The 144,179-nt window shown below is 44.7% G+C and overlaps 1 protein-coding gene across 1 annotated transcript; it reads right to left on the bottom strand.

Moving 5' to 3' along the window:
• Positions 1-36,114: 36,114 nt before the first annotated feature.
• Positions 36,115-127,170, bottom strand: LOC121281423 (solute carrier family 22 member 5-like). Its single transcript, XM_041194368.1, has 10 exons — positions 126,772-127,170; positions 106,002-106,105; positions 85,962-86,116; positions 70,795-70,966; positions 61,481-61,607; positions 56,231-56,331; positions 43,884-44,098; positions 40,413-40,595; positions 36,538-36,673; positions 36,115-36,298 (listed from the first exon to the last, which is right to left on the bottom strand). The coding sequence occupies exons 1-10, from the start codon at positions 127,159-127,161 to the stop codon at positions 36,115-36,117; spliced, it is 1,767 nt and encodes a 588-aa protein (XP_041050302.1). The 5' UTR covers positions 127,162-127,170.
• Positions 127,171-144,179: the final 17,009 nt, after the last annotated feature.

Raw genomic sequence — 144,179 nt, 5'->3', positions numbered from 1 at the left:
ATGGAGAGGTCGGCTGGCAGCCTCCATCCAGTAAGGATCTGTGCACAATGTAATCACATTGAAACCTAAAGGTCACGCATTCCCTCATGTTGAAGGCAGCTCAGATAGTCACTTGCACTCTCCTCTCCAACTTTCAGGTGCCAGCAGGAAGAGGGCAAGACCCACAGCAGATGAAACCCTGTCCAGCACACAGACAAACCCAGAGAGGATCGAGGACATTGTGGAGGAAGAAATTGCAGCTGTAGAGACATCACCGCAGTCACTAGCACCCTCCACCAGTCCAGAGATGCACACCTTGATGGGTGTTAGGCCTAGTTTAAGAAGGGCCTCACATTTTGGTGGTCACTGCATGAAGGACTGCTGGAGAAGAGGCATCCGTGATGCCCAGGTTAGATGAGGCATCTCCAGAATCAGTCATCCACTAGATGCTGGTGAGGCCACAAGAGGTGAGGAAACATCAGGTAGAGGTGGCAGAGGCCCTCAACAGAGTGGACACATGAGGCAGAGCAGACCATCCACCTGCTCTCTGATGAACTGGTGCTGACCTGTGCATGCACAGTGCTCTCCAAGGGGAGGGTGGCAGACTCCACAGAGACCATGGTCTAACATTCTGTCGGAGGTGCACACAGACCTGCACTCCATCACTGTAGCCATAGGTGATCTTTTGCAGTGGCTATGCGAGATGGGGACAAGGCAACTTGACCTCCCTCCAGGTGCCCCTTGACCTCAAGGAGTCAGCAGTGGCCCTTGGGCACCCAAAAGAAGGAGGAGTGGCAGTTGGACACCCCTAGGATCTCCACTCAGGACTCTCGGAGGATGTCCAGCCCTTCCAAATCCCCCTTGCCTGTGACCTCCTTCACTCTCATCCTCTCTGACTGCAGAGGGAACAGCTGTCCCACAGTAGGACAGCCAAACTAAGCTACGGCCCTCCAGGCCTCGGGTCTCCAGAGGATGGTCACCAAGGTCATCCAAGGCACCAGGGCAAACAGGTCAGCAGCTGGCTCCACCCCTGCTGTGGATGTCGGGAAGCACTTAGAAGAAGTAGTAGGGAAAGAAAAATTAAGAAGTTTTGTTTTCACAAGTGGCTGCACGGGTACACCATTATTGTTAAACTTATCAGACTTTTGTAAATATTGTTCACTTGCACTTTAATCATGTCTGAAGTGGTTTATTTGCGATAGTCCTTAAGACTGTGTGAAAACCCCCCCAACCCCTATCATCTTCTCAGGGACACTACATATACCCTGGAATCAGGCATATGCAGGGAGGCAAAGGTCTTGCAAGGGCCCTTGCGAGCCATGTGCAAGAAGTCTCCTGCGCACACTGAGCCTTTGCCTTCCACACTCTCATCTGTCCCAAGGCCCTAGCATTGTAAGTACTACATAGTGGGGTTACTCTTCAGCGGTCCAGTTGATCTGACCTGCATCTCTGCCCGCTCCAATGACCCATCTCCCATGCAGTATCTCGAGATCTCCACCATGAGGCCTTGTGTAGTTGCGAGCATCCATGGCGCAAGTAACATTTCAAGTTGAGCTCAACAGCTTTTTCCCTCCCCCCTGTCACCCATACGCCGCCCCCCATAAGCATTGATCCCACACCCCCCGACTCTGGGAATCATTTTTGACCTCCCCACATCTATCCTTCCAGCCTCCCCCATCACTCTCCATTCCATGGCGGCCAAAGTTGAAGTCCCCTACCTTCCCAAAAGCTCACCCCCGTAATAGTAGATTTGCCTCCCCATTCTCCCAACCCTCAAGAATCCATTTTTCATTCCATCTACTGCGGCATAGGAGTTGACTGCAGGTGTCACTTTCACAGCCATGGGAAGAGGTATACAACTAGATAACCTTGACTGCAGGTCTTCATGTAGAAGATGTCTCAGCTCTTCTGTTGGTGAAGTGTATTCTTGTAGCTTAGAACTCCTTTCTAAGGCCTTCATGTTATCTGTATGGCCTATCAATTCCTTTTGGGAATAATATTTTGTATGACATTTCCTTTTCAAATGTTATCCACTCTCTTCCAATCTGTACTGACTTCTTCTCCATTTAAAATGGCAAAGAATGGAAAATTCAATGGAATTAGCAAATCTGGACTGTAGGATAATGTGTAGTGTACAGTAATAGGTAAGAGACCATCATGGACTAAGTAGTATGGGGAGCTTTAGTGCAGTGCTTGCAGATGTGCAAACCATTACTACTTAACTTACAATCTGGTAGAAGGTCACGTAAACCACCAAAACTTATTTGAAACTCCACATTTCAACAGAAATGCTCTAACCATGGTTAAGGCAGAAGATTTAATGGCAGCCTGAGACATCTCCAGAGTATCTGAGGTAAGCTTCAGGACAGGGATAAATGAATAAACCGGTGAATTGTTTAATTATTCATTCCAATATGTATTGATACCAGTTCAATATGGTAACTTATTTAGACTGTGATAAATAAGTATGCATACCAGGAACGCAGGGAGATCTATCCTTTTTAGCTAACTAATTTGGAAATGCTGAGATAGAAATTCCTCCTCTGCATTCCCGGCTAACAATTATCCACCCCTTTTATCTTAATGGAAACGCAACCAGCCAGTGAACAGAGAAGCAAAGTTGTTATCCTGTTGTTTTAATAAATGGCATTCCATGTTATAAAAATTACTTATGGATTAAAAAAGGGGTTCAATCTAGTATTAAGTGATTTTATAACAGTTACATTTAAGCGTTGTTTAGAATATTGCACATTTTCTCAGCAGGGCAAACTTGTAATAAATAATTAAATAATTCAATCGTATGTTTAATATTAACATATTAAATGTTATGTTCTGGTTCTAATTAACTCTTGTGATTTCATTTCAACATATATGTTAGTTCAAAGTCCATACAAGATAAATTATACACCATATTAACAGAGCGCTAATGAGTGCCTAACAGACCCATTTTAATATAAGTACAATTAAGCAGTTAAATACGTATTAACGCTTGAGATATTTGGCTGAGTTCGGACATTGTCTCTTTTTCTTCTGCATGCCAAATAGCACGAACCTTTCCTCTCTTTACTGTAATTTCATTTCCATAGATTGATACAGCTGGAACCATTACAGTTCACTGTAGCCATCAAGTTTCACATTGTGAAGCTCAGGACATTGAGTTTAACTTCATTGGGAATTGTATAATCTTTGGATCATCATACTGATTGCTGAACATGCAAAACCATAGAGGCCTCATTCTGATCAAATCCTGTTTCGCTTTAAGTCATCGCTCTTTTAAACAGTGGTCAGCTTTCCACCATTCTCCATGGGCAGAATTTTCCTGTTGGTGTGCAGGGTCAGGCCCTGTATGCATGCACGTAAAATGACGCGCGGTGAAATTGTGCGAGCGTCCTGACATCACCACGCGCCATCGCAATATTTCATTGGGCGGGCGCACGATGCTCTCTGATGCACACCCACCATTAATTAACAGGCCATTTAAGGCCCTTGTGGTGCCAATCAACTGCAATTTTTCGGCGCCCATGCAAACTTCAGGTCAACGCAAAGGTGCAATGGGCAGGTGGGCAGGACACATTTGTATAATCCTCATCCATGGGCAGGATAAGAGGGCTTGGTGGGGCCGCGAATGTGCTCTGTCAAGTATTGATGTTTCAAAATTACTGACACTTGCTTGTGTGATCTGCAATACTTCAAAACACATACCAGCTGTTTGGTCTGGACTCACAACCTTCAGGTCAGCACTCTTCAGTGAGGAATCTTTTTTGCGCCTGCAGGTTTCAGGAAGCCTTCCCTTAGCCTGGGAATCGTAGCTGAACTCTCCATTGGAGACACCTCCTCTGAGGAGGAAGGGGTGCCAGAAGGGGGAGGAGGCCAGGAGTACACATTCAGCCTCCAGGGGAGCCACCTTTGGGAGGTCAGGCGCAGGCACAAGGGGTGCAGGGCCAAGAGGCGTCCAAGGTGGAAGGGGCAGCAGAAGATGCCACTATCCTGCTGCCAGGGTAAACAGGTGCTGAAGCAGCTACCTCAATATGCCTGAGGTGCAGAAAGAGGCTCAGTCTCTCAAGGGAGACAGTCAACTATATCTGTCAGATGATTGGGCCTGAGATCTACACGAACTGTCTGGGTGGACACCCCATGCCAGTGGCTCTAAAGGTCACAGCTGCCCTCAACTTTTATGTCTTTGGCTCCTTCCAGGGCTCAGTGGGTGCTCTTTGCAGTGTCTTCCAATCAGCTGTCCACACTTGTGTCAAACAGGTTACAGACACTCTGTTCAGATGGGTATTGACCTTCATCCACTTCAGTTGGGACCAGGCAAGTCAGGCACAGCGAGCCAGAGGCTTTGCAGCGATTGCTGGCCTCCCCCACATCCAGGATGCAATAGGCTGCACACATGTGGCCATCAAGGCGCCAGCAGGTGAGCCCGGTGCCTTCGTCAACAGGAAGGGCTTCCACTCCATGAACGTGCAGATAGTGTGTGATCACAGGATGCAGATTCTATGAGTCTGCAAGGCACCCATGCAGCTCCCACGATGCCTACATCCTCAGACACTCTGAGGTGCCGGGTCTCGTCAGTGCTCCAGTCTGGCTGAATGGATGGCTGCTGGGTGATGAGGGCTATTCCCTCAGAAGGGGGCTCATGACGCCTCTTCACCACCCAAGAACAAAAGCTGAGCTGTGGTACAATAAGAAACACACTTCCACAAGGGCTGTGGTGGATAGAGCAATTGGTCTTCTCAAGATGCACTTCCGAAGCCTGGATTACTCAGGGGGCGCACTCCGGTACCCCACAGATCGTGTGTTGCTGACAGTAGTTGCATGTTGCACACTGCACAATCTTGCGCTGGAAAGGGGCGACTCTGTGGATGATGAAGACATAGACGCATTGGCACACGATGACTGCAGCAGTGAGTACGAGGATGAGCATGCACAGGGAAATGCTGAGAGGCTAGATGCTGACCCAGGCGTACTCCAGGGTGACAAGGACACCCGGGAGGCTTTAATCCAACAAACCTTCAGCTAGCACACCATATATGGACCTCCAGGACAAGCCTGGGCTAATGCTCCATATTCGAGACCTAAGTGCAAAATCTTCCTGGTTAGGAACATTAACTAAGGTCCTTGTTAATAAAGCTGAATGTCCCACAAAACACTCATAATATTATTAGTAATCATCCAGCTGCAGAAGAGGCATGGTGACATGTCTGAATTTAATATTGCAACCAAAGAAACTTAATAAAACAAAATGAAAAAGGTGTTAAAAATCACACCAACTCATAAAGACCTCATTGCGGGCCAACACAAAAGCACCAGTGATAAACCCGTGGCGTGCTTAAGGTGCCTTATGTTTACGCTTTTGGGTGCTGTGTCTTGGTGCTGACCCCTCGCTGGGAATGGCATCCAAGACAGCCTGCTGACTCTGCTGTCCTGTTAGCCTCAATGACCTTGGCGGCCGTCCTCTGGCCCGTGGAGCCTGTGCTGGCCCCACCTGGGAGGGAGCTGCCAGTTCCACAGCTGGCATCTCCCCAGTCGTCACAGCCTCACCAGATGCAATGGTCACTGGCAGAGGGGCGAAGGAGCTGCTGCCCTCATCTGGAGTTCCCTGAGAGGGGCTTGCAGAGACAATAGGCTTCAGACATCCCTGCTCACTGTGGATGGATGGGCACCGAGCTGGGAAACTTGGTGCCCAGACCATCTCCCACACTGGCACTGACCAGCTGAGGCCAATGCCGATGTGAGGGCTTGCTGGTCCGAGTGCATCCTCAGGAAGCCCTGATGTGTCTCCTGGAGGAGACCCTCCAAGAGAGTCTCCACTCTCTCCAAGGAGGACGCATGGCGCTCGGACATGAGGCTCATTGCTTCAGCGATAGACTCATCCACGTAGACTCCTCCACCACGGACACCAAACCAAGCATAGCTTCATGTATCTCTCCCAGATGCTCCCGCACACCCGGATGCATTTCCTTTGCTTGCTGTGTCGTGAACGATTCCAGAGGCACATCAGCAGGCACTGACCGAGCATGTGCCTGGTCCCCTGCAGTCCTCCGACTGTTGGCACTATTGGCACTATTGGCACTTTCTGTCTCTGCCAGCTCCTTCAGCGACTATGAAGTTCCCTCACTGTTGTGCCCTGGGACACTAGCCAATGTTCTAATTCCCACCGAGATGCTAGTGCCTGGCAGAGATGGTGTGATGATGGTGAGACTTCAGGGCTCTCATCTGTGAGGGGGCCTCTGCTGCTCCTCCTCCCAGCCCTTCTCCGCTGATGCTGAAAGGAAGAACAAGGACATTGGATCAGTTAACGTGGAGACAATGTCAATGTGTATCCCTGTCCCCCGGATCATTATGCGCTCATCCTTCCATAAGCAATGGTCAAGCCATGTTGCAAATTTCAATCACAGAACATTTAGCACTGCCATGGCTGTTGGGAGAACAATGGTGACCTTACTGTTGGGCAAACATACCTGCCTGTGGCACCCCAGCCTCATTGACACCGGTGGACCTGGTGCATGGCGCCTCTCCAAATCTAGGGCTTCCTGCTCGAAGCAGCTGAGAAACGCTAACTGTGCCAGGCCTCGGCCAGTCCTCACTCGCTCGGTGGCATCATGGGCATTCCTCTCCTGAAAAGGAGAGAAGAGCATTGATTAGTGCTACTTGCACCTGGATTCTCTGCATGACCAGAGTGGAACATTGCAGGGCTCCAGTGCCTCCTCACCCCACTGCTACCGAACACTCTCACAAAGATACTAGGCCTGTCCCCCCTCCCCCACCCCCTTGGCCAAATGCTGCCTACATCATATTAGGCACCACACGGTCTAACCTTCCATAGCAAGGGGGAGCACAGAGGGCAGCAGATCAATCGGTGCCACGCCACCTTGAATCTCCCCTCCCAGCATGTCACCAACCTGACTGTGAGATGTCCTGGAGTTCCAGCACTGCGCCGAGGTGCAGCTCCTCCAGGTTGCCCCCAAAACAATAATGTGAGTCTCAGTGTACCACATACTGTGGGGGCAGAAACCATCTCTTCACCACCCTGTCAGGGTGACCTCAGCATGGGCAATATCTGCAGGCCCACCCAGCGAAGGACACATGCCCTCAATGATTCACTGCAGTCACTACACTCAGACTTGGGGAGTGGGGTGGGGGGGCACCAGGGGGGGAAAGCCTACCTGCTGGGTTAAGTGACCAATGCCAACATGGTGCTCACCCTTCCTGAGCGCAACAGGTTGTTGAAGTGCTGGCGACACTGGACCCAGGTGCGCCGCACCATGTCACGGGAGCTCACCACCTCCGCCACCTCCTCCCAGGCACATCTCCTCATGTGTGGGGGGGGGGCCTCCTTCTCCCGTCCTCGGGTACCAGGACCTCTTGCCATGCTGCCACCTCCTTGAGGAGGGCAGCAAGGCAATCATTGGAAAAACAAGGGACACAGTGCCCCCCCCCCCGGCCGCCCCACCTTCCTGCTTGGCCTGCTCACCAGCAGCGCTCTGGGAAGCTCATCCACTGGCCATGATTTTCAGCCTTGGAAACGCTGCAGCAACTTTTTAAAACAGGCAGCCGGGTCGCCATTGGACCTGGCAGTCATTGCAGACCCACTGTGGCCCACCCACTCCCACTGTCCTCGGGAGCTGTGATTCAATCTGGGCCGGCATTAATTGGCCCACCCGCATAAAATGGTGGCGCAGACCCAATTGCGGGCGGCAATCGGATCTGCGCCCACCCTCACTGACTCCTACTCCACCCCCCTCCCCAGCCAGCCAGAAAATTCAGCCCCATGTCTCTGCTGGAATGTCTTCCTGAAAGCTGGTAAAGTAAGCTAAGATGTTAAACTTCTGCTTTCTGTATACTTTGCTCAAGATTTTTTATCCTAAGTTAATGGCTTATTGTACTGTTAGGAACAATTACCAGAAACTACTAACCCTCTTAAATCTATGTAATTAAAATATGATTCAATAACAGTATATTCCTCTGTGAAGTGCAGCAAGTTTGGAAGTGGGCATTTAATTGAACGGGTAGGTACAGGTGGGGACCCCACCAACTTCTTGCCTCTGAACAATTAATTCCTGGGCAGGAAGGCTTATGGATGGCCTACCCATCTGAACACTAATTGAGGCCTTGAAATGGGCAATTAATGCCCACTTAAGGACCTCATCCTACTGCCGCTGATATTCCCAACCAATGGCAAGTAGGAGAGTTGCAACATGACCATCCAGAGCACTGACCATAAGTCTTCAAGAAATTTAATACAATGGTCAGAATTTTTGGGTTGGGGTGAGGTTTAAGTCTGGTTAGGGGATTAATCCTCCAAAATTCTGGCTTGTCAAAAATCCAACATGACCTCATGTACTTTTTATCAGGGCGTGTTCTGGTGCCTTTAACCCAGGTTGCCTCAGCTGAGTGTAAATAGCCAGTCCAACATGTGAAAGCATGGCGGGGAACCACTGATCAATGAAACTGGCAGGCTGGAAAGCCTTTAAATACTAAAACTGTGTGGCTGTTGCCCTGCCTATGTGAAAGCTCTTTGCACACAGGGCTTGTTCTGACAGCGCCTTTCACTGCTTTACAGGTAATTTCAAAAATTTTGGAAGTCATTTCACTTATCAGAGGCTTTGCCCAATTTGATCAGTGCTTCCCTACTGTCAGCCTTCACTGCTTCATGGGAGCAGCTTATGCAGCTATACAATGGCCCTCTGATGAAGGACAAGAGGAGCAGCCAGGCTCACACTAATTGCAACAGCAGAAGCAAGAGAAACAGCAATGCCAGCAGCACTAGTAGAATCAGGAGAAGTACCAATAGAAGTTGCTTTCTTTGCAGCCATTTGCTAGTCCACAGGAAAGAGGGGATAGATACAAAAAGCTCCAGCTCAAAGGAGATGACACACCCAGCTCAGGGTATACAGGTAGAGGATTATTTTCATGGACCTGCTGATGTGCCTCAGGAGGCTCAACGTACGTGATAGGCTATTCTTGACATCTGCAGCCTCTGAGAACAAGGCAGCCTTTCAAGGGATCCATGAGGATACATGTTGCCAGTGGCCTTCACCAGCATCCCTGAATTTCTCTGCCCCCCCGCCTGTACCCATTACCCCCAACCCACCTTGTACCCACTGCTTCTGGGCATCTGCTGGTAACATGTGCGGAATTTTCCAATCAGCTGAGCACAAGTGAATTTCCCAGATGATTGATGCCATGTTTGTCAGCACTGCCACTTATCTGCACTTTAACTCTGCTAAGGGCATGTAGACATAGAGGGTTTTCACATTTTCTGCAGTGGCTATGATCCCACCTCTATTCGTGCAGTCACAGTAACAGTATTCAATAAAGAGGGCAGCAAAGATACTTTTGCACTTATGGGTTCAACATAAATAATCTGGGCGATTGCCCAGGGTATGAGCAGCTAGGGGCTAAATTAAAAAGCAGAACAACAATGTTAATAATCTATGGGCTACTACCTGAGCCATGAGCAATTTGACATAGGGTAAATAAAATCAGAGACTTGACTGTGTGGCTCAAAGATTTCTGTGGGAGAAATGGGCTTCAATTCACAGGACATGGACCACTAGTACTGGGGAAAGAGAGAGCTATACATAAGAACATACAAACACACAAATTAGGAGCAGGAATAGGCCACTCTGCTCTGCCATTCAATAAGATCATGGCTGATATGATTGTGACCTCAACCCTACATTCTTGCCTACCCTCGATAACCTTTCATACCCTTGTTAATCAAAAATCTATCTAGAAATGATTACCTTTGAGGTTCTGCTTCTTAATCTGGTGCCTAGCTCCTCATATTGACTATATAGAGCCTCCTTCCTCATCCTGCCTATGTCATTGTTACTGACATGGACCATGACCACTGGATCCTTTCCCTCTCACAGCAAGTTCCTCTCCAGCCCTGGGCAGATGTCCCAATACCTGGCACCAGGCAGGTAACACAGCTGTCCGGACCCTCACTCTTTAATGCAGAGAACAGTGTCAATCCCCCTCACTATATTGCCGCCTACTAACACTACATTCCTTTTTGCTCCTCCCACCTTAATATCTTCCTGTACCATAGCACCATGGTCAGTTTGGTCATCCACCCTCCTACATATCCTAACAAACTGAGAGAACCTCAAACCTAGGATGTCTTCACCTGAACTGCAGTGGGACCAGTGTTCTGGTGAATCTTATAACTAGGGCAATAGAGAATGCTTTAAAATAAACCGCGAAGGGAGATTTAGAAAGTAAACCAAGAAAGGAGAAGGCAGTAGTGCAGAGTCGTGATATGGGGAATGATAACCAAACTGTGACAGGACCGAACAGAGTGTACAAACAGGAATGCACCAGCAAACAGGATCAGAGGCAGGAAAAATGGTTAAACAAAAGGTAATTAATTTATCTGAAAGCGCCAATATTTGTAACAAAATAGATAAATTTATATTACAAATAGAAATACATGGGTACAATATGATAACAATTACAGAAACAAGATTGTAAGGTGATCAAGGCTGGGAAGAAATATTCAAGATGATTTGACATTTAGGAAAGATAGGAAGGAAGGAAGAGGAAATGGGGTAACTCTGTTAATAATGGATGAGGTTAGTACAGTCTTGAAAAATGATTTTTCTTCCAGAAGGTAAAGACGTAGAATCAGTTTGGGTGAAAGTAAGAAATAGCAAGGAAAAGAAGTCAGAGGTGAAAATAGTTTATAGGCCCCCTGACAGTCACTACTTTGTATAACAGAGTGTAAATCAAGAAATAATGGGGACTTGTAAGAAAGAAACTGCTATAGATGTGGGAAATTTTAATCTTCATTTTGATTGGATGAGTCACATTTGCAAGGGTATTCTTGAGGATAAGTTCATACAGTGTATTCATGACAGCTTCCTCGAACATTACATCCTGGAACCAATCAAGAAACACTATATTTTAGACCTGGTAATGTCTAATGAGGCAGAAATAATTAATGATCTCATAGTACTCTCACCCACCTGCCACTGCCCACTGTATTATGGCAGTGGAGGCAGATTGAGGACCTTAAGTGAGCAATAATTGGCCACTTAAGGCTCTGATTAATCCCAAGTGTGATTAGGCTAGTGGGTATTTTAGCCATCCTCCTTATTATGGGGATCAGGTCAGGGGTAGGTAGTGGGCTAGCCAACCAACATATTTTCCTTCCTCCCTGCCTTGTCGCTGTAATGGCTATCACCTCACAATTATTTATTTCTATTTGCGCTACTAGTTCACCTGTATTGTTTCCAATGCCATGTGAATTTAGATACAGAGCCTTTAGTTTTGTCCTTTTATTATTTTTGTGGCATCTAGCCTTGTCTACTGATTTACTCTTAAATTTGTACTTTTTGTGCCTTCCTGTCCTGACCTGCTTATCATTTCCTATATTAGTACCTTTCTCTCTTGCCTTGTCTCCATTCTTTGGCTTGCCACATTTTCCCAAATTTGATCGCTTGCCTGCACTATTCAGTTTAAAACCCTCTCTACTTTAGTTATGTGGCTTGCAAGGGCACAAGCTCCAGCATGGTTCAGGTGTCGACCGTCCCAATGGTACTGATCCCGGTAGAAGACTGTAAATGCCAGTCAATAGATTCATGAAAAGTCTCATTAGATTGGAAACTGTGAATGCAACATATCTATTCAGAGCAAAAACAAAAATACCCGGAAAAACTCAGCAGATCTGACAGCATCCGCGGAGAGGAACACAATTCATATTTCGAGTCCGAATGACTCTTCATCAGAACTAACGAAAAATAGAAAAGAGGTGAAATATAAGCTGGTTTAAGGTGGGGGAGGAGGGTGGGGATGGAACAGGCAGAGCTGGATAGAGGGCCAGTGATAGGTGGAGATAGTCAAAAGATGTCATAGATAAAAGGACAAAGAGGTGTTGAAGGTGGTGATATTAGCTAAGAAATGTGCTAATGGTGACATTAAGGGTAGAAAGCAGGACGAACAAGGTACAGATAGCCCTAGTGGGGGTGGGGTGGGGGAAGGATCGAAATAGGCTAAAAGGTAGAGATAAAACAATGGATGGAAATACATTTAAAAATAATGGAAATAGGTGGGAAAAGAAAAATATATATAAATTATTGGAAAAAGGGGGATTGGAAATGGGTTGGGGATGGAGGAGAGAGTTCATGATCTAAAATTGTTGAACTCAATATTCAGTCCGGAAGGCTGTAATGTGCCTAATCGGAAGATGAGGTGCTGTTCCTCCAGTTTGCGTTGAGCTTCACTGGAATATTACAGCAGGCCAAGGACAGACATGTGGGCATGAGAGCAGGGTGGACTGTTAAAATGACCAGCGACAGGGAGGTCTGGGTAATGCTTGCGGACAGACCGAAGGTGTTCCGGAAAGCGGTCACCCAGTCTGCGTTTGGTCTCTCCAATGTAGAGGAGGCTGCAAAGGAGGAGAGGAGCAGCGAATGCAAAGGAGGACCGTAGAGGAGCAGCGAATGCAGTAGACTAAATTGAGGGAAGTGCAACTGAAATGCTGCTTCACTTGAAAGGAATGTTTGGGCCCTTGGACGGTGAGGAGAGAGGAAGTAAAGAGGCAGGTGTTGCACCTTCTGCTGTTGCATGGGAAGGTGCCGTGGGAGGGGATTGAGGTGTAGGGGGTGATTGCTTAATGGTAGCTGTTATGTACAGTCTGTTTTGATCAGCTTTGTGGCTGCCTCAGCCTTTGATCTAGTGCACTGCTGCTGCCAATGGCCTTTTCTGCCACATGCCTTGCAGATTTGATGAAAAGCTGAGCATTTCTGTGGTGTATGCAAAAGCCCATACTTTCCACATGTCTTGCTACACTTGGATATTCTAGTGAGTCCTTCACAATTGGGGTTGTTACTTGAGACCTGCAGGGTGGCATTTTCTGTTCCTGCTTGCATCGGACATGTTCGGTGGCATGAGCAGACAATATGGCGAGAAGGTCAAAAGTCGGTTTTATGGAGTTGTGAAGGGGGTGGGAAAGGAAGGCCTAGGATCAACTGGGAAAGGAAAAGGTGTCGGGGGGGTACGATTGGGAGGGGAAGGTGAAGGTGTTGGGGGGGAAGCTGGCAGTGGGGGGAGGGTGTATGGGGGAGGAGGGGGTAATGGGGGAGAAGACGGCAATCGGGGAGGTTGGTGTAAGAGGTGGGTGGAAGGTGTAAGGGGAAGGAGTGTGGAGAGGGGAGAGTGTCCAGCGGGAGGAAGGACTGCAGAGAGGGGAGGGATTCCAGGGGGATGAAGGAGCACTGAGAGGGGAGAGAGCCCAGGGGAGGAAGGAGTGCAGAGGGTGGGGGGAGTAAGGGTAGAGGAAGAAGTAAGGGTGGTGGAAGGAGTGGGGAAGAGGGAAGGTGTAACGCTGGAGGAAGACGTAAGGGTGTCTGAGGGAATCAGGAAGGGGGAAGGAGTAAGCCTGGAGGAAGGAGTCGGCAGGGGAAGGACTAAGGGTAGTCGTAGAAGTAAGAGCGGAGGAAGAGGTCAGGAATGGGGAGGGACTAAGTAGGGATGGAGTCCAGGGGGTGGGAGGACTAAGGTATTGGAAGGGATTCCAGAGGAAGAAGGGGTTCCGGAGGGAAACATGTCCGGAGTCGGGAAAGGGACCAGAAGGTGGAAGGGGCTTCAGGGGTTGGGGAAAGGGGGTCTGGAGGAGAGGGATGTCCAGGTGAACGTGCAAGGGAGGGGTCTGATGAGTCCATGGTTGCCTCCTGGGGAGCAAACTGAGGGTGGGCGTGGTATGACAGAATGGTGAGAATGACTGAAGGCAGAGTGAGGGTAGGGTGGGAGGGTAACTGCTCAACGTTAGCGGGAGAAGGGGCGGCAAGGGTAGTTGGTGGAGACTCAGAGGCAGACATGGATGCTGGGGGTGTAGAGGAGGAGGTCAGCGAGGCCAATATGGATGGGTAGGATTTCCGGGAAGGAAGGGAATGTTCCTGAAGGAAAAGGGTTGTGGCTGGGTATGTCACGGAGAGGAGGTGAAAGGTGGTGCTGGGGGGGGTTAACTGTCATGGGGGAAAGGAAATGGGTGACTGGAGGAAAGGAAATGGGTGATTAGGGGAGGGGAAAGGATGGGGGAGTGCACAAAAAGCTGAATCAAGATCATGTTGCCTAAATCGAAAATGAAATGAGAGTTGTGGTGTGCAAGATCAGGTGCTGCATGAAGTGTGATCATTGGGTGGGTGGAGATGCAGCTCAGCTCAGATGGACAACTGAAAGTAAGCCCCAGCAGGCAGCTTTGAAAATGCTCAGGACATTGAGATGAGTGTGATATGGGAAGGATCCACATGTGTGTGAGAATGCTTGCATGAAACTCCGAAAGGCCCTGCCTCACACACATTTCTCCCTCCAGAATCACTTGTGGGCCGGCGGTGACTGAGGATAAGGTTGAGGGGCTCACAGGCAAAGGCAACTCAAAGGGAAAGGACAACCTCTGAGATTCCCGAGTGGTTGACTCAGGGCTGTCCAACTGCTGCTCCTCCTCCCTTCAGGTACCTGAGGGCCCCGGCCTGACTCGTTGAGAAGAAGGAGCACCTGGAGGGTGTCGAGGGCCCCCATTTCCCTCTCATGTTGGCAATGCAGAAACTCACCCATGGGTCCCGTGATGGAGTTCAGGTCTGCACACATCTCCATGTTCTGCTGGACTAGGGTCTCCATGGCATCCGCTATCCTCCCCATGGAGCTGTCCACGTACACGTGGGCTCATCAGAAAGCAGGCGGATGCACTAATCCGACTCTCAATTCGCTCTGTTGAGGGCTCTGCAACAGATCTGCCTGATGTTCCCCTGCCTTCTGCTGTCTCTCCAGGATGAGCTGGAAAGCCAAATCCAGAGGCTCGTCATTTGACTCGGACCTCCCAGATGCCTCCTCCTTATCAGTCCTCTGAGTGCCGGGAAGCTTGGCTGAATCAGCCTCCTCCTGCTGCAGACATGTGTCCATTTGGTGACCACCAGATTGTGAACCTGAGCCTGCTCTAGATCTGGGTCCCACCGAGGTGTGTGTCTCTGCCCTGGTGGAAGGTGTGGGTAAGCGCTGTGACGGGTCTTCCAGGCTGCTTATTTCCAGCTCTTCAATGGAGGAGGTGTCTTCTTGGTTGGAGTGAGGACCTGGATGGAGTTGAGGGACTGGCTGGCTGAGGGTATTGATCCCTAGGCAGAGCTCCCTGTGAACCAAAGTAGAGATAACTAGTGCCTGGCAGCAGAGTCAAAAGAGGAGAGAGAGCATTCACAGTTACATTGAGAGAGGGATGATTGGTGCAGGATCCTCAGGCGGGCATTTGCTGCCGACCTTACTGTCACTGTAGGCAGGGTCCACCTCCTCACCAGTCAGCACGATGGCACACTCCTCAAAGTGAGTGAGGAGCCTAATGTTGGCCACTCCACCCCCAGTCTAGGACCTCTCCCTGCTGATGTGAGCCAGCTTCTCCTACATGAAAACAGATGGAGAGAGTGTTAGCAGGGCACATGGCACTACGTGGAAAGTTTGTGTGATGAGCGACACCATGGAGAGGAATGAGGGTGTGAACTTGAGAGGATATGAGCCTGTTGGAAATGTGAGGGTGTGTGTGAGAGTTAGTGGTGTTGTCCCTTGAGGTGTGAGATCCCTGTGGATGCGTGATGGGTTTGTGAGTGTGTGAGTTGAGAGTGATGAGAAGAGTGGTTACCCTGGCGGAATATATGAGACCATTTATCCTGTTGTGGCATTGGGCAGTTGTCCTCTTTTGCAGGGCATTGGCGCTGGCCACCACTGCCACCGCCTGCCATGCTGATGCCACTGCCCATCCTGCAGCCAGATCAGGGATAGAAAACATCATGGTGGGCCTCCACAGCATCCAAAAGACTCTTGAGTGACACATCATTGAACCTGGGGGCTGCAGTCTTTTTGCCTTTCAGGGCCATGTCTTCTTTGCAGTAGTCATGGGCTGGAAGCACTGAGGTGTGCATGTGGCTGGACTTTAAATATGGCGCCAGGTGAGATGATGCTGTGGCGGGCAAATGAGAAACCACCTGCCATGCAAATGGCATGTTTCCCAGGAATGCATAATTAATGTGGCGGGTTTGAGACGATATGACGTGAGAAGCTGCCATTGCGGCTGGTGAGTACTACTGCATTTAGTGCAAACCTGGGGTGATTCCGCCCATAATGTTTGCTGATCCGTGAGGATCACTTTGTATTTAGGTCCATCCTTGAATATCTGTTTGATGCTATATGTTTTGGGCTTGTCTGGCAGATATTTCTAGAATGCTTCCATGGGAGTGTGATCACCAACACAACAATTCTGTCTGTTAGCTCTGCGTTTGAAAAATCATAGTACCGTGCCCTTTTCTCTGCATCTCCTGATGAAGTGGTCTATAGATTCTGTTGGCTACTGTCAAAATGATATTAACTCCAGTCGATAAATTACCTGATTTTGAACCGGTCTTCCAATGTAGTCCATATCTTTTGGGGATGCTTTAACTTTTCTTCTGTTAATCTTAACATGTTCAGCCTGTGTAGGCTTTCATTCCCAATTGCTAGGTGAATTTTTATGCCTTGCTTGTCTGGTTCAGTCACACATGAATGAGGAAACCATTGCTCTGTGCATTGTTTGAACATTCTGGGTTGGGATAGTAGCTCAGCTGCATCCCAATTCAAATCGAGGAATTTTGTGAACATTCTGACAATATCCATTTGACTTTCCTTTTTCTGGAGTACCTGGGATCAGTGTCACTGTAGCCACTCTTGCATCTTTTTCCAAAGCTCCACCATTGAAGATGAGTGGTGGTGGGAATGCACTTCAGAGTAATGACATTTTTGGTTTTTATTAAATTTATTGTTCAGCAACTCCTGAAGCCACCAGTTATAATCACAATCTTCACTGGCCTGATTTGTATGAAAGTTTTTTTTGTTTGACTCCCCCTAACTCGCTTTTGATCTGGCCTATGCCTTGATCACCTGCCTTTCCTGATTGGACTTACCCAGTGTTGGTCCTCTTGACCCGCTGTCCCACTCACTGAACTGACAGGCTGTAATCTCACTAGGAGGGATCCGTCTGCTTAATAAGTCTTTTTTTGGGCACTGGCTGGGAGCTGTGCCTCCCAAGCATTTTTTTCACGGTCACCTCAGTTGCAGTCTGACCAAAATGTCAAGGGTCTTCTCATGCCATGTAGCACGATCTAAGCTGCTCACCAAGTCATACCTGTACTTAATCTTGCTGCCAAGATAGTCTGATCACCACTGATCACAATGTCATGTTTTTATAATGATATAATATCTTGGGTGTATTTACTGTACAAGACACAGGGGTCAATTGCACGAGAAATTGGGTAAACTCACTGTGGGTTCATTTGTTAAGACTAAGAACATGGATCACATAACTTCCCTTCTAGTGGTGTCATGCTTATGTTCCTTAAAGGCATATTACAACAGCGAGGTAGATGGATGCAGTCATATCCATGTGAAAACTAATACCCTGCTTTTGTTGAAGGTGCAGAGTGGCAGCAGGTAAATGAGAAATAGGAGAGGCCAAGAATCGATACTTGGGAACGTAGAGTTAATTGTGCAGGAACAGGAAGAGAAGAAATTGCAATTGCATACCGTGAATTGCTTTATTGATTAAATTTAGTTAGCAATAACTATAGATAGTATCAAGAATTAAAGCCATTGTATACTCACCATGGGAATGATTAGTGTTTATACTTTTTCCCATTCCTGGTGTCATTCAGAAATATATTTTGTTCCCCAAGCACTCAGGTTAAATGCTTTTACATTTGTCTGAGAAATTGATGTAAATCTAGAGCTCTGCTTTTAGCCTGTTCACTGTTCCTCTCACTTCTCCAAATGTTGGTCTTCATTGAGAAAGCCTGTTCTCATAGAGTCATAGAGTCATAGAGGTCTACAGCACAGAAAAAGGCCCTTCAGCTCACTGAGTCTGCGCCGGTCAAACAAGTACCGAACTATTCTAATCCCATTTTCCAGCGCTAGGCCCATAGCCTTGTATGCCATGGCATCACTAGTACACATCCAAATACTTTTTAATGGTATGAGGGCTTCTGCCTCTACCATCCTTTCAGGCAGTGAGTTCCAGATTCCCACCACCCTCTGGGTGAAAAAAATCTTTCCTCACATCCCCTCTAATTCTCCTGCTCCTTACCTTAAATCTATGCCCCCTGGTTATTGATCCCTCCACCAAGGGGGAAAGTTCCTTCCTGTCTACCCTGTCTATGACCCTCATAATTTTATACACCTCAGTTGTGTCCCCCCTAAATCTCCACTGCTCCAGGGAAAATAACCCCAGTCTATCCAATCTCTCCTCTTAACTAAAACTTTCCAGCCCACGCAACATCCTGGTAAATCTCCTCTGCACTCTCTCTAGTGCAATTACATCCTTCCTATAATGCGGATCCCAGAACTGCATGCAATATTCTAGCTCTGGCCTAACCAGCATATCATATTGTTCCAGCATAACCTCCCTGCTCTTATATTCTATGCCTCGGCTAATGAAAGCAAGTATCCCATATACCTTTTTAACCACCTTATCTGTCTGTCCTGCTACCTTAAGGGACCGGTGGACATGTACACCAAGGTTCTCTGATCCTTGGTACTTCCCAGGGTCCTACCATTCATCGTGTATTCCTGTACCTTGTTTGGCCTACCCAAGTGCATTACCTCATTAAATTCCAGATTAAATTCCATTTGCCACTGATCAGCCCATCTGACCAGTCCATCTACATCCTCCTGTAATCTAAGGCTATCCTCCTCACCCACCAATTTGCGTGTCAATCGCAGACTTATTGATCAACCCTCCTACATTCAAGTCTAAGTCATTTTTATATACCACAAGCAACAAGGGACCTGACACCGATCCCTGTGGAACCCCACTGGGCACAGGCATCCAGTCACAAGAACACCCCTTGGCCATCACCCTCTGCTTCCTGCCACTCAGCCAATTCTGGATGCAATTTTCCAAATTGCCTTGGATCCCATGGGCACTTACCTTGGATATCAGTCTCCCACGTGGGACCTTATCAAAAGCCTTGCTGAAGTCCAAGTAAACTACGTCAAATGCATTGCCCTCATCTACACACCTGCTTACCTCTTCAAAAAAATCAAATTGGTCAGATATGACTTCTCCTTAACAAAACCATGATGACTGTCCTTGATTCATCCCTGCCTCTCCATGTGTAATTATTTCTGTCCCTCACAACTACTTCTAATAGTTTCCCCACCACTGAGGTTAGACTGACTGGCCTGTAGTTCCCTGGTTTATCCCTTCCTCCCTTCTTGAATAATGGTGCCACATTGGCTGTCCTCCAGTCCTCTGGCACCACTCCTGTGGCCAGAGAGGTATTGAAAATTATTGCCAGCGCCCTTGCTATCCCCTCCCTTGCCTCACTCAACAGCCCGGGATACATTTCATCCAGGCCTGAAGATTTATCTACTTTTAAGTCTGCCAGGCCACTTAGAACATCTTCCCTTTCTATGCTAATTTCTTTAATTATATCACAGTCCTTCTACCTGATTTCCTTACCAACATCGTCCCTCTCACATGTGATCACTGACACAAAGTAATCATTTAGAACCTTACCTACGTATTCCGGCTCCACACACAAATTACTACAATAGTCCTTAATGGACCTTACTCTTTCCCTAGTTACCCTCTTACTCTTAATGTACTTGTGAAATATCTTTGGATTTTCCTTTATTTTACCTGCCAATGTTTTATCATGCTCCCTTTTTGCTCTCCAAATTTCCTTTTTAAGTTTCCCCCTATACATTCTACGCTCCTCTGGGGCTTCCGCTGTTTTGAGCCCTCGATATCTGCCATAAGTCTCCCTTTTTCTCTTTACCCAATCCTGTATACCCCTCGAAATCCACGGTTCCCTGGATTTGTTGGTCCTACCCTTTAGCTTTACTGGAATATGTTGGCCCTGTACTCTTCCTATTTCCTTCTTGAATGAGTCCCACTGCTCTGACGCAGACTTATCTAAAAATAGCTGCTCCCAGTCCACTCTGGCCAAATCATATCTGATCTTATTAAAATCGGCCTTCCCCCAATTTATAACTGTGATTTCTGACTCATCCTTGTCCTTTACCGTAACAACCTTGAATCTAACGGAATTACGATCACTATCTGCAAAATGCTCCCCCACTGATACCTCCACCACTTGCCCAGCTTCATTCCCTGAAATTAAGTTTAGGACCGCCCCTTCTTTTGTAGGACCTTCTACGTGCTGGCTTAAAAAGCTCTCCTGGATGCAGTTTAAGAATTCCGCTCCCTCTAAACCTATCACACTATGACTAACCCAGTTAATGTTGGGGAAGTTGAAATCTCCCACTATTACTACCCTATTATTTTTACACTTCCCTGAAATTTGCCTACATACCTAGTCTTCTATTTCTGTCTGACTATTTGGGGGCCTATGGTACCCTCCCAGCAATGTGACTGCTCGTTTTTGTTTTTCAGTTCTACCCATATGACTTCATTTGAGGAGCCATCTAAGATGTCATTCCTCCTTACTGCTGTAATTGATTCCTTGATCAATATTGTGATACCCCTTCCTCTTTTACCTTCTTCCCTGTCTCACCTGAAGACCCTGTATCCTGGAATATTGAACTGCCAATCCTGCCCCTCTCTCAACCACGTCTCTGTGACAGCAATGACATCATATCTCCATGTGCTAATTTGTGCCCTCAACTCATCTGCCTTATTTATCAGAGTCTTTGCATTAAAATAAATACCATCCAACCTTGCCAAACTCCCTTGTGCCTTAACTGGCCTATAATTCCTATGCCTTCCAGACTCACTTGCTCTCTCTTCTAATTTTGGCTGTGCATCTCCCCCTGCTGAACCTCGTCTCAGGATCCCATCCCCCTGCCAAGTTAGTTTAAACCCTCCCCAACAGCACCAGCAAACCTCCCCGCAAGGATGTTAGTCCCATTTCGGTTCAGGTGCAACCCATCTTGTACAGGTCTCACTGCCCCCAGAAACGGTCCCAATGTCCCTGAAATCTAAAGTCCTCCCTCCTGTACCATCGCTCCAGCCACACATTCCTCCAGGCTAACTTCCTATTTCTATATTCACTAGCGCGTGGCAACAGAAGTAATCCAGAGATTACTACCTTTTGAGGTCCTGTTTTTTAATCTGCTTCTTAGCTCCCTAAATTCTGCTTGCAGGACCTCATCCCTCTTTCCACCTATGTCGTTGGTGCCGAAATGTACCACAATCTCTGCCTGTTTGCCCTCCTCCTTCAGAATGCCCTGTGGCCATTCAGTGACATCCTTGACCCTGGCACCAGGGAGGCAACGTACCATTCTGGACTCACATCTACGGCCGCAGAAATGCCTGTCTGTTCCACTTACTATAAAGTCTCCTTTCACTATTGCTCTTCTCCTCTTTTTCATCTCCCGCTGCGCAGCTGAGCCACTCACTGTGCTATGAGCGTGACTGCACTCCCCAGAGGAACTGTCATTCTCATCATTTTCCAACACAGAGAAATGTTTCTCGAGCAAGATGCACCCTGGGGATTTCCTGACTACCTGCCTGACACCTTTCTTCTGACTGATGGTCACCCATTCCATCTCCGCCTGCACTTTCCTAAGTTGTGGGGTGACCATGTGTAAAAACGTACTATCCACGAAACTCTCAGCCACGCGGATGCAGCTCGGTGCCTCTAACTGCTGCTCAAGCTCTGATACTCGCAGCTCAGGTAACTGCAGCTGGTGGCACTTTCTGCACACGTGGTCGGTCAGAGCGCAAGGAGTGTCTAGGACTTCCCACATGTTGTGGGCAGTATATAACAGGGGACTGAGCTGCCCTGCCATATCTCTAGTTGAAAAATAAAACCCTTACTTTAGTTATATACAGTAAAAAAAAAGTTAAATTATTTATGCACTTTAAATAAAATCTAGAGCTCTTACCTTTCCTTAGCTTAATCTATTTTAAACTGGAGAAAAACTGGTGAAAAAACTTGAGAAAAACACTTACCCACTACTCACCAGTCGGCTCTCACCTTTGTGCTGACGTCACTTTTTGAAGCTGCCCCGCACTTGTGCTGGTTCTGAACTCTCTACCGCTCTCTCGCACTGTCTATTGATGCCACTCTTGTTAGTTTCAACAAGAACTAACTGCAGGAGACCCTTCGCAACATTGCAGCATTGTGTGAAGTGCAAACAACAGTTGAGAGAGTAAGGACCCACACATGACCTGGCCAACGTGATTGTGATTTTAAATGATATTGATATTAACCTATGAAGATTAGAGGTTGCGTACTTACAAATTGAAAAGGGCATCTGGTACTGGAAAGGGAGCAGAGCCAGACTACCCAATATAAAACCTAGTGTGAGCTAGAAGAACAGTGAATAACACATGACAGAGAGTGGACTTCAAAATTGTATGACGTTGTTCTGGGAAGTTCAGAAGAGGAGAGATACCATCTATCCACAGAGGGCCAGGAGACCCTCAATAAAAACTCTCAGTAGGCAGTGGGAGCAGATGGTTGTGGTGGGTAATGTCAGCAATGTATTACCAAGAATATTGATGTGGTGTTGTTAGATATTCAATGACATGACTGCATGTTCAGGGACTGTAACCACATCTTCAAATGCTATTTCCATCATCAGTCCCACTAGAATCATAAAAAATATAGCATAATAACTCTAGACTCACAGCAATGTGCTTGTATTTTAACTGCCCCATAAAATGGCTCAGCAAGCCACTTAAGTGTATTCAAGGCAGCAGCTCACCACCACCTTCTCAAGGGCAATTCAGGATGGTCAGTCAATGCTGGCCTTTTCACAAATGCCCACATCCCATGAAGGCATAACAAATAGCTCATCTTCCACGTGCTGCAAGCCTCACACTCACAGCACTGACAGCTAATCAACCATGGCTGCCACATCACAAAACACACTATGCCGTACCCACTAGCACTTTTCCCTCTCTCTAAGGTGGTGCACTGAAAAGCTTGGTGAATTGGTAGGCCTATTAGAAAGTTTATGATCCCTATTAAACAGAATGGAGGAGTCAAGCAGCAACAATGCACAGGGATTTGTGCAGTTTGGAGCCAATCCTTTTTGATGAGAAGGCGGTGGTCTCTCCATTAGCAAACCTGTGGATCCAACCATGAAGCTGCATTTGATGGCTGAAATTTCAGCTTCCATCGCTGGACAAGCAGAAGACATCTAACGTCTGACTGCTGCAGTGGAAGTTCAGGCTTCTGTCAAGTGAGCTCAGCTTGTTAGCATGAAAGCTCAGACAGCTGCCATCATAGCTGCTGATACTAATGTGCAAAGGGGTGTAGGGTAGGACGGCAGCAGTCCAGCAATCTGTCTTCACATGTTTCAATTTTGTTCTTCTTTTATGGGACATGATGTTGTTGGCAAGGCCAGCTGATCCCTAATTGCCCTTGAGAAGCTAGTGGTGAGTCACCTTCTTGAATCACTGCAGCCTATCTGATATAGAGTAGAGTACAATAGTGCTGTTAGGAAGGGAGTTCCAGGATTTTCACCCAACAGCAATGAAGGCATTGCAATATAGTTTTAAGTCAGGTTGGTGTGTGGCTTTGGAGGCAAATTTGCAGTGGTGGTGGTCTCACGTTTCTGCTACCATTGTCCATCTAGGTGGTAAAGCTCATGGATTTGGAAGATACTGTTGAGGGACCCATGGCAAGTTGCTGCAGTACATCTTGCATATGGTATTTTGCCTTGGTGGTTGAGGGCGTGAATGCTTAAGGTAGTGATGGTGTGCTGATCAAACAGGTTGCTTTGACCCAGATGGTGTCGAGCTTCTTGCGTGCTTTTAGAGCCACATTCACCCAGGAAATGAGTATTCCACCACACTACTGACTTGTGCCTTGTATATGGTGGACAGGCTCTTTGGAATTAGGAGGTGAGTTACTCACTACAGAATTCCCAGTCTCTGACTTGCATTTGTAGCAATAGTATTTATATGGCTGGCTCAGTTAAATTTCTGGTCAAAGGTAGCCACCAGGAAGATGATGCTGGGGGATTCAGTGATGATGATACCATTAAATATCAAGGGGAGGTGGTTATATTTTCTCTTGCTAAAGGTGGTTGTTGCCTGGCACTTGTGTGGCATGAATGTTACTTGCCACTTGTTACCCCAAGCCTGAATGTTGTCCAGATCTTGCTGCAGATGGACATGGGCTTCTTCTGAGAGTTTGTGAGTGGTACTAAACACTGCAATTATCAACAACATCATCACTTCTGGCCTTATGATGGGAGAAAGGTCATTGATGAAACATCTGAAGAGTTTGGGTCTAGGGCACTACCCTGAGCACCTGCAGCAATGTTCTGGGACTGATTATTTGACTTTTGCATGAAATTGAGATAGCTTGATTTATAAGGTTGGTTTGGAATGTTTGTTTTGTGGTGCTTTTTATTTTATTTCAACATTGTGGCCAAGAGGGCTCTGTGATGGTCAGTAACATGGGAAGGTAAGATGTGTGACTGTTGATAAATGGGATTGCGTTCAATTAACTATATTATCTCAAATAACATTTGCAGGTTAGTGAGAACAGTTTAATAAAGGAAGTTAGATATCTCATAAAATAAAGGGGTTCCAATTAATTCCAGAAAACACTCATATCTAAATCCAGCAAAGTATAATCCTCCATTACAGCCTTTTGCTCAATAATAATTATCAATCCAATTGTAGATTTAATAATCATTCTTCCTCACAGAAGAGTATGAGAGGAGGACCCTGGGACAGGCAGTAAGCAGCACATAAAGCAGAGTATGATAGAAGGACCCTGGGACAGTCAGCAGCACCTAGAGGATCTAGTCTATCTAGAGGATTTCGCATCTAGTTTATACTCAAGTAGGAGTAAGGGTAAAATAAAAGCAAGTGTCCATATTTTATTTAGTTAAGATATCTCTGAGGAGCTCCGTCCCATGATTTGCACATGCTGCGTTATGAGGGAAATCTTAGGTGCTCCTAGTGGTGTGGATGACCATGTGAGCAAGAGGTGCCTCCGACTGCAGCAACATGAGCTCCAGGTTTTGGAGCTTGAGTGGCACCTGCGGGCACCACGGTGCATTCACGAGGCTGAAAGGGTCATGGATAGCACGTTTAAGGACATGGTCATCCTGCAGCATAAGAAAGTGCAAGCAGCGAGGGAATCGGTGACCACCAGACAGAAGAAGGGAACCTGACAGATAGTGAGGAAATCCCCCGAGTGCATCTCGCTCACAAACTGTTTTTCAGCCTTGGAAAATGGTGAGAGTGACGGTTCCTCTGTGGAGGCCAACCAGAGCCAAGGCCATGGCACTGTGGGTGGTCCAGCTGCTCAGGGGAGGAGAAAGCAGTGTGGAAGGGCAATAGTGGTAGGGGATTTGGTAGTGAGGTAGGTAGACAGGCACTTTTGTGGCCAGAGACGTTACTCCAGGATGGTATGTTGCCTCCTGGGTTCCAGGGTCAAGGATGTCATGGAATGGCTGCCGGACATTCTGAAGGGGGAGAGTGAACAGCCAAAGATCATGGTCCATGCTGGGAGCAATGACATTGGAAGAAAGAGAATTGAGGTCCTGCAAGCAGGCTTTAGGGAGTTAGGTAGGAAATTGAAAAGCAGGACTTCAAAGGTAGTAATCTCCAGATTACTCCCGGTGCCATGCAGTAGTGAGTATTGAAACAGAAGGATAGAGCAGATGAATGCATGGCTGGAGAGCTGGTGCAGGAGGGAGGGCTTTAGATTCCTGTGGCATTGGGACCATTTCTGGGGGAGGTGGGACCTGTACAAATTGCATAGGTTACATCTGAACAGGAATAGGACCAACATCCTTGCAGGGAGGTTTGCTAATGCTGTTGGGGTGCATTTAATCTAAATTTGCAGGGGGGTGGGATCCTGAAAAGTAGTTCAGAGGGGGAGAATCTGGGGTGGAATTAGAAGTTAAAATCCTAGTAAGTGAATCTGGAAGGCAGAGGAAACATAGGTTAGATAAGAAAGAAGTGAGTTTAGGAAGGCTAAATGGAATATTTTTTAATACAAGGAGATTAAGGAATAAGATAGATGAGGTGAGGGCACAGATAGGCATGTGGGAGCATGATATCATATGGCAGGATCTTCCCCCAGTCCGGGGCAAAGTTGAATGGCGGGCGAGCACAGGCGTGCCTCCGTTCAGCACCACACCCCCAATTGGGGCTGCAGCGCCATTTTATGTGGGCGGGCCAATTTAGGCCCACCCAGCGCGACGTCCGCATGGAAGCACTATGCGCTCCCTGTGTGGGTGGGGGGGTGGAATCCCAAAATCGAGGGTGCGCTCTTTCGCGCATGTGCATGAAAGAGTGCGCTCATCTCTCTGAGGCTAAGTGCTGCCTCAGGGAGATCGGCTGTTCTGTGACAGAAATTAATAATAGAGAAAAAAATTCCTGACATGCCCCCTCATGTGACACTGTCACATGAATTGGTATATGTTCATAATTTTAACAAAAACTTTATTAAAATTTTTTAAAAGCGACATGAAATCTCATCCTGCCCGTCGATGAGGTTTCATGCTTTTCTAATTCCCGCCGGGGTTCCTTGTCTGACCACCAACCATAAGGTTGGATGGGCAGGTCCATTAATGAGCTAAATGACTCTGGCAATGGCCTCAGTTGGCCATTGACAGGTTGGCGGGTGCACAGCTGATTTTGCTGCACTCCTGCCTACCTGAAAATTTAAATGGGAGTTCTGCCCGACGTCACCCTGCGTCATTTTCCGTGTCGGTGAGTGGGCCCCGCCCCCCACTCGCTGATGGGAAAATCCTGCCCATAGTTATGACAGAGGCTTGGCTAAAAGGGCAGGATTGGCAGCTCAACATTCCTGATTATAGGGTATTCAGGTGAGATAGAGAGGGGGATAGAAGAGGACAGGGGTCACAATATTGATCAAGGAATCAATTATAGCAGTGAGGAAGGATGATATTCTGGAAGGATCATCAATTGAAGCCACATGGGTAGAAGTAAGAAACACAAAAGGAGCAAACTTGCTATTGGATGTGTATTATAGGCCCCCAAACAGTCAGAGAGAGAGATAGAGGATCAAATGTGTAATCAAATTTCAGAGAAGTATAAGAATAATAAGGCAGTAATAGTAGGGGGGATTTTAACTACCCAAATATTAACTGGGATAGTTTTAGTGTGTAAGGTACAGAGGGAAGAAAATACTTAAGTTACATCCAAGATAACCTTTTTAGCCAGTGTGTAGAAAGCCCAACAAGGGAGGGGATAGTTCTGGACCTAATATTCAGAAATAAACACAGGCAGGTGGAAGGCGTATCAGTAGGGGAGCATTTTGGAGATAGTGACCAAAACTCAGTTAGATTTATGACAGTTATGGAAAAGGATAAGGTTGGGTGGGGAATATAAGTTCTAAACTGGGGGAAAGCTAATTTTAATAAAATGAAATATGATTTGGCCCAAGTGGACTGGAAGCAACTACTTGCAGATAAAACTGTTTCAGGGCAGTGAGAGGCATTCAAGGAAGAAATAGCAAGAGTACAGGGCAAATATGTTCCCGTAAATACAAAGAAGGGGACCAAGTCCAGAGAATCCTGGATGCCAAGGTTCACAAAGGTTAGGATTAAGAAAAAAGAGAAAGTTATGGTAGACAAGCTCAATGCGGCAGAGTCCCTAGAGGAGTATAAAAAACGCAGGGGGCATCTTAAAAAGGAAATTAGGAAAACTAAGAAAGTGCATGAGAAAGCATTGGTGGGTAGAATAAAGGAAAACCCAAAAGGTTTTTTAAAAATATATAAAGAGGAAGAGAATAACTAGGGAAAGAGTAGGGGCAATTAGGGGCCATAGAGGTAATCTATGTGTGGGCACGGAAGATGTGGGTGTGGTCCTCAATGAATACCTTGCGTCGGTCTTCACAATGGAAAAGGGTGACGTAGGTATAAACATCACTGTGTAAGACTGAAATATTAGAGGAAATTAACAGAGAGAGAGAGGAGCTACTGGTGGGTTTGGCAGCCTTAAAAGTGGATAAATCCGCAGGTCTGGATGAGATATATCCCAGGCTGTTGAGGGAGGCAAGGGAAGAGATATCAGGGGTCCTGGTAGTAATTATTAAATCCTCTCTGGCCACGGGTGAGGTGCCAGACGACTGGAGAACTGCTAACGTTGTCCCATTATTAAAAAATGAAGGGATAGGCCAGGAAATTCCAGGCCAGTCAGTCTACATTGGTGGCGGGGAAGTTACTAGAAAGAATTTTGAGGGATAGAATATATCTGCACTTGGAGAGGCACAGATGAATCAGGGATAGTCAGCATGGATTTGTAAAGGGAATCTTAACAAATGACAAAATTTGATCAAACCTTTTGCGGAAGTAACCAGGAGTGTTGATGAGCATAATGCATTTGATGTGTTCTACATGGACTTTAGCAAGGCTTTTGATAAGGTCCCTCATGGCAGACTGGTCAAAAAAGTAAGAGCCCATGGGATCCAAAGCAAAGTGGCACATTGGATCCAAATTGGCTGAGAGGTAGGAAGCAGAGGGCAATGGTAGAGGGATGTTTCTGTGCCTGGGAGTCTGTTTCCAGTGGGGTTCCGCTGGGATTGATGCTGGGGCCCTTGTTGTTTGTGGTGTATGTAAATGATTTGAACTTAAATGTAGGGGATATGATCAAGAAGTTCGCGGTTGACATGAAAATTGGTAGGGTGGCAAAGAGTGAGGAGGATAGCCGTAAACTGCAGGAGGATATCAATGGACTGGGTGGTGGGCAAAGCAGTGGCAAATAGGAATTCAACCCAGAAATGTGTGAGGTTATGCTCTCCGGGAGGGTTAACAAGGCAAAGGATTACACTATGAATGGTAGGACCCTGGAAAGTACTGAAAATCAGAGGGACCTTGGTGTGCATATCCACACATCCCTGAAGGTAGCAAGGCTGATAGATAAGGTGGTTAAGAATGCATATGGGATACTTGCCTTTATTAGCTGAGGCATAGAATACAAGAGCAGGGAGGTTATGCTGGAACTGTATAAAATGCTGGTTAGCTCACAACTGGAGTACTGTGCGCAGTTCTGGTCACCACATTATAGGAAGGATGTGATTGCACTGGAGGTGGTGCAGAGGAGATTTACCAGGGTGCTGCCTGAGCTATGAGGAAAGATTGGATAGGCTGGGGTTGTTTTCCTTGGAGCAACGAAAGTTGAGATGGGGCCTAATAGAGGTGATTAAGATTATGAGGGGCATAGATAGAATGGATAGGAAGGCACTTTTTCCTTTAGTAGAGAGGTCAATAATCAGGGGGTAAAGATTTAAAGTAAGAGGTAGAAGGCAAAGAGGGGAGTTGAGGAGAAATTCTTTTCACCCTGAGGGTAGTGGGAGTTTGGAACTCACTGCCTGAAAGGGTGGTTGAGTCAGAAACTCTCATTACATTTAAGATGTATTTAGATATTCGCTTGTGTTGCCATAGCCTCCAGGGCTATGGGCCAAGCGCTGTAAAATGGATTTAGTGTAGTCAGATTTTTGTTGACTAGCGTGGACACGATGGGCCGAATGGCCTCCTTCTGTGCTGTAAATGCTATGAGTCTATGAGAATAATTGTAATCCTGTGATCAACCAGCAAAAGAATCATTTCAGCAAAACAATTAAATAAATATCATAACTGATCTGAACATCATTGACTGCTATCACAATTCACAATCAAACTATAAGGACAGCCTAAATCTTGCTCTAGAGTATGATTTATGTTCAAAGAATATATCATTAGTACTAATTTATAATTGCACCATTTGTAAAATAACCCCTAAGCTTTCACCCAAAATAATAGACAGAATTACAATATTTCTTCCAAACCCCAAATTGTCACCTATATGTCATTAGCCACAAATACAATGGCCCAAATCTTCCATTCAAGATTGGAACCCCTATTTCCAATCCTGATAAGACAAAAAAATACATACTTACCTTCCTGGGTTACAGTGGGTGAGGGGGTAGGGTGGTTAAGGTAAGTGGTTAAGGAGGTAGGGTGTGTAAAGGGTTAGGATAAGTAAGATAAGCGGTTAAGGGGTAGGTTGGGTAAGGGGTAGGATGAGTAAGGTAAGTGAGTAAGGGATAGGGTGGGTAAGGGGCAAGGTGGGTAAGGGGGTAGGGTGGGTAAGGTAAATGGGTAGGGTGCTAGGTGGGTAGAGTATTGAGGCCGGGTCAGGTCGGGTTAGGTTCGGGGCTTGAGGTGGAGTAGGTGAGGTCAGGTCAGGTTGGGGTGGGGGAATCTAGGAACGGGGTTGTCAGATGATCGGGTTGCAGGGGAGGGGGTAGGGGGGTTAGGGGGTGGGAGACCAAAAGATCTGGCCACTATTTCCTGTTATTTATCATTTCAGTCAGACTATTTTTTCATCAGTTCTTACTTCACTTCTCTGGTTTTGTTCTATTTAAAAGTTAACTATCTCTCCCAATTTCAGTCCTGATCCCTGTTTAAATCTCTTCTCCCTGTATCTATTTCCCATTTAGTTCCAGCAGTGGGAGTTTGGATTCAAGTCAGTGAATGGGACAGGAGTAAGAATAGCTGACAGTATCAGCTGAAAGGAAGGCACTGGTTTGTTGCTGCTGTTTGGTTCATGGTCAGGGGCAGAATTGTTCCTCCTGGGAGAGAAACCAGAGGGAGATTATGATTCACATGGGGTTAATTTTCCCTTCTGTTGCAGGCACTGAAAACAATGGCAAACAACTGCAGTACTTTGCCAAGCATAATCATGGACCAATCCAATGGAAGTTCATGGTTGCCAATGCCCTCTTAAAGCATAGCACCGGAAGAAGGAGGAGGATTGCAGGCACTAAAAGGGTAGATATGGGCTCACAATGGGGTTGGTAGCCTACTGCTACATTAAGAAGAGCGAATAGCCCTGTGATATTTTGAATGGAACTAGGTATTGAAAGCCCAAATCCTCCACCAGTTTTCAGTGGCAGGCTCCTTTTAACATGTAAATTGAGACTCCAAGGATTGCAATTTTGGATTAGAACTGGTCAGTGCAGGTGTTGTGCACAGATCCAGCATTTCCATTGGAAATGGGGGCCAATAAGTCCAGCCAAGGTAAGTCTGCTAATATTTTTGTTGGTTGCAGAGAAGCAGATATACCTCTTTCAGGTTCCTCAAAAGTAATCTCAGCTGGTGACATCTTATGACCTTGCTGGCAGCCAGGGCAGCTGGATATTGGGAGGCCTTAATCCTGGGAATTACATTTGGATGGCCCTTGGTGCCCCCGCATTTCAGTGGCTGGATTTTAATGAGGCTAGCACCTCAGAATTGAAACATTTTTTCACTGCAGTTATGGGTGACTGACCGGGTGGCCAGGGTGCCCCATTGGTCTGTTGTACAAATATCAAAATTGACTTCATAACACACTTTTAGCCCATCTGTGACATAAAGTTTTGTGTTACACAAGAATACACTATTGGTTCCAAATGAACGTGAGAAAATGTAAGAAGCATAAAATGGTGCAGCATCCTGGTGATTTGAATATTTGACAGTGGTCCCTGAGTACCTTGATTGCACTGCTAGGTATAGCTCAACTTCGTAATAATGTTAGTCCATGACATAAACTGGAAATAAACAATTGCTTGTCCATTTCTCCATTGTTGCTGATCTGTGGCCAGGGCTGGGCTAAATTTCTTCCTTTCTACTGACCACCATATTGGTTTCTCCAGTTGTTCCATTTTTATTAAAACAGTAATGATTTCTGTGAGTGCTCCTGGATTTGAACCTGCAATCAGATTTTAAAAATTATAAATAATGCACATTAGCTGAATTTTTCCTGTCACATTCTGCTCATTTCATCCCAGATTGATTTTATTTGGGTAACCCAAAAAGGTAAAGGGTCAGGTAATATGATAATGGAGTTTGCTAATGTACCAAGGCACTACTGTGCCACAGATTGCTAAGAATAAATCATGCTGGGATGTCAGGTAAGAAGATAATGTGAACTTTAAAACTGAGATTGGCACCTTTCAATCAAACTCAGATTGATCCGAAAAATCAATGTCAACTCAGTGGACAGGGTGCACAAGCAAAAACAGTCCACGTTCAACAATAAATGTGCTGTTGGAAATTGTATTAGAATTAAGAGAATAAGAGACATCAAGCTGATATATGAAATCTTCCTTCTTCCTTAACCGAGGTTTTCCACCCACGGTGGTTGACAGGGCCCTCAACCGTGTCCAGCCCATCTCCCGCACATCCACCCTCACACCTTCCTCTCCCTCCCAGAACCATGATAGGGTCCCCATTGTCCTCATTTATCACCCCACCAGCCTCCGCGTTCAAAGGATCATCCTCCGCCATTTCGTCCAACTCCAGCATGATGCCACTACCAAACACATCTTCCCTTCACCTCGCCGGCAGCTTTCCGCAGGGATCATTCCTTCCGGGACACCCTGGTCCACTCCTCCATCACCACCTACACCTCAACCCCCTCCCTCGGCACCTTCCCATGCAACCGCAGAAGGTGCAACACCTGCTCCTTTACTTGCCCCCTCCTCACCGTCCAAGGGTCCAACCACTCTTTTCAAGTGAAGCAGCACTTCACTTGCACTTCCTTCAATTTAGCCTACTGCATTCGCTGCTCCCAATGCGGTCTCCTTTACATTGGAGAGACCAAACGCAGACTGGGTGACCGCTTTGCGAAACATCTTCAGTCTGTCCACAAGCATGACCCAGACCTCCCCGTCGCTTGCCATTTCAACATACCACCCTGTTCTCATGCCCATATGTCCGTCCTTGGCCTGCTGCAATGTTTCAGTGAAGCTAAACGCAAACTGGAGGAACAGCACCTCATCTTCCGATTAGGCACTTTACAGTCTTCCGGACTTAATATTGAGTTCAACCATTTCAGATTATGAACTCTCTCCTCCATCCCCACTCCCTTTCCAATCCCCTTTTTCCAATAATTTAGAATTTTTTTACAACTATATTTTTTTTCTTTTCCCTCGATCTATTGTTTCATCTCCACCTTTTAGCCCATTTCGATCCCTTCTCTGCACTCCATCTGCACTAGGGCCATCTGCCACTAGCTTGCTTCCCTTAATGTCCCCATTAGCACATCCTTTAGATAATATCACCACCGTCAACACCCCTTTGTCCTTTTGTCTATGACATCTTTGGCAGTCTCTACTTGGCCTCCACCTATCCCTGGCCCCCTATCGAGCTCTCCTGTCCCACCCTCCTCTACCAGCTTATATTTCATCTCATTTCTATATGTCTTAGTTCTGATGAAGGGTCATTTGGACTCGAAATGTCAACCGTATCCCTCTCCACAGACGCTGTCAGACCTGCTGAGTTTTTCCAGGTATTTTTGTTTTTGTTATACATTAGGCTTACTTTCTTTGTTAGGAATATTAACAAGTTTTGAAAGAAATGTTGCAGGAAATCCAGACAGCACCTCATTCCTGCTATAATGTACAATGTCCATTGTTTTCAACTAAATCTGCTACAACTTGTGATATTAAAACCTACAAATCAGGAGATCATAAGTTTACTGCCAAATCTGTGTGGTGTTAATTAATCTGAAACACTGGTGGGAATGCTGCCATTAACCTCAGTGGCCCTTATGGGGTTGCCAACCCTCCAAGAATGTTCTGCAGTCTTCAAGAAATAAATATTAAACTCCTAGTCACTGCTGCAAGCAACATGGAATAAAAAGTAATTGGGACATTACTTTTTCATATTCTTTGAACAGTTTCCTCTATTAATTATAAAACAAAAATTAAATCTGTACAGTGCCTTTCAAGACCTCAAGAGATTTAAAACTGTTCTACAGTCAATGAAGTAGAGTCACTGTTTTTTAAATTGATGTAGGAATGCAGCAGCCAGTTTTCATGCAGCATGGTGACAATCACCAGATAATCACTCAAGTCTCCAGGATGTGATTTGAACTCACACCCTCCTGACGATCAGAGATGAGAGCACTAGAACCTGAACCATAGCTGATACAATAGGCCTGAATTTCCACGGAGTGGCAATCAGACTTGGATTGCCACTCTGCTCCTACTTCCTTTATCATGGAATCTTGTCAATCCCGTATCGTCCAACCTTTTGAATTAGGCCGAGCAAGAACTGTGCAGTCCAAAGCACTCCTGAAGCCTTCAGGCAACACCGGCTGCTGTAAGTCAGATCGGTTTAAAGGTCATGCCACTTTTAAGCTAGGGAGAAGGTATGTTTGTCAGGTAAGTGGTTAGAATTTGGGGTGGGGGTGGGGGCGGTGGTCAGCCAGTTGGGGGTGGGGTGTTTGGCCAGTCGGCGGGTTTGGGGGTTCAGCCAGTTTTGGGGGGGAGCGGTTGTGGGTGTGTGGGTGGGTATTTTGTCCAATTAGGCAGAGAGGGTGGGTGTCAACGGGGTCGGCCATTCAGCAGTGGTGGGACGGTCAGGCACTCTGGTGGGGCGGGGGGTGTAGGCCAGTTGAGGGGTGGGTGGGTGGTTGATCAGTCGGGAGATGGGGGAGCATCAGCCACTCGGGAGGGGAAGGGCTGATTGGAGGGGTGGCTGGAGATCTGCTAGTCTCCAGGGGGTGGGGGTGGTGTTGGGCACTGGACACTCGGTGGGGGCGTGGGGGGGGGGGTGCCAGTGGGTGGGCAGGTGTTGGGCACTCCGAGGGCAGTGGGGGGGTGGGGGGGGGGGGGCGGGGGGGTTTGCACAATTGGTCAGTCAAGGGTCGGGGGAGTATCAGCATGTCGGGGGTGGGAGATTATGCAGTCGATAAGGGATCGGGTAGTTTGGGGTTTGGTCAGATTGGACCGGGCCCTCGGGTGGCTGGGAGGGGGCGGCATGTAGCCGGGAGTTGGGGGAAGTCCTGTTGTGGGGGAGTGTCCCATGATAGGGGAGTACTCGGGGGTAAGGGGAGTACACTGAAGATTTAGAGGTGTGGAAGGAATCCCTTAGGGGGGTTGGTGTGCATCTATACAATAGTTACCCAGAAGCTAGAAGTGGTTTTAATTCTTCTAACTTTTTCTGGATAACCATAGATGTAACACAGTTGGAGCCATCCGCAATTTTCAGATGGTTCCCAGTGCGAGGAAGTTTGCACCTCCCAGGCAATTGCTGTGCAACCCTTACCTGGGAATGACTGCGTGGTGGGCAGGGTAGGGGTGGGGGTGGGGGTACTGCTCCCCAGCGTATCTTTTGAAGTATTCCCCAGATGCAGTTCGCTGGAGCTTGGAAGTTACGGTCCAATGATAAAAACATTGGAGGTGGGGATAACAGGATGCAGTGATTGGAAGCAGAAGGAGTCATGATGAAACTTCCGGGAATACGTCCAACCACAATTGGCACCCCGGTGATCCCTGGAAGGTTGGGGTCCGGGGGTAGTGTGCATGAAAAGCCAAGGTTCTCCAGAGATCTCTGCTGAAAAGTGCAGGTGTGGAATTCAAATGAGACTCAATAGCCAAATATTCCATTACCACTCACTGTCTTGGCCAATTAGCTCTAAAACTAGGGATGGCATGAAATACAATAGTACTCTAACAGGAGTTACATTGAAATGGTTCTCATACAGGCTGATCTCTTATATAAGATCCAACTTCTTAGTTTTAGATCTTCTTTCACCCTGCTCCGGACCACCACCATTCCTGGTGCCACTGCTCCTGAACATTGTAATAGCTAGCACAGTAGAGCTCTGTGAAATTCTCTCTCCAAATGCCTCCAGCTTTCTGTCTATCTCCCTCTATTTAAAATGGACATCTTCAACCAGGCTTTTGGTCAGCTCTTCCAACTCTCTCACAAAGGATATATATTTGCTTCTTTTCTCCCCTATGAAGCACCTTGGGACATTAAAAGCATTCTACAATTGTAAGTTGTTGTTCGCAGCAAAAAATGTGAAAAAAGACTGAATCAAGGGGTTGGGTTTTCTCAGGATTGTCAGGACCCCGACAACTTGTTCAATTCTGGATCAGGAAACTGGAAGTGGCCGTGGAGGGTTGTCACTCCCAATCTCCCCAGAGGAATCCAATTAACAAGCTACCTCCAGAGGTCCCGTCCAATTAAGGATGGTGGGCTGTCCAGCGAGGTGGGAGGCCCAATCAAAGGGCTGCTGCAATGATTGGCCAGCACCCCCACCGGAAGTGGTGGGCGCTGCTAAGACAGGTTGGGGACTGTGAGGGCAGCTCAAAATTAAGGTGTCCTCGCTGGGCAACAGAGAAGGGCTGCACTGAAGATCCCCGAAACTGATAGGTACATGACATAGTGGAAAGACGTTCACTTGATCGGACGCATCCTCAATTGTAACTTTTCACCTATGCGGCCCTGCCATTGGGGCACTGAGCCTCTGGAGAAATCATCACAGATTTCCAGCCTGTCACCAGAGGCTGCCTCTAATGAACTGGTGGCCTTGCGTGCGGAGGGGGGAGCGTGCTTTACCAGTGTGACTGTCTTGGCAATTCTGCAAAATCATCCCAAATTGGGGCCTAAACCACTTCTATTGGCTATCAATCTTTATGGAGTGGGCAGCAGATCCTTTTACCAGCCTGAAACTGGAAAAGCTTACTGGTGGCAGAAATGTATTAGGTGCTGTCCTGACATTGAACCCTCCCAATTTTCCCAGCACCCCTTCCCCCTCTGCCTCCATTCCCATTTTCACGGGCAAGAAAAATCCAGCCAATAAAGACTGTACAGACGCACCTCTTCATTTTCTGCATCTGGCCAATGGTTTCAGGGAGGGGAATATTGATTGTTTCAGGTAGAAACAAGACCAGAAATGCTGAAAATATCGTCAAGCTCCCCATCAGAATGTAAGGCAGAAACTCATGATAAAAGCCTGTGAAAATATAGAGCATAAGTTATCTGTTAGGAGAAGACCAGCACATCAACATAGAGTCATATTCAATATATATAACACAGGTCTTGTGTTCAACAGCTGCCCTTAATGGGTTATATACATTTATATATACATATTTTAGGTTATTAAATATTAATGCATACTTAGTATTTGAGTTCAGTTTACTGCATACAGGAAGAACCAGGAATATCCTACTGGTTAAATTTAGAAGATACCCCTCTGTACTGCATCACCATGATATTTCTATGGAAGGAGTCAGTACAGGCAGTCAATGCTACATAACCACAGGAGATACAAACATACGAACATATGAATTAGGAGCAGGAGTAGGCAACTCGGCCCCTTCAGCCTTCTCTGCTATTCAGAAGATCATGGCTGACCTGACTGTAACCTCAACCCCACATTCTTGCCTACCTCTGATAACCTTACACACCCTTGTTAATCAAGATTCTATCTAGATCATCTTAAAAATATTTAAAGACTCTGCTTCCACCTCTTTTTGAGAAAGAGAGTTACAAAGACTTATTATCCTCTGAGAGAAAATAATTCTCTTCATCCCTGTCTCAAATGAGAAGCCCCTTATTTTTAAACAGTGACCCCTAGTTCTAGATTCTCCCACAAGAGGAAACATCTCTCCACATCCCTCAGGGTCTTAAAGGTTTCAATCAGGTTATCTTGTAGTCTTCTAAATTCCAGGGTAACTTGCCCAACCTTTCCTCATAAGACAAACTGCCTATTCCTGGTATTAGTCTAGTAAACATTCTCTGAACTGCTTCTAACACATTTACATTTTTCCTTAGATAAGATGACCTACACTGTACACCATACTCCAGGTGTGATCTCACCAGTGCCCTGTACAACTGAAGCATAACCCCCCCGTACTTTCGTATTCAATTCCCTTCACAATAAATGATAACATTCTCTTAGCTTTCCTAATTACCTGCCGAACCTGCATACTAGCCTTTTGCGATTCATGCACTAGGACATTCAGATACCTCTGATTCTCAGAGGTCTGCAATCTCTCACCATTTAGATAATAAGCTTCCTTTTTATTCTTCCTGCCAAAATGAATGATTTCACATTTGCCCATATTATACTCCATTTGCCAGATCATTGCCCATTTACTTAACCTGTCTGTCACTTTGCAGCCTCCTTATGTCCTCTTCACTATTTACCTTTCTACCTATCTTTGTTTAGCAACCACACCTTTGGTCCCTTCATCCAAGTCATTTATATAAATTGTAAAAAGTTGAGGCCCCAGCACTGATCCCTGTGGCACATCACTCATTACATCCTGCCAACCAGAAAAAGACCCATTTATACCTTATCACATCACCCCACAGAGCCACACATCCATTTCGCACCATTCTACTGTTCCTAACCCAGCTTCTGAGATCAAAGGTTATGACTTTTGAATGAAAAGTGAAGGAATTGCTGCTGTATTTCTGGTATCTGATGCAATTTGCACAATGGAATTCTTTCAGATACCAGGGTGAAGCTAAATTTTGAATTAATAACTAACCTTTTTATATTTTTGCAAAATAAAAGGGGTGGTTGAACGGAAATGAACAAACCCCTCAGTAGACCTGAGGAGGAAGATCTACAATTGCTGGGTGGACACACCAGGGAGGAGGTGGGAGATGGAAAAGCTGAAAGAGAGCCATCAGGTTTAGGTGGGTAATGAGATGGCTGACCTCCAGCGCAGATATTCTCCACTTAAAGTTCTAATAGCAGGTTTTCATTTTAGCACAATTTGTAAATAACACAACTTACCTGAATAGTGCTGCCTCCATTTTTGTTTTAGTGCAGTTATTTCACATTTGCCAAGAAGTGTGCTGTAATTGCACATGCTCTATTTCTTAAACCTGCTGCTACTTCGTTCGCCATCTCTCTCAACCCTCCCCACTCTGTTCCGCTAGCTGCTTCCCTCTCCTGGCCTTCTCGCTTATTGCTTTCCTCTCCTTCCAATTCACCGTTCCTCTCTTTTGACCCTCCCACTCACTATTTCTCTCTCTCAACCATCCCACTTGCTGCTTGCCTCTCTCAACCCTCATCTCACTGCTTCCCTTTCCCAATTCTCCTGCTTACCACTTCCCTCTCCCAACACTGCTGGTTGCTGCCTTGCTTGCTGTCCCTCGCTTGAACCCTCACTATGAAAGAGTGCTCAGGAGAGGGGTGGCAAGAGTGAAGGAGCAAGAGCGTGAGAGAGAGAAGTGGCAAGCAGGCAGGAGAGGGAATTGCTGATAGGGAGGGAGTGAGCAAGTCGGGAGGGGACTTCAGGAAAGTGGTGAGTGGGAGGGTCAGGAGAAGGAAGAGTTGGAGGCAGGGAGAGGGAAGCGGTGAATGTCAAGGAGAGAAAAGTGGGAGTGGAGGGAAAGGGGAGTGCGAGTGAGAAGGTTATGAAAGAGAAGTGGAGAGCAGAAGGGTAGGGAGAGGGAAGCGGTGAGCAGGAGAGAGTGAACAGGTTGAGAAACGGGTCAAAAGAGGGAAATGGAGAGCAGGGGGCCAGGAGAGGGAAGCAGCGAGTGGGAGGGAGAGGGAAGCAGCAAGTGGAAGGCAGGAAATGGTGAGTGGGAGGTAGGTTACTAAGAGTAAATTGACAATTTTTAAACCTGTTAGGTTCAAGGTAACCTATAGGTTTTTAATGTGAAAATTACAGGTGAGGGACATAACTCACCTTTATTGCATGGTTTCTTACAGGAAAGTGGTTTTCATTTAGCACGTTTTCATTTAACAAACCATTTTTTGGAACACATTAGGAGCGCTAAATGAGGGATAACTGTATTGTGAATGGCTCCAGTCTTCAAATATTCTGAGTAATTAAAATGACTCTGTTTATTGCTTAGTCACTTCTTCAAAATCAAGAGGTGGAATGTTCCAGCCCCCCCGCCTGCAGCGGGTTTAATGGCAGAGCTGGTCATAATGCGGTAGGAGTCAAAAAGTCAGTTTCTTGCCAGCATAAAATGGTGGGAACGTGTGCTCCTGCCCATCATGGTGGGTCCTCATTCGCACCAGAGGCCGGTGTGAAACTGTTTTGCATCTGTTAATAGGATGCAGGTGAAGGCCCGACCGGAATCGTACTCCCCTCCTCAATCATTTGCGCCATCCGTGGGCTTTGACACTGGCCCAGAACATGTCTACCAACGTGGTGTGCAAATGTCTGTAAGAAGGCATATGGTAACTTGTGGAGATCGGAAGGGAAGATGGAGTCCTCCAGGATCCGGACCCCAGAATATCATGTTCAGTAATGGGTAGGTGGAGCATCTATGACATGGGTCTTCTAACTTCAGGTCCTTCCAGGAGATGGATCTTCTCCTTCAACAGTGGGTTAGTTGATATCTGGGCACCTTCTAAATATGGCACCTGGATATGATGGTGGGGCACAAGCTATCCAGCCCACACCGCCGCGCAAAACACCGAAAAACCCCTGACTGCGTTATGAATTAGGCCAGTGTCGCACAATACAGCGCAAATTCCCACTGGCATCCTTAGACTCAGACAGCTGGATAAAGAACAATGGATGGTGAGTGAGAGATTTGTGGCTCTGAGGAAGGGTGGGCTGGTCAGGTTTTGTGTACATATTTATTGCTTCATTCTCTCTTTATTTAAACCATGTGCACATGAATAGTTTGGATTTGGGAATAGTCTATTAGCATCAGGGTAATGCAAGAAACTTCATTTCTATTATACCTTCATACAGAAGTTAAACTCATCTTACCAAGATGAAAAATGTAAGGTGAGATGATGCTGCCCAGCCTGGAGGCCATCGAGCTCACTCCAACACCCATGTTTCTTACCACAGTTGGGTACAGCTCAGCTGTGTAGACATAAACTATGGAGAAGGCAGTTGTGGCCCCAAATTTTCCAATCATCACCAGCACAGTGGAAAGTGCTAAAAGATCTAGAAAATATATAGGTAGCAGTAAATTTAGTGGAAGATGCACCTGTTTACAAGAGCATGTCTGTATAATCCTGTCACACATTCAACACATGGGCTGACTTTCCAAATACATGCTTTGGGCACAAATCCATGACAGCTAGGAGTATATATTGGGAATTTATGATGCTGCTTCCCATCCACAAAAATGAACGGATGAAAATGTATGAATCCACAATACCCCAATAAATGTTCCTAATGTATGAGATTCTACACTGATGTGCAAAGATATAATAACATAAATTAAAGTTTTAATTTGAGGCATTAGGGACTGGCAACAAATACAGGTCATTGGAGACAGGAGTGATGGGCAAGAGAGCATTGTTGTGGGTTAGTATATGAGCAACAATTTTTTGAATTACTTAAATTTACTGAGCGTAGAGGACGAGAGGCTGGTTAGGATAACAGTGGAGTAATCATGCCTGGATGAGGGCTTCAATGACAACAAATTGGTTACCCCTTTTCCTATATTAAGAGTGACTGCATTTCAAAAGTATTTCATTGGCTGTCCAGCCCTTTGAAATTCCTGGTGGTCATGAAAAGAGTTATATAAATGCAAGGCTTCCTTTTTTATTATGTATTTTTCAAATCTGGATGGTGTGACTTGGAGCGTAACTTGCAGGCGATGATGTTCCCATGCTTTTTCTAGGAATTCACGGGTTTGTAAGATGCTGTTGAGGGAGCCTCGGCAAGTTGCTGCAGTGTAACTTGTAGATGGCACACAATTCTGCCACTGTGTGCTGGTGGTGGAGGAAGTACATGTTTAAGGTGGTGAGTGGGTGCTAATCAAATGTGTTGCTTTGTCAGGATGGTGTGGAGCTTTATGAGTTGGAACTACACTTATCCAGGCAACTGGGGAGTATTCCATCATCCTCCTGACATGTGTCTTGCAGATGGTGGAAAGACTAATGGGAGTCAGAGTTGAGATACTCACCACAGAATTCCTAGTCTTTGATCTGTTCTAGCAGCCTCAGTATTTATGTATCTTTTCTAGTTAATTTTCTGCTCTGTGGAAATCTCCTTGCAAATGTTAAGGTGTGCAAATGGGATTTCTCCTAGAGTACTTTAGCTTCAGAAAGGGAAAGGATATGCTGTGTCAAAAGTATCTATGGTTGCCAATGCTGATTGAAAGGAGATCAAAGCTAACTGTTCAGAAAAATGTACAGGAAAGCTAGAAAATGAAAGGAAGTTACAGGAGAACTTTGCTGACACTTGAAGGCGGTTATAAACAAAGGTGATTTTTTTCCAAAAAAAACATATACATGTTTAGTTGTGCCTTAATGTGACAATACAAATCATTTTGGCCAACATACCTCTGATTGAGCAAGGAAAGGTGTTGGAGGACGATAGCATCGTCAAAAGCTACATAGAGATTGACAAGGATGAGGAAGGATCACATACAATAGTCATTCACAGTGAATGTTGGTCATAACTTTAGTGAGGATAGTTTTAGCACCATGCCAAGTTGAAAATCTGATTGGCAGAATTTAAACATAGAATTGCAGGAGAGATCTGCATTGAATGGGGAGGCCATAACAAATTGAAGGATTTGGGGAGGATAAGTTGAGAACTGAATTGAAGTTTGATTGTGGGTAATTTGAGGAAGGGGCTAATGATGGTGGTTTTGAAGGGATGAGAAACAGTACTTAGTAAGCAGGACCCACTTACAGTGCAGCTATCATGGGGGCCTGGAAACAAAGTTGCATTGTCAAGATTTTAGTGGCTGTGTGTGAATTCATGACAGGTCAGAGTTCACATCAGCGGAATTTCACCTGTTGCATTGTACATTTTATGGCAGTGCCTGTACTTAAGCATTGACACTCTGAAACTCAATGGAAACCACAGCACATTGTATATGGGGTTTAATTCTCTCAAGGTAACCGATGTTGCATCTATTTTCTTGTGTGAGTGAGCAGTAAGGGTGGGCGATGGCAAGATGGGGGTTACAGATGCACCTGTAAATATAGACTGGACAGGTTTAATGCACACCTTAATGTATGTCATATGCTAAGATTGTGTTGGCTTCAGTTGTGGTATTTAATCTAAAATTAGAGTAAATTTCAGCTGTACCACATTATGGTTCTTGAGCAAAATATAACGTTTTGGGCCAAACCTTCCAAGAAGTGGCAATTACCATTGGATTGCCATTCCATTCCTATTTACTTACCTTGCACCAGAGTTCCACATCTTTTACCCAGGCTTCTAACCCGGGCTTCCTCAGAAATGTGGAGCATAGAATCCTCCTTCGTAGTGCAGGATCATCGGGAGATTCCAAGCTACACCCCCATTTTCCAGCATTGGCTCCCATATTCCAGTAAATTTAAATGTCCCAAAAACACTTTAGAAACTATAGAGAGGAGGTATGTGTTTAAGGAAGTGGATGAGAGGGTAAGGTGGATTGAGTGGGGATAGTCAGGGGTGTGGGGTTGGTGGTGGGTAATCAGGGAGGTTGTGGGGGTAGTCAGGTGATCGGAGGGATGGTTGGGTCAGGGCGGGTGGTGGGGGCTAGTTAAGGAGATATGGTAGTAGGGGTGCCAGGGGATAGTCATGTCCAGAGTTGGGGGTGGGGTGGGGGAGGTGGGGGGAGACATAGTTGGGGGACTGGGGGAAGGTCAGGGAGTCCAGTGGGAAGTTGGGGGCTCAGTAGTAGAGTTAAACTTATAACTTTCTCTGGATAACTATTCTGGTAAGTAAGTTAGAACTATCCAAAGTCTCCAACTTTAACACAGAGATTCAGAGGGTTCCAGATGCAGGGGAATTGCCCTTCAGAAGTCCAAACTTCTAAGGCAATTCTGAGTAGCCAGTGCATGGGGACTTCTGAGGGGTTCCTCCTGGTGCATCTGGTTGTGGGGGGCTGGGGTTACCTCTGGCATACAACCACCCAGACATTGGAAGTTCTGGGCCTATGTGTAATTTTGTATAACAAGGGGCAAAAAGCTGTTTTGACAATTCAGGCTCTTCTGCCAATGCTGATGTTAAACAAAATATGAGATATACAAGACTGGCTTTGGCTCAGTGAACCACCAATTTTCCCTCCCTCACTGTTCTCCTCACAGCACCTCATCTTTACAACACAACTAATATCAGTGAAGTTGTGATGGATTTTCATAGTTTGAGGAATAGTGTGCCAAAATGCTAAAATTTCTTAAGGGCTACAATACATGTACATTTCAATTGATCATGAAATGCTGCTTAAAAATGTTTAACAATAGATAGGTTATGATAATGTTTAGCTGCATCGTAAAAGATTACTTGAAGGTATGGGCTGAATGAAGAAAAGGACAATGCCACCGAGAAACAGTGAGCCTGAAAGGCTGAACTTTCGGGAAAACCTCTGGAGAAAAAGCCAAGCTGCTATGTAGGCCGGAACTTCGATGGCACCAGCGAAGAAACAGTTCAAATAGTCATCACCGTGGAGATTAGGAGTGTTCAGAGACAGGCCAAAGTATTGAGCTGTTAGAATCATCCTGTAACAGAAAGGGAAAAATCGTCTTGTAAATCAATTTTTAAAATATTTCTCCACAACCCTGCCTTTTATATTTTGGCTTTTGTTATGATTTTCTTTCTCACTGATTTGTGCTCCCTGTTCTACCTATCATTTCCCACTGGGCAGGCATCTCATCTGCTAGCCATACTCAGTCAATGTCAAACACTAGAAAGTGAACAGGGACATTCACTGCAGGTAACCAATATTCTAAATTTGTAGCCCCTTCTAACAGCAGCAACTTCATTGGAAAATGTTTGGAAAATCAAATGCTGTACACCCTACCATTCCAAATTTTATCCTTCCATTGGCCCAAGGAGTACCACAGCATATCAGCTCCCAATTATCCATCAGTGAGTTCCCTTCTTTCCTATCCTTAGTTGATAGAGCTTTTATTTTTATTTTTAATTAAGTTTATTGAAGTATATCCATTGGTTCACACTCCTATACAATTGGATTTCAGCCTAATCCTTTTATTTGGATGCCCAAGCCTGGATGTTGTCCAGGTCGTGTTGCGTATGGACAATGGCTGCTTCGGTGGTGATTTTTTTAACCACATTCCATTTGGTACAGGGACACCATTCCTGATACTAGCTTTTGATTCCAGATTTTTAAACAATTGCTTGCAAATCCCCAGCTAAAATAGTGGGTTCTGAATTCATATCTCTGGATCAAAATTCCAGGTCTCTGGATCAGTAAGTAATAAAGCAATGATGCAACCAGACCCTACATATCTATGATATAACGTCGCTGTTGTTGGAAGTTCAGAAAGGAAGACTGTCTAAAGGTGGTTTAAATAGCTAGCACAGGTTAACTTCCTGTAAAGGAGAGATATTCAGATCTGCAGAGAAAGACCATACCAGTTATTCAGTAAAACCTCTAATGCAGTGCTTCAATTATTTTTCCCACTCTGACCCCATTTTAATGCTTCACACTTGTTGCAACTGCAGAGTGAAAATTAAGAGGGAAGGAAAGAGTTGCTGGGGTGGGTGTGAGGGTGATGGGGACGGTAAGAGTTGAAACGACAGGGTTACAGGCAAAAAAAATCTCCGAAACCTATCATTTTGCAGGCTCTGTTGCTGGCAGCAATCAGGTCTCAACACTCCTTTCATTCGGACACACCCACTAACAAAAAAATTGCACGCGTGTAAAAGCACGCATCAATACCAGGGTGTCAAATCTGTGTCTCTGCTCCACGGCTGCCATTGCTGTCTCAGAGTTCACCACCCGAATTGCTTATTCTGTGACTCCACTGAGGGTCATGACCCATAGTTTGGACTCTTTAGAATTCCAAGAAACTCAAACATATTTGATAAGCAAGTCTGAGGATGTTTTTTTCGCTCAGATGAAATTCAACACAGTAAGGCGTGAGGTAATATATTATGGTAGGAAGAGTTAGTGCTGTAATTTGTCTTTAGGAGTTAGCAGCAAGTCATCAATAGAAGGCAAGTGTGTCATGTGAACCAGACTCAGCTTCACTTTGGTCTGTGAGCAGAACACAGCAGACACAGCCCTGCTGCTAATGTCTTCAAGCTTTCTATCCATGTATGTATGTTCTCATGTGTCTAGTTTAAATAAATGAACCCACAACATGTAAACCTGATCCCTTATGAGTGATTGGTGCCATAATATCAATAAAAAAACACAGCATGGCATTCAGCAGTAGTCAAATAGTGTAGCAGCAAGATTGAGTAGAGGTACAACATGCTGAACAGCCTTAGATCGTGTTATATGGCATGAAATGAACCTCGATGTTTTGGTCAGACTACAATGAAGCTGAAATGTCAGAGTGTTGAAATCCCAGCGTGGTGACTGCACAGAAAAGCTTTGAAGACGCAGGCCAAGAGGATGGTTGAATAAAGAGCTGGTTAGCATATGTATCCCCATAGTGAGACTGCTGCACATAGCTCGTCAGTTCCATGAGTGGGACAGTGCATCAAGAGGATCAGCACCGGGTTAGCTCAATCGGGAAAGGCGAGTGACAAGGGTGTGAGCCAGATAAGCAGTGAGCGAGGGAGAGTCATACAAAAACAAGAAAACTAGCATAAAATCGGGTCAGAGAAGGTTGCAATTATAATGGGGGGGCTTCGGGAATTGCTGAACAATAAACTGAAAATAACAAGGATGAACATCAAAGGATATTGTCAGAATGTCCACAACATTCCCCAGTTTGAATTGGGATGCGGCTGACCTACTGTCCCAATTCAAAATGTTTAAACAGCGTACAGAGCTATGGTTTCTTGATTCAGTTGTGTCTGAACCAGACAAGCAAGCCAGAAAAATGGCACACACTTTTTCAAAACAGGCAATTTGTAGGTATTTAACACGGTTAAAGAATCTAATAGACTGTGATTTTGTGGGCCTCTATGAATTTTGTGAGGAGCACAGGGCATCAGCGACTCGGCAGGCTTTAAACGGTGGGAACAGGGTGGCAGCTGAGGTCACAGCTACAATCAACAGCCATGGAGTCAAGTATTTTGCCTTCATAGGAAGTTTGGTGCAGCACAGTCACAGTATTTAGCGCAGAGCAGAGATTGTTGGAAAGCCATTGACCTGGATTAAGTCCCCATCATGCCGTTGAATCCCTAAAAGATGGATCACTTGAAAGTGGTTGACAGTGGGGTCAGGTGGGGAGGGCCATGTTGCAGCAGCAACTTGCAGGGTGGCCTATTCAGACTGTCAGTGCCCAGTGCCATGAGCATCATTCTTTCTGGAGGAGAACCTGAGAGGGATGAAGGTGTGGGCACACAGATCTAGACAACTGCAACCTCATGGCCACCTGCAGAAGTAGCTTCAGGGTGGGAAAGTGGCAGAAGGCTGCAGAGGGGGCTGCGAGTAGATGCCGGCACAGAGAAGGAGGTCTCCTGTAGCATAGGTATACAGGCAAAAGATGAGCCACCTGCAAGTGTTGGAGAGGCAGTGTCACCATACTGCACCTCTCCCTGAAGCCATGAACACCTTTCTCCCATGCTGGCTGCATTGGTGGCCACCCGAGGCCAGTGGCCACTAATTTCACCTTAGCCCCATGTTTCTATACATCCAGCTCATTTTGGGATCCACCATATGTGTGGCATCTTCTGATCCATTATACATCACTGCACCAAAATGGTGACTGATGGCCTCTTCAGGAGAGTCTGCCAAAACATACATTACCAAATTGATGCAAACAGGCAAGCTGAAAGCTAGAAGATTGGGGGCCGCTGGATTTTCCCCAGTTGCAAAGTCTCACAGACTGCAAACATGTCATCATCAAGGCTCCCTCGAACCTGCAAGGGGCCTTCATTAATAGGAAGGGGTTTCATTGCACCAGTGGATCTTGTAGGTGTGTGAACGGTGGGCAGCTACAATGCATGATACTTTTGTATTCTCAGGTGCCTGAGCTTTTCACAGTCCCCACTTCTGCAAGCTTTCAAGAGTGGGTTCTTGTTGACAAGGGATTAAACAAATAGCTGTTGATGCCAATGAGAAACCCTAGGGCATAGGCAGAGGAGTGAAACAATGTGAGCCATGTGGTGACACGAGCCACTATTGAGCAGACCATAGGTCTCCTAAAGATGAGGCTTCAGGTACCTGAATCATTATGGTATGGTAATGCGATATGGCCCAGTGAGGGTCTTCCAGATAATGTTGTTCTATTGTACTTTACATAACCAGGCTCTGCAAAGGGGGGAGGCCCTGCTAATGAGAAATTAATGTATCATGAGGCGTCTTCAAATGAGGATGATGACAAGGAAGCTGATAACCAGTCACATTATCCTGATATATTTGAGGGACTGAATGGAGGACACCAAGATATATGCACAAGGGGGGCATGTAATGCTCTTACACACATTCAATCAGGTGACGCTTTCCACTGCAGCCACCCAACCAAATAAAGGTCCACATTCCACCTACACTGTTTCCATTTACGCCTGCTCTAAACCCACATCCTCTTGCCCACTGCCACCTGGTGCATCTGCAATGTACAAAAGATGATCACATCTGCCAGGGTCATCATGACAACCCCACCTCCACGACCAGTCCTTGAGAGCCCCATGCCAATCCTGCAGTGCCAAAGGACCAGCGCCAATGAAAGGGCTCTTGCAGAAACCAAATAAGATCACCATTATAAACATAAGCAACTACAAACAGAGAAGCTTAACTATCAAATCAATTGTGATGCCCAAGTACATCCAGTGTGTTTTTTTAATTCTTTCACAAGAGCTCCTTTGTGGTGCTCCCCCTTCACTGCCAGCTTTAGTGGAGGCAGACTTTTAACTTTGCTACCACATGGTCTGGGGTCACAGTGGCAGCCATCCTCCAGCTTTCTGAGGCCCAGAGGGCCCTGACATTCTGAGGGGCACCGCAGATACAAAGGCCCCATCTGTCATCGTTTCAGCTTTGGGTACTGGTGTCATAGGGGCTGAGGAGCCACTGCCTAAAGCAGGGTGCCCTGAGAGCAGTGTGCAGATGTGGAAAGCAGCTCCTTCTCATTGTTGCTGACCCAAGAAGGATGAGGAACTGGGGAGACTCCAGATGCCTCATCCCTCTCGCCTTGTCACTGCTCACCTGAGTTCAGCAACAAGGCAATGGAATGCACATGGCACTCATCTCTAGCATCCACTGATGCTTTCATTGAAATCCATCTGCAACAACTTTGTCCATTTACTTAATCTATCGATATCCCTTTGCAATATTATATTGCTAAGAACACCATCTATCCTTATGTCATTAGCAAATTTGTATGTTCAACTTTCTAACTCATCATCTAAGTCATTAAAAGACATGGTAAGTAGGTCAGACGCCAACACAGATCTTTGCTGGGTGCCATTAGTCACATCCTACTGATTAAAGTGCCTACCCACTTTCCCTATTCTCGGTCTGCTGCCTCTTAGTCAATTTCCTAACCAGATCTTACCTGGTCATGTGACAAAGGAGTTATGAGCCGTGTCTACAGGGTGTCTCTGAGCAGCAAGACTCTGATTCTCCATGGTGACTTGAAGATGTGGTAACTGCTGACTTTTACAGTTGAAGGCATTGTGGCTGCTGCCAGGGAAGCAGTCAATAATTTGCCTTCAAATCCATGAGTTTTAACTTTAGCTAAGTATCACTTTCGATGGACTTTATCAAATGCTTTCTGGAAGTCCATGTAAATAACATCCATTGCTGTTACCTTGCTCACTACTTCAGTCACCTCTTTAAAAAATTCAATCTGGTTCATCGGATATGACCACTCTTTGCAAATCTATTCTAGCTGTTCCTAACCAGCTGAAAATTTTCAAGGTAAAAATGCCAGGAGAAGGAACTTCACTGTTTTCTCTCTAACAAGAGAGAAGGAGGATGAGAGAGCACATGTCTTTGCCAGGGTAGCAGGATTTCTAATGGTACAGGGAACCATCAACTGCATGTACATGGCTCTGCACATCCCTTATGTAAACAAGGAGAGGAACTATAAAGGATTCCTTTCCATTAATGTGCAGTCGGTGTGCAACCACACCCACATTATCACGGTAGTGAGTGACCACTCCTCTGGCAGCAGTCACAATGCCTTCAACTGTAAAAGTCAGCTGTGGCCAACATGTTGAAGCCACCATGAAGAATTAGAGACTTGCTGCTCGGAGATAAGGGATGCCCCTGTGGACATGGTGCATGACAATCCTCCGTCACCTGACCATCCAAGGACAATGGGCCTACAATGAGAGCCATGCTGTAATCAGCAACATCGTGGAGTAAACGATCAGCATTTTCAAACAACAGCCCTGCTGCCTGGACGACTCACAGGATGTCCTATAATACTTGTGCGTCCAAATTTGTCATGGCCTTCTGAATCTTCCACAACTTTGGGATTTAGCCTGTCCTTGCAACCAGGCATCTGGAGGCCATCTCCAGAGGTGGATAAGGAGGAAATGGAGAAGGCGCAGAAAGGGGAGGTGGATGAAGAAGAGAATGAGAGGCAAGAAGGAGGGATATGGAGCCTCTTCACCCCAGAAAGGCTGTCTGTAAGCTCTTGCTGAGACTCTGGTTCCCTTAGAATCACCATTGCTCCACTATTCCCCATCTTCCCATCCATGTGCAATGTTCAATCACACCTTTGTACATCACCCTAGTGTCTTCTTGTAGATGCCTTGCCTAGTGCTCCTAAGCAGTGCTACCCCAGTGGCTGCTGAGTTTCACTGGGGGAGAGTGCAGGTGCCTTGCAGAGCTCCCTTGAGCAGCTCTGGGCTCTGGCATTTTCTGAAGCAGAGTCATACAGAAACAAAACGTTAACTCTGTTTCTCTCTCCACAAATGCTGCCAGATCTGCTGGGTTTTTCCAGCATTTTCTGTTTTAATTTCAGACTTCCAGCATCTGCAGTATTTTGCTTTTATCTGGGCTTTGAGGGCCTGGCTCTGACTGCACCACCTCAGCATGGGTGGCAGAAGTCTGGCCTGGCTGGCTGACAGGCAATAGCAAGGGCATTGGCAGAGAGGCAGTGGTGCGAACACAAATTCTGTCATCAGATACTCCCTGAAGCGACACCTAAGCAATCTTTATAATCTGTTCAAAGACTGATTCATCGACTCATACGTCTACAGCACAGTAGGAGGCCATTTGGCCCATCATGTCCACATCAGTCAGCAATCATCTGACTACACTAATCTCATCATCTCATCTTCCAGCACTTGGCCCATAGCCCTGGAGGCTGTGGCAATGAAAGTGAATATCTAAATACATCTTAAATGTTACGAGAGTTTCTGACTCAACCACCCTTTCAGGCAGTAAGTTCCTGACTCCCACCACCCTCTGGGGAAAAAATTTCTCCTCAACTCCCCTCTTAGCCTTCTACCTCTTACCTTAAATCTATGCCCCCTGGTTATTGTCCTCTCTACTAATGGAAAAAGTGCCTTCCTATCCACCCTATCTAAGCCTTTCATAATAATATTCGCCTCTATTAGGTCCCCTCTCAAACTTCATTGCTCCAAGGAAGACGACCTCAGCTTATCCAATCTTTCCTCAAAGCTCAGAACCTCCAGCCCAGGCAGCATCCTGGTAAATCTCCTCTGCACCCTCTCCAGTGCAATTACATCCTTCCTATAATGTGGTGACCAGAACTGCACACAGTACTCCAGTTGTGGCCTAACCAGCGTTTTATGCAGTTCCAGCAAAATCTTCCTGCTCACGTATTCTATGCCTCGGTGCATAAAGACAAGTATCCCATATGCCTTCTCAACCACCTTATCTACCTGCCCTGCTGCCTTCAGGGATTTATGGATAAGCACACCAAGGTCCCTCTGATCTTCAGTACTTTCCAGGGTCCTACCATTCATAGTGTAATCCCTTGCTTTGTTAGCCCTCCCCAAGTGCATTACCTCATGCTTTTTCATTTGAATTCCATTTGAAACTGCTCTGCCCACCTGACCAGTCCATTGATATCCTCCTGCAGTTTACGGCTATCCTCCTCACTATTTGCCACCCTACCAATTTTTGTGTCATCTGCGAAGTTCTTGATCATACCCCCTACATTTAAATCCAGATTATTTATGTACACCACAAAGGGCCCCAGCACCAAATCCTGCAGAACCCCACTGCTAACAGACTTCCAGTCACAGAAACATTCCTCCACCATCACCCTCTGCTTCCTGCCTCTCAGCCAATTTTGGATCCAACATGCCACTTTGCCTTGGATCTCATGTGATTGCTGGACTATTGTGAGAGCTGAAATGCCTGGTTGAGCACTGAGATCCATAATCATTATGGCAGAAATTTGAGATTGTATGGTAGAAAACATGGATCTCATGATCTCAATCTGAGCTTCCACTGCAACAATAAGACATTGGGCTGGATATACTGCAGCCCATCATGGTGGGAAACATGGTGGCTGGGCTCAGTTAATCATCGAAGAGGCCTTCACCAGATTCTTGGCAGAAGCTAAATCTACACTGATTAAGCTGGAGGTTGGAAGGGGCTGAGGAGGAATTCTCAGACAGCAGCAGCAGTATGTCAATTAGGCTCATTAATGAGCCAACTGACACCCATTATCCCTCAGCCCACTGCAATTTAATGGTGACTCAGGGATTTAATGGGGGCCACATGACTCAGAAGGCTGCCCAGCACACCCTATATTGTGGCCTCATAGGAAGGGCCCCCTCACTCACAACCACTCTGTGCCTAATCGAGGGACCAAGCATCAGGAAAGGATGAAAGCTACCCCCTGCCCTTGCCCTAGACTCCTTGCCCGTTCTCTCCCATGACCTCTGCCCTGTGACCTCTATACTACCATCACTTTTCTGTGGTCTGGGGTCCCACCATGATCCTGAGCCTCTGGTTGATGCATTGCTACCGGCAGCCACCACTCCCACTAGCACTGGTGGCATGAGGAGCTGCTGGCCTCAGATTGGCCAATAGCTCTCAGCAGGCGGGACTTCTGCCAACAGGAACCTTAATCTAGGGGAAGGCCTGACAATTGCCACTTAAGTGCCAGAATGACACTTGTTTCCATCAGGCCTCCCCCACGGAACTGATGAGGGCTCCCTGATGGGTGAGACCCTCGTAGGCCTGACAGAATCCTGGCTAGTGAGTTCTGCCTGTATTGCAGGGGAAGGTGAGACATCAGCCACATCACTGCACCAGCAATGGGTCCACAAATGCTGTTATGGAGCTGGTCACTAGTTTCATGCTGCAACAAATGAACTCCATGCTCTGTATAATGCTCCTTGATCTTTCAATAAGATCAGCTCTCACTCTTCTAAACTCCAATGATAGGCTCAACCTTTTCATCCTTCCTCATAAGACAACCCCTCCATCCCCAGAATCAACCTTTTCTGAACTGCCTCCAGTGCAACTACATTCCTCCTTAAGTAAGAAGATCAAAACTGTACACAGTGCTCAAAGTGTGGTTTCACTAATGCCCTGTACAGTTGTAGCACGACTTCCCTACTTTTATACTCCAACTCCTTTGAGTAAAGACCAACATTCCATTTGCCTTGCTAATTATTTGCTGTACCTGCATGCTAACTTTTAGTGATTAATGTATAAGGATACCCAAGATCCCTCTGCACTGCAGCACTCTGCTGTCTCTCTCCATTTAAATAATATTCTGCTTTTCTGTTCTTCCTGCCAAGATGGACAATCTCACATTTGCCAAAGTATACTCCATCTGCTCAGTCATTTAACATATCTATATCCCTTTGAGACTCTTGTGTATGCCTCACTTTCCTATCTATCTTGGTATTGCCAGTAAATGTGGCTACAGTACACTTGGTCCCTTCATCCAATTTATTCATATAGATTATAAATAATTGAGGCCCCAGCACTGATCCCTGGGGTACACCACTCCAGTTTGCACCCTGAAAATGACCCATTTATCCCGACTCTCTGTTTCCAAACTCTCTATCCATGTTGATATATTGTCCATAGACCATGAGTTCTTGTGCAGTAACCTTTTTATGGCCTTTTGGAACTTCAAATGCAATACATCAACTGGTTCCCTGTTATCCACCTTGCTTATTGAATCCAAAAGAACTCAAATGAATTTATCAAACTGAATTTCCCTTTCATAAATCCATGTTGACTCTGCTTGATTGTACTATGATTTTCTAAATATCCTGCTACTCATTCTTCAGTAATGGATTCCAGCATTTTCCCAATGACAGAGGTGGCGTAACTGTATCTAACTATAGTTTCCTGCTTTCCATCTCCCTTCTTTTTTGAATAGCAAATCCTGACTGTTCACTACCCTCTAAACTACATGTTGTGCCAGTATCAGAGCTACTGGTTGTAAATGTCAGACCAAGTGACATTGCTTCTTTCTCAAATGTCAATAGCAACTCTTGCCTTTCCTCATAATGCTGCATTGGTTGTTCAGGGAGTAATTCAAAAACAGAAACTCAGAAAGAAAGGGTCAGGTTGAGTGAAGGCAGGTGGAGTGGAAAGCAAAAGGTCCATGGTCACATGGTCTGAGGCTTGCAATTCATGCCAGCTAGCTGGATGAAGGTGAGATGGGATTTGAGAAGGGACATAAGGCAGAAACATATCTTTTTGCTGAATTCTCTCAGTAGCATCAGATGAAAGGACCTCTGTAACATCCAGCCCCATGATGTCAAACACAGACTTCTCCAGTGAGTTTTGGTATTGAAGGCATGCCTATCCCGCTTCGGTTCTTCTGCCACCTAATGGGAAACCTTGACTGGCAAGAGAGAGCAAAGAGTGTCAGTGAGTGTCTTGCAATGTGTCTGAATGGCTCCAGGTAATTGGAAGCAGCAAGAAACAGGTGTGAGACTGGTGCTAATGGGAGGTGTACAAGGGTGAGGAAGAGCATTTGAATGTTTGGCTTGAGTCCTGAGTTCTGGCAATTGCTGTTGGTTGAGTGATGGGGTGTGGTGCATTGATTAGCTTTAGAGGTTAGTGGAGTGATGGATCGATTATGTCCTTTGAGACCTCACCACCTGAGGTCAATGAACTTTGTGTAGCACTGCTGCCAGGCCCTTGGTGTGAGACACTAGTAGTTGACTTCCCTGGTCATCTACTCCCATTCCCTTCTGAGGGTGAACCTTGGGGGTCTCAAACATGGACTCTCTACTCCTGTCAACCTCCTGAAGAAAGGCCTCCAAAGCTACATCTGCAAAGCTGGGCACCCTCTCTCTTGGATGCCTCTCCATCTGATGTCCTTCTTCTTATAGCTACTCACATTATAGGCAGTTAGCAGCAGCTTCATTACATTGAGAGCAGCTCCCTTTTATAGAAGACAGGTTGATTTTAAGAGGTGCAGGCTAGCTGGAACATATGCTTGCATGCTGTTAGGTCCTCTGTTGAGCGTACAGTCACACAGCCAGGCAGCTCTGATGCGCAAAGTGCACCCCCGCCCCCACTAAGATAGTACCCCTCTTTCCACCCTCTTAAAAGGTATTTTTAAAGAAAATGTCTGCCCACTGCTGCCAGACTGCCCCCACTAACTGTGTTATAGCATGACCAGTATATTAAGAAGGCTAATTGGCTTGTTAATAAGCTCAGTTGATACTTGATTACTTATTTAAATATGGCGGCTGGTCTGCCCATCTTGGCACCTGTTAACGAGGTGAGCTTGGGGGTGGGCAGGAAAGTGACGGGATTGGCACCATCCCCACTTTACATGCCACCCTGCCAAAAATATGCCTAAAATCTGGCCCACAGATTGCACTTGCTGAAATGCTACAATCATTCAAATGAGAAGACAGCACAGTTTGCCTGCTGCCTGCCTCCACGGACTCAGCATAGGCTGCACGTGAATTGTGGCTCCCATTCCCACAAACAAGAGCAAACCAATTTTTAGACCATGGAATACAAAAGTCAGGTAGTTATGCTGAAAATATATTCAACATTATTCAGCCCCAAATAGAATACTACACCCATGTCTGAGAGCCATACTTTAGGACAGATGTGAAGGCATTGGAGAGGATACAGAAAAGATTTGCTAGTATGTTTCCAGGGATGAGGGATTACAACTAAGTGGATTAAAGTGGATTAGCTGTGGCTTCTCCCTTAGAGCAAGAAGGTTAAGAGGAGTAAAAATAGAAAATGCTGGAAAAACTCAGCAGGCCTAGCAGCATCTCTGGAGAGAGAAACAGAGTTAATGTTTCGAGTCTGTATGACCCTTGTTCAAAGCTCTGAAGAAGGGTCATATGGACTCGAAATGTTAACTCTGTTTCTCTCTCCACAGATGATGCTAGACCTGCTGAGATTGTCCAGCATTTCCTGTTTTTGTTTCAGATTTCTAGCATTCGCAGTATTTTGCTTTTATCTTAAGGCTAAGAGGTGGTTTAGCTGAGGTTTTTAAGATCATGAAGTCTATAGATTGAGCAAGGAAAGAGAAACCATTTTCAGGGGATAGAGATTTGATTAGCAGAAAACACAAATTTAAAGTGATTGGAGAAAGAACCAAAGATGAGAGGAGAAAGACAATTTTATGTAAGGGATGGCTTGAATTTGGAATGCCTGATAGTGGTGGATAGAGATTCAATTGTAGCCTTCAAAATAGAATTGAAGAATAACTTGAAGAAGAAAGTAATTGTAGGGTTATAGGGAAAGAGCAAGGGAGTGAGACTAACTGGATTGTTCTTCAATACAGCCAGTGCAGGCTCAATAGGCTGAATGGTCTCCATCTCTGACATCAAATACTCACCACACTAGAAAGTTTATGAACGTGATGGCTCGGATATTGCGTGTTTTAAACAAGTGAATAATTGAATGGGATTGTTTGCTTTCAGCCTTCATCTCTTCGAGCTGAAAGGAAAACAGAGAGGATTCAGTGTTATCATGGATTATGAGAAAACAACTGTATTACTATTTCTATTAGTTCTTAATAGGTATGGATAATCCAGGAGGATAATTTGAAAACAGTGCACTAAAAACGTTCTTTCCCTTCCCCCACCACCTATAGATAAGAAAAGTGGGGCTCAGTATAAACATTAAAAAAACAATTTTATTCATGCAATGCCATGTCACAATACATGTTACTAGTTCAATCCTTACAGAGGAATACTGCTCACATCATATATTCTCAGTCTCTGCTTGGGTAGGTAAAATGATTTTGTGGATTATAGGTGGGAAATAAAGTTATATATTTTCATTCTTCCAGCAATATCCTTCAGGTCTAAGTGCTGGCAAATAAGTGCACAGGACTTAATATGTTGTGTATCTTATTGAAAAAAATTATTCGGTCATGGGATGTGAGATTCACTGGCTGGGCCAGCATTTATAGCCCATCCCTAATTGCCATGGGGAAGGTGATGGTGAGCTGCCTTCTTTAACCATTGCAGTCCATGTGGTGTAGGTATACCCACAGTGCTGTTAGGTAAAGAGTTCCAGGATTTTGACCCAGCAACAGCGAAGGAATGGCGAAATATTGCCAAGTTAGAATGGTGTGTGGCTTGGAGAAGAACTTGCAGGTGGTGGTATTCCCATGTGACTGCTGCTCTTAGATAGAGGTTGTGGGGTTAGAAGGCGCTGTTGAAGGAGTCTTTGTGAGTTGCTGCAATGCAACTTGTAGATGGTTCACACCATTGCCACTGTGCATCAGTGGTGGACGGATTGAATATCTTAAGATGCTGGATGGGGTGCCAATCAAGTGGGCTGCTTTGTCCTGGATGGTGTCAAGCTTCCTGAGTGTTGTTGGAGCTTCAGTCATCCAGGCAAGTGGGGAGTATTCCATCACATTCCTGTTTTGTGCCTTGTTGATGGTGGACAGGCTTTGGGAGTCAGGAGGTGAACTATGCTCCACAAAATTCCCAGCCTCTAACCTCCTCTTGTAGCCATAAAACTTATATGGTTGGTCCGGTTCAGGTTCTGGTCAATGTTAATTTCTAGGATGTTGATAGAGGGGGATTCAGTAATGGTAATGCAATTTAATGTCAAGGGGAAATGGTTAGGCCATCTCTTGTTGGAGATGGTCATTGCCTGGCGCTTGTATAGCACAAATGTTACTTGCCACTTATCAGTCCAAGCCTGAATATTATCCAGGTTTTGCTGCATATGGACTGCTTCAGTATTTGATGAGTTAAGAATGGTGCTGAACATTGTGCAAACAACTCCACTTCAGAGCTTATAATGGAGGGAAGGTCATGAAGTAGCTGAAGGTAGTTGGGCCTAGGACACTTATCTGAGGAACTCCTGTACGGATGTCCTGAGACTGAGATGCTTGACCTCCAACAACCATAACCATCTTCCTTTTTGCTAGCTATAACTCCAACCAATGGAGCATTTTCTACCTAATTCCCATTGATTCTAGTTTTGTTAGGGCTTCTTGATGCCACACTCAGTCAAATGTTGCCTTGCTGTCAAGGGCAGCACTCTCGCCTCACCCCTTGAGTACAGCTCTATTCTGCATGTTTGCACCCAAGGCTATAATAAGGTCAGGAGCTGAGCAATCCTGGCAGAACCCAAACTGAGTGTCAGTGAAACGGTTATTGTTAAATAAGTGCTATTTTATAGCACTGTTGATGACCCCTTGCATCACTTTGCTGATGATTGAGAGTAGGCTGATAGGGCAATAATTGGCTGGATATACGAGGGTAATTTTCCACATTGCCTGGTAGATGCCAATGTTGTAGTTGTACTGGAACAGCTTGGCTATGGGCGCCACTAGTTCTGGAGTGGAAATGTTTAGCACTGTTGCCGGAATGTTGTAGGTCTCATAGCATTTGCAGTATCCAGAGCCTTCAGCCATTTCTAGATATCATGCGGAGTGAATTAAATTGGCTGAAGACTGGTATCTGTGATGCTGGGGACCTCTGAAGGAGCTCCTGAGCACCATAATTATGAGCATCATAATTTCTTCCATACTGGCATAAAAATAGGAACATTTTGGAGACTATTTACATTTGTAAATTTACATTTGTTGAAAATATTATGTAATGATAATCTTAGGTGCTTAGAATGATAATCTTAGGTGTTAAGGAGACAGAGTGAAAAGATGTGATCAGCAACTCAATAGCATGTAAACATTATTTTTTATATTTTTTAATTAATTCGTGGGGATGTGGACATTTCTGGCAAGGCCAGGCAAGGGTAATTATGGATGAGCAACAAATGCTGGCCTTGGTAGCGACACCCATATCCCATGAATGAAAAGAAATTTAAAATCTTTTTCATTCCCTTGTTCTCACTAGGAACTTGTATATTTTTGTGCGCTTTTAACTTGACTATTTTCTTCCTACTATAAAAAACCATTTTATTGATGGAAACCTTTGTGCCTAATACCTGATTATGAAGTGTTCATTATTAAATGCAATCTGTGAATAGTTAGGATATGTGGAGCATCTCACAGAATCCAGCTAGACTTTTCCAAGCAAGTGATTTCAAGTGCACCTTTTCCAGATGTGACACTGGTGGTTTAATCAAGTTCACCAGACTCACAACTGGATATATTTTTCTTTTCCCACTTATTTCTATTATTATTTTTAAAATTTATTTCCATTTATTGTTTTATCCCCACCTTTTAACCTATTTCGATCCCCTCCTACCATCCCACCCCCACTAGGGCTATCTGTCACTTGCTCAATCCTGCTTTCTCCCCTTAATGTCACATTAGCGCATCCTTTAGATAATATCATCACCGTCAACACCCCTTTGACCTTTTGTTTACAACATCTTTTGCAATCTCTCCTTTGTCTTCAACTATCACTGGCCCTCTATCCAGCTCCACCTGCCCAACCCCCTTAAACAACTTATGTTTCACCACATTTCTATTTCTCTTTAGTTCTGATGAAGAGTCATACGGACTCAAAACGTTAACTCTGTCTTTCTCTCCACAGCTGCTGTCAGACCTGCTGAGTTTTTCCAACAATTTTTGTTTTTGTTTCAAATTTCCAGCATCTGCAGTATTTTGCTTTTATCACAACTGGATAGTCCTATTCTTCATTGTCATAAACAACAAAGCTTGTTTCCATTCTTTTCATAGCATAAATCCACTAATATAATGGATATTGAGTAAAACAACACGAAAATGGCAAGAATTAAAGTGGGAGGAAAGCATATGCACACAAAGAATCTAACCACCATCTGGAGGTATTGTAATGCAATATATAACTTTATGAACAGATGGAAAGATGCAAATGTGACCTCATCCCTAAATGCTTACATTTTACAAAAAAGACTCTGCACTGGTTCAACAATTTCATCCAGTGAGTAAATAAGATATACTGTTCAATCCTAGGGGCTTTGCTGAACAGTGATAGTTGGCCACCTGAGAAAAAAGGATGATAAATGGTAATAAGCCATATAAATCAGATTGGTCTCTCATTTTTTTATTTGGTGGCATGACAGTTGAGCCAAGAAGCCCAGGATTCTCATGCCTAATTGTTGTGTGATGACTCCTGCCAGAAAGTGCATGTCTATTTGTTTTGGGTGAAGACAGAATTAGGCTTGGTTGTATGATCCTTGATAGTCAAATAACCTGATAGTACACTCTCTGAAAAAGAATTATCACTTGAACAAGGGAAATTACTGACACCCATGGAACCGTAACATAGCCAAAGAGTCAATGCCTTCAGAACAGAAGGAGTATGAGAAAAAGTAACAATTAAAGGGCAGGCCTGTATTAAATGGCTGTACTAACCTGCTCAGTGACACCCAATTTGGGGTCTGCCAGGGTCACTCAGCTCCTGACCTCATTACAGCCTTAGTTCAAAATGGACAAAAGAGCTGAACACCCGAGGTGAGGTGAGAGCGGCTGCCGTTGACAGCAAGACAGCTTTTGACCGAATGTGGCATCAAGGAGCCGTGGCAAAACTGGAGTCAATGGAAATCAGGAGGATAACTCTCCACTAGTTGGTGTTATACCTAGCACAAAGGAAGATGGTTGTGGTTGTTGGAAGTCAGTCATCTGAGCTCCAGGACATAACTGCAGGAGTTCCTCAGGGCGGTGTCCCTGGCCCAATCATCTTCAGCTGCTTCATCGTGTCTTCCTTCCATCATAAGGTCAGAAGTGAGATTGTTCACTGATGATTGCACAATGTTCTGCACCATTTGTGATTCCTCAGACACTAAAGCAGACCATGTCCAAATGCAGCAAGACCTGGACAATATCCAGGCTTGGGCTGACAAGTGGAGACTAACATTCACACCACACAAATGCCTGGCAATGGCCATCTTCAACAAGAGAGAATCTAACTAGCACTCCCTGACATTCAATGGCATTACCATCACTGAATCCCCCACGATCAACATCCTTGAGGTTGCCATTGACCAGAAACTGAATTTGACTAGCCATATAAATACTGTGGCTATAAGAGCAGGTCAGGGGCTAGGTATAGTGTCACAAGTAACTCACCTCCTGACTCCCCGAAGCCTGTCCACCATCTACAAGGTACAAGTCAGGAGTGTGATGGAATAATCCCCACTTGCCTGGGTGAATGCAGCTCCCACAACACTCAAGAAGCTTGACACCATCAGGACAAAGCAGCCTGTTTGATTGACACCCATCCACAAACATTCACTCCCTCCAACACTGACGCACAATAACTGCAGTGTGTACCATCTACAAGATGCGCTGCAGCAATTTATCAAGGCTCCTTCAACAGCACCTTCCAAACCCATGACCACTACCATCTAGAAGGACAAGGGCTGCAGATGGATGGGAACACCACCACCTGGAAGTTCCCCTTCAAGTCACCCACCAGCTGACTTGGAAATAAAATGCCGTTCCTTCACTGTTGCTGGGTCAAAATATTGGAACTCCTTCCCTAGCAGCACTGTGAGTGTACCTACACCAAATGGACTTCAAGAAGGCAGCTCACCACCACCTTCTCAAGGGCACCTATGGATGGGTAATAAATGCTGGCCCAGCCAGTGAAGCCTACATCCCGTGAATGAGGAAAGAAAAAAAATGGCTTAATTAACAAACAAGAAAAAAATGCAATATTTATGTCAATACCTCAAGACCATTGAAGAGCAATTCTGGTGGAATGATACCATTTTTCTTTGCAATGTGTCGGAGTATTGCTTCAGCCTCCTGTGCCCTTCCCTTTATCAGCAGCCAGCGTGGAGATTCAGGAATAAACCTGGAATCAAAAGTATCTTGTTTTAAATAAAGAATACGAAAGTCTTACAAAGGATTTGATCAGTTACTATTAATATTAAAACACTCCTTAAAAATGATTATTAACATGTAACTTTATCCTAATCAAGGATTTGATTCAGAAATGGCAATGGCAGAGGATCTTGCAAAAGATGATGTTTGTAGACTTTGAAAGGGTGACAGAAATGCCTGGATCAAGAGCGCATTAGCAAAGGTCTGGTAGTCAGACAGTGTCTCAACCTAAAGAGAATAAAGAAACTGGGGTAGATTTTTGTCTTTATTGCTTTTTTTATTAAGCATCATGTGGAAGTGAAAATCTGGCAGGGAGGATTGCACATCTCTTACTGAGTTTTAATTCCATTCATTTTAATGAAAGGAAAAGCAGGAGGCTTCTATTACCAGCATGGAAACTTTCCTGTTAGATTTTCCTCTTTGCATTCTGCTCAGGTGAGGTGTAACAACCTATGTGGCAATGTTGAAAATCCATTCCATGGATTTTAAAACAAATTCCTGAGGTAATGTACATCTGTCTGAACTTTGCAGAGTCTTTGGGGATGGACTAAGAGGCAGGAAGGCTGACAAGATGGTATGGCATTGGGCCAACCACCCACCCAGAGCTCAAGTGAGCCACTTAAGTAGCCAATTAAGAGCCTCTTCCCACCTACGCTAGCATTTTATCAGTGTCTGGGGTACTCTTTGGCTCATGAAGAATCACCCCATTAGAAATTGCTGCCCTGTGCCACTGGCGCCAGCTGCCCTCAGTGACCCCTCCCCCCCACCCCCGCCAACCCCAACCCCACCCTGCAGGAATGTAGCTGAACTTTCCAATGCTAATCAACGTTCCCTTTAAGTCTTTCCTGGAGTACACGGCAGTTTGTTTACATGTGTGGCCCCTTTCAATTTTCTTTTGCAGCCGCACACCCGTGGCAATTTAAAAAGAACAACTTTGCACAGTCTGCGAGGGGACTTTTAGACTGCTGCATACCTGTGAAGCTGAAAGGGAACATTGCATCCAATGCATATCTTGGAATGCTTTCCATTGATCAATGGGGAATGCTGAATAGAAGATAATTAAATGTGCTGGTGGTTTGCCGGGGTTGGGAAGGAAGCAAGAAAGAACAAAGGCTCATTTGAGGAGAGTTTTTAAAAATCTTTGAATGGGAGGAAAATCTGTAGCAAGGTGTAATGACTTGATGTACCAGACAGGTGTCTACTTGAAACGGATAACTTTATTACAGACAGCTTTTCAGATGCTACATGCTTAAACCAGGTCCTTGACATGAAACCCCACTCTCTTTTGATTACCCACGCTTAGGGGTCATTGGTCAGGGCCTCCAAGAACAATCATGTGACCCCTGATAGGCGAGGCTATACCTTCAGTTAGTACATTTCCTCCCTCTTTAGCTTATTTTTACAGTTTCTATTTACAGAGAACATTTGAATACCCCTCAGCATATACATATATACAACTCAGGTGATTAAAGATTAAGTCTCTGAGGTGCTTTCCTTATTTGGTTAGAGCAGCACAGTTCTACCACTTGAGGTTCTTCCACTGGATCAACATGATCAGGAAATGCAGTACCAGATCAATCATTAAAAAGTGGCAGTTCAGGGTTCGACAAATCTACAGAGACATCGGGCACGTCTATTCTAGGTTGATCTATCACTCCAGGAGTTAATGGTCTGATGTTAATCACAGGCAGAATAGCTAGTTGTTGGAATGTTCTGTTGATGGTCTGCATGTTTTCGAATAATTTGGTCTTCCACTTGGAAGGACAAGGGACCAGTTTCTGAGGCAATTGTATCAGGAACCCAACAGATCCACTACAGTGAATCATCAAGCTTTGCTATGAATATCGTGATTCAATTTTTGATTGCTCTAATTCTTTTCTACATTTCCCTCTAAGTTTGGAAACACCAGACTTTCACCTTGTAAGTAAGCGGAGTTTCATCAATAATTCAGATGGTTTTGAACCCGTAGTTGAATGAAGCATCATACGATAATTGGGAAGAAAGCGGGCAAGTTGAGTTTCTAGAGTACCTTCTGATAACCTTTTCATTCCAGATGTGAAAGTTTGCACAGTTCTTTCAGCTAAACCATTTGATTAATGATGATATGGTATGGTTTTAATATGTCTGATTCCATTTACACTCATGAATCTCTGAAGCTCTGTACTTGTAAAGACTGTACCATTACCAGGAATGATGACTTCTGGTAGGCCATGTATAGTAAAATTCTGGTGCAGCTTTTCAACAGTTGCACTCAATGTCAGTGATCTGGCTTCATACACATCCATCCATCTAGAATGTGCATCTATGATCAATAAAAACATGGTACCTAAGAATGGACCTACATAATCAATATGTAGTCTAACCCAGGGTCGACCAGGCCACTCCCATGGATGCAGTGGAGCTGAAACAGGCAACTTCTGCTGTTGCTGACAATGGAAACAGTGCTTGGCCATGCTTTCAATGTCACTGTCTATGCCTGACCACCAGACATAGCTTCGCGCAAGCAATTCACCTTCAATATGCCTGGATGCGCACTGTGAAGCTCTATCAAGAATGGTTCTGTTCCTTGCAAAGGGACGATGACCCTTGATCCCCACAACAAGATTCCACCTTGATAACTTAAATCTGTTTTTCGGGCATGGAATGGTCTCATCTCTTCAGACACTGGTGAATTTGACCATTCTTGCAATGCAAGGTCTCTGGCTTTTGACCAAATTGGACCTCTGTATTCCCAATTTCCAAATTGCTTCACACACATCAGTGAATAATCCAAGGAATTCAGTACAAGCACAATCTCTTGTGGCACTGAAGCATGTACAATGCTATCTGGTAATGGGAGATGACAGAGTGCATCCTCATTTGCGATGTGCAAGCCAGGATGGTGCATCAAGGTATACTCATAGGCAGACATCAAAGCCCAACATTGAGTTCTTGCTGATGTTATTGGCGGGATGGCTTTATCCTCACTGAATAAACCCTTTAATGGTTTGCAGTCCGACACTATGGTGAAATGTCATCCAAGCAGGTACTGATTGAATCTTTTTACTCTGAATATCACCGATAAACCTTTTCTCTTTAGTTAGGAATAATCCTTTGCGGCTGTGCAGAGGGTTCTGGAGACATAGCCAATTGACCTTTCTGATCCAAATCTTATCTTTTCTTTTTCTGTTTGCTGCAGAGTTTTGTCTCATCCTTCATTTTGATTTTGCAGTCTGCCAAATTTCTCTCTGGTGAAATCTTAACTTGGTTCAGTTCAGTAGTTAAGCTACCCATGACTTCATTATCCACTCGCATCTTGGAAAGTTCTACGACTTTTCCTTCTAATGTCCCTTTTGTTTCATTCAGCTGATTCTTCAGCTCTTCAGTCTCTTCCTTGTATCTCTTGGCTTCCTCCTGGAATATTGAACCTTGTTGAGTCTTCTTTGCCAGTTGTTCCATCAGTTTGTTCAGAGTGGCACCAAATTCATTTTGTTTCTCTTCATGATTTTCCAGAGGAACCAACTCTGACTTGAGGGATCCTTGCAGCATGTGAACATCCTTCAATTCTCCTAACTCATTCTGAAATACACAGTTGTATTCCCTTAACAGTTCAAGAACTCCTGTTCTCAAGTGAAATATTTCAGACCAGTTAAGCTTGCTTTTTTGTAATCAGTCTCAGCCCAGAAGACTAGGCCCTTCACTTGTTGCTATGATCACTGGATGCTGCGCTGTCTGTTGCCTTTAGGACACAGGTACTCTGGCAATGCTCTTTACCTGTATGATTTCACCAGTGTATGTCTTCACCCAAGCTGTTGTCTGCTCCAGATCCAGTGGCTGGGTGCTTTCATTTAGGTATTTAAATGTGTGCTCTCCCATCACTGTGGTTGAGGCTCTCATATCTACCTCCATTATTAGTGGTTTCCCATTTGCTTGAATTGTTACAGTTATTGGTTTGGCTTTTACCACTGAGATATTGTACAGGGAATAGATGTCAGTATTGCAGCTTCAGGTTTTGTTATATTATTCAATTCAGTCATGTTGGTTTGCTGCCTTATGGGTTGTTTTGACCTTGTCCTGCACTGCTTTTTTACGTGACCTTCCTTGTGGCAGCAATGATATTCTGCCTCCTTGAATCTGCAGGTGTCCAGTCCATGGTCATCCCCACATCTATAACAGATTAACTTTGGAGTTGTTGCTGAAATGTTTCTATTAGGTATTTTTGTTTTTCCAACAGGAGCCACTGCCTCTCGCTTCGCTGCTGCTTCTCTGGTTTTCGCACCATGCCCGGCAGTAGGTTCCTGCCCCACATAAAAGACAAAGCCATGTTGTATGTGTTGTAAAGTCTGCAAATCTCTCACAGCACTTCCCATGGCTAGTGCCATTTCCATGGTGCTCTTCAAATCGATGTCGACTTCTACAAGTAAATGGCGTTGAATGGCATCATCGTGAACTCTGCAATCTAATCGGTCCCACAGCATATTATTGAATGTGTCTCTGAAGTCATTGTGTTCTGTCAACTGCTCCAACTTCACTACATAGGCTGCAATGGACTGTCCCAGGGTCCTTATTCTGGAACTAAACTTAAACCTCTGCATTATTACAAATGGCTTTGGCTGGTAATGCTTTTTCACGAGGTCCGCTAATTCATTGAAGGACTTAGAATTGGCCATGTCTGGGGCCTTCAGGCTGGGGATGAGATTGTGTGTCTTGCTACCACATACACACAAAAGGATTGTTTTCTGCTTCTCCCCCGTAGTAATTTTGTTTGCTACAAAATGAAAACCAAGGTGCTGTACATATTCCAGTCTTCAGGGTCCGGTCTTCCATAGTCGCATCTTGGATTAATTCTGCCTAAAAGTGGCATGACTGATGAGTAGTCTTTTTTTTCTTAAGTTTTGATGTTAACAAGGTGAGGTGCAGCATCGGAGCTACTTTACCCTCATCGCCAAATGTAATGACTTGATGTACAGGGCAGGTTTCAACCAGAAACTTTATTACGGAGAGCTTTTCAGATGCTACATGTTTGAACCCAGTCCTCGACAAGAAGCCCCACCACCCCGGGTTACCTGTGCTTAGGGCTCATTGGTCGGAGCCTCCAGGAACCATCACATGACTCCTGATAGGCAGTGGGAGAGGCTATACCTTCAGTTATTACACAAGGCCAAGGGGTTTGGGGGAAAATTCCAAAACCTTCAGTGTATTGACTAAAATTTTGGGAGGAAAGCATTAATTTAGATTCAGTGATTTGGAGGCAAGAATGATATTTACAGCTGAAGAATATGCAGTAAATTGATATGACCTTAGAGATGATGTGATGAGGAAGAGGGGCTGTCTAGTGAAGCTTTCACGTAGTCCATCTCTGACACTTCCCATCCCTTCCTTGACTTCTCTGTCTCAATCTCTGGTGATAGACTGTCCACCAATATCCATTACAAACCTACCGACTCCCACAGCTACCTCGACTACAGCTCTTCACACCCCGATTCCTGTAAGGACTCCATCCCATTCTCTCAGTTCCTTCGCTTCTGTCGCATCTGTTCCAATGATACTACCTTCAAAAACAGTTCCTCTGACATGTCCTCCTTCTTCCTTAACCGAGGTTTTCCACCCACGGTCGTTGACAGGGCCCTCAACCGTGTCCGGCCCATCTCCCGCACATCCGCCCTCACGCCTTCTCCTCCCTCCCAGAAACATGATAGGGTCCCCCTTGTCCTCACTTATCACCCCACCAGCCTCCGCATTCAAAGGATCATCCTCCACCATTTCCGCCAACTCCAGCATGATGCCACCACCAAACACATCTTCCCTTCACCCCACCTGTCGGCATTGCGTAGGGATCATTCCCTCCGGGACACACTGGTCCACTCCTCCATCACCCCCTACTCCTCATCCCCTCCTATGGCACCACCCAATGCCCACGCAAAAGATGTAACACCTGCCCTTTCACTTCCTCTCTCCTCACCGTCCAAGGGCCCAAACACTCCTTTCAAGTGAAGCAGCATTTCACTTGCATTTCCCCCAACTTAGTCTACTGCATTCGTTGCTCCCAATGTGGTCTTCTCTATATTGGAGAGACCAAACGTAAACTGGGCGACCGCTTTGCAGAACACCTGCGGTCTGTCTGCAAGAATGACCCAAACCTCCCTGTCAATTGCCATTTTAACACTCCACCCTGCTCTCTTGCCCACATGTCTGTCCTTGGCTTGCTGCATTGTTCCAGTGAAGCCCAACGCAAACTGGAGGAACAACACCTCATCTTCCGACTAGGCACTTTACAGCCTTCCGGACTGAATATTGAATTCAACAACTTTAGGTCTTGAGCTCCCTCCTCCATCCCCACCCCCTTTCTGTTTCTTCCCCCTTCCTTTTGTTTTTTCCAATAAATTATATAGATTTTTCTTTTCCTACCTATTTCCATTATTTTTAAATATTTTTAAATCTTTTATGCTCCCCCCACCCCCACTAGAGCTATACCTTGAGTGCCCTACCATCCATTCTTAATTAGCACATTCGTTTAGATAATATCAACAACTTTAACACCTATGTGTTCTTTTGTTCTGTTGTCTGTGACATCTTTTGATGATCTGCTTCTATCACTGCTTGTTTGTCCCTACAACCACACCAACCCCCTCCACTTCTCTCCCTCCACCCAACGCCCCCCCCCACCCCCCACCCCACACACACCTTAAACCAGCTTATATTTCATCCCTTTCTTGGATTCACTCAGTTCTGTCAAAGGGTCATGAGGACTCGAAACGTCAACTCTTTTCTTCTCCGCCGATGCTGCCAGACCTGCTGAGTTTTTCCAGGTAATTCTGTTTTTGTTTTGGCAAGGGGAGGGTCTGTATGTGTGAAAAGACTCAGGCTGCAATGGATTAACTGAACTTTGTGATGGGTGAAGGAGGTGTGGCTTTGAGAAAAGTCTTCAGAAAAATTAAACCCTGAGACTCTGTAGGATAAATGCACTGGCTCTGTGATTTGCAAAGTCCAGTGGTGCAATGTAAAGAGTCACATTTAGCATTGTTTTCACAAAGACTCGATTATAGTTTTCAGCAAATGATGACACGCACCAAATACATTCACCATCATGATCCCAAGGAACTGTAAATCCACAATAAGTATTCCACTTCTTGTGGATAGAATTTCAATGGATAAGGAGATTGTACTTGTGAGTTACCGCATTGTAGTTAAAATACACTTTTAGCACTGTGCTAAACTTCTGCCATCTCTCCTTACTTTTCCTGACAAGAATTTTGCATTCCAAGGTCGGGTGTGCACCCAAGCCGAGTGGGCGTACGATCGTGTGACATGCTGACAGGTGAATGGCCTGATGTCATTGCGCACTCGCACAAAAGTCGGAAGTGCGCCCACCGACAATTAATCAGGCAATTAAACCCATTAACGGCCCAATTGAAAGCAATTTTCCATGGCCTGTCCAACCTTGTAGTTGGCAGGCAGGCCAATTGGCCAGGCAGGCTTTATATTTTTGATTAAACCACATCCAAGGGTGGGATGAAATCTGCGTTAGAATTTAAAATAAAAAGAAATAGCTGGGGACTGCATGTTTAATGAAGTATGCTTTCTGGTGCTTAATTGTGTTGCATGGAGATTTTGTTCAGCATTTTTGTGCTTAATTCTATTATTTGGAGGTCTGCTGCTCCCTGAGGCAGCTGTCTGCCTTCAATGAGCTCAATGGAAGTGCTCACCAGCAACCGCGGCGATGTCAGCGCCTGCCCTCTTCTTGCCCCCCAAAGGCAGTGCTGAGCCTCTAACTGGCCAGCCAGTGTAAGATCGCATTCATAGCGCGATCTCACCCGGGAAAGGGTTTTAAATCTGTTTCCAGCCGCGCCAACCTTGGGCACACCATGAGGGTAAAATTTAGACCCCTGTTTAAGAAGCAATTAATTGATTATCCTTCAGCTTCTTGTTTCCCCTCAAAGTAGTGCCTCATTTTTGAGTATTGTTCCATAAGTGCATGTTCGATTGGATATGCTTAAAAGGGTCAAGAGGTGTGGGCAGAGAGCAGGAATATGGCATTGAGATAGAGGATCAGCCATGATCATATTGAATGGTGCAGCAGGCTTGTAGGACCAAATGCTCTACTCCTGCTTCTATTTTTGTAACAAGACATGGAACACTGAGCACAGTTTTGGTCTCCATGAAGAAGGAAGAGTACACTTGTCTGGGAGGGTGCAAAAAGAAGGCTCAATGATTTTTGGGATGAGGCAATTATCCTATGTTCCCTAGAGTTTAGAAGAATGAAGAGTGATCCCATTGAAACTTGTATAATTTTCAGCGACTTAACAGGATAGATGTTGAGAGGATGCTTTCCTTGGCTGGGCAGTCTACAACTATGGATCACTGTCTAAGAATAAGGATTATGGCTAAGTGAAGAAGTTTCTCATTAATCAAAGGGTTTTGAACCTTTCAATTTCTCTACCCCAGAGGGCTGCTGATACTAAGTCATTGAAAATAGTCACTAATTGGACACTAAAGAGATTAAGGGATATGATGATAGTGTGGGAAGGTGGAATTGATTGCAGAAGATTGACCATGATTATTGAATGGCAGAATAGGCTCCAAGTGCCTGGGTATCATGTTTGGCTCAATAAAACATGCTTGTTGCATCTCCTTTGTTTTAATTTCCGGTTTCCTAATAGATCAATTTTTATGATAGGCCACTTATACTTAATGTCTTATTGGATTTTCTGCCTGTTGAAGTTCTGAAGTGTGATTATCACAGCTAAAGTCTGTTTTGGCAGATCTTTGGCAAACTTCCATCTGCCTCAAAGTCATGCTGTTAGAATTTGTTTCTGCCTTGGTATAGAATATGATAAAGCAGATCATCTGCCCATTGTCGAATCCATTTGATTTCAAACCCATTGATTTCACTGTGGTAAAATTGGATGGGTATTATGATGGGCTGCTGATTGATTCCACTCAATTACACCCTAGACAGTGAAGTTAAAAATTACCCACGCTGAACGTCAAGCCTCCCATCACAATCAAGGAGACATCACTACATCTCTACTACACTGTAAATGCTGATCCCCATCCTTCCCCTCATCCAAGAAGGACAGTCATTTTCTTTAACTTGATTGGAATCAGTGGCAAAAGTTAATGGCAATAAAAGTTCTTACCTATTGATGACATAGGTTAAAGTTTCAATTCCTACCTACCACCACAAAGGAATGTACAGGAGGCCAGAGAGAGAGAGGATGAAAAGCAACAGTCTCCAGCTTCGTATGAAGTATGCAACCAAAGGCAGGAGCATATAGCCAATTGCATAAGGAATAAAAGCTCCCACTGTGGCGAATATAACTCGAATGGATTTCCCAAGAAGTTCTGACCCTGTAAGAAAAGAATAGGGAGGGACTAGTGAGATTGAGGATCTGAAAGAAATTAATATCAGTAAAAAAGTAATGATGGAGAAACTAATGGGACTGAAAGTTGATTAAATGCCCTGGACCTTATGATCTACACTTTAGAGCATGGAAAGAAGTGGCGGTAAAGATAATGGATGACTGGTGGTCATCTTCCCAAATTCTATAGATTCTGGAACAGTGCCTGCAAATTGGAAGGTAGAAAATGTAACCCCAGTATTTAAGAAACGAGGAGAAAACTGGGAACTACAGACATGTTAGCCTGACATCAGTAGTAGAGAAAATGCTAGATCTATTCTAAAAGCTGTGATAACTGGGCGCTTAGAAAATAATGTGAGATTGGGCAGAGTCAACAAGGATTATGAAAGGGAAATCATGATTGACAAACTTTTTGGAGTTTTTTCAGGAGGTTACTAGCCAAATAGATAAAGGGGAACCAGTGGATGTGGTGTATTTGGATTTTCAGAAGGCTCACAAGAAGTTAGTAAGTAAAATTAGAGCACATGGGATTGGGGGAAATATACTGACATGGATTGAGAATTGGTTAATGGACATAAAACAAAGAGTAGGGATAAATGGATCATTCTCAAGTTGGTAGGCTGTGATTAGTGGGGTCCCACAAGGATCAGTGCTTGGGCCTAGATGTTCACAATCTATATCAATGATTTGGATGTGCGGAGCAAATGTAATATTTCCAAGTTTGCTAATGGCACAAAACTTGTGGGAATGTGAGTTGTGAGGAGGATACAAAGTGGCTTCAAGGGGATTTAGACAGACTAAGTGAGTGGGCAAGAACATGGCAGATGGAACATTATGTAGAAAAATGTGAAATTATCCACTTTAATAGCAAAAACAGAAAGGCATTTCTGTATTTCTTAAATGGTGAGAGATTGGGAAGTCTTGATATCCAAAGGGATCTGCGTGTTCTTGTTCATAAGTCACTGAAAGTTAACATGCAGGGCTGCAACAAGCAATTAGGAAGGCAAATGGTATGTCCACCTTTTTTACAATGGAATTTCAGTACCGGAGTACATAAATCTTCCTGCAGTTGTCTAAAGCCTTGGTGAGACCACACCTGGAGTATTGTGTGCAGTTTTGCTCTCCTTGGGAAGGATATACTGGCCAGACTAATCCTTGGGATGATGGGATTATTCTATGAGGAAAGATTGAGCAGACTGGGCCTATATTCTCTTGAGTTTAGAAGAAAGAGAGGTGATCTTATTGAAGTGTACAAAATACATACAGGACTTGACAGAGCAGATGCAGGAAGGACATTTCCCCAGTTGCGGGTCTAGAACCAGGGGACACAGTCTCAGAATAAGAGGTAGGCCATTTCGGACCAAGATCAGGAGGAATTTCTTCAGTCAGAGGATAGTGAATCCAAGCCACTCACCGCCTTGACTTGGAAATATATCATCAATCCTTCACTGTCGCTAGGTCAAAATCCTGGAACTCCCTCCTTAACAGCACCATGGGTGCACCTATACCCTCTCAAAGGCAATTAGGGATGGGCAATAAATGTTGGCTTAGTCAGCGATGCCCACATCCCATGAACGATTTTTTTAAAAAGCAGCCTGACTGTAGATATTTCATCTCAACCCTTATGTATGGAAGATGATAGGCAGGAGAGAAAAATGTGGTGTACATCTGAAAAACAATTAAAAACATAAATGCCTAACAGATATTGGGACTGGAGATATTCTCTGAATTCAAGAAAGTAAGAACAGTCAGCGATAACAATAAACCAGTCGGTCCATGGAAGCCTATCCCTCTAATACTCTGACTAACATATTTAATCATTTCCTATATTAACTATAGCAGTAGATCTCTTCATAGTGATGCTTTTCCTGGGTTCCAGTTCTTTCAATCCATATATAATTGCATTTCAAAATCCAAACAGTTTTACCTTTGGCTGTTTGATTTGAGATTTCTACTCAACAACACCTTCAACTCCAACTTTGAAGCCCTAATCTTCAATAAAACCATTACTCTCTCTCACCTGGCTGGTCTGCCTCTCACAGCCCTCTTCTCCACTTCCTTAATTCTAAGGTACACGGAATTTAACTGATATGGTGGATAACTGGCTTGGCCATCATTGTCAGATCTGGCTGGTTCACATAAAGCACTATTTGTCCTACTTTCTTCTGTTAAATCTGCTCACTATTCCAGGATCATCTTGGAATGCAAAGATAACCTATGACTACTTGTCTCCACTGAAACCATTTACTTAAACACTTTCCCCTATGTCTTTCAACTCACCTCCAACAATAGAACAAAAGGATAAGTGAGAAGAGATCATGGACTTCTTTGTCACTAAGACCAAGACCAGCTGATCTGTTACTTCTGCTACTTCCGTCCCTTCCACCTGTCTACTGGACCATTCATCCTTTCAAGATCCTCACTGCCCTAGCCCTGAACTCGCATCTTTGTCTAGTTTCTCTCCTATCTCATCTCATATCCTCTCCTGATCTTATCCATGAGACCCAACTCCAGCTCTCTTGACCCTATTCCTATTAAACTTTTCACTGCAAAACTTTCCTCCCTAGTGCCCATGTTAGCTGATATTGTTAATGGTTTTCAATTTTCTGATACTCTCCCTCTCTCCTTTAAATCTGTCGTCATCACCCCTTCCTCAAAATATGAACCCCTGACCCCACTATTCTTGCAAACCACCATCCCATGTCCAACCTCCATTTCCTCACCAAAGTCCTTGAATGTGGTGTTATCTCCCAAAATTAAGGCCTACCTTTTCTCTAAGCCAATGTTCAAATCCCTCCAATCAGGTTTCTATGTGCCATAGACTACTCTCAACAAACTCACAAATGGTAACCTGTGTGTCTGTGACAGGGGTAAAATTTCTCTCCTTGTCCTTCTTGACCTGTCTGCAGCCTTTGACATGGTTGACCACGTGATTATCCTCCAATGCCTCTCCACTGTCATCCAGCTGAGTGAAGCAGCACTTGCCCATTTCAATTCTTCTCTACGCATCCAAGGGATATGAGTTCACTGGCTAGGGCCAGCATTTATTGCCCATCCCTAGTTGCCCTTGAGAAGTGGTGGTGAGCTACTTTCTTGAACTGCCGCAGTCTATATGGTGTAGGTAAACCCACAGTGTTGTTAGGGAAGGAGTTTCACGGTTTTGACCCAGCGACGGAAGAAACGGCAATATATTTTCAAGTCAGGGTGTTGCTTGTAGAAGAACTTCCAGTTGGTGGTATCATCATGCATCCAATGCCCTTGCCCTTCTAGACGGTAGGTGGTTGTGGGTTTGGAAGGTGCTGTCTAAGGTAGCTTGCTGAGTCCCTGAAGAGCATCTTGTTGATGGTACACACTGCTGCCATTGTGTGTCGGTGGTGGAGGAGGGATGAATGTTTGTGGATGGGGTGCCAATCAAGTGGGCTGCTTTGTCCTAGATGGTGTCAAGCTTCATGAGTGTTGTTGGAGTTGCACTTATGCAGGCAAGTGGAGAGTATTCCGTCACACTTCTGGCTTGCGCTTTGTAGATGGTGGACAGCCTTTGTGGAGCCAGGAAGTGAGTTACTCGCTGCAGGTTTCCTAGCCTCTGACCTGCTCCTGTAACCACAGTATTTCTATGGTGAGTCCAGTTCAGTTTATGGTCAATAGTAACCCCCAGGAAGGGTTAGTGGGGAATCAGCAATGGTAATGCCATTGAATGTCAAGGGGGGATGGTTGGGTTCTGTCTTGTTGGAGATGGTCATTGCCTAACACTTGTGTGGCGTGAATGTTACTTGCCACTTGTCAGCCCAAGCCTGAATATTGTTCAGGTCTTGCTGCATTTTGACATGGACTGCTTCAGTACCTGAGGAGTCGTGAATGGTGTTGAACATTGTGCAATCATCAGCAAACATCACCACTTCTGGCCTTATGATGGAAGGAAGATCATTGAAGAAGAAACTTGAAGATGGTTGTCCCTTGGACACTACTCTGAGGAACTCTTACAGTGATGTCCTGGAGCTCAGATAATTGACATCCAACAACCATAGCCGTCATCCTTTCTGCGAGGTATGACTCTAAGCAGTGGGGGGGTTTTCCCCCTGATTCCCACTGACTCCAGTTTTGCTAGAGCTCCTTGATGGCACACTCGGTCAAATTCTGCCATGATGTCAAGGGCAGTCACTCTCACCCACCTCTGGAGTTGAGCTCTTTTGTCCATGTTTGAACCAAGGCTGAAATGAGGTCAGAAGCTGAGTGATCCTGGCAGAACCCACACTGAGCATCAGTGAACAGCTTACTGCTAAGCAAGTGCCTCTTGATAGCACTGTTGATGACACTTTCTGTCACTTTGCTAATGATGAAGAATGAACCAATGGGGAGCTAATTGGCCAGGTTGGATTTGTCCTGCTTTTTGTGTACAGAGCATACCTGGGCAATTTTCCACATTTCTGGGATGATATCAGAGTTATATCTGTACTACAGCAGCTGGGCTCGGGGTACTACAAGCTCTGAAGCACAAGTCTTTAGTACTATTGCTGGGACATTATCAGGGCCCATAGCCTTTGCAGTATCCAGTGCCTTCAGCCGTTTCTTGATATCACGTAGAGTGAATCGAATTGGCTGAAAACTGGCATCTGTGACGCTGGGGACCTCTGGGTCAGGCTGAGATGGATTATGTACTCGGCACTTCTGGCTGAAGATTGTTGCAAATGCTTCAGCCTTATCCTTTGCTGGACTCTTCCATCATTGAAGTTGAAGATATTTGTGGAGCATCTTCCCCCAGTGAGCTGTTTAACTATCCACCACCATTCACGACTGCCTGTGGCAGGACTGCAGAGCTTAGATTTGATCCACTGGTTGTGGAATCACTTAGTTCTGTCTATCACTTGCTGCTTATGCTGTTTGGCACACAAGTAGTCCTGTGCTGTAGCTTCACCAGGTTGACACCTCATTTTTAGGTATTCCTGGTGCTGCTCCTGGCTTGCCCTGGTGCACTCTTCATTGAATCAGATTTGATCCCCTGGCTAGGTGGTAATAGTAGAGTGAGGGATATGCCAGGCCATTAGGTTACAGATTGTGGTTGAGAGCAACGCTGCTGCTGCTGATGGCCCACAATGCCTCATGGATGCTTAATCTTGAGTTGCTAGATCTGTTCGAAATTTATCCCATTTAGCACAGCTGTAGTGCCACACATGATGGAAGGTATCCCCAATGTGAAGGCGGGACTTCACCTCCACAACAACTGTGAGGTGGTCACTCTACCGGTACTGTCATGGACAGATGCATCTACAACAGGCAGACTGATGATGATGGAGTCAAGTATGTTTTTCCCTCATGTTGGTTCCCTCACCACCTGCCATAGACCCAGTCTAGCAGCTATGTCCTTTAGGACTCAGCCAGCTCAGTCTGTGATGGTACTACTGAGCCACTCTTGGTGGGGGACTTCAATGTCCATCACCCAGAGTACGTTCTGTACCCTTGCCACCATCAGTCCTTTCAAGTTGTGTTCAAAATGGAGTACTGATTCATCAGCTGAGGGGGATGAGCAATACATGGTAATCAGCAGGAGGTTTCCCTGCCCATGTTTGAGCTGATGCCATGAGATTTCATGGGAGCCAGAGTTGAAGCTGAGGACTCCCAGGGCAACTCCTTCCCAACTGTATAACACTGTGCCACCATCTCTGCTGGATCTGTCCTGCTAGTAGTCACAATATACACAGGGATGGTGATGGTGGTATCTGGGGCATGAACTATAAGGTATGATTCCGTGAGTATGACTATATAAGGTTTTTGCGTGACTAGTCTGTGAAACAGCTCTCCCAATTTTGGCACAAGTCTCCAGGTGTTAATAAGGAGGACTTTGCAGGGTTGACAGGGCTGGGTTTGATGTTGTTGTTTCCAATGCCTAGGTCGACACTGGGTGGTCCGTCCGGGTTCATTCCTTTTTATTGACTTTTTAGCAGTTTGATAAAACTGAGTGGTTGATAGGCCATTTCAGAGGGCATTTCAGATTCAATAGCATTACTGTGCATCTGGAGTCACATGTAGGCCAGACCAGGTGAGGACAGAAGATTTCCTTCCCTAAAGGTCATTGGTGAATCAGATGGGTTTTTACGACAGTTGACCATGGTTTCATGGTCATCATTAGACTTGACCATCTGCTGTGGTGGGATTCAATCCCAGGTTCCCAGAGCATTACCCTGGGTCTCCAGATTACCAATCAAGTGATAATACCACTATATTGCTTTCTCCCCACAGGTGCACCTGGCCCTTGGGAAGGGGCACAAAGTGAGTGGGACATTCCTGTTGGTGGACTTTAGAGGCCACCATGCAGAGGGTCATCCCATCAAATGTCCTGCCCTATGTCCTGAGTGAGCTCCTCCCCCAACTTCATCAACCAAAGGAGGTGAGGTCTGGGGTAGTGCCAATCCTGCTCAGCCTTGGGGAGGCAGGCCTCCATCACCTGTAGTCCTTACAGCACCAGGTATTTGTCAAGCTGGCCTGGGAGGAATGTACTGAGGGAGGTTTTAATTTTGATCACAAGGGGGCAGCCTAATGTATCTTCTGGATAACGTGTGGTGCCATGCCCATAAAGAGGTGGGGCATGTCAGGAAAAACAACCTTGCCTCCAAGGCTGCTAAAACCGCCAGGCAGCTGCAGCTGGGTCTGCCATGCCTTTACCCCCAACCAATCAGTTCATCCCACATTCCGCAAGGGGATTCAATGTCAGTGGTCAATTCCACCTTGGCTGCTGGCATCCGAGAGGGCATCCACGAGGAAGGAAGGTGCGGCCTAAGGCTAAGAACATTGAAGCATGCCCCCAGAGCAGTTCTGCACGTGACCCTGAGCCTGCATGTTGTCGAGCCCGATTTGGTGTGGAGGATGCCGCACGTAGCAGTCCCATGCAACAAATGACTTAGGTGGTTCACAGATTCCCAGGCTGCTTGTCTTTTCTGTAGCCTTGAGGAATCTGTATTCCATGCGTATGCTGTGCAAGGTTGCAGACCCTTTTCCACTTTGAGGGGGCTGCTCCTCAAGTTCTGTTTGCCCTTCAGCCCCATGCTCCTGATCTTTGGTCACCCAGTGCAGAGGAAGTCAGGGTGGAGAGCCTCCTTGTAAGCCTGCTCCTGGCCAAGGTGTTCATTAATAGGTCCAGGCAGCAGGCAGTTAAGGAGGTCATGTGGCCTAACTGCCCCTCTTCTGGAGCCATGTTCATGACCACGTGCCGTTGGAGAGGGAGCATGCAGTGTCTGCCAGTGTCTGAGGTCTTCTGGTGGGAATCGCAGGGGTTGGAATGCATCATCAGCTGAATTGATGTTTTAATTTAAGTTTCTGTTGAAGGTTTTGTTTTTTTCTTTTTTGTTTCATCTTGTACATTTATCTTGTGATGTACAAATTTCCATTTACAGGTACTTGATTTACTTATCAACTCCATTGTGTCTCTCCTCAGATTGACCTGCTGAATGTTTCCAGTGCCCCTTGAAGGGGCTGATAATTACTTAATTAGTTTATTTGTTTTAACTGGTGCTCAAGAATTGAATCAGCTGGGACACTGATAGTAGTTAGAAGGCAGGGATCTGTAATCCTGCAGGTATGAATAAACCTATTATCGGGGAAAAGATCAGTGTTTTGTTTCATACTTGACAACCTGGCTTTGGTCTATTGAACAGCTTGTGTTCACTGAACTACATTGGTCCTCAGTCAAGCAATAACTTGATTTTAAAATTCTCATCCTTGTTTTCAAATCCCTCCATGATCTTATCCCTCCCTATCTCTGTGATCTCCTCCAGCTTCACAATCTTCAGCTATCTAAACTCATCTAATTCTGACTTCCCGAGCTTCAGATTTTCACTCCACTAGCAGTGCCTGTGACTTTAGCTGCCAAGGCCCAAAGCTCTGGCATTTGCTTCATAAACCTCTCCTCTGCCTGCTACCTCGCTTTCCTCCTCCTTTTAAGATGGTCCTTTAAAACCTATTTCTTTGATCAAGCTTTTGGTCATCTGCTCTAATATCTTATGTCATTTTGTTTTATAACATTCCTGTAAAGTGTTTTGTGAAACAAAAACATAAACACATGGAAAAACTCAGCAGGTCTGGCAGCATCTGCGGAGAGGAACACAGTTAACGTTTCGAGTCCATGTGACTCTTCCAAAGAACAAAGTAAGAATAGAAGACAGGTGAAATGTAAGCTGGTTTAAGGGGTTGGGTGGGACAGGTAGAGCTGGATAGAGGGCCAGTGATAGGTGGAGATAACCAAAAGATGGCACAGACAAAAGGACAAAGAGGTGTTGAAGGTGGTGATATTATCTAAGGAATGTGCTAATTAAGGGTAGAAAGAGGGACAAGCAAGGTACACATAGCTCTAGTGGGGTGGGGTGGGGTTGGGTGAAAGAATCAAAATAGGCTAAAAGGCAGAGATAAAACAATGGATGGAAATACATTTAAAAATAATGGAAATAGGTGGGAAAAGAAAAATCTATATAAATTATCGGAAAGGGGATAGGGATGGAGGAGAGAGTTCATGATCTAAAATCGTCGAACTCAATATTCAGTCCGGAAGGCTGTAAAGTGGCTGTAAGGTGCTGTTCCTCCAGTTTGTGTTGAGCTTCACTGGAACAATGCAGCAGGCCAAGGACGGACATGTGGGCATGAGAGCAGGGTGGAGTGTTGAAACGGCAAGCGACAGGGAGGTTTGGGTCATGCTTGTGGACAGATCGCAGGTGTTCCGCAAAGCAGCCTCCCAGTCTGCGTTTGGACTCTCCAATGCAGAGGAAACCGCATTGGGAGCAACGAATGCAGTAGACTAAATTGAGGGAAGTGCAAGTGAAATGCTGCTTCACTTGAAAGGAATGTTTGGGCCCTTGGACGGTGAGGAGAGGGGAAGTAAAGGGACAGGTGTTGCACCTTCTGTGTTTGCATGGGAAGGTGCTGTGGAAGGGGCTGATGGAGGAGTGGACCAGGGGGTCCTGGAAGGAATGATCCCTGCGGATGCCACTGGGGGCGTGAAGGGAAGATGTGTTTGGTGGTGGCATCATGCTGGAGTTGGCGGAAATGGCGGAGGATGATCCTTTGAATGCGGAGGCTGGTGGGGTGATAAGTGAGGACAAGGGGGATCCTATCATGTTTCTGGGAGGGAGGAGAAGGCGTGAGGGTGGATGCACGGGAGATGGGCCGAACACTGTTGAGGGCCCTGTCAACCACCGTGGGTGGAAAACCTTGGTTGAGGAATAAGTAAGACATGTCAGAGGAACTGTTTTTGAAAGTGGCATCATCAGAACAGATGTGACGGAGGCGAAGGAACTGAGAGAATGGGATGGAGTCCTTACAGGAAGCGGGGTGTGAGGAGCTGTAGTAGAGGTAGCTGTGGGAGTTGGTAGGGTTGTAATGGATATTGGTGGACAGTCTATCACCAGAAATTGAGACAGAGAGGTCAAGGAAGGGAAGGGAAGTGTCAGAGATGGACCATGTGAAAATGATGGAGGGTTGAAAATTGGAAGCAAAATTAATAAATTTTTCCAGGTCTAGACAAGAGCATGAAGCAGCACCAAAGCAATCATCGATGTACCGGAGAAAAAGTTGTGGGAGGGGGCCGGAGTAGGACTGGAACAAGGAATGTTCCACATACCCCATAAAGAGACAGGCATAACTGGGACCCATGCGGGTACCCATAGCCACACCTTTTACTTGGAGGAAGTGAGAGGAGTTTAAGGAGAAATTGTTCAGTGAGAGAACAAGTTCAGCCAGACGGAGGAGAGTAGTGGTGGATGGGAATTGTTCGGGCCTCTGTTTGAGGAAGAGGCGGAGAGCGATCAGACCATCCCGGTGGGGGATGGAGTTGTAGAGGGATTGGACGTCCATGATGAAAAGGAAGCACTTGGGGCCAGGGAACTGGAAATTGTTGACATGATGTAGGGTGTCAGACGAATCACGGATGTAGGTGGGAAGGGACTGGAAAAGGGGAGAGAGAATGGTGTCAAGATAGCAAGAAATGAGTTCCGTGGGGCAGGAACAAGCTGACACGATCGGTCTGCCGGGACAGTCCTGTTTGTGGATTTTGGGTGGGAAGTAGAAGCAGACCATGTTTTGTGATGTTTTATTACATGTACAGCACTACATTAAGAGAAATTGTTGGTCATTTCTTATTTATGACTCCTATTACAATTACTTCAGTATTTGCTTCAGCTGGAGCATTTGACTTGTTTGTGACTAGAACTCCCTTTTCCTAAAAATCTTAATGTCTCTTTCTGAGCTGTTTTCCCCCAATTATTAGTAATTGAAGTCCTTTATATCACAATTTAGCTTTTCCCAGTCTGATTCAGATGCAATCTGTCACACTGGTGCTAATGTCCCATGAAATGGATTTCCTGCTCACCATTCTCTTAGCCATGCATTCACCTCCCTGATCTGTTTGTTCTGATGTCAATTAGCATGTGACTTGGCTAATAATCCAGCAAAAACCACACTTGGAGTTTTGTTTTCTGATTTGGCTTCTAATTCCTGATAGTCCCTCAGCAGAATCACTTCTCTCTTCCTCCCTATGTCATTGATTCTAACATGGATCTTCCCCCACCCTTTCCAGTCATATCAAGGTACCTTTTACCCTGGCATCAGGTAGGCAACACACTCTTTGGGACTTTTGATCGTAACTGGAATGTCTCAAGGCAGAGAAATTACCTGCAGATGTGGTAATTTGGGACATTCAAACTTTTATATTTAACAGTCCTGACACCCAGGCTGCATTTGTATTTTTTTATTTGCTAGCAGTAATTTAATTCTACACAATTACATGAGTTTGAATTAATTCGTTGTTTTTTGTTTTAACATTTTAGTTTAGTCTTCTCTCTATTCATTTATTCTCTATATGTACGAGATTTGTTTAATGAAATTTGGATACTTTTATTGGTGGCATCCTCTATTTTATTAATGTGCTGACAATTTATTGGTATATTTACATTGTTAATGATATTAGCATCTTCTTTCCCCCATGCAATTAACTCTAAGCTCTTGTCATCTCAGCAACTTGCAGCATTTTATCAGTGCACCCAGTTCTATGCTGTAAATGGATATTTATTTATCCACCAAACACATCTTCCCTTCACCCCCGCTGGCAGCATTCCGTAGGGATCATTCCCTCCGGGACACCCTGGTCCACTCCTCCATCACCCCCTACTCCTCAACCGCCATCTATGGCACCTTCCCATGCAAATGCAAAAGTTGCAACACCTGCCCCTTCACTTCCTCTCTCCTCACCATCCAAGGGCCCAAACACTCCTTTCAAGTGAAGCATCATTTCACTTGCATTTCCCCCAACTTAATCTACTGCATTCATTGCTCCCAATGCGGTCTCCTCTACATTGGAGAGACCAAACACAAACTGGGCAACTGCTTTGCAGAACACCTGCGGTCTGTCCGCAAGAAAGACCAAACCTCCCTGTCGCTTGCCATTTTAACACTCCACCTTGCTCTCTTGCCCACATGTCTGTCCTTGGCTTGCTGCATTGTTCCAGTGAAGCCCAACGCAAACTGGAGGAACAGTACCTCATCTTCCGACTAGGCACTTTACAGCCTACCGGACTAAATACTGAGTTCAACAACTTTAGATCTTGAACTCCCTCCTCCATCCCCACCTCCTTTCCGATTCTTCTCCCTTTCTTTTGTTTTTTTCCAATAATTTATATAGATTTTTCTTTTCCCACCTATTTCCATTATTTTTAAATCCATATCTTTTATGCCCTGTTAGTCTTTCCACCCCACCCACTAGAGCTGTATCTTGAGTACCCTGCCATCCATTCTTAATTAGCACATTCGTTTAGATAATATCACCACCTTCAACACCTCTTTGTTCTTTTGTCTGTGACATCTTTTGATTATCTGCTCCTATCACTGCTTGCTTGTCCCTACAACACCCACACCCCAACTTCTCTCCCCCCAATGCCACCCCACCCCCCCCCACCTTAAACCAGCTTATATTTCACCCCTCTCCTAATATTACTCAGTTCTGTTGAAGGGTCATGAAGACTCGAAACGTCAACTTTTTTCTTCTCCGCCTTCTGAGTTTTTCCAGGTAATTCTGTTTTTGTTTTGGATTTCCAGCATCTGCAGTTTTTTTATTTTTATCACTATTTATTTATTCAACCTACTGAGCTAAAGGATAAGATTCATTCTTCACTCCCATCTGGTATCATGCAGCTTGCATCCTGCATATGAAACTATGTAACAAGTACAGTCTGCAAAATGTAGCAGCAGGAAGCCATTTTGTACTTGAAGAGAAAAGGACAAATTTGCTTAGACACTAAAGAACTTCAATACCAGCAGGAATACAGTAATAGTTTCTTAGACTCCATGGGATCTCTGAAGTATATTACTTTTTTTTAAAAAAAGGTTCTCCTAGATTATCCATTTAAATGAGAATGCCTCAATCCTATTGCTAAAACAAAAGAATCAGCATGACTAAAGGTCATGTTAAAACAGCTTATCTTCAAAGCCTTGAACAGCATGAAGTTTCAGCAACCAGTAACTCTTAAGTATTTTCATAGGCAGGAGTAGGAAAATACTTGTGAAATTGAGCTTAGTAGGGGGCAGCAGATATGTGACAATGCAGGCCAGCCAAGACGATCCTGAAATTAAATAAAGGGAAGATTAAAGTAAAACAGTTAAGGGAGAGGGCATGTGGGGAAATAGAGAAACTATAGAAAGATGCGGCGGGAGTCTCTGGAGGAAGTTGGGCCCATTGGACTGGTGAAGGCAGGCAGCTGTAGAGACAGCTGATTAGATGGATCTTGCAGAATTGATGTCACCAGACTTTAAGGCCAGGATTTTTAGATGACGGTTTCACTTCCTGTCATCCGAGGGTGTGGTGGGTAGGGGGGTGGTGTGGGGATGGGGTGAGCTGGTGGGGAGGGAGGCAGAGGGAGAGTTGATTAGGGTAGAGGGTTCAAACAGCAGGGATACAGATACAACTAAAACACCTACCATGTTGCAAGCTCTGTTGATGTCAGCAATTGGGCCTCAGCTTGTTGGATTAGGATACATTCACAGGCAAGGATGGTGGCGGGCTCTCGAAGCTGCAGGACCAATAGCAGGACCTCCAGCTTCAAAGGAGAAGCAGGTTGCCATGGTGTAAGTGAGATGGTGCTCTGAAATGGAGCCTGCCCTTCTCCATGTTTTTCAATTTTAAAGTAGAAAATGGCCTCTGCAGCCAGGCCACCACTGGGGGTAGGAAGGGGAGGTGGTACTGCTCCACAGGGCTGCTGTTGGATCCAGGCTGGCAGCGGGTGGGGGTTCTCTAAGCTTGCCTGGAGTACTGGTCCTCAGTTTCTCAATGGGAGGCCACCACCATAAAAATATAATCCTGAACACTGCAGGATAAATACATTGTCCCCCACAGCCTATGGGGACCTGGTAGCTGACTGGAAAATCCATATCAATCTTGGATACAGGCCTCAATTAGCTTTTAATTTTGTCCAATTAAAAATGGTCCAGAAGGGGCACTGGAGCCAAAGAACAAGCACACAGGCTGGTGGCACTTTTTCGTGCCCAGCCACCTTTGTCCCAACAGGGACTAAAAGTCCTTACCTTAGGGGTATACTATTGACCACCTGGTCAGAATTAAAAAAAGGACAGTTTTTTCAAAGAGGAGACAAGAAGGGTATAGAATCATTGACTCTTAAGGCACAGAATGGGACCAGTCAGCTCACTATATGCCTGTGGTGATTCTTTAAAAGAACTGGCTAATTTATTCCCACATTGTAGCCTTCACCACATATCCCTGCGAATGAACTTTCTTCAAATACAGACCCATTGCCTTTTGAATATTCAGATGGAATCCGACTCCTCTGCCATTGCAGGTTTGTGAGAACAGGCATGTGATTTTAATGGAAATTTTAATCAACAGGATATTACCTTGGAAAATCCAAACGGCTTAGAATCAGAGTTGGCAAATGTAGTGAATGACTGCTTATTGCCCCAGTGTGTGACTGAAGCTACAAGCAACAAGGCTTATCTTAATCTAATATTTGTTAGGGGCTCAGATATGGTTGTAGTCACTAAAGAATGATAAACTTTAGCATAATCCTGGAGTAGGAAACACTGATGTTCAGGAGCTTTACACAGACAAAGTATATGAAATGATGGAACAATTAAAGCAAATAAAATGAGAAGAGGTAGTTCAACAACACTTCACTAGAAATGAAGCAGAACTTTAAAAATATAATCCTGAACACTGCAGGATAAATACATTCCCACAAGCAATAAGCTCAGACTAAGTAAACAGCATGAAATGGATTAACAGTTGAATTTAACATTTAAATAAAGAGGGAAAAATGGCTTGTACAAATCCTGCCATAGAGAAGTGCTGGAATGAATACTCAAAAATGCAAAGATATGTAAAAAGGGTGAATCAGAGACCTGGAAAAAAAAGGTTTGGATCTGGGCCTAGGGATAACAAGAAAACATTGTTTCAGTGTCACAATTGCAAGAAGTCAGTCAGGAAAAAAGGTGAAACAATAAAATGAGTGGGTTTGAAATTGAGGATGGGCATAAAACATTAAATATTCTGAATGACTGTTTCCTCCAAATAGTTAAAGGACATGAGCAAAAAGCTTAGAAACTCCTGTTCCAGGACGAGACCTGGTGCTGCTAATCAATTTAGTGTGGGCCCTTCCGTTGCATGTATGTCAGAAGGGCCAAGGCTTTTCAGGTGTCTGATTTTATATTATTTGGATTCTTCTTGCAGCTTTTTTTGTCAAACTGAATTTTCTTTTTTTCTTTTTCTGTAATTCAGCAATCCTCTGGTTCCTACTCCCAGCAGGAACATTCTTGCTGCCTGTCACATTTCAGAATGTTTTCCAAAGAAAGAAATTGGAAGAAAATTCAGCCTCAATTCCACGGGTGTTCTGCCAGTCTTCTGGGCCGATATAGAAAGGCTTGAACTTGGTATCATATTGAGAATGACAGAATCATCAGAGGTATTGAGGCTAATAAAAGGACTGAATGATGTAGCTACTTACCAAGAACAAAAGCAGCCACCACGTTTGAAATCTGTCCAAGGCCCACAAGGAAATTGAGAATGCAGAATATCTCCCAGTTTGGAGAGAGTGTCTGAAGCAAGCTAAATACAGTCTGTACAGCCATAGTTCCAAACATAACTAGCTTCCTCCCAAACCTGCAAAGCAGAAGCAAATCAAGTTTGAAATAACATTACTGTACACTTACAGACGTACATGCTTTCACTTATTCACTTTCTAAATCATACACATATCTGTATGCACAGATGTACACTGGTATACATGCAATATCCATATTCTACCAATTATACCCACATGAACACAGACTTCCCCACTAACACTTAGATTTAAGTACAGACAGATGAGGATATTGGTGGCACACAATTGCCATAACTTTGGCAAGGGTTGGAAATTAAGTGAGGCCTTGTCTCTGGGATTGTGGGATGGCTTGTTGTGGGTGTAACCTCTACTTACTCCCAAAAAAGTGCTATTGGTATTAGAGGGAGCAAGCCTGGAGGTGGGGTCAGGTGTTATTGTCATGTCTCTGTCCCTCAGAGACCCACTGTAGAATCTGCATTGATATGTTTGGGACAATACCAACTGCAGCCCAATGGAGTTGGCACCCACTTGGGTGGCAGGTGGGTGGTAGCCTGAAGAAAGGGGTTTCCAGTTTTGTTTCAATGCTCAGTGCCTCCCTACAAAGGGACCATAGCAACAACTGAAAGGTGTTTATTTGGACAGAACCCCGAGTTTCCACTCTAGATAAGCATATTTTTGATGGAACTTCCAGCCACTTTGGCAGACATGTGTCCTAGTTGTGTCTCAATGTCTTGTTAAATAAACATATTCTCATAATATTGTCATCATTGACGAGGCTGACATTTATTACCTATCCCTAATTATCCCGAGTAAAAGCTTGATATAACAGATTGGCTTGTTAGACCACTTCAGAACAAAGTTAAGTGCCAACCAAGTTGACATGGGACTGGAGTCACATAAAAATCACACCTGGTAATGATGGCAGGTTTTCGAGCTGAAAGGACATTAATAAACTAGTTAGGTTTTAATGATAATCCAACAGCTTCACTTTTAACAATACCAGCTTTTTATTTTTGTAGTTCTAAGAACTGATTCTAAATTCAAATGGTGGGATTTGAGTTCATGTTCGAATGCATTAATAATCCAGGCCTCTGAATTATGTGTTCATTCATACAACCAATACAGCATCATTTCCCAGTTATTGATAGGTATTCACCAAGCCTAGATAATGAACATTTGCCAGGTGAACTTGGGAAGAGTTATTGACAGAGACCCTGGGACAGGTGCAATTCAATACACAATGCAATCCACCTTTTAGAGGATTTTAAACCTTAAATAATTGTCTTCAACAAAAATTGCCTGTTGGTTGATCTTTTCAGCTTCCTTCTGAGGTCCTCTCCAGCATAGATGCTTTTGTCCAGTCAATTCGTTTCACCACATATTGTGAATTATCTGACTGCAGGTGACACAGCTAAGGTTATGGACAACATCCTGGCTGTAATACAAAAGGCTTGTGCACCTGTATTAGCTGATCCCTGAGCTACATTGTTCTAGTACAGTTGTGACACTTGAATCTAATATGAAAGATTGCCCAGGTATGTCCTATATATAAAAGACAAGATAAATCTTCCCCAGACTAATTACTGTCCTATCAGTCTCCCCTTCTTCATCAATAAAGCCATGGGTTGAGTCATTTTTTTCTTACTCATTCATGGGAGGTGGGCTTCACTGGCTGGATCAGCATTTATTGCCCACCCCTAATTGCCCTTGAGAAGGTGGTGGTGAGCTACCAGTGCTATCCAGTAACAGGCAACCTTCTCACCAATGTTCTGTTCATGCTTCATCAGAATGCTTCATACCTTATCATAGCCTTTATCTAGATATGGGTGCAAGATTCATACATCAGGGCAGTGGTGAAATCAAATGTCCTCATCATCAGGGTAGCATTTGACTATGGTACCAAGCAGCCTTCATATAGCAGAGGCCAGCGAGGGTCAAAAGCTGGGACATAGCATAATGACAATGTTATTGGATGCAGTAGCTTGGCATAATGCTCCAGTGACGCGAGTTCAAATCCCACCACAGGAGCTGGGAAATTAAAATTCAATTAATTAATAAATCTGGGGCCAAAAAAAAAAAATGCTAAGAGGCTGTTACAAATATCTTCAGGGAGGAAATCTGCTGTTCATACCTGGTCTGGCCTACATGTAACCCAAACCCACAATGAAGTGACTGACTCTTTAAAGTCCACTGAAATCCTCTGTAGTATCATACCACTACAGAAAAATCAAATAGGAACAAAACAGGATGATTCACCCAGCATTGACCCAAGCCTGGAAATGACAAATACACACCCTGCCCCATTAACCCTGCAACAACCTCTTCACCAATACCTGGGAGCTTATGTTGAAACTGGGCGAGCTATCCCACACACTAAGCAACACACTGATGTAGTTGTACTCATCAATCCATGCCCTACAGCCAATGTCCCACAGTTCCTCTGTCATCTGTCCTGGCTATGTCCTGTCCCATCAGCAGGCCAGACCCACCAGACAGAGGGGATTGGCCTTAGAAGTCCTAACATTGACATCAGAGTCCATGAAGTTGTCTGACTAAACCTGGGAAAGGAAATACCCTGCTGATTCCCACCTACCATCCTACCTCTGCTGATGAATCAGTACTCCTCCATGCTGAACATCACTTGAAGAAGCACTGAGAGTAGCAAGGGCACAGAATGTACTCTGGGTGAGAGACTTCAATGTTTATCACCAAGTGTGGCTTGGTAACACTACTACTAACCAACCTGGCAGAGACCAGAAGGGCATAACTGCTAGACTGGACCTGCAGCAGTGGTGAGACCCAACAAAAAGGAAAATCTTGCTTGACCTTGTCCTCATAAATCTACCTATCTACCTTTTTGCAGATGCATCTGTCCATAATAGTATTGTTAGGAGCGACAACTGCACAGTCCCTATGGAGAAGAGGTCCCAGTGTCACATTGAGGACAACCTACAACGTGTTGTGTGGCACTGCTACCATGCCAAATGGGATGGACTAAGAACAGAGTAGCTGCTCAAAACTAGGCATCCATGAGGCACTTTTGGTCACCACAATAGCAGAACTGTATTCTACCACAATCTGTAACCATGTGATGCAATGGTATATCTTCTGATTCCAAATAAGTTTGAGATAATACACTTTAGATTAAAAATGCTGCAGTTTCTTTCAGTGTATTTCTTGCATCTCCCCATGTGGCTGGTAAACAAATACTTTGTTGCTCAGCACGTGGCTGCAGTGCAGCAGTAAAATGTGGCACTCCGAATGTGCATCATCATAACAATTAGTTCCCATTTCTTTACAAATAATCCAACAATATAACACTAAGATAAAAGCAAAATACTGTGGATACTGGAAACCTGAAATAAAAACAGAAAATGCTGGAAAAACTCACCAGGTCTGACAGCATCTACAGAGAGAGAAACAGGGTTAACTAAACATTAACTCTGGGCAACATCTTCCCACCGTTGGGGGGGGATGTTCAGGTGCAGGTGGGCGGGTTCCTGATCAGCATCTGTGGGGAGAGAAACAGGCAACTGTGCTGCCTCAGGGAGATCAGCTTAGGTTTGAAACATTAAATGAAGATGAGAAAAAAATTTTGCTGCCATGTCCCCTCATGTATCACTGTCACATGAGTTGGGACATGTCCATAACATTTATTTTAAAATATTCCGAAATACCTTCCGCCAGGGCTCCCAGCCTGCCCGCCAACCTTAAGGTTGGATGGGCAGGTCCATTAATGATTTCAGTTACTTTTTTAGTGGCCTTAATAGATTGTTGACAGGTTGGTGGGCGCGCAGCCAAATGTAAATAACACGGAGTTACGTCAGGACGCCCGGCCGACATCACCCTGCGTCATTTTACGAGTCAGAGTGGGCCCCATCCCGTGCTCACCAACCAGAAGATGCAGTTGCCTGTTTCTCTCCCCACAGATGCTCTCAGATCTGCTGAGTTTTTCCAGCATTTTCTGTTTTTATAACAGTATAACTCCTCTACCATCACCATCAAGCAAGGGGACCACTAGTTCAATGAGGAGTGCAGGAGAGCATGCCAGGAACAGCACCAGGCATACCTAAAAGTGATGTGAAAACCTGATGAAGCTACAACATAGGACTATTTGCATGTTAATCAGCCAAAGCATCATGTGATAGATAAAGCTAAGCAATCCTGCAACCAATGGATCAGATCAAAGCCCTGCAGTCCTGCCACATCCAGGTATGAATGGTTGTGGACAATTAAATGACTAACCATAAGAGAAGGCTTTAAAAACATCCCCAGCAATGATACAGGAGCCCAGAACATCAGTGCAAAAGACAAAGCTGAAGCATTTGCAACTATATTCAGCCAGAAGTGTCGAGTGGCTGATCCACCTCAGCCTCCTCCTGAGATTCCCCACCATCATAAATGTCAGTCTTCAAATAATTTGATTCACTCCAAGAAACATCTAAAGGCACTGAGTACAGGAAGGAAATGGCCCCTGAAAGCATCCCAAATGTAGTACTGAAGACTTGTGCTCCAGAAGCTAGCTGCACCCTAGCCAGGCTATTCCAATTCAGCTACAATATAGGCATCTTTCCAACAACGTGAAAAATTTGCCAGTTACGTCCTGCCCACAAAAGGGAGAACAAATCTAATCTGGCCAATTACTGCCCCAGCAGTCTACTTTCAATCATCAGCAAAGTGATAGAAGATGTCACTGACAGTGCTATCAAACGGCAGTTACTCAACATTAGCAGCTCAATTTGGGTTCTGCCAGGACCACTCAGCTTTAGACATCCTTCCAGCCTTGGTCCAAACATGATCAAAATATTTGAATTCCAGAGGTGAGGTGTGAATAACCGCCATTAACATCAAGATAACATTTGGCCAAGTGTCACATCAATGAGCCCTTACAAAATTGAAATCAAAATGGGAATTGGGGAAATCTCTTCACTCTTTGAAGTCATTTGCTGATGATTGAACAGTGTTCAATACCACTATAGAAAAAGCAACTCCTTAGATAATGAAGCAGTCTGTGCCCATATGCAGCAAGACCTGGACAACATTCAGGCTTGAGCTGATAAGTGACAGTCCACCCCACACAAGTGCCAGGCAATGACCATCTCCAACAAGAGACGATCTAAGCTATGTCCCATTGACATTCAATGGCTTTACCATCACTGTAAATCCCACAATCCATAATCAACATCCTTGGTTGGGGCTGGGGCTGGGGCTGGGGTTGGGGCTGAGGGCGGGGAGTGATGTGGGTCTTGGGGTTGGGGCTGGGGGTGGGAGTGATGTGGGTCTTACAAGGCACAAGTCAGGAGTGTGATGGAATACTTTCCACTTGCCTGGATAACTGCAGCTCAAACAACATGCAGGAAGCTTGTTGGCATTCAGGACAGAGGACAGATCACCACTCCAAACACCACCTTAGACATTCACTCCCTCCATCACTGACACAGTGGTAGCAGCGAGTACAAGGTGCACTTGCAGCAGCTCACAAAGGCTCCTTCTGCAGCAGTTTCCAAACCTGTAGCATCTAGCACCTAGAAGGTCAATGGCAGCATATGCTTTGGAACACCACCTTAACAATTCATTTCTGCCACCAGCAGCACACAGAGACGGATGCACTGCAGCAACCTGTCAAGGCTTCTTCAACAGCACTTCTAAATCCATGACTTCTACATAGAAAAAACACAGGAGAGCAGGTGCATGGGAACACCACCATTAGGTTTCCTTCCAAGCCATCCTGACTTGGTAATATATATGTCAGCATCTCTCCGCTATCACTGACTCAAAAGCTTGGAACTCCTTCACTGACAGGGTTGTGAGACCCAAATTTTCACTCTCGGGTCAGGCACATTGAGACGGGGCAATTCCCAGCTCTGCAAACCAACCTTTAAAAATGGTGGCCTGCAATTCCAATTTTTTCAGGGTGGATGGGAGAGGGAGACGTGGGCTGAATGACAAGTCGAGCTAGCCACCCCTGAAATGAATGCGGAGACTGCCAGATGCGAGGGCAGAAGGACTGTCTCTGTGCTCCGGCACTTTGTTGAATTAAATTTTTAAAAATTAAAGTCAAAAAAACAGCCCTCCAGCCTTCACCCCTCAGCACCCTCACTCCCCCACACAATTCCCATGCCAACATATGCCACCTCATGCTACCCACCCGTCCTCATGGCCCTTCACACCCCCTATGCCACCCATCTCCTTTTACAAAACCTCCATAGCCCCTCATACCCCCTTTACCCCCCACATCACTAGGGAAGTGGTACTGAACAAACTGCTAGAGCTGCAGGCTGACAAGTCTTTGGGTCCTGATGGACCTCATCCAAGATTATTAAATCAGGTGTCTAATAAGGTGGTAGATGCACTGGTGTTAATTTTTCAAATTCGCTGGATTCTGGAAAGGTTCTGTCAGACTGGAAAGTAGCAAATATAACCCCTCCATTCAATAAGGGAGGGAGGCACAAAACAGGAAACTATAGGTCAGTTAGCTTGACATGTGTCATGGGGAAGGTTTTTTTTAATTCATTCACAGGATGTGGGCTTCACTGGCTGGGCCAGCATTTATTGCCCATCCCTAGCTGCCCCTTGAGAAGGTGGTGGTGAGCTGCCTTCATGAACCTCTGCAGTTCATGTACTGTAGGTACACCCGCAGTGCTGTTAGGAAGGGAGTTCCAGGATTTTGACCCAGCGACAGTGAAGGAACAGCGATATATTTCCAGGTCAGGATGGTGACTTGGAGGGGAACTTCTAGATGGTGGTGTACCCATCTGCTGCCCTTGTTCTTCCAGATGGTAGTGATCATGGGTTTGGAAGATGCTGTCGAAGGAACCTTGGTGAATTACTGCAGTGCATCTTGTAGATGGTACACACTGACGCCACTGTGTGTCGGTGGTGGAGGGAGTGAATGTTTGTGGATGTGGTGCAAATCAAGTGGGCTGCTTTGTCCTGGACAGTGTCAAGCTTCTTGAGTGTTGTGGGAGCTGCACTCATCCAGACAAGTGGAGAGTATTCCATCACACTCCTGACTTGTGCCTTGTAGGTCGTGGACAGGCTTTGGGGAGTCAGGAGGTGAGTTACTCGTTGCACGATTCCTAGACCCTCACCTGCTCTTGTAGCCACAGAATTTACATGGCTAGTCCAGTTCAGTTCTTGGTCAATGCTAAACCCCAGGATGTTGATGATGGAGGATTCAGTGATGGTAATGTCATTGAATATCAAGAGGCGATGATTAGATTCTCTCCTGTTGGAGATGGCTGACACTTATGTGGTGCGAATGTTACTTCCCACTTGTCAGCCCAAGCCTGGATATTGTACAGGTCTTGCTGCATTTGTACATGGACTGCTTCAGTACCTGGGGAGTCCCCAATGGAGCTGAACATTACGCAATCATCAGCGTACATCCCCACTTCTGACCTTATGATGAAAGGAAGGTCATTGATGAAACAACTGAAGATGGTTGTGTTGAGGACATTACCCTGAGGAACTCCTGCAGTGACACCCTGGAGCTAAGATGACTGACCTCCAACAACCACAACTATCTTCCTTTATGCTAGGCATGACTCCAACCAGAGGAGAGTTTTCCCACTGATTCCCACTGACTCCAATTTTGCTAGGGCTCCTTGATGTCAAATGCAGCCTTGATGTCAAAGACAGTCACTCTTGCCTTAACTCAGGTATTGAGCTCTTTTGTCCATATTTGAACCAAGGCTGTAATGAGGTCAGGAGCTGAGTGGCCCTGGCAGGACCCAAAGTGGGCATCAGTGAGCAGGTTATTGCTAAGCAAGTGCTGCTTGATAGCACTGTTTCATTACTTTATTGATGATCGAGAGTAGACTGGTGGGGCAGTAATTGGTTGGGTTGTCCAGCTTTTTGTGTTCAGGATATACCTGGGCAATTTTCCACATAGCCCAGTAGATGCCAGTGTTGTAGCTGTACTGGAACAGCTTGGCTAGGGGCATGGCAAGTTCTGGAGCACAAGTCTTCGATACTATTGCCAGAATATTGTCTGGGTCAATAGCTTTTGAAGTGCCTTCAACTGTTTCTTGATATCACGTGCAGTGAATCGAATTAGCTGAAGACTGGCATCTATGGTGCTGGGGACCTCTGGAGGAGGCCAAGATGGATCATCCACTCGGTACTTTTGGCTGAAGATTGTAGCAAATATTTCAGCCTTATCTTTTACACTGATGTGCTGGGCTCCTCCATCATTGAGGATGGGGGTGTTTTTGGAGCCAACTCCTCCCAGTGAGTTGTTTAATTGTCCACCACCATTCACGACTGGATGTGGCAGGACTGCAGAGCTTAGATCTGATCCATTGGTTGTGGGATCACTTAGCCCTGCCTATCACTTGCTGCCTTTGATGTTTGACATGCAAGTATTCCTGTGTTATAGCTTCAACAGGTTGACATCTCATTTTTAGGTATGCTTGGTGCTGCTCCTGTTACGCCCCCTTGCACTCTTCGTTGAACCAGGGTTGATCCCCTGGCTTGATGGTAATGGTAGAGTGGGGGAAATGCCGGGCTATGAGGTTACAGATTGTGTTCAAATATATTTCTGCTGCTGCTGCTGGCCCACAGCACCTCATGGATGCCCAGTCTTGCTAGATCTGTTCGAAATCTATCCCAGTTAGCACAGTGGTAGTGCCACACAACACAATAGAGGGTAACCTCAATGTGAAGATGGGACTTCATTTCCACAACGACTGTGCACTGGTCACTCCTATCGATACTGTCATGGACAGTATCTGCAGCACATAGGTTGGTGAGGATGAGGTCAAGTATATTTTTCCCTCTTGTTGGTTCCTTCACCACCTGCTGCAGACCCACTCTAGCAGCTATGCCCTTCAGGACTTGGCCAGGTCAGTCAGTAGTGGTGCTACTGAGCCACTCCTGGTGTTGGACATTGAAGTCCCCCTACCCAGAGTACCCTTGCCAACCTCAGTGCTTCCTCCAAGTGGTGTTCAACATGGAGGAGCACTGATTCATCAGCTGAGGAAGGGCGGTATGTGGTATTCAGCAGGAGGTTTCCTTGCCCATGCTTGACCTGATGCCATGGGACTTGATGGAAGTTGATGTTGAGGGCTCGCAGGGCAAGTCCCTCCTAACTGTATACCACTCTGCCACCACCTCTGCTGGGTCTGTCCTGCTGGTAGGACAGGACATACCCAGGGACGGTAATGGTGGTGTCTCGGACATTATCCGTAAGGTATGATTCCGTGAGGAAGACTATGTCAGGATGTTGCTTGAATAGACTGTGAGACAGCTCTCCCAATTCTGGCACTAGCGCCCAGATGTTAATAAGGAGGACTTTACAGGGTCGACAGGGCTGAAATTGTCATTGTCATTTCCGGTGCTGAGGTCAATACCCAATGGTCCATCTAGTTTCATTCCTTCTTTGTGAATTGGTTCCTTTTATGTTAGAATTGATCATTAAGGAGGTTATAGCTGGGAACTTAGAGAAACCGAAGCAATCGGGAAGAGACAGCATGGTTTTGTGAAAGGGAAGTCATGTTTAACCAATTTTTTGGAGTTCTTTGAAGAAGTAACATACGCTGTGGATAAAGGGGAGCCTGTAGATGTGTTGTACCTGGATTTCCTGAAGGCATTTGATAAGGTGCCACATCAAATGTTATTGCGGAAAATAAAAGCTCATGGTGTAGGTGGTAATTTATTAACATCAATAGAGGATTGACTGGCTGGCAGAAAACAGAGAGTATGCATAAATGGGTATTTTTCTGATTGGCAGGATGTGACAAGTGCAGTCCCACAGGGGTTTGTGCTGGGGCCTCAACTTTTTACAATTTATATCCGTGACTTAAATGAGGGGAGTGAAGGCATGATAGCTAAATTTTCAGATGACACAAATATAGGTAGGGAAAGTTTAAGTTGTGAAGAGGACATAAGGAGGTTGCAGACTGATATAGATAGGTTGAACGAGTGGGCAAATATCTGGTAGATAGAACATAATGTGAGAAAATGTGAAGTTGCTCACTTTGGCAGGATGAATAAAAAAGCAGAGCATTACTTAAATGGAGAACAGCTGCAGAATTTCGGGCTGCAGAGGCATCCAGGTATTCTAATGCACGAGTCACAGAAAGTTAGTGTTCAGGTACAGCAAGTAATTCAGGAGGGTAATGGAATGCTATCCTTTATTACAAGGGGAATTGAACATCAAAGTAAGGATACTATGCTTCAGTTATACAGGGCATTGGTGAAACTACATCTTGAATACTATGTGTAGTTTTGGTCTCAATATTTAAGGAAGGATGTAAATGCTTTGGAGATGGTTCAGAGGAGGTTTACTAGATTGATACCTGGAATGAGTGGGTTATTTTATGAGGAAAGCTTAGATAGACTGGGCTTGTTTCAACTGGAGTTTAGAAGAGTGAGGAGTGACTTTATTGAAGTATATAAGATCCTGAATAGCATTGACAATTTGGATGTGGAAAAGACGTTTCCTCTTCTGGGTGAGTCCAGAACTATAGGGTACTGTTTCAAAATTAGGGATGGCCCTTTTAGGGCAGAAATTAGGAGAATTTTTTTCTCTCAGATGGTTGTGTGACTTGGAATTCTCTGCCTTAGACGGTGGTGGAGGAGGGGGGCCATTGAAGATTTTTGAGGCGGAGGTAGATAGATTCTTGTTAGGCAAGGGAATCAAAGGTTATCGGGGGTAGATGGGAATGTGGAATTCAAAACACAAGCAGATCAGCCATGATCCTAATGAACAGCAGAGCAGGCTTGAGAAGCCAAATGGCCTACTTCTGCTCCTATTTTGTATGTCCGTCCATACATCTCCATGGCCCTTTATGGCCCCCTTGCAAACTAAGTGCCAGCTTATGCCAACCCATGCCCCCACTCATAATCCTTTGCTTTTACCCCCTCCATGTAACTCACCGAGTATCCTTTGACAACTCTGACAACTCTTTGATAGCTCTATAGTTCTTTGACAGCTTTGACAGTTCCAATGAGTTTCTGCACTTCTTACATAAAATCGTATTTGCTTTTAACAATCCCAAAGGGTGCCTTTCCTCCCCACAGGTGAGCTGGGATGAAATCCAAAGGAGCACCTTATCATTATAATCATGGCTGATCATCCAAGTCAATATCCTGCTCCCGCTTTCTCCCCATATCCTTTGATCCCTTTCGCCCAAAGAGCCATATTTAACACCTTCTTGAAAACATACAATGTTTTGGCCTCAACTACTTTTTGTGGCAGTGAATTCCACAGGTTCACCATTCTCTGGGTGAAGAAATTTCTCCTCATCTCATTCTAAATGGTTTACCCCACATCCTCAGACTGTGACCCCTGGTTCTGGACTCCCCCACCATCGGGAACATCCTTCCTGCATCTACCCTGTCTAGTCCTGTTAGAATTTTATAGGTTTCTATGAGACCTCCCTTCATTCTTCTGAACTCCAGCGAATATAATCCTAACTGACTCAATCGCTCTTCATATGTCAGTCCCGCCATCCCAGGAATCGGTCAGGTAAACCTTCGCTGCACTCCCGCTGTAGCAAGAACACCCTTCCTCAGATCAGGAGACCAAAACTGCACACAATATTCCAGGTGTGGTCTCACTAAGGCCCTGTATAGTTGCAGCAAGACATCTTTGCTCCTGTACTAGAATCCTCTTGCTATGAAGGACAACATACCATTTGCCTTCTTTACTGCCTGCTGCACCTGCATGCTTACCTTCAGCTACTGGTGTACGAGGATACCCAGGTCTCATTGCACATTCCTCTCTCTCAATTTATAGCCGTTCAGATAATAATCTGCCTTCCTGTTATTGCAACCAAAGTGGATAACCTCACATTTATCCACATTATACTGCATCTGCCATGCAGTTGCCCACTCACTCAGCTTGTCCAAATCACACTGAAGCATCTCTGTGTCCTCCTCACAGCTCACTTTCCCACAGATCTTTGTGTCATCTGCAAGTTTGGAGATATTACATTTAGTTCCCTCATCTAACTCATTAATATATATTGTGAATAGCTGGGGTCCCAGCACCGATCCCTGCGGTACCCCACTAGTCACTGCCTGCCATTTGAAAAAAGACCCGTTTATTCCTACTCTTTGTTTCCTGTCTGCCAACTAGTTTTCTATCCATCTCAATACACTACCCCCAATCCCATGCCCTTTAACTGTACATGCTAATCTCTTATGTGGGATGTTGTCGAAAGCCTTCTGAAAGTCCAAATAAACCACATCCACTGGCTTCCCCTCATCAACCCTATTACTTACATCCTCGAAAAATTCCAGTAGTTTTGTCAAGCATGATTTCCCTTTCGTAAATCCAGGCTGACTCTGTCCGATTCTACCACTGTTTTCTAAGTGTTCAGCTATTAAATCTTTTATAATAGACTCTAGAAATTTCCCCACTACCGACGTCAGGCTGACTGGTCTTTAATGCCCTGTTTTCTCTCTACCTCCCTTTTTAATTAGTGGGGTTACATCAGCTACCCTCCAATCTGTAGGAACTGTTCCAGAGTCTATAGAATCTCGGAAGATGACCACCAATGCATCCAATATTTCTAGGGCCACTTCCTTAAATACCCTGGGATGTAGATTATCAGGCCCTGGGGATTTATCGGCCTTCAATCCCGTCAATTTTCCTAACACCATTTCTCTACTAATACTGATTTCTTTCAGTTCCTCCCTCTCACTAAACCCCATGTTCCCCAACATTTCTGGTATGTTATTTGTGTCCTCCTTTGTGAAGACAGAACCAAAGTATTTATTTAGTTGGTCAGCCATTTCTTTGTTCCCCATTATAAATTCCCCTGTTTCTGACTGTAAGGGACCTACATTTGTCTTCACCAATCTTTTTCTCTTCTCATACCTTTGGAAACTTTTACAGTCAGTTTTTATGTTCCCTGCAAGCTTACTCTTGTACTCTATTTTCCCCTTCTTAATCAATCCCTTGGTCCTCCTTTGCTGAATTCTAAACTGAGCCCAATCCTCAGGTCTGTTGTTTTTTCTGGCCAATTTGTATGCCTCTTCCATGGACCTAATACTGTCTCTAATTTCCCTTGTAAGCCATGGTTTGGCCACCTTTCCTATTTTACTTTTATGCCAGACAGGAATAAGCAATTGTTGCAGTTCACCCATGTGCTCTTTGAATGTTTGCCATTGCCTATCCACTGTCATCCCTTTAAGTAACGTTTCCCAACCCATCATAGCCAACTCGCGCCTCATACCATTGTAGCTTCCTTTATTAAAATTCAAGGCCCTTGTCTCAGAGTGAACTACGTCACTCTTCATCTTGATGAAAAATTCAATCATATTATGGTTGCTCATCGCCAAAGGGCCTCACACAACTAGATTGCCAATTATTTCTTTCTCATTACACAATACCCAGTCTAGGATGGCCTGTTGTCTAATTGGTTCCTCAATGTATTGGTCCAGAAAAACATCCTGTATACACTCCAGGAATTGCTCCTTTACGGAATTGTTACTAATCTGACTTGCCCAATCTATATGCATATTAAAGTCACCCATAATTACAGATGTTCCTTTATTGCATGCATCTCTAATTTCCTGTTTAATGCCATTCCCAACATCACCGCTACAATTTGGGGGTCTATATACAACCCCCACTAAAGTTTTTTGCCCCTTAGCGTTTCTCAGCTCTACCCATACAGATTCCACATCGTCAGAGCTAATATCTTTCCTCACTATTGCGCTGATTTCCTCTTTAATCAGCAATGCAACTCCACCGCCTTTTCCTTTTTGTCTGCCCTTCCCAAATACTGAATACCCCTGGATTTTCAGTTCCCATCCCTGGTCAACCCTGCAGCCATGTCTCCGTAATCCCGAACATATCATACCTGTTTATATCTATTTGCGCAGTTAATTCATTCACTTTATTTTATATTGCTCATGCGATTTCGCGATCATCACATGGGCAAAATGGGCAGGTGGACAGCCAAATATTTGCTAAACCTCATCCAAAGGTGGGATAAAAAGGGTCAGCAGCATTGCCAGTGTGAACAGTGAGGAGTTTTGGAAATAGTTTGCTGCTGTTTATTGTTTATTGGCACTTGGCAGGTTCATCTCTGCTTGGGACTTCATTGGTAGCATTTCCAGGCTTAATTTCAGGACTTATTGGTTTCTCCAAGGTCCCCGGAGGATTCAGACTGTGTGGACCCTTGCAGGTATCAGACAGCCTTCTGTTACCCTGGTAATGTGGGTTGTGGACTCTGCTGGTGGCACCTCCTCTGAGGAGGAAGAGAGGGACAGAAGGGAGAGGAGGCCAGGTGTCACAATGCAGCTGACAGGAGAATTACCTGTGGGAGGAGAGGCAAAGGTGGCAGGGCCAGCAGGAAGTCCAAGGTGGAATGGGCTGCAGAAGATGCCATAATCTTGCTGCCATGGTTTACAGGCAGCAATGTAGCTACCTCAAAATGTCTGAGATGCAATACCAAAGGAGGCTCTGCCTCTCAAGGGAGACCATGGCCCCCATTTGTCAGATGATTAGGCCTAAGATCAGCTCTGACTATGTGGGCAGATACCCCATGTCAGTGGCTCTGAAGGTCACAGCGGCCCTCAATTTCTATGTCTCCAGCTCTTTCCGGGGATCAGTGGGGGATCTGTGTGGAGTGCCACAATCAACTGCCCACTGTTGCGTCAAGCTGGTGATAGGAGCTCTGTTCAGGCGGGTACTGACCTTTAATCTTTAGCGCACAGATGAGGCCAGCCAGGCTGTGCGAGCCAGACACTTTGCAGCAATTGCTGGGTTCTCCTGTATCCAGGGTGCCATCAACTGGTCATCAAGGTACAAACAGGTCAGCCGGTTGCCTTCGTCAACAGGAAGCGATTCCACTCCATGAACATAAAGATAGTGTGTGACCACAGGATGCAGATTCCTCAAGTCTGTGCAAGGTACCCTGGCAGCTCCCATGACGCGTACAGCCTGAGACATTCCCAGGTGCCGAGGCTCTTCAGCGCTCCAGCTTGACTGGATGGATGGCTGCTGGGTGACAAAGGCTATCCATTGAAAAGGTGGCTCATGATGCCTCCACACCACTCAAGAACAGAGGCAGGGCAGTGCTACAGTAGGAGTCATGCCTCCACAAGGATGGTGATAGAGAGGACCATAGGTCTTCTTAAGGTGTGCTTCTGATGCCTGGATCATTCAAAGGGTGCACTACAATACCCCCAGAGTGAGTGTCACTGATAGTGGTTGCATCCTGCGCTCTCCATAATCTGGCACTGACAAGTGGGGGACCCACTGGAGGGAAAGGATATTGAGGCAGCTGCACAGGCCACAGATAATGAATCCAGTAGTGAGTCAGAAGAGGAGCACACAGAGGGCATGGAGGCAGATTTCGGTAACCGCCAGGGAGGCCTGGGAGACCAGGGACGCCTTGATCCAACGCTCCTTCAGCTAGGCTGTCAAAGATCTGCTTCCACTCATGCCCGGGCCACGGCCTCCAATCCGGATGTCAGAAATGACCCTTTCATTCGCACCCAAAGCCCACTCAATGCCTATCCAATAAAGTATTGAGCCACTCGGGTCCAGCATTACATACCAGCGTACCATGTACCAGAAAGAAAAATGGTGAAGCATACTCAGGCCATCAGAACCAAAGCAAATTTAATGTAATTGTCACATCGAAAGCATAATAACATTATCACTGCTGGTGTTGATGTCCACACCAGCAGACATATACACCAAACATAAATGAACAGAAAATCACCTGTGAGATGTCCCTCTCATGCTCATGGTGCCTTTAACTTATGTATCCGAGTGCTACATCTTGGTGCCTACCCGTCACTGGCACCGGCATTGGAGACAGCTGCTGACTGTGCTGTCTTGTTGGCCTTGATGACCTTGGCGGTCATCCTCTGGCCAATGGAGCCTATGCTAGCCCCACCTGGGAGGGAGCGGCCAGTGCGACGGCTAACATCTCCCCAGTCAGGTCCAATGGTCACTGGCAGAGGGGCAGAGGAGCTGCTGCTGTCATCTGGAATGCCCTGAGAGGAGTCTGCAGAGACGACAAGCAGTTCATGCGCCAATGTGAGGTCGCTCTGAATCTCCCTGCTCACCATTGATGAACCGGCACCTAACTGGGATACTGGGTGCCTCATCCTTCTCCCACACTGGCACTGACCACCTGAGGTCAGTGCCTGTGTGAGGGCTTGCAGGTCTGGGCACAACACCAGGAACCTCTGATCCTGCCCCTGGAGCTGCCTCTCCATGACAGTTGCCACTCTCTCAATGGAGGAGGCACTGCACTTGGCCATGAGGGTTAACGCCGTGCTCATGCTCTGCATGGACTCCTCCACAACAGAGACTGGGGCACGCATACCCTCATGGATCTCCACCAGAACCTCTCATGCATCCCACTGGGCATCCGGCATCTGCCAACTAATGGACGACTCCAGAGGCTCATCATCTGCCTTCAACTGAGCATCACCCTGGTCCCCAGCTGTCCTCTGACTCCCAGCGCCTTGGGCACACTCTGCCTCTGCCTGCACCTCAAGCGAGTGTGAAATGCCCACACCAATGTGCACTGACATTCTAGCCACCGATCTAATGCCCACCGAGGTGCAGGTATCTGCACTGGTGCCTGGTTCAGAGAGTGGGTATGATGCGGTGCAAATGAAGGTTGGTGGTCCTCTGGCGTTAGGGGTGGCCCTTTGGGGTCCACAGAGAAATTGTGTGCTGCTGAACCTAAATGGGAGAACAAAGACATGTCATTAGTTAAAGTCATCACACTGTCACTGTTCATGCCAGGCACCCTGGTGAGCCAATGGAGATCTGCATCATGGTGCCATCATTTTTCAATGATCAATGTGGACTCCAGGTTCGAGGATCCCATCAATGAAGCGACTACACCAGAATAGTTGCACAATCCGAAACTCTCATCTCTGTGCACTGTGCTCTTAGCTTTGTCTGGCACCTCCACCTCTCTATGCCCAGTTACACGTGAAGCGTGCCAGTTCCCCAGCTCAAGGGCGTCCTGCTTGAACCTGATCAGTAGCAGCAGGTTGGGTGGGCCTTCACCTGTACGTGACCTCTCTGCTTGGTTATGGCTTGTCTTCTCCTGAAAGGACAGAGGAGCATTGGTTATTCCACTCTCTACTTGCAGCGCCATTACAGCCTGGCCAACCCCAGCTGAGGAACACCTCGCAGGGCACATCCGAGTCATGGCCCTCGAGCTGCAAGGCTCAGTCCAAGCAGCAAGGGGTAATCCCCTTGGCCAGCTCCGGGGTCATTGACAGTTGGCAATCAGATGCTAGCACCCCTGGGGCCCACGGGGAGATGGCCACACCTCAACACATCTGCACACTGACCCATGCCAACATGGTACTCACCCTTCCTGAGCACTGCAGGTCATTGAACCTCTTCCAACACTGCACCCATGTGTGCTGCATCACGTCATGGCTGTTAACCAGCACTGCCACCTCCTCCCATACCCCTTTTGTGAGGGTGCAGTTGCCTCCTCCTTCCATCTCTGGAGACAAGGTTGTTCCTCTTGGCAGCCACCTCCTCTAGGAGAGCCGCAAGGCACTCATCCGAAAGCAGGGATCGAGTGTCTACCCGACCTGCCCTCCCACCTGACATCTCACTTGACTCCATCAATTGAGTTTCTTAACGTAGAACAGGAATTCTCCCGGGGCAGCCTTTTCCGGGGCTGTTTTTGAACCAGTCGGTGGGTCACCATTGAACCCTCCCAACTGGACTCCCAATTGGACTCGGCCCTTCCCAACCAGTGGGGAGCCGTATTTCATGATGAGTGAGCCTTAATTGCCCAGTGTGAAATTGCGGTCGGGGGCCAATCACGGGTGGCAGCCCATTTCCCAGCCGATTCTGGGTCCACCAACCGCACCCACCTGCCGAGCTCAAAATTCTGCCCCTGGCCTACCAAAATCCCCCTTCAGTGGAGGCAGCTGGTGATTTAAACGTACAGCTGCCTCTGTAAACCAATTGCGAACCCCAGCCCAACTGCAGTCCCACCTTCGTGAAAATAGTAAGTGCCATGTTCGGAGGTGGGGTTTATGACTTCTGGGCTTATCCACCATTTTGGGCCTGAGTGTACCTACACTAGAAGAACTGCAATTGTTCAAGAGCATGGCTCACCACTACTTTCCCAAAGGAAGACAATAAATGCTGGCCTTGCCATCAATTCCCATATTTAATGAATAAATAAGAAAGCCTCAATCTTCTCCAACCTCTACCATCAAAAATAACAAAAGTAATATTGTTGGCATCACCTTCAAGCTCACCTGATTTGGATATCTATCAGCAATCCTTGTTCATCATTGGTCGATATACTGAAATTTCTTACACAATATCATTGTGGGAAAACTATTACCATATGAACTGCAATAGATCAAGTAGAAATCATACAACCATCCTCTTGGAGCAACAAATGCAGTCTGATCATTGTTGTCCACATCCTGAGAATTTTTTATATATATAAACACCCACTCTTTCAATTGCATGAACCCATTTATTCATTCAGCTTCGAACATACATTAATTCACAAGCTTACTCACAAATCCATGTCCAGAATACCTGTCTGTTAAAGATAATACAACATAATTTACAAATATTCACTGTCCTTTCACTCTGATACACAAATTATTTTGTAATGTGGCAAAGTGAAACAGGAAGGAATTAGGAAGGCAAAATTGCACATCATCATAGTAACAAAAGGATAAATATATTTGGTAAAACACAGGACAGAAACATTCCTGCAATCAAAGCACAATCAACACTCTACAGAATGTTATATCTGTAACCCATGAACTTGGTCATCAGGCTTTGTAAGCTTGTACCTATCACCCATTTTGGTAGATTTTAAGTAGAATGTGGTTAGCTTTTCACCTTTTTCTCACATTTTATCTGCCCTTTTTATGTCCCCAGCACAGGGGTACAAAATCAATAGGCAATTTTGATAATAAAGAACAGCCTCAAATTAAATTGGGGCATTTTTGTGATACTAAGGTGGGAGGAGAGGAAGGCAAAGTCGATACAACTAACAAGCTTGTGTGACCACAGCATGAGTCACACGCCATTTATTGTCACCATATTCCAGGACTAACTCCCACCTGCACCCAGGGGAAGGACAAGAAGCCCCGCTGATGTGAGGGACCAAAATTTCCTTGTGATTAAAAAAGAGAAAGACATATTTATGTAGCACCTTTCACAACCACCAAATGTCTCAAAACACTTTACAGCCAATTAAGAATTTCTGAAGTTTAGTCACTGTGTAATATAGGAAATGGGGCAGCCAATTTGCACACAGTAAGCCCCTACAAACAGCAATGTGATAATAACCAAATAATCTATATTTGTAATGTTGATTGGGAAGTAGATATTGTGCAACACACTGTTCTTCAAAATAACACCATGGGATCTTTAATATCCATCTGAAAGGGTGGGCGGGGCCTTAGTTTAGCATCTCCTCAAAAATGCAGCAACTCTAGTGCAGTACTGAGGGAGTTCTGCACGATCAGAGTGTCAGCCTAGATTGTTGTGCTCAAGTGCTGGGGAGGTACCTGAACCTACAACTTTCTGACTCTGAAGCAGGATTCTATCGAACAAGGCACTCCTGCTCCTCTGCTCCCAGAGAATCTATTAACATTGTAAATAAAAGTATCGTGTGTCTCTTTCAGCCTGGGTCCAATTAAAAATATGATCAGTATTGTGCACAATTCACATAATCCAAGGTGAAAATCGCTTTGGGGTTTGAATTATATTATCATATTTGGACTTTTGAATATTTATGAGGACTCCACCTGCCTGCAGCAAATGCCCACACACCTTGTGAAATCCAGGAGTTAAAATAACAATTGGAATACAATCTAAACAGTGAGCTAAATACTCAGTGTCTATTTTCCTACGGCTCCCTCCCTCATACATCCTGCTTGTGTCAGGTATGAGAGACTAATAATTGGCTTGAAGATTCTTTCTGACAGAATTCAATAAATGAAATAACTCACCTATCTGATAGCTGTCCAGAAATAAAAGATCCAGACAGCACTCCCATGAAGAATACTGACATAACAAACGGCCCTTTCCAGTCACTGTTACACACCAAGTCCCACTGAAATGCAAAGAGAAATGAAATGTTCCTCATTTGTGGTTTAGGGAAAATTACAGACAAGCCATTTTACTGTATTGGATCTAAACATGCATAGAAACAGGATACGAGGAAAGCTTAAACAAAAACAGAATTACCTGGAAAAACTCAGCAGGTCTGGCAGCATCGGCGGAGAAGAAAAGAGTTGACGTTTCGAGTCCTCATGACCCTTCAACAGAACTAGGTGAATCCAAGGAAGGGGTGAAATATAAGCTGGTTTAAGGTGTGTGTGTGGGGTGGGGGGCTTATTTGGCTCACCGAAGCAAGATCAGCATGGGTCTATGGCATCGCTTACATCTCTAAGCCAGAAGGCAGCGACTGCAACAACAACCACAGCAACTTATATTTATATAGTGCTTTTGATATCCTAACAAATTCCAAGATGCTTCACAGGGGTGTTACAAAACTAAATATGACACTGAGTAATATTTTTTTTATTCTTTCATTGGATGTGGGTGTTGCTGGCAAAGCCAGCCTTTGTTGCCCATCTCTAATTGCCCTTGAGAACTTGGGTGTGAGTCACCTTCTTGAACCATTACAGGGCATCTGCTGCAGGTGCACCCACAGTGTTATTAGGAAAGGGGTTCCAGGGCTTCGATCCAGCAACAGTGAAGGAACAGCAATAAAGTTCCAAGGATAGTGTATGGCTTGGAGGAGAACCTGAAGGTGATGGTTTTCTCATGCAGTTACTGCCTTTTTCCTTCTAGGTAGTAGAGGTTCTGTGTTTGGAAGGTACTTTTGAAAGAGCCTCAGCAAGTTACTGCAGTGCAGTAGGTGGTAGATGTAGATGGCGCACACTGCTGGCACTGTGCATTGGTAGTGGAGGGAGTGAATGTTTAAAGTGGTGGATGGGGTGTTGATCAAGCAGTTATTTGTCCTGAATGGTGTTGAGCTTCTTCAGTGTCGTTGGAGCTGCACTCATCCAGGCAAGTGGAGAGTATTCAATCACATTCTTGACAGAGACTTGTAAATGGAGGACAGACTGTGGGGAGATAAGAGGTGAGTTACTCACTGCAGAATTCCCAGGTTCTGACCTGCTCCTGTAGCCACACTATTTATATGGCTGGTCCAGTTCAGTTTCAGGTCAATGAAAATCCCCTGGATAGTGGGGACTTCAGTAATGGTAATGTCATTGAATGTGAAGGGGAGATGTTTAGATTCACTGTTCTCAGGTCATTGTCCTGCACTTGTGTAGTGTGACTGTCAACGTGTCACTTATCAGCTCAAATTTAAATGTTCTGCAGGTCTCGCTGCATAGGGGCGTGGCTGCTTCAGTATTTGAAGAGTTGCGAAATGTGCTGAACATTGTGCAGTGATCAACACTTCTGACCTTATGATGAAGGGAAGGTCATTGATGATGCAGGTGAAAATGGCTGAGTCTTGGAAACTACCCTGGGAAACTCCCGCAGCGATGTCCTGGAATTGAGATGATTGGGCTCTATCGACCACAATCATCTTTGTGCTAGGTATGACTCCAACCACAGAGAGTTTTCCACCAATTCCTACTGATTTCAATTTTGCTCGGGCTCGTTAATTCAACACTTGTTCGAATGCTGCCTTGATGTCAAGGGTAGTCACTCTTCTGACCTCTTGTCTTCAGCTCTTTTGTCCACGTTTGGACTAAGGCTGTAATGAGCTCAGGGCCAATTCACCCTGGTGGAACCCAAAATGAGCATCAGTGAACAGGTTATTGCTGTATAGGTGCCACTTGATAGCACCATTGATGACTCCTGTTACTTTGCTGATGATCGAGAGTAGACTGAAGAGGTGATAATTGAGTAGAGTGGATTTGTCCTGTTTTTTGTGGATAGGACATCCTGGGCAATTTTCCACAGTGTTGGGTGGACGCCAGTGTTGTAAATATGTAGCATAAGTAGCTATTAGGGCAAATGACAAAAAGCTTGATCATAGAGGTAGGTTTTAAGGAGCCTCTTAAAGGAAACGAGCAAGATAGAGAGTTGAAGAGGTTTAGGGAGCGGATTCCAGAGTTTAGGACCTAGACACCTGAAGGCACAGTCACGAGTCATGGAGAGATTAATATCATGGTGCTCAAGAGGTCAGAGTTAAATGAATCTAGATATCTCGGAGGACTTGGGGCTGAAGGAGATAACACAGAGAGGGAGATGTGAGGCCATGGAGGGATTTGACAAAAGCATAAGAATTTTAAAATTGAGATGTTGCTTAACCAGGTGGGTCAGTGAGTCAGTGAGCACAGTGAGTCAGTGAGCATATGGGTGAATGGGTCTTGGTGCAATTTAGGACATGGACAATAGAATTTTCAATGACATTGAGTTTATGGGGGGGTGGAACATGGGAGGCTGGCCATGGGTACATTAGAATACTCAAGTCTAAAGGTTACAAAGTCATGGTTGAGAGTTTCAGAAGCAGATGATTTGAGGCAGGGGTGGAGTTGACCGACATTACAGAGGCAGGAATAGGCAGTCTTAGTAATGAGACATCCCACTCCAGAAGCTTGAGCACATAAACTAGACTGGCACTTCAGTGCAGTACTGATGGGTGATATGTTTTGTAGGAAGTGTGATCTCTTCTTCCCTTTTAGTTTGATGAAAAACATTCCATAACACCATTTGAAGAGAAGGGTAGTTTTCTCACCAACGTTACTTAAGTAGATTATCTGGTTGTTCATCTCATAGTTATTTGTAGAATTTTGCTGTCACATTTGTCCATGTTATAAAAGTGATTATATTTCAAAGTACTTTATTAGCTTTGGGTCATACTAAGGACACGGATGGATGTGTAAAATGAAATTCTGTCTAATTGTAACAGACAATATACAATTTGCATTTTCATGGAATCCCCAAAATATATTTTCTGTTGAGGAAAATGAATAAAACTTCCAATCAAATTTCCAAGGAAGAATGGTAAAACATATTCACACATCCTGAAAATAATAAACAACTCTAGAATGCCAATATTGATCTACTGACTTTCACAATAGAAATTTAATAGATCAGTGAGATTGAGACAATTATAATCCATGCATCATTTATATTTATTTTATACCTACCTCAGTTATGACAAAACCAGTCTTTTATAAAGGTTCATTATAACGTCCTTGCTTTTGTATTCTATGCTTCTGTTTATGAAGCCCAGGATCCTGTTTGCTGCTTTCTCAACCTGCCCTGCTACCTTCAACAAGTTCTGTAAATACCATAGAAGCATTGAAAAGTTACAGTGCAGAAAGAGGCCCTTCAGCCCATTGTGCCTGCTTTGGCCATAAAAAGAGAAAAAAGAAATGAGCCACTCATTCTTAATCCCACTTTACAGCAGCTGGTCTATAGACTTGCAGTACAGCACTTCAGGTGCAGATCCAGGAACCTTTTAAATGAGTTAAGCATTTCAGCCTTGTTAAGATGCAACAGATGATGTGTGTCAGGTGGATCAAATCCACGAGGGGAATTTGATTACGTGCTCACAATGGTTTTGCAATTTATATTTATTTCAAGATGTGTGCCCTGAATTCAGCAGTGATAAGTCCACCCAGACTTCAAGAAAACTAAATTAAACATTTATTAACAAATAAAAAGATTTCAAGCACATACATAGGTCTACAAATTACTACTATAATAACTCCTAAAATCCTAAATTAATCTGGCATCCAGTTAAGGCAATGGTTAAAAAAATTGATTTAAACAAATCCAGGCAAGTCAACACAATACTCTGGACAATAGAATTCAAAGTGGCTTTTCCTGGCTTCAGTTTCTGTAGGCAGCAGCTTATTGTACAAATATTGGAGGCTTTTCACACTTCTGGTAGATCTTACAATGCTTTCCTAACACATAGCCTCATTTCCCGTATACATGTTTCTCCATTTTAATGCAAGTTCCATTGTTCCCATATGCCATTGGAACTTGACTTTTCTCATAATATAAATCATTGCATGGTGCTAATATTATCAAAACCTTTGGGAAAAATAAACACACTGTTTGGCCGAGCTTTTCTGGCTAGATGTAACGGCCTACCATCTCTTTAAAATGCAAAGTACTCTGATTTATCAAAAAATGCAACTTCTCCTCCCCTCACATTTTAAAACTTCAGCTATGTTTACCTATTTAACATTTCAAATCTAGCTTCTTTAATTGAAGCAAAGCCTCCGGACCAACTTTCTCCAATTCAATTAAATTCCAAACACACACACACAATCTATCCAACCCTGCTATTAACATATTTTTACAAAAAAACTGATATTATGAGAATTATTATACTTTTGTGACTGCCTCAACCACCAATTCCAGGCAGTGAATTCCAGATGCCCATCACCCTCCGGGTGAAAAATATTTTCCTCATGTCCCCTCTAATTCTTCTACCGATCACCTTAAATCTATGTCCTTGACAGTTGACCCCTTCAGCTAGGGGAAACAGGTCTTTCCTGTCTACCCTATCTAGGCCCCTGATAATTTTGTACACCTCTGTTAGGTCATCCATCAGCCTCCTCTGTTCTAAGGAAAACAGCCCTAGCCTACCCAAGTTTTCTTCATAGCTGCAATTTTCAAGCTCTGGCAACACTCTACTCTCTCCAGGGCAATTATATCCTTCCTATAATGTAGTGACCAGAACTGTACACAAAATTCCAGCTGTGGCCTAACCAACATTTTACACAGTTCCAGCATTACATCCCTGCTTTTGTATTCAATACTTTGTCCAATAAAGGAAAGCATTCCATATGTTTTCTTTACCACCTTATCCAACTGTCCTGCCACCTTCAGTGATTTGTGGACATGCACTTTAATGTCTCTCACTTCTTCAACCCCTTTCATGTTCTCCCTGTTCATGCCCCTCAATCCTTAAAATTTCACCACTTATTTATTTTATTAATTCACTCTCACTCATAAGTTTCTTTTCTCCCTTGCAGGAGAAGAGAGCACAGAACATGAGGGAGAGGCAGGGAACCAGAGATGGTCCTCTAGCCATCTCATAATTGACAGTTGGAGGGGAGGAGGTGCTGAATGTCCATGGAGTTGAGGCATACCTGGGCATCAGAGATGACTACCTCCCAGCTACCTCATAACAGACTTAAATATCATTCTGTCACATGATATACAACAGTCATTCAAGCTGTCTTGACCTCAGCAGCCAGCCAAATATGAATATGTGCATTATGATCACTTAAAACATTTTCCCTTGACAGTTCTAATTCATGACTTTAATTTTCCATAGGGTCTTCAAGTATCCCACAGGAGGTGGTCCAGGAGGATATCAATGACCCCTCAGAGGAAGTCATACCCTCTTAGTGAGCCCTCTTACAGCACTCAGGCAGACCGTGCATTAGCTCAGATATTCAGATATATGCGTGAGCTGCATAAATATCTTTTGTATTTACACCAGCTACACAGTGATAGAGTGGAAGCCCTTTGCAGTTGATGAATTCTCCTCGGTGATCTGGGAGATGCCTTAATTGCCATGTATGCAATCAATAACGCTCTACATCTGTGGGTTAGCCTGGTAGAGTCACAAATTTGAGCACTTGATCGGTCTGACTGGCATCATCAGTGGCAACTTTGACATAATTGCCTGGTCTGGCAACCAACTCATCAGTTAGCTGTGTTAAGCATTAATGCGTTGCCAATTGGGAGATCCTGCAAATGTTTCCAGGAAAAGTCTGTAAGGAAAGAGAGGCAAAGACATTGAGGTGGTAAATTTGACAGCCCCTGGTAAGGTGTGGGCACCAAGTTTACTTGGCAGCAGGTCTTCACAGAGTCACAGAATTGTTACAGTGCAGAAGGAGCCATTCAGCCCATTGTGTCTACACCAACTGTCCAAATGAGCAAATCGCCTAATGCCATTTTCCTGCCTTCTCCCTGTAATTAGTTACATTCTTCCTTTTCAGATAACAATTTAATTCCCTTATGAATGCCTTGATTGAACCTGCCTCCACTACATTCTTAAGCCGTGCATTCCAGACCTTAATTGCGCACTGCGTGAAAAAGTCACTTTTGCTTCTTTTGCCAATTACCTTAAATCTGTGCCCTATCATTCTCAATGCTTTCACGAGTGACAACAGTTTCTCCCCACTTGCTCTGTCCAGACCCCTCATGATTTTGAATACCTCTATCAAATCTCCTCTCAGCCTTCTATTCTCCAAGGAGAATAGTCCTAACTTCTCCAATCTACCTTTATAACTGAAGTTGCTCATCCCTGGATCCATTCTCGTGAATCTTTTCTGCACTGTATCTAATGGCTTCACATCTTTCTTAAAGCGCAGCACCCAGAACTGGACTCAATACTCCAGCTGAGGCTGAACTATATCTTATACAAGTTCAACATAACCTCCTTGCTCTTGTACTCTAGGCTCCTATTAATAAAGCCCAGATACTGTATGCTTTATTAACTGCTCTCTCAACCTGTCCTGCCACCTTCAGTAACTTACGCACATGTACACCCAGGGCCCTCTGCTCCTGCAACCCTTTTAGAATTGTACCCATTATTTTATATTGCCTCTCTATTTTCTTCCTACCAAAATGCATTACTTCACATTTCCCTGCATTGAACTTCATCTGCCACTTTTCTGCCCACGGTGCCCTGTACACTAAGGTCTGAGTCATTAATATATATATCAGGAAGAGCAAATGTCCCAACACGGACCCCTGGGGAACTCCACTACAAACTCCGGCGAGAAAAAACACCCATTAACCATTACGCTCTGTTTCCTGTCACTCAGTCAATTTCATATCCATGTTGCTACCTTCCCTTTTATTCCATGAGCTATAACTTTTCTCACAAATCTGTTGTGCAGCACTATATCAAATGCCTCTTGGAAGTCCATGTACACCACATCAACAGCATCACCCTCTTCAACCCTCTCTGTTAGCTCTTGAAAATACTCCATCAAGTCAGTTAAACATGATTTTCCCTGAACAAATTTGTTCTGGCTTTCCTTAATTAGGCCCTCATCTGTCCATGTGGCTATTAGTTTTGTCCTGAGTTATTGTTTCTAGAAGATCCCCCACCACTGAAGTTAAACTGACTAGATTGTAGGTGCTGGGCTTATTTTTACTCCTTTTTGAACAAAGGTGGAACATTTGCTATTCTCCAATCTTCTGGAACCACCCTTGTGTCTAAGGAAGACTGGAAAATAAGGGCCTCAATTTATAGTTTCACGTTCCTCAATGTCCTCGAATGCATCTCAGCCTGTCCTCATGCGTTATCAACGTTAAGTATAGACAGCTAATCTAATACCCCCTCCTTTTCAATTTTAAATCCTTCTAGTGTATTAATTACCCAATCTTTCACCATGGCCTGTGTAGCATCTTCTTCCTTGATAAGCACAGAGGCAAAGTATTAATTTAATACCTCAGCAATGTCCTCTGCCTTTATGTGTAAATCACCTTTTTGGTCCCTAACCTGCCCTACTCCTCCTTTAACCATCCTTTTGCTTTTTATATATATATATTTTTTATTCATTCACAGGCTTTGCTGGTGGATCAGCATTTATTGCCCATCCCTAGTTGCCCTTGAGAAGGTGGTGGTGAGCTGCCTTCTTGAACTGCTACAGTCCATGTGGAGTAAGTACACCCACAGTGCTGTTAGGAAGGGAGTTTCAGGAATTTGACCCAGTAACAGTGAAGGAATGGAGATACATTCCCAAGTCAGGATGGTGAGTGTCTTGGAGGGGAAATTCTAGGTGGTGGTGTTGCCATCTATCTGCTGCCCTTGTCCTTCTAGATGGTAGTGCTTGTGGGTTTGGAAGGTGCTGTCGAAGGAGCCTTGGTGAATTCCTGTAGTGCACCCTGTAGATGGTACACACTGCTGCTACTGTGCATTGGTGGTGGAGGGAGTGAATGTTTGTGGATGTGGTGCCAATCAAGCGGGTTGCTTTGTCCTGGATGGTGTCAAGCTTCTTGAGTGTTGTGGGAGCTGCACTCATCCAGACAAGAGTGGAGTATTCCTTCACACTCCTGACTTGTTCCCAAAATAGTGGACAGGCTTTGGGGCGTTAGGAGGTAAGTTACCTGTCGCAGAATTCCTAGCCTCTAACCTGCTCTTGTAGCCATAGTATTTATATGGCTAGTCCAGTTCAATTTCTGGTCAATGGTAACCCCCAGGATGTTGATAGTGGGGGTTTCAGTGATGGTAATGCCATTGAACATCAAGGGGCAATGGTTGGATTCTCTCTCGATTGAAATGGCATTGCATGATATTTGTGTGGCGTGATTGTTACTTGCCACTTGTCAGCCCAAGCCTGGATATTGTTCAGGTCCGGCTGCATTTGGACATGGACTGCTTCAATATCTGAGGAGTCGCAAATAGTGTTAAATATTGTGTAATCATTAGCGAACATCCCCACTTCTGACCTTATGATGAAAGGAAGTCATTGACGAAGCCGCTGAAGGTGGTTGGGCTGAGGACACTACCCTGAGGAACTCCTGCAGTGATGCCCTGGAGCTGAGATGACTGACCTCCAACAACCACAATCATCTTCCTTTGTACTAGGTATGACTCCAACCAGTGGAGAGTTTTCCCCCTGATTCCCATTGACTCCAGTTTTGCCAGAGCTCCTTGATGCCACACTCAGTCAAATGTGGCCTTGATGTCAAGGGGAGTCACTCTCACCTTACCTTGGGAGATCAGCCCTTTTGTCCATGTTTGACAAGGCTGTAATGAGGTTATGAGCTGAGTGGCCCTGGCGGAACCCAAATTTGGCATCTGTGAGTGGGTTATTGCTAAGCAAGTGCCGCTTGATAACACTGTTAATGACACTTTCCATTACTTTACTGATAATCGAGGGCAGACTGAGCGGCGGTAATTGGATGGATTGAATATGTCCTGCTTTTTGGTTACATGACATACCTGAGCATATTTCTACATAGCCAGGTAGATGACAGTGTTGTAGCCATACTGAAGCAGCTAGAATGGGGTTTGGCAAGTTCTGGAGCATAAGTCTTCAGTACTATTGCCAGAATATTGTCAGGGCCCATAGCCTTTGCAGTATCCAGTACCTTCAGCCATTTCTTGATATCATGTGGAGTGAATTGAATTGGCTGAAGAATGGCGTTTTTGATGCTGGGGACATTCGGAGACATTGGGATTCCCTTTTACATTAGCTGTCAGTCTCTTTCATACTTCTTTTTTGATTTTTCACTCCCCCTCTGAACATTTTATATTCACCTTGGTTCTCCATTGTATTTTCCATGATAATACATGAGAGCAGGGTGGTGTGTTGAAATGACAAGCGACAGGGAGGTCTGGGTCATGCTTGCAGACAGACCGAAGGTGTTCCGCAAAGCGGTCACCCAGTCTGCATTTGGTCTCTCCAATGTAGAGGAGATCTCATGCCCACATGTCCGTCCTTGGCCTGCTGCAATGTTCCAGTGAAACTCAACGCAAACTGGAGGAACAGCAACTCATCTTCTGACTAGGCACTTTACAGCCTTCCAGACTTAATATTGAGTTCAACAATTTCAGATCATGAACTTTCTCCTCCAACCCCACCCCCTTTTTGATTCCCCTTTTTCCAATAATTTATAATTTTTTTCAAATATATTTTTCTTTTCCCACCTATTTTTAAATTTATTTTGATCTATTGTTTTATCTCCACCTTTTAGCCTATTTCAATCCCTTCCCACCCACCCCCACTAGGGCCATCTGCCACTAGCTTGTCCTGCTTGCTACCCTTAATGTCCCCATTAGCACATTCCTTAGATAATATCACCACCATCAACACCCCTTTGTCATTTTGTCTATGACATCTTTGGCCATCTCTTCTTTGCCTTCACCTATCACTGGCCCCCTATCGATCTCTACCTGTCCCACCCACCTCTACCAGCTTATATTTCACCTCATTTCTCTATTTTTTTAGTTCTGATGAAGGGTCATACGGACTCAAAACTTCAACTGTATTCCTCTCTGCAGATGCTGTCAGACCTGCTGAGTTTTTCCAGGTATTTTTGTTTCTGTTTTTGTATGTATATCCTGTTACCTCAGCCTTAACACATTGGTTGTCTTTATGCACTAATTTTTATGCATACTTTCATGTTGTAGTAACTTTGTAATTTCTGTATTAGTTTAAGGCTGTGCACCATTCACACTCTTTTTTTGCTATTTTTAATGAACTTATACCAAGCACTCGCAGGTATTACTGAAACATAAAATAACAAAAACATTCCCATAACCAAAACATATTGATAGGTGCCTGACATAATGAAACTCAACTCAAATTGGAGGAACAGCAACTCATCTTCTGACTAGGCACTTTACAGCCTTCCAGACTTAATACTGAGTTCAACAATTTCAGATCATGAACTTTCTCCTCCATCCCCACCCCATTTTTGATTCCCCTTTTTCCAATAATTTATAATTTTTTTTCAAATATATTTTTCTTTTCCCACCTATTTTTAAATTTATTTTGATCTATTGTTTTATCTCCAAATGAGACATTTGTTATGACCAGTCCCCGGGCGAGATCCCCCAATTTGTTAACTTCCCGAATGGGACTACAATTCTGTTATGCTCCTGGGTGAGGAGGATTGAGCTGGCTTCCCTCCTTCATTCAACCCCCTTGGTTGGTCATAACAAGCTTAAGTTAAAAAGGATCCCTTCCCCCATGGATACCTTTTCCCTGTCCAAATTATTTTTTAGAAGGAGCCAATTTAAACAGGCTTTCTTGAGTCAAAGAATGAGTAAGTTTACTTGTTACTAAAACCTGAGAAAAATAATAAAAATGCAACACAGATCAGAAATGCAAAGTTAAGAGTACAAATAAAAGTATAAAAAATGAGTCCGTCTTTGGCTTGTCTGTGAGGTGTATTTAGTGAAACGTTGTGGAAGGGTCATGAGGACTCGAAACGTCAACTCTTTTCTTCTCCGCCGATGCTGCCAGACCTGCTGAGTTTTTCCAGGTAATTCTGTTTTTGTTGTGGCCATTACGTTGGGTATTTCCAGTAGACCTGACTTTGGCAGTTTTGCAGTTGGTTTGGAGGCGCTTGATTCTGCAGGATAGCTGAAGAAGCTGTCCTATTTCTTGTTTTATTGTGGCTTCTGTTGAGCCTTGCTTCTAGCAACAGAGAAAGAAAGAGAGAGACTTCACCTGCAACTGCCAGGGTGACTAGTGGTCTTCTTGCTGTCTCACACACATACACACACACAAACAGCTCATCAGCACACACTGCACTGCTCTGCAGCTAGATTTTCCCTGTGTATTCCTGTAAGGGAAAAAAAACATGCCTTGCACCCAGAATCTGTTTTCTCTCATCTTAAGGGCAATTAGGGATAGGCAATAAATGTTGGCCTAGCCAGCGATGCCCACATCCCATAAATTAATTTTTTTTTAAATCTCCAACCATTTTTCATGCTCTGACATATAAATCAACAGGAGATGGACTTTAGATGACTGTCGAGATGTGGTAATCAGTCTTTGCCTCCACAATCACAGGAAATTAAGGTTCAGTCTTTTGCATTTTGCTTATCTCCCTTTCAAGCGTTTCTGCTTGAACAAGGCCATGACACCTTTTCATGTTCTCTCAGGACAGGTCTGTCAGTATAATCCACATAGGAATTTTCCAGAAAGTGGTCACATTATTGCATCTTTTGCTCAATATCCTTACTTGTATTTCTTTAAAAACACACAAGTCTTCCTTAAAAAGTTCAATATGCTCATAAGTAATTTGTGGCTGTAATTGGCTTTTCATGACATATAATATTGATATCTACATGTCAATTATGCACTTGGGACAAGGAGCCCAATCATATCCTCTTTAATCTCAAACAAGCGGACAATAAAACTACTTTAAGGCCCCCATTGTCTCAGTAGAAAGTCATAGAATTTGAGGAAATAACAGTAAAAGCTCTAATGAGGAAGTCTGTCCTACAAGTAACTGACACATTGGAGAGCCAGTCAGAAGACAACAGAAAACGGCATCAATAGATAACTAGCACACTTAAGAAACCAATCCGGGATAGATCATGCACTGCCCTATGCCAATCAGAATTCAAGAACATGACCAATCATGTACATGGGTTGTGGTTTGGAAAGAGTTAAAAAGCTTTGGGCTGCCAAACACTGAATTTGAAACTGAAGGTAAGAGACAGCTTTCCAGTTGGGAGCAGCAGACCATAGAACTGACCGAGAGAGAGAGAGGCTGAGAAGAACATGTGCTGCCTTGTGTCCTAGGCTGAACTGGGAAGCAAGAACCACGTTGAGCCAGCAAAGGTGCTGCCTAGCTTGTTAAGTATTACTTTTGTTGCTTGATGAAGGTTCCTAAATTACATCACTAGATAATCTCTTATTGTCTGAATGACCAAAGTCTCAAAAGAACAAATTAATATTGAGAGAGTGCAGACTCATAGATTTGTAAAATAAAAAATACCTCAAAAAAACTTACAAACATTTGATTTGAGTCTATTCAGCTCACATTCATTCTTACACCGCTGAAGTTTGTTGTCCCCCAGTTAGTTATTCTCATTCTAGATTATTCTTTGTCCTTTTCCACAGCTAACCTAAAACTTATGAGATAATGATTACTGTCCTCTAAAAGTTCTCCTCCTGATATTTGATCCACTTGGCCCACCTCATTCCCAAGAACCTGTCCAGCAGTGTCTCCCCTCTTGTTGGACTGGGAACATACTGCTGTAGAAAATTTTCCTGAACATATTTGAGGAGTTCTTACCCCTTTCTGCCCTTTTACTACCACTAGCCAGTCTATATTCAGGTAATTAAAGTTCCCTGTTATAACTGTTCTATAATTCTTGCAGCTCTCTGTAATTTCCTTGCAAATTTGGTCCTCTACATCCTTTTCACTAGTTAGTGACCTACCGACTATACCAAACAATGCAATTTTTGTTCCTTAGCTCTAGCCAAATAGATTCTGTCCCCTGGGATATCCTCTCTCCAGCATAGCAATACAGCCACTCCTCCCCCTTTTCTTCCTTTTGATCTTTCCTGAACACCTTGTATACAGCTATAAGTAACACCCAGTACTGCCCTTTTTCAAGCCACATCTCTGTTCTAGCCACAACACTCACCAATCTTATTAACCACACTCAGTGCATTTACATACATGCCCATTAACCTTGATTTAGAATGATCCCAGCTAATAACCTACTATTTCTACTCTAGTGCTATCTATCTCTGCCAGTATTCTGTGCACCTTGGTATTCCTTTCTTGATAATTCTTCTTGGTTCTCACACATCTGCCAAGTTAGTTTAAACCCTTCCGAATAACAGTAGCAAATTACCTCGCAAGAACACTGTCCCAGCTTTATTTTGGTGCAACCTATACAAGCTGTATAGGTCTCATCTCCCCAGACCCAGTCCCCAGAATCTGAACCATCTCTCCAGCCATACATTCATCTGCTTTATCCTCCTATATCTGTACTCACTTGCACATGCACTAACACCAGAAATGGGAAGGTTGTCTTTGAGGAGAGGTTGGACAGGTTAGCTTGTATCCACTGGAATTTAGAAGGGTAAGAGGCGACTTGATTGAAACCTTTCAGATCCTGAGGAGTCTTGACAGGGTGGAAGTAGAGAAGATGTTTCCTCTTGTGGGAAAACCTATAACTAGGGGTCACTGTTTAAAAATAAGAGGTCGGCCATTTAAGACAGAGATCAGGAGAAATGTTTTCTCTCTGAGGATGGTGAGAATTTTGGAATTCCCTTCCTCAAAAGGCAGTGTCTTTGAAGCAGAGTCTTTGAATATTTTAAGACAGGAGTAGATAGATTCTTACTAAACAATGGGCTGTAACCTCCGACCAGCGTTGGAAACCGATGGCCTGCAGAAATTAGAAGAAATAAGTATCTACTTACCTGGTCTTGAAAGTTACATTGACACTCCCATGCACCGGAGTTGCTTGGGGCCTGCATCGAAAGGCCCCAGTGAAGTCCAGCTCTAGAGTTTTCAAGAAGGCCGCGCCCCTTTTTTTACTGCACTTGCTGCCATAAATTAGGCATGTTTAAAGGGCCAGGAAAATTGACAGACCAGGGGAAGGTCAGTGTCTAAGGTAAGTAGATAAGGGTTGGGGGTGTCCAGGGGATGGGGGCACTGTGGGTGTCCGGAGGTTGAGGGGAGCACCATTGGGGATGGTGGTCGGGGGTGTGGGGTAGTTCCATAGGGTCGGTCTGGGTCTTTACAATAATTACCCAGGATTTAGAAGAGGTTTTAATTCTTCTAACCTCTTCTGGGTAACTATTGGTATAACCCTGGCAAACCATTCAAAGTCTGCGATTTAAACCACATTTTCAGATGGTTCCCTGTGCAACATAATTGCCCAAATCCGACGCTGGGGAGTGCGGAAGTTACAGGCCAATGAGTGAAAAGTTATTGGGGGTAGGTGGGAGGTTACAGTCAGATCAGCCATGATCTTATTGAATGGCAGTGCAGGTTTGAGGGTCTGAGTGGCCTACTCCTGCTCCTAATTTGTATGTTATTATGTAATCTGGAGATGACTACTTTTGATGTCTTGCTTGCTAATTTCCTGCCTAGCTCCCCAAATTCTGACAACAGGACCACATCCCACTTTCTGCCGATGTTGTTCATACCAATGTGTACTACAACTACTGTTCACCACCGCAACATCCCCCCCCCCCACCCCCCCACCCCCCCAACCCCCTCCCCACCTCCCCCATCAGGGTGCTCTGCAGCCGTTCAGTGACATCCTTGACCCTGGCACCAGGGAAGCAGAACACCATCCTGAATTCATGTCTGTGGCCGCAGGAAAACCTGTCTATTCCCCCTAACTATTGAATCACCTATCACTATTTCTCTTCCAGTCTTCCTTTTACCTTCCTGTACAGCTGAGCCACTTGCGGTGCCATGGACTTGGCCCTGGGCTGCTCACTTGAGATGAACCATCACTTTCATCAGTATTCAGAACTGAAAACTGGTTGGAGAGTGGGATGCACTCAGGGGACTCTTGCACAACCTGCCTGTTTCTAATTGACTGTTTGGTTGTTACCCATGCACCCACTCGCTGGGTACTCTTAAGCTCCGGGATGACTACAACTATAAATATGCTATCTACAAAAATCTCAACCTTACCAATGCACCACGGTAATGCCAGCTTCTGATCAAGTTCTGAAACTCGGAGCTCAAGCTGCTGCAACTGATGAGGCTTCCTGCACAAATGGTTAGCATGGACATGGGAACATCCTGGAGTTCCCACATAGCAGAGGATGCACAGTCTAAAGATTGGAGTAGCTCTGCCAATCCTCTGTTAGTTAATAACTTTGCTACTGTTAATAAACCTTTACCAATACTAAGAAACATTACTGCTATTAATAAACCTTAGCAATATTAATAAACCTTACTAATACTAATAAAGCCTAATGATACTTTATACACCTTACAACCAATAGTAAACCTTAATTTTGAAAAAAAAGGTAAGACTCACCAGTTAACTTCTTTGTTTAAAAAGATAAATAGGAAATACACACCAGCCAGTCACTTAACTGGTTCCCTGTAATGCCAGCTTATGATCAAGTTCTGAAACTCAGAGCTCAAGCTGCTGCAACTGATGAGGCTTCCTGCACAAATTTTTCTTTCCAAGTGCAGGCTGTGAACACACAGACTGGCTCCTGGCAGGAATAGATAGCCCCATTCCAATCTCGATGCTTCCAGCCACTCAACAGATGAATTCTGGCTCTCTCCACACTGCTGTAATACCTGTACTGTTCTCACTGATTTCTGCCATGCACCAATTCTAACTTTGGAGGATGGAAAAGCAGCAGCAATACTCACCAACCAATCAACTCATGGATTTTCAGCGATTTGACAGATCAATATTTTTTTCTCTCTCACTTCAGTGATGCTGACCTGCATCACACTTCTCCCAGTCTCTTCACAGCGAAGCTGACCTGCTTCACACTCCTCCCTGCCTTCCCATACTCATCATGGTCCCATCACAGTGCTCCTGACTTGCTTCACACTGCTACTGGTCTCTTCAGTGATGCTGATCTGCTTCATGCTCCTTCCAGTCTCTTCATACCCCTTTCGGTCTCTTCTTGGTGATGCTGACCTGCTTCTTACTCCTCCCGATCTCTACATACTCCTCCCAGCCCCTTCACAGCAATGCTGACCTGCTTCACATTCCTCCCAGTCTCCTCACAGCAATGCTGACCTGCTTCACACTCCTCCCAGTCTCTTTGCAGCAATGCTGACCTGCGACCAGGAGCAGTATGAGGCAGGTCAGGAGCACTGTGATAGGACTATGAAGAGCATGGGGAGACTGGGAAGACTGTGAAGCAGATCTACACTACTGTGAAAAGGCAGGGGGGAGTGTGAAGCAGGTCAGCATTGTTGTGAAGAGGCTGGGAGGAGTATGTAGAGACTGGAAGGAGCATGAAGCAGATCAGCATCACTGTGAAGAGACCAGGAGCAGTGTGAAGCAGGTCCTCCCAGTCTTTTTGCAGCAATGCTGACCTGCTTCACACTCCTCCTAGACCCTTCACAGTGATGCTGACCTGCCTCACACTCTTCCCAATCTCCTCATACTCATCATGGTTCCATCACAGTGCTCCTGACCTGTTTCACACTGCTCCCAGTCTCCTTAGTGATGCTGACCTGCTTCACACTGCTCCTGGTCTCTTCACAGTGATGCTGACCTGCTTCATGCTCCTCCCAGTCTCTTCATACTGCTTTTGGTCTCTTCATAGTGATGCTGACCTGCTTCATACTCCTCCGGTCTCTACACACTCCTCCCGGCCCCTTCGCAGTGAAGCTGACCTGCTTCACACTCCTCCTAGCCTTCTCCATGATGCTGACCTGCTTCACACTCCTCCTAGCCTTCTCCATGATGCTGACCTGCTTCACACTCCTCCTAGCCTTCTCCATGATGCTGACCTGCTTCACACTCCTCCTAGCCTTCTCCATGATGCTGACCTGCTTCACACTGCTCCCAATCTCCTCAATGATCTTAGTGAGCTTTGCATGCCTCCCATTCCAGTAAGCTGCAAATATCTGGAATCATCTGATGTGAGACTCTGATACTTCTGAGGCACTCAAACCCCAGCATTTTTAGGAGACTTATCTACTGCCTGAACATCCTGTGTTGCTGGTATGATCTCTCTGCTCCTCCCCACTTTCTGGTAGTGTGGCAGATCAGAGGTGCAAAATGCTCTCGATGCTGGTAATCTTGGTCAATCTGAGGCCAAAATAAAACAACAAATGTGGCACCCATGCTGATCACAGCTCCAAAGTCTAGATCAATTGTACAAACTTCCAAAGCTGTAAATGTAAACTCTAAAGGTTTAAAAGTAACCTATCACAAGTACTGTGAACAAGGTTTTTTGACCAAGAAAAAGTAGCTGTAAACTTTCAGTACTTATATATATATTTCAATGTTGTGTCTTCAGCACCCTCAATGGCATTGTATTCTCATCTCACTTTCACTGGCAAGTTCCAAGATATGGCAGGCAGTGCGGGAGCCCCCTGAATTTATTTCTTATGAATACTGGTGAGAGTGATGTTTTATCCAAGGAGTATAGCCAAAGCCAAGTCCACTGCACCGCAGCTGGCTCAGCTGTACGGGGGGTCTGGAGGAAGGTTGGAAAAGCAATAGTGTTAGGGGATTTGATAATTAGGGGAACAGACAGGTATTTGTGTGGCCACAGACATGAATCCAGGATGGTATGTTGCCTCCCTTGTGCCAGGGTCAAAGGTGTCACTGAGCACTGCAGAGTACTCTTGTCAACAAAGCTAGAGGCCAAGGAATAACAGGGATAGTAGCAGCATAGATACAAAATTGGCTGAGTGATAGGAAACAGAGTAGCAGTGAATGGTTGTTTTTCGGGTAGGAAGAAGGAAAATAGTAGGGTTCCCTGGAGATCAGCTTTAGAACCCCTGCTTTCATTAATATTTATTAATGACTTAGACTTGGGTGTACGGGGCATAATATCAAAATTTATGGACAACACAAAACTTGTATTGTGAATTGTAAGAATTGTGTTAAACTTCAAGAGCACATGGACATGCTGGTGAAATAGGTGGACAAGTGGCTGATGAATTTTAATGCAGAAGAGTGTGAAGTGGTTCATGTTGGTTTAAAAAAGATGAATGGGATGGTTAGCTCAGATGGTTAGAACATGGTGCCTAATAATGCCAACAGTGCGGATTCATTCCCAATACTGGTTGTGGTAGTTTTTGTGACTTGTCTCATTGTGATATCATAGCATAGAGATGTGTGGAAAGGCTTAATTAACAAACAGGATGCTACATGAAGACAGAGGAGATAAATGAGGAGAGGCAATATAAAGGTTACAATTCTAAATGGGGTGTTGGAGCAGAGGGACCTTGGGGTATACATGCACAAGTCATTGATGCTGGTATGGCAGGTTGAGAAAGCAGCTAATAAAACATGCTGTATCCTGGGATTTTTAAATATTGGCAGGGAATGCAAAAGCGAACAACTTATGTTAAGTCCATACAAAACTTTGGTTTGGCTTCAACTAAACTATTGTGTCCCATTCTGCACACCACATTTTAGGAAGGATGTGAAGGCATTAGAGACAGCATAGAAAAAATTCATGAAAATGGTCCAGGAATGAAGAACTTAACAGCTACATGGATAAACTGGAGAAGCTGGGGCTATTCTCCATAGAGAAAAGAAGATTAAAAGATTTCATAGGGATGTTCAAAATCATGAGAGGCCTGCACAGAGCAGACAGGGAGAAGCTGTTCCTGGTGGTGGAAGGATTGAAACCAGAGGACATTGATTTAAGGTGATTAGCAAAAGAAGTGTTAGTGACATGAGGGAATACTTTCTTATGCTGTGAGCGATTGGGATCTGGAATGCACTGCCCGAGAGTGTAATGGAGGCAGATTTAATCGGACCCTTAAAAAGAGAATTGGATAATTATCTGAAGAGAAGAAATTTGCAGCACTATGAGGAAAAGGTGGGGGAGTAGGACTAAGTGAGTTTGCAGAGAGCTGGCACAGGTATGATGGGCTAAATGGCCTCCTTTAGTGTTGTAACCATTCTATGATTCAGCAAGGTATAACCTTTTCAAGAGTTTTGACAGTGCGAGTAATAATAGAGAAGGAAAAGTTTTCATCTGTTCTATGGCATCAATTGTTTACATTTTGGGGGAGTACAATGGCACAACCCTATGGGGAAGCACAATTCCCCTCCAAGCCACTCATCATCCTGACTTGGAAATATATTGCCATTCCCTCGTCATTGCTGGGTCAAAATTCTAGAACTCCCTCCTGAACAGCACTGTAGGTGTATCTACACCACATGGACTGCAGCGGTTCAAGAAGGCAGCTCACCACCACCTTCTCAAGGGCAACCAGGGATGGGCAATAAATGCTGGCCCAGCCAGCGAAGCCCACATCCCATGAAACAATAAAAGAAATGATTGGCAGCAACTTCTGGATTTTCCTATTTAATTGTACACATGCAAACTTCCGAAGTTGCTGTCCATTTCAGAAGAGTAAAGATGTTGAACACTGACAGTTTTTTTGACTTTTTTTTATCAGTACTACTGTAAAATCCAGGCTAATATCATCATATTTGGTTTATTGTCCATTTTTTTTCTATCACTACTCTGAAACATCTTGACATGTTTTTTTTCTGAATTAAAAGGTGCTATGTAAATGCACGGTGCTGCTGAAAAAAGGCAGGAGTGCACAAAAATTCACAAAAGGGTTCTGATCATTTATGCAAAGAAGATTCATAAAAATATCAGAAGGTACAGAATGGGAAAAGATATCCCAGCCAATATAATTGCTTTCAATATCTATAAAATATCTTACCACGTATTTCTTCTAATAACACTCGATCAAATTTCTGTCTAGGTAATATACAACTCTCCTGTAAACCTCCTGGTAAGAGCCCCCAGTGCTTCCCTGGGCATATCCTACATTCACTGTCATCTGCATCCAGTTGCTAAGCCTATTTTAACTCATGCCCTTTGCTACTTGAGATTGAAAAATATTTTTTATTATCATTTGTTCACAGGCTTGTGTCACAAGCTAGCCAGCATTTATTGCCCAACCCTAATTGCCCTTGTCAGAAGGCATTTTTTAAAGAGTCAACCACATTGCTATGTGGTCTAGAGTCATATGGAAGCCAGTCAGTAGATTTCTTTCTCTAAATGGTATTAGTGAATCAGATAGGCTTTTACAGCAATCACTTAATGGTCATCATCAGACTTTTAATTTCAGATATTTATTGAATTAAAATTCCATCATCTCCTATGGTGGGACTTGAACCCAAGTCCCAGAGTATTACCTGAGGTCTGTGGGACACTAAAACAAAAACTGAATTACCTGGAAAAACTCAGCAGGTCTGGCAGCATTGGCGGAGATGAAAAGAGTTGACTTTTCGAGTCCTCATGACCCTTCAACAGTCCAGTGGCTATACCACTACACCACCGCCTTTTTTAAGTACTGTTTTAAAGCTGGAGAATGAGCAAGGTTGATTTCTGACGGGAACAAAGTTAGAAGCATAAGTTAAAATTCAAATCAAATGCTTAGAAACCCAAGGACAGTAAAGTTAATCAAAATACATCTTGCCCGAGTGATGTAAGATAAAGAATTGCGCCTGCCTGGTCATGTTTGGATCCAACTCCGCCTGCTCCTCCTATTTTAGAAACTATGAATATCTTAGTTACCTGCACGATCTATTCTCAGACTCACTATTGCCAGTGAAATCACTCTATTCCTTCAGCCACTTACCTCACTGACGATGGTGGAGATGTACTGATCCTTGCTGTACTCCCAACCATCCAAACAGGGCTCCTGTTCTACCTCAGACATGTTGAAAGAATCTGGATCACGAAATGTCTCCGAAAGATTCACTATCACATCCAGCCGGTACCGTCTACACTTGCTGTACTGGAGTTTGCCTCTCTCTTGTTCCAGAGGGATAGTCCGATTCAACCACGCTTCACTCAGATTGAGGTTCCGGGGAATTGAGCAGCGATGCTCTGGAACATCCCCGACAAAAACTATGGACATTCCGCAGAAACCGTTGGGAAAGATGCTGAGGCTCAAGAGGAAGAAGATAATTTTCTGGTAGGGTCCCCATTCTCCAAGAAAAGCAGCGATTTCATCGTAATCCCGCATGTTAGTGACAGCGAGAGGACTGGCAGCGAATTTCTTCCTTAAAACTGCAGCAATTTTCCCTTGGAGGGCGGACCGGAACTACAGCCTTGAGTTATTTCAAATTCTGTTTAAATCTCAATCGCTTCCACCAATAAATACTAATCCCATCTTAACCCGGCCCAGAGAGCTCCTCCCAATCCCACTGTACTCGTAAAGAGGGTTCTTTCAGTAAATAAGTTGTTTGCCGACACTGAAGTGTTTTTATTTTTCTGGCACGAGAAACACGTTCTCTTTTGTAACTTCAAACAAATATTATTAAAAAGATTGCAATTTCTTTTTACTGACTACTGACGAGGGATGAAAGTTTTTTTTTCAAAAATGTGTTAGGCTGCATGGAGTCAGACCAGTCATTGCAACGAGCTATATATGTTTATGGAATTTAGGCTGGGGCAGCATTTTGAGGGTAATGTGCATGATGAGTCCCAGGTGCCCATTGTGATTGACATCGTAAATTTCTGATAGTTTGAGATACCTGTTGTCAGTTTTCCCTTTAGCAGCAATTGTTTTAAATTAACAAACATCCTCCGAATGGTGATTCCCCTCCTACAGGATAACTTAGATTTTCCAATTGGATGTAAACTCACAATAGTTTATACACATCCCAGTGACACACAAGTCATGAGAGAGCAGGAACAGCAGCTGGTGGTAGCAGCTGGTGGGCACTGCTGTGATCAGCCCAGGAGAAGAATCATTCAGGCACAAAAGTTCTATTCATTTTCATTCTCATTTGACACTTGTCTACATTAGTTATAAAAATATCGGTGGTGGTGAGAAAAATTGATTGTGTTACTGGGTGGAACTTTTGGAGGTGGGATGTGATGAAATCTCCAGGGATACATCCAACTAGTGTTGGCAGTGCTGTGGTCAGTGTAGATATATGAATTACCCACACCTCTGTAGAGTTCTTGGAAAGTTCGGCAACATTGTTAATAAATTACACTGAAAAATACACCAGAAAGGAAAAGTGTCACATTTCACTCAGAACAACTGCCACAGCATAATCTATTCCTCACCATGCAGCATGCGGCAGCTCCAGACACACCTGCAGCACAGCCCTCCATGTCAGAGACTTAAAAGTTAAAAAAGACTGGTACTTCTGTTTTTTATAAGCTCAGGAGTTGGCCAGAAAGAATGAGGTAGGAATTCATTGTACTCAACTGGTGTGATTAGCATTGCTTTCAGAATTAATTTGCAAACAGGGTGGGGCAGTTCCATTGCAGCAATGGCCATCAAGAACACTATTTTTCCTGGATGTCAACATGTTCAGATCCTCTTGTCAGCATCCTTAGGGTAGAATTTTCCCATTGGTGTGCGGGGACAGGACCAGAACGCCAACACGTCATATGATGCGCGTGACGTCGGGCGAGCGTTCCGACGCCACCGAGTGATATTTCGTTGGCCGGGTGCACAATGATCTTCGATGCGCGTCCACCATTAATTAATGGGCCACTTAAGGACCTTGAGGCACCAATTGACGGTCAGTTTGATGACCCCTTCAATTACTTTACTGATGATTAAGAGTAGACTGTCAGCATTCAACCGCACCCGTGTTGACATCATTTCCCGCCCTCCTCCTGTCCCCACCCCGGCAGTGCTGAGCTTTTCAGCACAGGTTTTACGCTGGCTGGCTGTTCATTGGAAATAGCGGTCGGGGTGGATTCTGGTCACCGGACCATTTCCCGACTGCTCCCCGGCCCGCCGTTCGCGCCCGCCCACCGAGCTGAATATTCAGGCCATGGGATTTGGCATCACTGGCTAGGGCATCATTCCTATTGTCCATCTCTAATTGCCCTTGAGAAGTTGCTGGTGAGCCACCTTCTTTCAGTCCATGTGCTGTAGGTACACCCAAGGTGCAGCTTGGGAGGGAGCTCTAGAGTTTTGACCCAGAGACAATGAAGGAATGGCAATATAGTTCCAAGTCAGGCTGGTTTGTGGCTTGGAGGGGAACTACAGGTGGTGGTTTGCCCATGCATCTGCTGCCCTTGGACTTCTAGGTGATAGAGTCACGGACCTGGAAGCTGCTGTTGAAGGAGTATTGGTGAGTTGTTGCAAAGCACCTTGTAGATGGTACACACTGCTCTACTGTGTGTCATTGATGAATATTGGAGTTGGTGGACGACATGCCAATTAAGCGATTTGTTTTGCCCTGGATGGGGTTGAGCTTCCAGAGCGTTGGTGGAGCTGCATTCATCCAAGCAAGTGGACAGTATCCTGTGCCTTGTAGATGATGGACAGGCTTTAGGGTGTCACGAGGTGAGTTACTCCCTGCAGAATTTGTAGCCTCTGATCTGCTTTTATAGACATAGTATTTATATGGCTGGTCCAGTTCAGTTTCTGGTCAATGGTAGTCTCCAGGATGTTGATAGTGGGGGATTCAGTGAAGTTAATGCTACTGAATGTCAAGGGGAGATGACTGGATTCTCTCTTGTTGGAGATGGTCATTGCCTGGCACTTCTGTGGCATGAATGCTACTTGCCAATTATCAACCCAAGCCTGAATGTTGTCCAAGTCTTGTTGCTTATGTGCATGGACTGCTTCAGTATCTGAGAGTGCTGAATGGTGCTGAAAATTGTGCAATCATGCAATATAACTCCAACCACTGGAGAGTTTTCCTCTCTAATTCCCATTGACACCAGTTTTGCTAGGGATTCTACTTATCTTGCCTATTAACCTTTTGAATGGCACTTTATCAAAATACTTCTGGAAATCCAGGTATGCTATATCTGCCAGTTCCCCTTTATTTGCTTTACTAGTTACATCCTCACAAAACTCCATTAAATTTGTTAAACATGAATTCTCTTTAGTAAAACCATGTTGACTTGTTCTAATTATACTATGCTTTTCTAAGTACATTGCTAACATTTCTTTAATAATAAATTCCAGCATTTTCCCAACAACTGTTATTAGGTAACAGGCCTGTAGTTCCCTGTTTTCTCACTCCCTCTTTTCTTGAAAAGCAGATAACTTCCAATCCAATGGGACCATTCCCAAATCCAATGAATTAAGATAAATCACAGACAGTGCATCCACTATCTCTGCAGCTATCTCCTTTTGAAGAGTGTTGATCATTAGGCCCCCGGGATTTGTCACATTTTAGTGTTTTAATTTTCTCCACTGTTTTTTCTGTGCTGATGTTAATTTACTTAATTTCCTTACTCTTTTTGCCCCTAGTTTATTGTCTATTTCTAGAATGAAACTTGTATCTTCTACTGTGAAGACAGACACAAAATAGTTCAGCGCCTCTGCCATTTCCTTATTTCTCATGATAATTCCTCTTGTCTCTGATCCTAATGGATCAATATTAACTTTGGCTGCTCTCTTCTTTTTTGTATGCATATAAGAGCCCTAACAATCTGTTTTTATATTACTGGATAGTTTACTCTCATTCTAGTTTCTTCCTTTTTATCACTGTTTTTGTTGCCCTTTGCTAATTTCTAAAACACTCCCAAACCTCAAGCTTGTTACGATTTTTGCAATATTGTAAGCTTCTTCTTTTAATCTAACACTATCCCTACCTTCCTAAGTGAGGCCAAGAAGAGATTAATGTCTATAACGTTATTAGAAATTATTTTTTAAAATAGAGTTCAGTGGTGTCTGTATCTATGTGTGTGTCTGTGTGTATCTTAATTGGATTAAAGCCAGTTGGCCTGGGTGTTTTGATGTTCAGAAATAAGTAGGTTTGAAACGTTAATTAGATAAACATGGAGAAGTTTATGAACATAGGTGTCAAGGGGGTACATTTGCATTTGTTGAATAAAGCATTCAAGAGTGGGAATAAAATCTTGCACCCAACTGGGAGACGTCAAGCAATGTGTTTATATTAATAATAAAATTAGTGGGATGAAAATGGAAGATGTGGCATTAAAAAAACCTAGTAAAACAATGGGAAATTTACTTTCAAAGGAAAAGCTAGGTATAAACAGAAAGGAGTTTGTGTGTATAAGGCAGAGGCATTTAAGATCTAACCAGCTTGTATGCCTGCAACTGTGTCTGCAAGGAATCTCATTTTTGAATTTTGTAAGGTCAACTGTGCTTTGCCTGGGGTCTTTTTAAATCTATGAGTTTTACTGTGGCCTGAACAGGGGTGTAACTGAGAGTCAGATTAATTAGGGGATTATTGTATTTACTATAGTAGTAATTGTGTAGACATATGTATATGCTTACAATTTTTCTAGTATTAATAAATGTCTAATTTAGTTTTATAAAAAAAACCGCTTGAGACTCATTCTTATTACTACTAAATTCAAAGCCTAGATCTCGAAACATACAAATTGCAAAAATGGGTTATGACAGTTGTTTCAAGTTTCCCTATGGGGTTTGAGCAATTCAGCCTTTATCATCAGCTGTGTCATAATAGTGAGCCATGGATGCGTCTTTCTTGCTGAGTTTTTGTTTCTCCACGGAATGTACTTTTGTTGCATATTTTGAATTGTTTCTTTAAATGCGTCCCACTGTTCATTTACTGCCATACATTTTAGTCTATTTATCCAATTTACCTTAGTCAGTACTCCACTGATACCTATGTAATTAGCTCTGTTTAAATTTGAGATTCTTGTTTGTGATTGGAATATGCCACTTTCAAGTTTAACGTGGCATTTAATGTTATTAGGATCACCATTACTCAGTGTATCTTTTACTAGGACATTGCTAATTAGCCATGCTTCAATAACCAATACTATATCTAAGATAGCTTCATCCTTAGTTGGTTCCAAAATGTATTGGTCCAAGAAACCATCATGAAAATTTTCCACAAACTCATCTTCTAGACCACTCTTGCCAATTTCATTGTTCCAGTCTATATGAAGATTATAGTACCCCACAATTATTACATGGCCTTTATTGCAAACTCCAATGGTTTCTTGTTTAATTCTCTATCAATTGCACCCACCTTGAATCCTTGAAGCACTTGGGAGCTAATGAGCATGCCTGTGGCTAATACCCATAAAAGTGGCATCATTCCATCAATCTGGAGAGAGGCAAAAGTCATTGCCATCCTCAAACTGTGTAAACCTACTGCTGACCAAGGTAGATATTGATCCATACCTCTGCTGTGTGCCTCTTTCAAACTGTTTGAGCTTCTCCCCCTGGCCTGGCTCTTTATTGGTGAGCCCAACCTTCCTAAGGAGCCAGAAGGTTTCAGACCTTATAGGACCTGTCTTGCCCAAGTACTCACACTTACTACCCACATTGAGATTGGCTTCTAATACATACTCAAGACCGATGTTACACCCATCAACTTTTTGTGGCATAAGACACTGTGTGGTGCCATGGTCTTTTGTTAAAAGCTGCCAGATTTTTCCAGTGCCAGGCTACAATATATGTCCTTTCTTCAATGCTTAGCAATTGAAGATACAGGGTTCCACTTGAAGAACAAACAAGCTCCAAGAAGACCCTGAATGAAGGACTTCCCCCAAGGTTCTGTTTTAGCACCGGTCCTCCCATCACCTCTAGGAAGTTTGCCCATGCAGGTGATCTGTCCCATTTTTCTAGACCATGAATATTGAGGACATCAGCAGCACCTTGTCCGAGGATTTAGTACTAATGGAATAATATTTCAACCACTGATTTCTCCATCCAAACCCAACTATGATCACAGGAACTGCTTTCCACCTCAACAACCACCAAGCTAATAGCAAACACCAGGGGCTGGATTTTCTTGTTGGAGGCAGGAATCAGGAGGTGGGGCTAATCCCGCTGTTGTGATCCTACTTCCATCTCTAGGTTGATGGCAGGTGGGATCTTCCAGGGGCCAGGCCCAAAGTGACCTAGACAACAGACCTGAAGCAGGGGAGAGGTGGGCCAAGTCCAGAGTGGGCAGGTTAAAAGGCCCACGTCCATTCCCAAATAAACCTTTGTCAAGTGCTTCTGAGGCAATCAGCAGTTTACCTATTTATATTTGAACCATCTGACCACCTTAAACCCACTCTCACCCTACCAGCTCACCACACTCACCCTCATCCCCGTCTTTTCTTCCCCATGCAATCCCCCTCATCACCTTCACCCCCAGCAACCTCATCCGTCACCCCTCACCCATTATCTACTTTATAAGCAGAACTCACAAACTTTATTGTAACAATTAAAAGCCATTGAATAGTCTGTAAAATTTACCAATTGAACTATCAGATAATTCAAAGCAACTGTACAAACAATGTGAAGCAATTGTAAAAGGATTAGGTAGTTAGATTGCAGCCAAGAGCCCTTAAAACTTAAAGATAAAAACAAAAAACTGCTGATGCCGGAAATCCAAAACAGAAACAGAAATACCTGGAAAGACTCAGCAAGTCTGGCCTCATCGGCGGAGAAGAGTACAGTTGACGTTTCGAGTCCTCATGACCCTTCAACAGAACTAAGTAAAATTAGGAAAGGGGTGAAATATAAATTGGTTTAAGGGTGGGGGGTGGGGTTTATTAGGACAAGCAGCCAGTGATAGGTGGAGATAACCAAAAGCTGTCACAGACAAAAGAACAAAGAGGTGTTGAAGGTGGTGATATTATCTAAAAGAATGTGCTAAGTAAGAGTAGAAGACAAGACAGATAAGGTACAGATAGCTCTAGTGGGGGTGGGGGAATACCAAATGGTAGAAATAAACAATGGTGGAAATACATTTAAAAATAATGGAAATAGGTGGGAAAAGAAAAAAAAATCTATATAAATTATTGGAAAAACAAAAAGGAGGGGGAAGAAATGGAAAGAGGGTGGGGATGGAGGAGAGAATTCAAGATCTAAAATTGTTGAACTCAATATTCAGTCCAGAAGACTGTAAAGTGCCTAGTCGGAAGATGGGTTGCTGTTCCTCCAGCTCTTAAAACTTGCTGAGTAAACAGACTTAATAGCTCTCTCAACAAGCACTTGGACTACATAATACATAAAATACATAAAAGCAATGGGGAAAGACAAAATATTTACACTTGGTTATTATCCTGGGCTATCCATTTAATAGTGTGAAATGTACTCAGCCTTTTTATCCACTGGATTAACTTTATATTAATTTATTTTTTCATGGGATGTGGGAGTTGCTGGCAAGGCCAGCATTTGTTCCCCATCCCTAAATGCCCTGCTAGGCCATTTTAGAAGGCAATTAAGAGTGAGCCACATTGCTGTGGATCTGGAGTAACATGTAGGCCAGACTGGGTAAGGATGGTAGATTTCCTTCCCTAAAGGACATTAGCAAACCAGAGGGATTTTTACAACAATCAGTGGTAGTTGTCATGGTCACCAGTACCGAGACTAGTGTTTTAATCCCAGATTTATTAATTGAATTGAAATTCCACCAGCTGCCATGGTGGGATTTGGACCCCTGTCTCTAGGGCATTAGCCTGAACATCTGGATCACTAAGCCAGTGACATTACCACTATGCCATCATCTCCCCATCTGAAGAGTTTTCCACATTTACAATGTTGGTCTTTTACTTGGCAGCTTCCTGGTTGGCAGAAGGAATAGCATGGCACACACTTTGTTTAAGGGGGTACTTACATCCTGTAATCACAGAACTGTCAGAATTACTTTACTGAATGCAGATACAACTTATGCTACAGCACCTAATCATGAATGCAAAGGAGACAAAACCATTTTACTTATCTTTTAAACATTGTACAAACAGTTCTATTAACCCTTAATAAAATCAATGACATTCTTAATAGTCCTGTGACTTTTGCGGTTTCTCTTGGTGTGTATCGGAAACGCTCCAGACAGTCAATGATATTATTAAACAATGGCTAGTCAGATATTAACAAATATCTCTTAGTAATTGACAGCATTTAAAGGTTCACTTGACTAAATTTATTGGAGTTCCTACACCATAGATAACAAGTTCTGTTTTCACAGATATGATACATCTATGTACAGCAGAGAGTGCAGGCTAGGGACAGAAGCAGCAGACATCTGCACATATTAAGAATGAGCAGGGGGAGAGTGTAGTTTGTAATGTAACTAGCGGAGACCTGCTGATTCTTGTTTTGGTTTTATCTGATTAACATTAACAGACATATCTGGAGGTGGCATTCTTCAAGAAAGGTTGTGAAAAGGGAGCAAAACAAAAATGTTGAAATACTCACCATGTCAGAGAGAATATACAGAGAGAGAAACATAGTTAATGTTTCACATCAGTGATCTTTCATGCTCTGATGTTCAGATGTTCTGATGAAAGGTCATTCACCTGAAATGGTAAACCTGTTTTTCGCTACACAGATGCTGCCATACCTGCCTAGTATTTCTGGTATTTTTGTTGTATTTTGATTTTGTTTTAGTATTGTTGCGGCTGTGAAAAGTAATTGTATGGTTGACATCTTTGCCAATTGGATGTTAAACAGCAGACTGAAGATGGTAAAAACAAAAAAACTGCGGATGCTGGAAATCCAAAACAAAAACAAAAACAGAATTACCTGGAAAAACTCAGCAGGTCTGGTAGCATCGGCGGAGAAGAAAAGAGTTGACGTTTCGAGTCCTCATGACCCTTCGACAGAACTTGAGTTCGAGTCCGAGAAAGAGTTGAAATATAAGCTGGTTTAAGGTGTATGTGTGGGGGGCGGAGAGAGAGAGAGGGAGAGAGAGGTGGAGGGGGGGAGGTGTGGTTGTAGGGACAAACAAGCAGTGATAGAAGCAGATCATCAAAAGATGTCAACAACAATAGTACAAAAGAACACATAGGTGTTAAAGTTAAAGTTGGTGATATTATCTAAATGAATGTGCTAATTAAGAATGGATGGTAGGGCACTCAAGGTATAGCTCTAGTGGGGGTGGGGAGAGCATAAAAGATGTAAAAAGAAAAAAAATTTTTTTTTTATAATGGAAATAGGTGGGAAAAGGAAAATCTATATAATTTATTGGAAAAAAAAGAAAAGGAAGGGGGAAACAGAAAGGGGGTGGGGATGGGGGAGGGAGCTCACGACCTAAGGTTGTTGAATTCAATATTCAGTCCGGATGGCTGTAAAGTGCCTAGTCGGAAGATGAGGTGTTGTTCCTCCAGTTTGTGTTGGGCTTCACTGGAACAATGCAGCAAGCCAAGGACAGACATGTGGGCAAGAGAGCAGGGTGGAGTGTTAAAATGGCAAGCGACAGGGAGGTTTGGGTCATTCTTGCAGACAGACCGCAGGTGTTCTGCAAAGCGGTCGCCCAGTTTACGTTTGGTCTCTCCAATGTAGAGGAGACCACATTGGGAGCAACGAATGCAGTAGACTAAGTTGGGGGAAATGCAAGTGAAATGCTGCTTCACTTGAAAGGAGTGTTTGGGTCCTTGGACGGTGAAGAGAGAGGAAGTGAAGGGGCAGGTGTTGCATCTTTTGTGTGGGCATGGGGTGGTGCCATAGGAGGGGGTTGAGGAGTTGGGGGTGATGGAGGAGTGGACCAGGGTGTCCCGGAGGGCGCGATCCCTACGGAATGCCGATAGTGGGGGTGAAGGGAAGATGTGTTTAGTGGTGGCATCATGCTGGAGTTGGCGGAAATGGCGGAGGATGATCCTTTGAATGCGGAGGCTGGTGGGGTGATAAGTGAGGACAAGGGGGACCCTATCATGTTTCTGGGAGGGAGGAGAAGGCGTGAGGGCGGATGCGCGGGAGATAGGCCGGACACGGTTGAGGGCCCTGTCAACGACCGTGGGTGGAAAACCTCGGTTAAGGAAGAAGGAGGACATGTCAGAGGAACTGTTTTTGAAGGTAGCATCATCGGAACAGATGCGCCGGAGGCGAAGGAACTGAGAGAATGGGATGGAGTCCTTACAGGAAGCGGGGTGTGAGGAGCTGTAGTCGAGATAGCTGTGGGAGTCGGTGGGTTTGTAATGGATATTGGCGGACAGTCTATCACCAGAGATTGAGACAGAGAAGTCAAGGAAGGGAAGGGAAGTGTCAGAGATGGACCACGTGAAAATGATGGAGGGGTGGGGATTGGAAGCAAAATTAATAAATTTTTCCAAGTCCCGACGAGAGCATGAAATGGCACCGAAGTAATCATCAATGTACCGGAGAAAGAGTTGTGGAAGGGGGCCGGAGTAGGACTGTAACAAGGAATGTTCCACATACCCCATAAAGAGACAGGCATAGCTGGGGCCCATGCGGGTACCCATAGCCACACCTTTTATTTGGAGGAAGTGAGAGGAGTTGAAGGAGAAATTGTTCAGCGTGAGAACAAGTTCAGCCAGACGGAGGAGAGTAGTGGTGGATGGGGATTGTTCGGGCCTCTGTTCGAGGAAGAAGCTAAGGGCCCTCAGACCATCCTGGTGGGGGATGGAGGTGTAGAGGGATTGGACATACATGGTGAAGAGGAAGCGGTTGGGGCCAGGGAACTGGAAATTGTTGATGTGACATAAGGTGTCAGAGGAATCACGGATGTAGGTGGGAAGGGACTGGACAAGGGGAGAGAGAAGGGAGTCAAGATAGCGAGAAATGAGTTCTGTGGGGCAGGAACAAGCTGAGACGATCGGTCTACTGGGGCAGTTCTGTTTGTGGATTTTGGGTAGGAGATAGAAGCGGGCCGTCCGAGGTTGGGTGACTATCAGGTTGGAAGCTGTGGGAGGGAGATCCCCAGAGGAGATGAGGTCAGTGACAGTCCTGGAAACAATGGCTTGATATTCAGTGGTGGGGTCATGGTCCAGGGAGAGGTAGGAGGAAGTGTCTGAGACTGAATATGGAATCTGAAAGCTGTACAATTAAAGCAATTCAAACAGCTCAAGTCTTGGTCACATGACAAGGAGGTTTCAGGTCAAGCTATTGAGCTAATGATGCACTCTTGTTAAAACTAATTGTGTTTTGAGCAGCTAACTAAAGAACCATTAGCAGAACATTGGAGATGAGGGGTCCTGCCTTTGTCTCTGCCTTTATCCAGCGCTGGCTGGTGCAGATGCCTTATCTACTAGCCCTTTGTGTTGGCTTAGCTGGAATGTTTATACAATGCAAGGAGTGTTACATTCCAGGAATTTGATGAGTTAGCTTTTGTCCATTTTTGAGCTGTTCATAAACTTCCTTGGATGCCAAAACATTGGCAAAGTGGGAACAATTCAGCTCTTAGTGCATGTTTCTTCCTGAGATAATTTTGTTTAGTTTGAAAATTCATAAATGAAAGGCTATTTACCTTAAGGCCATATTACTATCTAGCATAGATGATTAAGCTCTTATGATAATTTAGAATTGCTTTTAGTGGGGTTTTAATCTAGCAATAAGTGAGAAAATGTCATATATCCACCTTAGCCCCACATTACATTCCTCAATACATTTGGTTTTCAAAAGCATATCAATCTCAGATTTAAAATTAACAATTGACCTAGCAACTACTGCTGCTTGCAGAAGAGAATTCCAAAGTCCTACCATCCTTTATGTGTAAAAGTTATTCCAAGTTCAGTCCTGAAAGGTCTAGTTCCAATTTTCAGACTGACTTCTAATTGTAGACTTCACCAGTTTCTTTCCATCTACCCTATCTGTTCCTTTAATTAGCTTGATATCTTCAATCAAATCACTGATTAACATTATAAATTCCAGGGAATACAATTCTAGCCTGCGTAAACTCTCCTTGTATTTAACCTTTAGAGTCTAGGGGTGGAATTTAATACCCTCCCTTGTGAGTTTGGTGCCAGGGCATTAAATCAGGCAGGAGGGAGGGTGGTGTCTGGGGACCTGACTACCTTCCTGCCTCCACCCCAAATAAGTCCATGGATAGCCTTCCTGCCTCACTGCCAATTGAGGCCCTTGAGTGGGCAATTAATTCCTCATCCCACCGCCACTGGTATTAACCAGGGAGCATAAGCAAACTAGCGCACGTTACTCAAACGGCTAGCCTTTAGTTCAGTCAAGAGAAAGGCAGCAGAATTGATGCAGTGGAACAATGACAAAAGAATGCACACCAGATAGAGATAAAGATGTGCAAGAGCTTTGCACCACCACAAGTTCACAGGCAGAAGGAAATGTCCCACATATGGATCAAATTGCAGAGCTTGTAGAAAACACTGGGAAATCAATGGGAAAAGATACGCACAACAAAGAAAGAAGACAATAAAGGAGTTATCAGAGATAGGACAACAGTGAGAATGAGAAGGAAAAGAAACAATACATCCATATTCTGGAAAAAGACATTGGACGAAATCGTCCATCGTCATTGGTGATGGGCGTCAAGGTGGACGTGAGTGGACAATATGGCGAGAAGATCAAAAACTGGCTTCATGTCATCATAAAACCAATTTGCATTCGTCTGCTCCACCCATCAATGGCGGGCTGTGTTTCCCACCATCCAACGTCAGGAGCTTAATCTTAATACATTTGCATCTCATTATTGTGCTCTCATGCCAGAATCATACCCCCACGTCCAATTGATCACCCACATCTGTGTGACTTCAAAACAGGGTGCTTCATGACTACCTTTAAAAGGCATGCACCTGGTGATTGAACTTCAAGGGAACTTGGAGGTGAGTGCATACAACCTTGCACAGCGCTCGCGAGCATCGCACATAGGACATCCATGAAAAGGTGCCACACATTCGGTGTGAGGGTGGGGCAAGTCACTATTTCCTAGCTGGCTTTTGGTGCAGTGCTGGCAGGGAGCTCTTAAAGTTACATGAGTGCTGTTGATGGCACCCCGCATCTGTGAGAATTCAGATACAGCAACAAAGCCCATTGCTCTGGCAGCCTGGCTGCTGTCATCTACAGAAAACTGCACGTAATTCTGAGCCTTGCCAAATAGGGCATCAGTGGCCCCCCATGTGCATTTGTGAGTAGAAACTTGAAAAATCCCACAGAGGTCCTCAGTGAAGGTTTGGAATGAACCATGCGCTAAGATGTTCAGAGTGGCGGTCACTTGCAGAACCACTGGCAACAGATGGCCTCCCAGTCCCTGTGGCATCTGCTCTCCTGGAGTATGTGGCAGGCATAAGTCAACACATCCCTAGGCATGCAGAGGTGTCTACAACACAGTTTCTTGCTCATTTGGAGGTATGAAAATCATCTTCTGTGCATCCTTGGTCTTGCTAGGTGCTTCCACTCAATGGCTTTGTCATCCTCAGCTTCAGAGTGTTGAGGGGGCCCCGCTGGCCCTTGTTCATCAGAGTGAGGCTCTTCCCTTTGCCCAGCCTGGTGGTGACGGGCCTTTCTTCTCCTTTTTAGTTGCCTGATTGCCAGGATGAACGCAACGTTGGCTGCTCCATCGATGTTTCCCTCATGCTCATCTCTGCAGGAACATTGAGCAGAAACATGAGTGAGCATAAACCTGCCAAAGTCATCTTCCTGTCGCTTACTCGAGAATGACTGTGAAGCCAATTAGTTACTTTCATCTCAGCCTTTACAACTCCACTTAGTCTCTCTGCAGCACTGTTAGAGTCTTCAGGATCACCTGATGTGGACTCACCACCCAAACACAACACCCACAACCCTGTGCCCCCCGCCCCACCCAACACCACACCATACACACACCCCCTGCCACAACCCCCCCACCACCCCCCATCCCCGGCCGTGGTAAAGTGGAGTACCATGTACCTTTAAGAGAATGCAAGTGGACAAACCGTGTGACAGTGCTGGCCAATCACTGTACAGTGCGAGCTAATGATTAACTGTAAGTCGAGCGTTAGAAGTGGTTGTCGGAGCACACAAGGATTTAGTGCTCTGCCTTCTATTGCAATAAACAATCACAGTTGGTCTCTTTCCGTTACTGATAGCGAGCATCAACTAACAAGTATATGAAGGTGTGCAATTCGAGTTTACTTGACTAGTGAGCTGACATACTCAAGACATGAAACCCACACAAACACAACTCCAATGTCAGTGCTTTTCAATTGGGGCTTGGATCTGAGAAAGTCTTGCGAGGTCTCAGGCACCCTATGGCTTACACAACAGCCCCAACTTGCAGTAAGGTATTGAGTGATGTTGAGACGGTGGGTGTTTCCCGTTTCAGAACCTACCAGCTGCAAAATTTAGAGGTCTTATGGCCACTACGCATTTGCATTTTGACCTCTTTTCAATTGGTTCCTTCTGATACTTGGGATTTCACAGAAGTGGGACAAAAGGGCCTTTGCAAAGCTGTTGTACAATGGCCTCAATCAGAATTATACTCTTGCATGAATGTGCTTTAAAAATTAAGGTGCCAAAGTAATTAAATTGGCATTTAACTAATCCTGACATGTCTCAGCTGTGCCTTCCTCTCCATTTAGAAAATCGGAAATTAGTAAGGTGCTGCTTCAACCACACCACAAACGCAGTGGTCGACTCCTCCCACAAGCACTGAGAACTCTTTCCCGGTAATTTTTTTCATTCTTTCTATTTCAACTGTGTAATTAATTCAGCTTGGAAAATTACGATGTTGAGGTTCTACACCACGGCAACTTTGACCCTCCACTTGGGACTGTGAAAATCCTTCCTATTGTACTGGAGGAGCAACATGTTCAGGTTTCCTTTCCTCCAATCACTCTCCTCCCTCCCCCTCTAATCCTTGATCCGATTGTGATAGTCATTATTATCCTTGTCCACCCCCTGAATCCTTTGATGTTGATGTCCCAATGGTCCTTGTAGATCTGACCCCTTCCCTTCTTGAGGCGTATCGCACTGTGACCTACAGAGACACCCCCCATGAGACCATTGAGTGCCCGCCCCTACATCACCTCTTTCCTGTCTATAGCTACAGATGCCTCCGCCGAATGTGACTGTGCCATCTGTGGCCCAGTATGAAGCCTGCAACCCTCAGAACAAATGTTGTGTGGGGCTGACCACAACTTGCACACACAATGCTGGACACAACTGATACAGGGCTGACAGCCCCTCCCCCTCCCTGGATAGGGACAAGGACAGTCACTCCAAGTACAGCCCTCCAAATTGTGGTGCAGAGCCACAGGACTATCAATGCTTTCTGGACCAGACTACTTCATATGCTCTTGTCTAGGACTGTCTGTGCTTTCAGGCCCTGTCTACTTTCCTCCCCTCATTCACGTGTCTGTGTGCACCCTTTCCCAGTCTTCCCTCCTCCCACCCCAGTCAAGCCTTTGCCCTCCAGCTCCTTCCTTTGCCTTTGTGTTGTCTCACAGCCCCCTCCCAGTCAAGCCTTTGCCCTGAAGCCCCTAACTCCCACTACCTGTGCCCCCATCCCCTCCACCACTAGTCTGGAATGGAGATCTTTGGCTATGAACAACCCCCACCTTGAATTCCCACTAGTCTTGAATGCGCAGCCTGGTACAAAGTTGGAGCAGCCGCGAGTGCATTGCAATGAAAAGTAGGTGAACATACCTACCAGGTATACCAATTCGCCAGGTGCATGTCAATTATATCTGGTCCTGAATTATGCCAGCCTAATTAGCCACTGGCATGGCCTTTTTATCTGGAGTGTTTCCTTTTTAATGAGTACGCATGAACTCTAAATGCATGCATATGCATTTCCCATTATGGTGTGGTGGGCTACTCAACCCGCCATGAAAGTCAGGAGTAGTAAATTGTGATCTATTTTTATGCAAGCAGGAAACTGATTTTGACCGACTGCCAAATTTTCCCATTCCCCCTGCTATGACGCCTGCTGCTGACAGGATCAGAAAATTCTGCCCTTTGCCCCTGTCCAAAAACCACAAACTTCTCAAAACTTTCCAGAAGCTATTTTGTTCAGTGTCCATTATTCCATGTTGCTTTCCTTTTAATAGTACTGAGTCCAATGCCCAATTATGGGCATGAAGTGACCATCAGAATAGATTTTAAATAGCTGAGGCCCCAGTATTGATCCTTGTGGCACGCCACTATCTGTATTAAAAATGCCACATTTATCCCTAATATCTACTTCCTGTCCATCAATCAATCATCTATCTGTTCTAATATATTAACCCAACTTCATGAACCTTTATCCTGTGTATTCACATTTTATGCAGCACCTTATCGAATGTCTTTTAGCAATCCAAGTATACTATATCTACTGTAGATGTCTACTGTCTACTGTCTATTTCAGATCTCCAGCATTCACAGCATTTTACTTTTATTACCACATCTATTGGTTCCCTTTTATCTACTTGACTAGTTACACCCTCAAATAACTCTAATAAATTTGTCAGACAGGATGCCCTTTCATTAAGCCATGTTTTGACCACACTTTTTTTTAAGGCATTGTTAAGACTTCCTTAATAATAGATTCTAACTCATCCCAACTGATGTCAGACTAACTGTCCTGGAGTTTCCTGTTTGCTCATTCCTTCCTTTCTTGAATAGCAGTGGTACATTTGCTAAATTCCAATCTTCTGGGACAATTCCAGAGTTTAGGGAGCTTTGGAAATTCATTATGAGCACATCACCATCTCTGCAATTATCTGTTTTAGAACCCTAGGTTGTAGGCCATCGGACCCTGGGTATTTGTCAGATTTTAGTCCCTTGAATTTCTCCAGTATTTTTTCTCTGCTGATATTAACTTAACTTCCTCATTCTTTGCAACATTATAAGCCTCTTCTTTTAACTAATCTTTAACCTCTTTAGTAAGCCACAGATGAATCTTCCTCACTGAGTTTTTGTTTATCAATGGAATGTATTTTTCTTGAACATTTTGGATTGTTGCTTTAAATGTCACCCACTGTTAATTTACCGGCATATCTTTTACTCAATTTACCCAATCCAGCTTAGCCAGCTCTCCCGTCACATCTATGTAATTGGCTTTGTTTCAGGATTGAGATTCTTGTTTGTGATTTTTTAAAAATTCTTTCATGGAACGTGGGTGTCGCTGGCTTGGCCAGCATTTGTTACCTATCCCAAATTGCCCTTGAACTGAATGGCTCGCTAGGTCACTTTAGAGGGGAGTTAAGAATCAACCACGTTGCTGTGGGCCTGGAGGCCAGACAAGGTAAGGATGGCAGATTCCCTTCCCTAAAGGGCACTAGTGAACCAGATGGGTTCACTGGATGGATTGCACTGCCTAGAAGTATGGTGTAGGCAGTTTCAATCAAGGCATTCACGAGGGCATTAGATGATTATTTAATAAAAACAATGTGCAGCGTTACCAGGAAAAGGCAGGAGAATGGCACTAAGTCATAATGCTTATTTGGAGAATTAGT

Source organism: Carcharodon carcharias, chromosome 8 (genome assembly GCF_017639515.1).
Source record: "Carcharodon carcharias isolate sCarCar2 chromosome 8, sCarCar2.pri, whole genome shotgun sequence".
In the NCBI taxonomy this organism is placed as follows: domain Eukaryota; kingdom Metazoa; phylum Chordata; class Chondrichthyes; order Lamniformes; family Lamnidae; genus Carcharodon; species Carcharodon carcharias.
Note: the sequence above shows the minus strand (reverse complement) of the source record. Positions and strands in the feature narration are given on the sequence as shown.

What these genes read in the sequence shown, in the direction of transcription:
- LOC121281423 (XM_041194368.1), bottom strand. Translation starts at nt 127,161, where the DNA reads ATGCGGGATTACGATGAAATCGCTGCTTTTCTTGGAGAATGGGGACCC. An exon ending in TCTCCACCATCGTCAGTGAG is followed by an intron (nt 106,106 to 126,771) that starts GTAAGTGGCTGA and finishes TTTGCATTTCAG; the next exon opens with TGGGACTTGGTGTGTAACAG. An exon ending in TGCTCTTCAATGGTCTTGAG is followed by an intron (nt 56,332 to 61,480) that starts GTATTGACATAA and finishes TTTTCCTTTCAG; the next exon opens with CTCGAAGAGATGAAGGCTGA.